The sequence below is a fragment of the Astatotilapia calliptera genome, chromosome 20 (genome assembly GCF_964374335.1).
Source record: "Astatotilapia calliptera chromosome 20, fAstCal68.1, whole genome shotgun sequence".
In the NCBI taxonomy this organism is placed as follows: domain Eukaryota; kingdom Metazoa; phylum Chordata; class Actinopteri; order Cichliformes; family Cichlidae; genus Astatotilapia; species Astatotilapia calliptera.
Genome location: NC_137441.1, coordinates 30,049,995 through 30,161,142, shown reverse-complemented (window position 1 = coordinate 30,161,142; position 111,148 = coordinate 30,049,995). Strand labels below are relative to the sequence as shown.

Here is a 111,148-nt window from a genome sequence, read left to right as displayed (position 1 = left end):
CCTTTGGATGGAAAGTATTCCACATTACTCAGGTCAAATCTCACCTTTTTCCGGGCTATTTGTTCATCCCCATCCTTTCTTTGCTGCTCTGGGGAGGCTTTTTTCTCGACTTGCACAGTGTGGCCGAGTGTGTCATAAAGTCCCTTCAGCTGTTGAGCAGTTTTCAGACGGGCTATGTTATTTTTTTGGGGTGAAATTTTCTTCCCAGGTTCCTGCGTCTCATTTTCAAATATAATTATTTGCTTAGTTTTATCCTCAAGGCAGTTTTCCAGACGGTCGATAGTAAAACGTTGCCTTGCCAGCTCCTTTATCTGACTTTCAGATTCCAGGACTTTAGCTTTTAACTCTTTCCTCAACGTTATGTTGTTACATTCCTTCTCCCTTTGACGTACTTTCAGTTCATCATTTTTCTTTGTCAGTTGGTTTTTCTCATCTATTGCCCAGCGCTTTCCCGCTTTATACTCCTCATTTTGTCTTTGACACTTTTTAAGTTCAGCCTGTAGTTTCTCTTTTTCTTCTTCCACACTTTTAACTTTCTGTTGACGGCAGTACACCTCCCCAGGTAGTGTAAGAAGCTCGTCTATCCTTCTTTCAAGGAAGTCATTACGATGAATGTACTTCTCATTGTTCTGAATCTCAGTCTGAAGCTGCTCATTTTGTTTCTGCAGTTCTTTAAGTGTTTCATTTTTTTCCTCAGTCGTCTTGCTTAGCTTCATCTTGAGTTCTTGTTTTTCCTGCTCATTTTTGATTTTAAGGACAACCAGAGATTCCACCTCCTTTTCTTTCTTGTCCCGCATCGTTTTTTCAGTGGCACACTTATTTTCAAGGTGTTTGATTGCCTTATGAAGAGCCCGAATTTTTGCCTCATATTTGTTTGTGAGATCTACATTCTGTGACTCTGCGGACCTTAGCTGGGATTTGGTTTCCTCTGTCATCTTCGCAACCAGTTCCTGCTCTTCTTTCAAAGATGCCTCAAGACTTGAAATCTTAGAATTCTTTTCATCGATTTCCTCCAACTGAAGCTTTTCAGCTTGTTTGTACTTTTCTATCTCATTTCTGAGCACCTGCATTTCTTTGGACTCCTCTTTCATCTTTGCAACCAGTCCCTGCTCTTCTTTCAAAGATGCCTCAAGACTTGAAATCCTACAATTCTTTTCTTGGATTTCCTCAAGCTGAAGTTTTTTAGCTTGTTTGTAATTTTCTTGGATTTCCTCAAGCTGAAGTTTTTTAGCTTGTTTGTAATTTTCTATCTCATTTCTGAGCATCTGTATATCAAAGTAGCTTAGGGAGCTCATTTTGAAATGAATGTATTTAGTTTAGTTTATACGACGTGTTATTCTGTGTTTGAAAAATGATCTACTCAATGAGACAAAGTGTTCGCAAGTGGAAACTGTTAGTTCAGAACTATAGCGATCTATGGGTTCAAGGTATGTACTCGAGGGATATTTATAGGATCTGACTCCGCCCCCAGAACTGTCTTCAAAGGAGTTCAAGTGACGTTATCGCCGAACGTCGTGACATTCAAAGGACAGTCTATTATGATGTCATTTTGTACTAGAATGGGTTAAATTTGATATTGTGTCTTTGCAAGTTTGTTCAACTTGCATTGCGATTTCTTTTTTTAGCAGACTTTAGCGATCCTTCTACTTGGGCTGTCTTCAAGTTTAAGGTATCTGTCGTTTCCCACCGTATCCCGCCCCGATCGATCCATTTATGTACGAGCCCATCCGCCCCCGGATCCGTTCATCGGGGCTCATCGCTACTGTTGTAGTCACTTGTCCGGAGCTAACAACAGCTGTTGAGCTGACTATTAAGCTAACATTATGCCCGCTAGTGTTACGTGTCCTACAAGTCACACTTTTTCTGTGATAAACAGTTGAATTAAATTCTTACAGCGTATGAGAGGTTGGCAGCGTCAAAACATTAGCAATAGGTGACAATAACGAGTGCTGGAGGATTTATTTAGTTATTTATTTAGATCCATTTCTTCAGTATAAGAAGCCATACTATCAGAACACCGCAATACAGATACAACTAATAGGCTACTTATTCTGCAGAAAAACTTTCACCATTTGTGCTTAAGAGTATATGAATTTATATGACTACTGCTTATGTTGAAGATTAAGCTCAGTTTTAATATTTCATGTCATTCTATAATGATCATAGCGTATGCAGAGATGACACATATTTGTCCATTTTAATATTCAGCTGAGCATGAATGGAATGTCAGAGTGGTGTCTGACAGTATATATGTATGTTATTATAATGAACACAGTGTATATATGTATGAATGTTTGATTCAAAGATAAGATTAGACATTTAAAATAAATGAATAACAAACAAAAATCTAGCAGGTTGAGCACTGTGTGAAGCAGGAAACATTCAAGCAGATGAAAAATATATTAAATGAAAATACTGAGCTTATCGTTGATCAGCTTGGATTGTGTAGATCACAAATCTTTTGGTCTGAATCTTTTTTTATTTAATTCTTATAATATCCATCGTGACTCTCTTTTTCATCAGTGGAACTCTGTCCCAGTCTGCTCCACCACCGGGAGATTCTCCGCTGTCCACGATGTCTTCACTGTGGATGCCATGTTTGTGTCTTATCTATCGTAGGTCCTGCAGGGAAATGGTGTGACTATGTCTCTCATCATACCGTCCCTCATTGGACTTGATAAAACCTTGGAGAATTGTGTCACCAACTACACCCACTTCTGCAAGGCCCTGCGCACAGGCCTCTACACACACTTCCAGCCAGTGATTCACCAGAAGGACATGATACTAGCTGCTGTGCTGGATCCTAGGATCAAACTGCAGGTACCAAATTAGGCCAGAAGCATAGCGGACTTCTGTAGATTTATATTTAACTGAATATGCGTGTTGAGTAGATATAGGAAAAAAATGTGTGTACATTTAAAACAACCATTTTTTTTGCAGCCGTTTTCTGATGACAACCAGGATGAACAGAATGATTTCCTAACACCTCCGTCAAAATCTGAGGCTCGCAGCATTGTTGAGTCCACATTAGAAAACATGGAAGCCTCAACATTTCCTACTGTTGAGGCAGAGAAAGATCAGACAGGCAGTGGGCTGGAGCACGATGTGAAAGAAGAAAGCCAGACAGATGGCGTGATGGACACTTGTGCTGGCAGCTCAGACAACAACTGTCCTGAAATCAGTGAAAACGACCTCAAGAGGAAGTCCATCTTCAACTTCCTTCAGCCGCCTGCAAAGACTCTAAAGATGTCAGAGTTCGACGTGTACCTGTCTGAACCGCTGTGGGAAAGCAACTCTACTCTTCAGTACTGGAAATGTGCTTCTCGATTCCCGAAGCTCCAAGGCCTCGCCAAGAAGCTGCTGGCGGTGCCCGCCACATCTGGAGGTTTTGACCGTTTCAGTCCGATGGCTGCGTGCATTGTGAAAGCAAAAAGGAACCGCTTGCCACCTCACACCACAGAGAGACTGCTACTATACAAAAACTCTGTAAAAGTGAAGACTGTTAAAAAGCCCAGTCGGGCTGCTAAACACTGATGGATAACAGCTGAGTGTGGCAGAGCTTGCACAGCATTAAACAGAAACTCTGCCTCTACTTTTAAAAACTGTGCCATACGCTAAGAAGGAGGGTGAACTGCTAATACCTCTTATATTGTAGCAAATGAATCAGCTGACTCTTTCTTCCTAGAACGCATTTGCTGGTCTGCATTAAAAAAACAAAACAACAAGTCCTGTGTTACAGCTGGTTTCATCAGTTTGTTAAAAGGACGCATTCTGGTCAATGATCCTCACAGCTTCATACCTGCAGCAGCGATAGAGATGCACACTGTCTCTGCGTGCTGTACGGTGCTGCTCAGAGTTGTACTTTGTCCCTTCCACACATGATTCAAGTCAGAGCTCTCTACTGGATTGGGAAATGGCAAATTAGAAATGGAGTCGGTGAATGAATGGCATCTGATTCACTTCAAACCAAAATGAGTTCAGCTTGTATCGTTCTTTTGCAGAATTTCATGTTTTCTGACTGCAACTTTTGTTAAGACAGTAATAAAATGTCAAATCAGAGGTTGAATGCTTATTTATTTCCACTATGCACTGATAAATGAGATATTTGCTGCCAAACGTGATGGAACAGTAGATCTTTATATTGAATTTGGCTATTCAGTCCCTCCACCCCAAAAGTCATTTATATTTTATAGTCAAATGAGAAATCCACTGTACATTTCTTTCAGGCATTACAGTTTTGTTTCATTCATTCTAACGTGAAATACAACAGTGTCAGCATCTTTTCAGCTTTTTATCAGACTTGTCTTTCACCATTTTCAAATAGCCTAATCAATAATTCATGTACTTTCATAGATGCTGTTGTTTTCCTCAAAACCATAGATTTTTAAAAAGAAAACATTTTGCTTGGATAAACTATAATGTCTGATGGAAGCTGATGGAAAAGCTTCATTTAGTTTGGCTTTGTCAGGTAGGCTGATGTTGGCATTGAATGACAGCTACCTGATTTTACTGCGGTAAAGACCGATAATGTGTTGAAAATTAAAACCAATGTTATGAGTGCTGTGATCTCCTCTGAGAAGCATTCAAAAAGTTTTTGCTTGCATTAAACATTGGAGTATGTATCAGCTGTGTTATCAAGAAACTGAGATATCTGCTAGAAACTGGAATATTGGAATATGTCTGATATTAAAGACAGTTTGCGACTGAAGAAAACTGTGAGAACATTTTTTTTAATCCTCTCATTGATTCATCTTCAGTTGAAACTGTGTCAAATCAGCTGCCAATAAGTAATTTAAATGCATTCTATTTTATTTTAGTGTTATTATTCATTTATATTTTATTGCGTCATTGTAGTGCATTTTACTTGTTTTAGTTGCATTCTAGTTTGTAAAGCAAGTTGTGCAGCATGGGCTGTTGGAAATGTGCTCGATCAATAAACCTGACCTTGACCATGTGTGGAGGGAGCCAGAAACATGCTGCTGTTTGCACATATTTAATAATGGGCTCTGCAGAGGAGCTAAAGAAGAGTCCAGCATGTTGCTCTGACTGTGTAACTCCTAAAGGTACAGTAACGGCAACATTGCCTAGTGACTGATCAGGCCAGTAACATTTCTGTTTCTCATATAAACCATCTCAGTGACTTCAGCAGAGATATTTTGTTAGTCAGGGTAAATACAAGGATTAGCTACCGAACATGTGCTTTTGCTCAATGTCTGACTGCAAGTGACTGAGAATGTGTTTACTTTAAAAAATGAAATATGTATTTGGCCACAGTAACTAAAGGTTCGCTAACTAAAAACTAACTAAAATGTAGCTTTAAAAATAGCTGAGAACAGCCTATTTTAATAACCTCACTCCACTTCCTGCCACTGTACAAAAATGAAGCCAAAATTCCCTTTTCATGGGGACTGCCATCACTTTGTATTTTTGAAGCCAGTGTGTGCGTAGTAGTGAATAAAAGCAGATCAAAAGTACTCAAATACAACCACTTGTACACATCAAAAGAAAAATTCAGTTCACATCAATTTTATTTGTGCCAATTTTAAAACTTTAGGGTAACATCCCTACAATAACGCAGAGATTGTAGGGATGTTAACTTGCAATATTATATAATATTGCAAGTTAACATCCCTACAATAATGCAGAGAAAACCCAACAATCCGAAGATCCCCTATGAGCAAGCACTTGGCGACAGTGGGAAGGAAAAACTCCCTTTTAATAGGAAGAAACCTTCAGTAGAACCAGGCTCAGTGAGGGGCGGCCATCTACCTCGACCGGTTGGGGGTGATGAAGCGACATAGATGAAATGCATGTCACTTCCTCACACATGCAGAGATGTCCTTATTGTCTTACATTTATGATGTTATAGCAAATACAGCCTCTCCTGGGTTACGGATGTAATATACCCTCAGGATGGGCGGGTATTAAATTTTTTTCTGGTATTGTCTCTTTGTGATTTATTTTGACTTTGGAAACAAAGAAATAGATATTTTTTAACCAGCTTAAAAGCTGATTATTTCTTTGGGGTCAGTGTGAGAACTGGTAGGAGGATTTTTTAGATGTGGTTGGGTTTGGCTGAAGGCCGGCGCTTGAGTAGTTTTGCACCAGGATTGTATACTCTACGTAGAGTTGACTGGGAAATAAGTTCAGGTGAATGGGGATGAAACATTTCTTCTTCTGCCTTGGGAGTAACAGTGGACTTGAGGTTGAGTGAGCTCCTAGACTCAGACTGCTTCTTTGAGTTGTCTACAGTTTTAGACCGGGCCCTAGTGGAAATAGGAGGTAGCAGGCCATGCACTGCTTTTAGCTTACTGTCATATGTGGTAAGCTTGTTACCAGTTTTACCCTTAAGGTCTCTAATTTCTTTCTGTTGTTCTTTCAGCTCATTGTCGCCTTTGGATGGAAAGTATTCCACATTACTCAGGTCAAATCTCACCTTTTTCCGGGCTATTTGTTCATCCCCATCCTTTCTTTGCTGCTCTGGGGAGGCTTTTTTCTCGACTTGCACAGTGCGGCCGAGCGTGTCATAAAGTCCCTTCAGCTGTTGCAGCAGATCGTCATTTTCTTTTTTCTGTACTGCATTCTTTTGTCGTTGAATGCCAATGTCAGTTTCCAGTTCTTCTATTACTTGCTCAAGCTTAAATACTGTGTGTTTGGACTTTGTCAGAGCTTTCTCAACCTCTTCTTTGTCCTCCACAGTTTGCGTCAACTTTGACTTCACTGTGAAGAGGTTGTCATTTGCAGAGCTAAGCTGTTTCTCGTGTTCTTTCTTTTGTTCTGCCTGCTGCAGTTTGATAATGTCCAGCTCAGTCTTTACAGCATTATAGCTGGTCTTAGCATTGGCAAGGTCTACGTTTGTCTCTTGGAGTTCTTGAGCCTTTTCTTTGATTTTATTCTGAAGTGTCTTTATAGTGTCTCTAGCTGTATAGAGTTCGTTCTCAATGCAGAACTTTGTCTCAGAAAGGAGCACTTTATCAGACCTAAGATTTTCACGTCTCTTTATCTCCAGTTCCAGATCGTTTTCTGCTTTGCTAAGAGCAGTTTTCAGACGGGCTATGTTATTTTCTTGGGATGAAATTTTCTTCCCAGACTCCTGCGTCTCATTTTCAAATATAATTATTTGCTTAGTTTTAACCTCAAGGCAGTTTTCCAGACGGTCGATAGTAAAACGTTGCCTTGCCAGCTCCTTTATCTGACTTTCAGATTCCAGGACTTTAGCTTTTAACTCTTTCCTCAACGTTATGTTGTTACATTCCTTCTCCCTAAGACGTACTTTCAGTTCATCATTTTTCTTTGTCAGTTGGTTTTTCTCGTCTATTGCCCAGCGCTTACCCGCTTTATACTCCTCATTTTGTCTTTGACACTTTTTAAGTTCAGCCTGTAGTTTCTCTTTTTCTTCTTCCACACTTTTAACTTTCTGTTGACGGCAGTACACCTCCCCAGGTAGTGTAAGAAGCTCGTCTATCCTTCTTTCAAGGAAGTCATTACGATGAATGTACTTCTCATTGTTCTGAATCTCAGTCTGAAGCTGCTCATTTTGTTTCTGCAGTTCTTTAAGTGTTTCATTTTTTTCCTCAGTCGTCTTGCTTAGCTTCATCTTGAGTTCTTGTTTTTCCTGCTCATTTTTGATTTTAAGGACAACCAGAGATTCCACCTCCTTTTCTTTCTTGTCCCGCATCGTTTTTTCAGTGGCACACTTATTTTCAAGGTGTTTGATTGCCTTATGAAGAGCCCGAATTTTTGCCTCATATTTGTTTGTGAGATCTACATTCTGTGACTCTGCGGACCTTAGCTGGGATTTGGTTTCCAGCAAAACATTTTCCATTTTTTCCATCTTTTCATCTTTGGATTCCTCTGTCATCTTCGCAACCAGTTCCTGTTCTTCTTTCAAAGATGCCTCAAGACTTGAAATCTTACAATTCTTTTCATCGATTTCCTCAAGCTGAAGTTTTTCAGCTTGTTTGTAATTTTCTATCTCATATCTGAGCACCTGCATTTCTTTGGACTCCTCTTTCATCTTCGCAACCAGTTCCTGCTCTTCTTTCAAAGATGCCTCAAGACTTGAAATCTTACAATTCTTTTCATCGATTTCCTCCAACTGAAGCTTTTCAGCTTGTTTGTACTTTTCTATCTCATTTCTGAGCACCTGCATTTCTTTGGACTCCTCTTTCATCTTTGCAACCAGTCCCTGCTCTTCTTTCAAAGATGCCTCAAGACTTGAAATCCTACAATTCTTTTCTTGGATTTCCTCAAGCTGAAGTTTTTCAGCTTGTTTGTAATTTTCTATCTCATTTCTGAGCATCTGTATATCAAAGTAGCTTAGGGAGCTCATTTTGAAATGAATGTATTTAGTTTAGTTTATACGACGTGTTATTCTGTGTTTGAAAAATGATCTACTCAATGAGACAGTGTTCGCAAGTGGAAACTGTTAGTTCAGAACTATAGCGATCTATGGGTTCAAGGTATGTACTCGAGGGATATTTATAGGCTCTGACTCCGCCCCCAGAACTGTCTTCAAAGGAGTTCAAGTGACGTTATCGCCGAACGTCGTGACATTCAAAGGACAGTCTATTATGATGTCATTTTGTACCAGAATGGGTTCAATTTGATATTGTGTCTTTGCAAGTTTGTTCAACTTGCATTGCGATTTCTTTTTTTAGCAGACTTTAGCGATCCTTCTACTTGGGCTGTCTTCAAGTTTAAGGTATCTGTCGTTTCCCACCGTATCCCGCCCCGATCGATCCATTTATGTACGAGCCCATCCGCCCCCGGATCCGTTCATCGGGGCTCATCGCTACTGTTGTAGTCACTTGTCCGGAGCTAACAACAGCTGTTGAGCTGACTATTAAGCTAACATTATGCCCGCTAGTGTTACGTGTCCTACAAGTCACACTTTTTCTGTGATAAACAGTTGAATTAAATTCTTACAGCGTATGAGAGGTTGGCAGCGTCAAAACATTAGCAATAGGTGACAATAACGAGTGCTGGAGGATTTATTTAGTTATTTATTTAGATCCATTTCTTCAGTATAAGAAGCCATACTATCAGAACACCGCAATACAGATACAACTAATAGGCTACTTATTCTGCAGAAAAACTTTCACCATTTGTGCTTAAGAGTATATGAATTTATATGACTACTGCTTATGTTGAAGATTAAGCTCAGTTTTAATATTTCATGTCATTCTATAATGATCATAGCGTATGCAGAGATGACACATATTTGTCCATTTTAATATTCAGCTGAGCATGAATGGAATGTCAGAGTGGTGTCTGACAGTATATATGTATGTTATTATAATGAACACAGTGTATATATGTATGAATGTTTGATTCAAAGATAAGATTAGACATTTAAAATAAATGAATAACAAACAAAAATCTAGCAGGTTGAGCACTGTGTGAAGCAGGAAACATTCAAGCAGATGAAAAATATATTAAATGAAAATACTGAGCTTATCGTTGATCAGCTTGGATTGTGTAGATCACAAATCTTTTGGTCTGAATCTTTTTTTATTTAATTTTTATAATATCCATCGTGACTCTCTTTTTCATCAGTGGAACTCTGTCCCAGTCTGCTCCACCACCGGGAGATTCTCCGCTGTCCACGATGTCTTCACTGTGGATGCCATGTTTGTGTCTTATCTATCGTAGGTCCTGCAGGGAAATGGTGTGACTATGTCTCTCATCATACCGTCCCTCATTGGACTTGATAAAACCTTGGAGAATTGTGTCACCAACTACACCCACTTCTGCAAGGCCCTGCGCACAGGCCTCTACACACACTTCCAGCCAGTGATTCACCAGAAGGACATGATACTAGCTGCTGTGCTGGATCCTAGGATCAAACTGCAGGTACCAAATTAGGCCAGAAGCATAGCGGACTTCTGTAGATTTATATTTAACTGAATATGCGTGTTGAGTAGATATAGGAAAAAAATGTGTGTACATTTAAAACAACCATTTTTTTTGCAGCCGTTTTCTGATGACAACCAGGATGAACAGAATGATTTCCTAACACCTCCGTCAAAATCTGAGGCTCGCAGCATTGTTGAGTCCACATTAGAAAACATGGAAGCCTCAACATTTCCTACTGTTGAGGCAGAGAAAGATCAGACAGGCAGTGGGCTGGAGCACGATGTGAAAGAAGAAAGCCAGACAGATGGCGTGATGGACACTTGTGCTGGCAGCTCAGACAACAACTGTCCTGAAATCAGTGAAAACGACCTCAAGAGGAAGTCCATCTTCAACTTCCTTCAGCCGCCTGCAAAGACTCTAAAGATGTCAGAGTTCGACGTGTACCTGTCTGAACCGCTGTGGGAAAGCAACTCTACTCTTCAGTACTGGAAATGTGCTTCTCGATTCCCGAAGCTCCAAGGCCTCGCCAAGAAGCTGCTGGCGGTACCCGCCACATCTGGAGGTTTTGACCGTTTCAGTCCGATGGCTGCGTGCATTGTGAAAGCAAAAAGGAACCGCTTGCCACCTCACACCACAGAGAGACTGCTACTATACAAAAACTCTGTAAAAGTGAAGACTGTTAAAAAGCCCAGTCGGGCTGCTAAACACTGATGGATAACAGCTGAGTGTGGCAGAGGTTTCACAGCATTAAACAGAAACTCTGCCTCTACTTTTAAAAACTGTGCCATACGCTAAGAAGGAGGGTGAACTGCTAATACCTCTTATATTGTAGCAAATGAATCAGCTGACTCTTTCTTCCTAGAACGCATTTGCTGGTCTGCATTAAAAAAACAAAACAACAAGTCCTGTGTTACAGCTGGTTTCATCAGTTTGTTAAAAGGACGCATTCTGGTCAATGATCCTCACAGCTTCATACCTGCAGCAGCGATAGAGATGCACACTGTCTCTGCGTGCTGTACGGTGCTGCTCAGAGTTGTACTTTGTCCCTTCCACACATGATTCAAGTCAGAGCTCTCTACTGGATTGGGAAATGGCAAATTAGAAATGGAGTCGGTGAATGAATGGCATCTGATTCACTTCAAACCAAAATGAGTTCAGCTTGTATCGTTCTTTTGCAGAATTTCATGTTTTCTGACTGCAACTTTTGTTAAGACAGTAATAAAATGTCAAATCAGAGGTTGAATGCTTATTTATTTCCACTATGCACTGATAAATGAGATATTTGCTGCCAAACGTGATGGAACAGTAGATCTTTATATTGAATTTGGCTATTCAGTCCCTCCACCCCAAAAGTCATTTATATTTTATAGTCAAATGAGAAATCCACTGTACATTTCTTTCAGGCATTACAGTTTTGTTTCATTCATTCTAACGTGAAATACAACAGTGTCAGCATCTTTTCAGCTTTTTATCAGACTTGTCTTTCACCATTTTCAAATAGCCTAATCAATAATTCATGTACTTTCATAGATGCTGTTGTTTTCCTCAAAACCATAGATTTTTAAAAAGAAAACATTTTGCTTGGATAAACTATAATGTCTGATGGAAGTTGATGGAAAAGCTTCATTTAGTTTGGCTTTGTCAGGTAGGCTGATGTTGGCATTGAATGACAGCTACCTGATTTTACTGCGGTAAAGACCGATAATGTGTTGAAAATTAAAACCAATGTTATGAGTGCTGTGATCTCCTCTGAGAAGCATTCAAAAAGTTTTTGCTTGCATTAAACATTGGAGTATGTATCAGCTGTGTTATCAAGAAACTGAGATATCTGCTAGAAACTGGAATATTGGAATATGTCTGATATTAAAGACAGTTTGCGACTGAAGAAAACTGTGAGAACATTTTTTTTTTAATCCTCTCATTGATTCATCTTCATTTGAAACTGCGTCAAATCAGCTGCCAATAAGTAATTTAAATGCATTCTATTTTATTTTAGTGTTATTATTCATTTATATTTTATTGCGTCATTGTAGTGCATTTTACTTGTTTTAGTTGCATTCTAGTTTGTAAAGCAAGTTGTGCAGCATGGGCTGTTGGAAATGTGCTCGATCAATAAACCTGACCTTGACCATGTGTGGAGGGAGCCAGAAACATGCTGCTGTTTGCACATATTTAATAATGGGCTCTGCAGAGGAGCTAAAGAAGAGTCCAGCATGTTGCTCTGACTGTGTAACTCCTAAAGGTACAGTAACGGCAACATTGCCTAGTGACTGATCAGGCCAGTAACATTTCTGTTTCTCATATAAACCATCTCAGTGACTTCAGCAGAGATATTTTGTTAGTCAGGGTAAATACAAGGATTAGCTACCGAACATGTGCTTTTGCTCAATGTCTGACTGCAAGTGACTGAGAATGTGTTTACTTTAAAAAATGAAATATGTATTTGGCCACAGTAACTAAAGGTTCGCTAACTAAAAACTAACTAAAATGTAGCTTTAAAAATAGCTGAGAACAGCCTATTTTAATAACCTCACTCCACTTCCTGCCACTGTACAAAAATGAAGCCAAAATTCCCTTTTCATGGGGACTGCCATCACTTTGTATTTTTGAAGCCAGTGTGTGCGTAGTAGTGAATAAAAGCAGATCAAAAGTACTCAAATACAACCACTTGTACACATCAAAAGAAAAATTCAGTTCACATCAATTTTATTTGTGCCAATTTTAAAACTTTAGGGTAACATCCCTACAATAACGCAGAGATTGTAGGGATGTTAACTTGCAATATTATATAATATTGCAAGTTAACATCCCTACAATAATGCAGAGAAAACCCAACAATCCGAAGATCCCCTATGAGCAAGCACTTGGCGACAGTGGGAAGGAAAAACTCCCTTTTAATAGGAAGAAACCTTCAGTAGAACCAGGCTCAGTGAGGGGCGGCCATCTACCTCGACCGGTTGGGGGTGATGAAGCGACATAGATGAAATGCATGTCACTTCCTCACACATGCAGAGATGTCCTTATTGTCTTACATTTATGATGTTATAGCAAATACAGCCTCTCCTGGGTTACGGATGTAATATACCCTCAGGATGGGCGGGTATTAAATTTTTTTCTGGTATTGTCTCTTTGTGATTTATTTTGACTTTGGAAACAAAGAAATAGATATTTTTTAACCAGCTTAAAAGCTGATTATTTCTTTGGGGTCAGTGTGAGAACTGGTAGGAGGATTTTTTAGATGTGGTTGGGTTTGGCTGAAGGCCGGCGCTTGAGTAGTTTTGCACCAGGATTGTATACTCTACGTAGAGTTGACTGGGAAATAAGTTCAGGTGAATGGGGATGAAACATTTCTTCTTCTGCCTTGGGAGTAACAGTGGACTTGAGGTTGAGTGAGCTCCTAGACTCAGACTGCTTCTTTGAGTTGTCTACAGTTTTAGACCGGGCCCTAGTGGAAATAGGAGGTAGCAGGCCATGCACTGCTTTTAGCTTACTGTCATATGTGGTAAGCTTGTTACCCTTTTTACCCTTAAGGTCTCTAATTTCTTTCTGTTGTTCTTTCAGCTCATTGTCGACTTTGGATGGAAAGTATTCCGCATTACTCAGGTCAAATCTCACCTTTTTCCGGGCTATTTGTTCATCCCCATCCTTTCTTTGCTGCTCTGGGGAGGCTTTTTTCTCGACTTGCACAGTGTGGCCGAGTGTGTCATAAAGTCCCTTCAGCTGTTGCAGCAGATCGTCATTTTCTTTTTTCTGTACTGCATTCTTTTGTCGTTGAATGCCAATGTCAGTTTCCAGTTCTTCTATTACTTGCTCAAGCTTAAATACTGTGTGTTTGGACTTTGTCAGAGCTTTCTCAACCTCTTCTTTGTCCTCCACAGTTTGCGTCAACTTTGACTTCACTGTGAAGAGGTTGTCATTTGCAGAGCTAAGCTGTTTCTCGTGTTCTTTCTTTTGTTCTGCCTGCTGCAGTTTGATAATGTCCAGCTCAGTCTTTACAGCATTATAGCTGGTCTTAGCATTGGCAAGGTCTACGTTTGTCTCTTGGAGTTCTTGAGCCTTTTCTTTGATTTTATTCTGAAGTGTCTTTATAGTGTCTCTAGCTGTATAGAGTTCGTTCTCAATGCAGAACTTTGTCTCAGAAAGGAGCACTTTATCAGACCTAAGATTTTCACGTCTCTTTATCTCCAGTTCCAGATCGTTTTCTGCTTTGCTAAGAGCAGTTTTCAGACGGGCTATGTTATTTTCTTGGGATGAAATTTTCTTCCCAGACTCCTGCGTCTCATTTTCAAATATAATTATTTGCTTAGTTTTAACCTCAAGGCAGTTTTCCAGACGGTCGATAGTAAAACGTTGCCTTGCCAGCTCCTTTATCTGACTTTCAGATTCCAGGACTTTAGCTTTTAACTCTTTCCTCAACGTTATGTTGTTACATTCCTTCTCCCTAAGACGTACTTTCAGTTCATCATTTTTCTTTGTCAGTTGGTTTTTCTCATCTATTGCCCAGCGCTTTCCCGCTTTATACTCCTCATTTTGTCTTTGACACTTTTTAAGTTCAGCCTGTAGTTTCTCTTTTTCTTCTTCCACACTTTTAACTTTCTGTTGACGGCAGTACACCTCCCCAGGTAGTGTAAGAAGCTCGTCTATCCTTCTTTCAAGGAAGTCATTACGATGAATGTACTTCTCATTGTTCTGAATCTCAGTCTGAAGCTGCTCATTTTGTTTCTGCAGTTCTTTAAGTGTTTCATTTTTTTCCTCAGTCGTCTTGCTTAGCTTCATCTTGAGTTCTTGTTTTTCCTGCTCATTTTTGATTTTAAGGACAACCAGAGATTCCACCTCCTTTTCTTTCTTGTCCCGCATCGTTTTTTCAGTGGCACACTTATTTTCAAGGTGTTTGATTGCCTTATGAAGAGCCCGAATTTTTGCCTCATATTTGTTTGTGAGATCTACATTCTGTGACTCTGCGGACCTTAGCTGGGATTTGGTTTCCAGCAAAACATTTTCCATTTTTTCCATCTTTTCATCTTTGGATTCCTCTGTCATCTTCGCAACCAGTTCCTGTTCTTCTTTCAAAGATGCCTCAAGACTTGAAATCTTACAATTCTTTTCATCGATTTCCTCAAGCTGAAGTTTTTCAGCTTGTTTGTAATTTTCTATCTCATATCTGAGCACCTGCATTTCTTTGGACTCCTCTTTCATCTTCGCAACCAGTTCCTGCTCTTCTTTCAAAGATGCCTCAAGACTTGAAATCTTACAATTCTTTTCATCGATTTCCTCCAACTGAAGCTTTTCAGCTTGTTTGTACTTTTCTATCTCATTTCTGAGCACCTGCATTTCTTTGGACTCCTCTTTCATCTTTGCAACCAGTCCCTGCTCTTCTTTCAAAGATGCCTCAAGACTTGAAATCCTACAATTCTTTTCTTGGATTTCCTCAAGCTGAAGTTTTTCAGCTTGTTTGTAATTTTCTATCTCATTTCTGAGCATCTGCATATCAAAGTAGCTTAGGGAGCTCATTTTGAAATGAATGTATTTAGTTTAGTTTATACGACGTGTTATTCTGTGTTTGAAAAATGATCTACTCAATGAGACAAAGTGTTCGCAAGTGGAAACTGTTAGTTCAGAACTATAGCGATCTATGGGTTCAAGGTATGTACTCGAGGGATATTTATAGGCTCTGACTCCGCCCCCAGAACTGTCTTCAAAGGAGTTCAAGTGACGTTATCGCCGAACGTCGTGACATTCAAAGGACAGTCTATTATGATGTCATTTTGTACCAGAATGGGTTCAATTTGATATTGTGTCTTTGCAAGTTTGTTCAACTTGCATTGCGATTTCTTTTTTTTAGCAGACTTTAGCGATCCTTCTACTTGGGCTGTCTTCAAGTTTAAGGTATCTGTCGTTTCCCACCGTATCCCGCCCCGATCGATCCATTTATGTACGAGCCCATCCGCCCCCGGATCCGTTCATCGGGGCTCATCGCTACTGTTGTAGTCACTTGTCCGGAGCTAACAACAGCTGTTGAGCTGACTATTAAGCTAACATTATGCCCGCTAGTGTTACGTGTCCTACAAGTCACACTTTTTCTGTGATAAACAGTTGAATTAAATTCTTACAGCGTATGAGAGGTTGGCAGCGTCAAAACATTAGCAATAGGTGACAATAACGAGTGCTGGAGGATTTATTTAGTTATTTATTTAGATCCATTTCTTCAGTATAAGAAGCCATACTATCAGAACACCGCAATACAGATACAACTAATAGGCTACTTATTCTGCAGAAAAACTTTCACCATTTGTGCTTAAGAGTATATGAATTTATATGACTACTGCTTATGTTGAAGATTAAGCTCAGTTTTAATATTTCATGTCATTCTATAATGATCATAGCGTATGCAGAGATGACACATATTTGTCCATTTTAATATTCAGCTGAGCATGAATGGAATGTCAGAGTGGTGTCTGACAGTATATATGTATGTTATTATAATGAACACAGTGTATATATGTATGAATGTTTGATTCAAAGATAAGATTAGACATTTAAAATAAATGAATAACAAACAAAAATCTAGCAGGTTGAGCACTGTGTGAAGCAGGAAACATTCAAGCAGATGAAAAATATATTAAATGAAAATACTGAGCTTATCGTTGATCAGCTTGGATTGTGTAGATCACAAATCTTTTGGTCTGAATCTTTTTTTATTTAATTCTTATAATATCCATCGTGACTCTCTTTTTCATCAGTGGAACTCTGTCCCAGTCTGCTCCACCACCGGGAGATTCTCCGCTGTCCACGATGTCTTCACTGTGGATGCCATGTTTGTGTCTTATCTATCGTAGGTCCTGCAGGGAAATGGTGTGACTATGTCTCTCATCATACCGTCCCTCATTGGACTTGATAAAACCTTGGAGAATTGTGTCACCAACTACACCCACTTCTGCAAGGCCCTGCGCACAGGCCTCTACACACACTTCCAGCCAGTGATTCACCAGAAGGACATGATACTAGCTGCTGTGCTGGATCCTAGGATCAAACTGCAGGTACCAAATTAGGCCAGAAGCATAGCGGACTTCTGTAGATTTATATTTAATTGAATATGCGTGTTGAGTAGATAAAGGAAAAAAATGTGTGTACATTTAAAACAACCATTTTTTTTGCAGCCGTTTTCTGATGACAACCAGGATGAACAGAATGATTTCCTAACACCTCCGTCAAAATCTGAGGCTCGCAGCATTGTTGAGTCCACATTAGAAAACATGGAAGCCTCAACTTTTCCTACTGTTGAGGCAGAGAAAGATCAGACAGGCAGTGGGCTGGAGCACGATGTGAAAGAAGAAAGCCAGACAGATGGCGTGATGGACACTTGTGCTGGCAGCTCAGACAACAACTGTCCTGAAATCAGTGAAAACGACCTCAAGAGGAAGTCCATCTTCAACTTCCTTCAGCCGCCTGCAAAGACTCTAAAGATGTCAGAGTTCGACGTGTACCTGTCTGAACCGCTGTGGGAAAGCAACTCTACTCTTCAGTACTGGAAATGTGCTTCTCGATTCCCGAAGCTCCAAGGCCTCGCCAAGAAGCTGCTGGCGGTGCCCGCCACATCTGGAGGTTTTGACCGTTTCAGTCCGATGGCTGCGTGCATTGTGAAAGCAAAAAGGAACCGCTTGCCACCTCACACCACAGAGAGACTGCTACTATACAAAAACTCTGTAAAAGTGAAGACTGTTAAAAAGCCCAGTCGGGCTGCTAAACACTGATGGATAACAGCTGAGTGTGGCAGAGGTTTCACAGCATTAAACAGAAACTCTGCCTCTACTTTTAAAAACTGTGCCATACGCTAAGAAGGAGGGTGAACTGCTAATACCTCTTATATTGTAGCAAATGAATCAGCTGACTCTTTCTTCCTAGAACGCATTTGCTGGTCTGCATTAAAAAAACAAAACAACAAGTCCTGTGTTACAGCTGGTTTCATCAGTTTGTTAAAAGGACGCATTCTGGTCAATGATCCTCACAGCTTCATACCTGCAGCAGCGATAGAGATGCACACTGTCTCTGCGTGCTGTACGGTGCTGCTCAGAGTTGTACTTTGTCCCTTCCACACATGATTCAAGTCAGAGCTCTCTACTGGATTGGGAAATGGCAAATTAGAAATGGAGTCGGTGAATGAATGGCATCTGATTCACTTCAAACCAAAATGAGTTCAGCTTGTATCGTTCTTTTGCAGAATTTCATGTTTTCTGACTGCAACTTTTGTTAAGACAGTAATAAAATGTCAAATCAGAGGTTGAATGCTTATTTATTTCCACTATGCACTGATAAATGAGATATTTGCTGCCAAACGTGATGGAACAGTAGATCTTTATATTGAATTTGGCTATTCAGTCCCTCCACCCCAAAAGTCATTTATATTTTATAGTCAAATGAGAAATCCACTGTACATTTCTTTCAGGCATTACAGTTTTGTTTCATTCATTCTAACGTGAAATACAACAGTGTCAGCATCTTTTCAGCTTTTTATCAGACTTGTCTTTCACCATTTTCAAATAGCCTAATCAATAATTCATGTACTTTCATAGATGCTGTTGTTTTCCTCAAAACCATAGATTTTTAAAAAGAAAACATTTTGCTTGGATAAACTATAATGTCTGATGGAAGCTGATGGAAAAGCTTCATTTAGTTTGGCTTTGTCAGGTAGGCTGATGTTGGCATTGAATGACAGCTACCTGATTTTACTGCGGTAAAGACCGATAATGTGTTGAAAATTAAAACCAGTGTTATGAGTGCTGTGATCTCCTCTGAGAAGCATTCAAAAAGTTTTTGCTTGCATTAAACATTGGAGTATGTATCAGCTGTGTTATCAAGAAACTGAGATATCTGCTAGAAACTGGAATATTGGAATATGTCTGATATTAAAGACAGTTTGCGACTGAAGAAAACTGTGAGAACATTTTTTTTTAATCCTCTCATTGATTCATCTTCAGTTGAAACTGCGTCAAATCAGCTGCCAATAAGTAATTTAAATGCATTCTATTTTATTTTAGTGTTATTATTCATTTATATTTTATTGCGTCATTGTAGTGCATTTTACTTGTTTTAGTTGCATTCTAGTTTGTAAAGCAAGTTGTGCAGCATAGGCTGTTGGAAATGTGCTCGATCAATAAACCTGACCTTGACCATGTGTGGAGGGAGCCAGAAACATGCTGCTGTTTGCACATATTTAATAATGGGCTCTGCAGAGGAGCTAAAGAAGAGTCCAGCATGTTGCTCTGACTGTGTAACTCCTAAAGGTACAGTAACGGCAACATTGCCTAGTGACTGATCAGGCCAGTAACATTTCTGTTTCTCATATAAACCATCTCAGTGACTTCAGCAGAGATATTTTGTTAGTCAGGGTAAATACAAGGATTAGCTACCGAACATGTGCTTTTGCTCAATGTCTGACTGCGAGTGACTGAGAATGTGTTTACTTTAAAAAATGAAATATGTATTTGGCCACAGTAACTAAAGGTTCGCTAACTAAAAACTAACTAAAATGTAGCTTTAAAAATAGCTGAGAACAGCCTATTTTAATAACCTCACTCCACTTCCTGCCACTGTACAAAAATGAAGCCAAAATTCCCTTTTCATGGGGACTGCCATCACTTTGTATTTTTGAAGCCAGTGTGTGCGTAGTAGTGAATAAAAGCAGATCAAAAGTACTCAAATACAACCACTTGTACACATCAAAAGAAAAATTCAGTTCACATCAATTTTATTTGTGCCAATTTTAAAACTTTAGGGTAACATCCCTACAATAACGCAGAGATTGTAGGGATGTTAACTTGCAATATTATATAATATTGCAAGTTAACATCCCTACAATAATGCAGAGAAAACCCAACAATCCGAAGATCCCCTATGAGCAAGCACTTGGCGACAGTGGGAAGGAAAAACTCCCTTTTAATAGGAAGAAACCTTCAGTAGAACCAGGCTCAGTGAGGGGCGGCCATCTACCTCGACCGGTTGGGGGTGATGAAGCGACATAGATGAAATGCATGTCACTTCCTCACACATGCAGAGATGTCCTTATTGTCTTACATTTATGATGTTATAGCAAATACAGCCTCTCCTGGGTTACGGATGTAATATACCCTCAGGATGGGCGGGTATTAAATTTTTTTCTGATATTGTCTCTTTGTGATTTATTTTGACTTTGGAAACAAAGAAATAGATATTTTTTAACCAGCTTAAAAGCTGATTATTTCTTTGGAGTCAGTGTGAGAACTGGTAGGAGGATTTTTTAGATGTGGTTGGGTTTGGCTGAAGGCCGGCGCTTGAGTAGTTTTGTAGCAGGATTGTATACTCTACGTAGAGTTGACTGGGAAGTAAGTTCAGGTGAATGGGGATGAAACATTTCTTCTTCTGCCTTGGGAGTAACAGTGGACTTGAGGTTGAGTGAGCTCCTAGACTCAGACTGCTTCTTTGAGTTGTCTACAGTTTTAGACCGGGCCCTAGTGGAAATAGGAGGTAGCAGGCCATGCACTGCTTTTAGCTTACTGTCATATGTGGTAAGCTTGTTACCAGTTTTACCCTTAAGGTCTCTAATTTCTTTCTGTTGTTCTTTCAGCTCATTGTCGCCTTTGGATGGAAAGTATTCCACATTACTCAGGTCAAATCTCACCTTTTTCCGGGCTATTTGTTCATCCCCATCCTTTCTTTGCTGCTCTGGGGAGGCTTTTTTCTCGACTTGCACAGTGTGGCCGAGTGTGTCATAAAGTCCCTTCAGCTGTTGAGCAGTTTTCAGACGGGCTATGTTATTTTTTTGGGATGAAATTTTCTTCCCCACACTTTTAACTTTCTGTTGACGGCAGTACACCTCCCCAGGTAGTGTAAGAAGCTCGTCTATCCTTCTTTCAAGGAAGTCATTACGATGAATGTACTTCTCATTGTTCTGAATCTCAGTCTGAAGCTGCTCATTTTGTTTCTGCAGTTCTTTAAGTGTTTCATTTTTTTCCTCAGTCGTCTTGCTTAGCTTCATCTTGAGTTCTTGTTTTTCCTGCTCATGTTTGATTTTAAGGACAACCAGAGATTCCACCTCCTTTTCTTTCTTGTCCCGCATCGTTTTTTCAGTGGCACACTTATTTTCAAGGTGTTTGATTGCCTTATGAAGAGCCCGAATTTTTGCCTCATATTTGTTTGTGAGATCTACATTCTGTGACTCTGCGGACCTTAGCTGGGATTTGGTTTCCTCTGTCATCTTCGCAACCAGTTCCTGCTCTTCTTTCAAAGATGCCTCAAGACTTGAAATCTTAGAATTCTTTTCATCGATTTCCTCCAACTGAAGCTTTTCAGCTTGTTTGTACTTTTCTATCTCATTTCTGAGCACCTGCATTTCTTTGGACTCCTCTTTCATCTTTGCAACCAGTCCCTGCTCTTCTTTCAAAGATGCCTCAAGACTTGAAATCCTACAATTCTTTTCTTGGATTTCCTCAAGCTGAAGTTTTTTAGCTTGTTTGTAATTTTCTATCTCATTTCTGAGCATCTGCATATCAAAGTAGCTTAGGGAGCTCATTTTGAAATGAATGTATTTAGTTTAGTTTATACGACGTGTTATTCTGTGTTTGAAAAATGATCTACTCAATGAGACAGTGTTCGCAAGTGGAAACTGTTAGTTCAGAACTATAGCGATCTATGGGTTCAAGGTATGTACTCGAGGGATATTTATAGGCTCTGACTCCGCCCCCAGAACTGTCTTCAAAGGAGTTCAAGTGACGTTATCGCCGAACGTCGTGACATTCAAAGGACAGTCTATTATGATGTCATTTTGTACTAGAATGGGTTAAATTTGATATTGTGTCTTTGCAAGTTTGTTCAACTTGCATTGCGATTTCTTTTTTTAGCAGACTTTAGCGATCCTTCTACTTGGGCTGTCTTCAAGTTTAAGGTATCTGTCGTTTCCCACCGTATCCCGCCCCGATCGATCCATTTATGTACGAGCCCATCCGCCCCCGGATCCGTTCATCGGGGCTCATCGCTACTGTTGTAGTCACTTGTCCGGAGCTAACAACAGCTGTTGAGCTGACTATTAAGCTAACATTATGCCCGCTAGTGTTACGTGTCCTACAAGTCACACTTTTTCTGTGATAAACAGTTGAATTAAATTCTTACAGCGTATGAGAGGTTGGCAGCGTCAAAACATTAGCAATAGGTGACAATAACGAGTGCTGGAGGATTTATTTAGTTATTTATTTAGATCCATTTCTTCAGTATAAGAAGCCATACTATCAGAACACCGCAATACAGATACAACTAATAGGCTACTTATTCTGCAGAAAAACTTTCACCATTTGTGCTTAAGAGTATATGAATTTATATGACTACTGCTTATGTTGAAGATTAAGCTCAGTTTTAATATTTCATGTCATTCTATAATGATCATAGCGTATGCAGAGATGACACATATTTGTCCATTTTAATATTCAGCTGAGCATGAATGGAATGTCAGAGTGGTGTCTGACAGTATATATGTATGTTATTATAATGAACACAGTGTATATATGTATGAATGTTTGATTCAAAGATAAGATTAGACATTTAAAATAAATGAATAACAAACAAAAATCTAGCAGGTTGAGCACTGTGTGAAGCAGGAAACATTCAAGCAGATGAAAAATATATTAAATGAAAATACTGAGCTTATCGTTGATCAGCTTGGATTGTGTAGATCACAAATCTTTTGGTCTGAATCTTTTTTTATTTAATTCTTATAATATCCATCGTGACTCTCTTTTTCATCAGTGGAACTCTGTCCCAGTCTGCTCCACCACCGGGAGATTCTCCGCTGTCCACGATGTCTTCACTGTGGATGCCATGTTTGTGTCTTATCTATCGTAGGTCCTGCAGGGAAATGGTGTGACTATGTCTCTCATCATACCGTCCCTCATTGGACTTGATAAAACCTTGGAGAATTGTGTCACCAACTACACCCACTTCTGCAAGGCCCTGCGCACAGGCCTCTACACACACTTCCAGCCAGTGATTCACCAGAAGGACATGATACTAGCTGCTGTGCTGGATCCTAGGATCAAACTGCAGGTACCAAATTAGGCCAGAAGCATAGCGGACTTCTGTAGATTTATATTTAACTGAATATGCGTGTTGAGTAGATATAGGAAAAAAATGTGTGTACATTTAAAACAACCATTTTTTTTGCAGCCGTTTTCTGATGACAACCAGAATGAACAGAATGATTTCCTAACACCTCCGTCAAAATCTGAGGCTCGCAGCATTGTTGAGTCCACATTAGAAAACATGGAAGCCTCAACATTTCCTACTGTTGAGGCAGAGAAAGATCAGACAGGCAGTGGGCTGGAGCACGATGTGAAAGAAGAAAGCCAGACAGATGGCGTGATGGACACTTGTGCTGGCAGCTCAGACAACAACTGTCCTGAAATCAGTGAAAACGACCTCAAGAGGAAGTCCATCTTCAACTTCCTTCAGCCTCCTGCAAAGACTCTAAAGATGTCAGAGTTCGACGTGTACCTGTCTGAACCGCTGTGGGAAAGCAACTCTACTCTTCAGTACTGGAAATGTGCTTCTCGATTCCCGAAGCTCCAAGGCCTCGCCAAGAAGCTGCTGGCGGTGCCCGCCACATCTGGAGGTTTTGACCGTTTCAGTCCGATGGCTGCGTGCATTGTGAAAGCAAAAAGGAACCGCTTGCCACCTCACACCACAGAGAGACTGCTACTATACAAAAACTCTGTAAAAGTGAAGACTGTTAAAAAGCCCAGTCGGGCTGCTAAACACTGATGGATAACAGCTGAGTGTGGCAGAGGTTTCACAGCATTAAACAGAAACTCTGCCTCTACTTTTAAAAACTGTGCCATACGCTAAGAAGGAGGGTGAACTGCTAATACCTCTTATATTGTAGCAAATGAATCAGCTGACTCTTTCTTCCTAGAACGCATTTGCTGGTCTGCATTAAAAAAACAAAACAACAAGTCCTGTGTTACAGCTGGTTTCATCAGTTTGTTAAAAGGACGCATTCTGGTCAATGATCCTCACAGCTTCATACCTGCAGCAGCGATAGAGATGCACACTGTCTCTGCGTGCTGTACGGTGCTGCTCAGAGTTGTACTTTGTCCCTTCCACACATGATTCAAGTCAGAGCTCTCTACTGGATTGGGAAATGGCAAATTAGAAATGGAGTCGGTGAATGAATGGCATCTGATTCACTTCAAACCAAAATGAGTTCAGCTTGTATCGTTCTTTTGCAGAATTTCATGTTTTCTGACTGCAACTTTTGTTAAGACAGTAATAAAATGTCAAATCAGAGGTTGAATGCTTATTTATTTCCACTATGCACTGATAAATGAGATATTTGCTGCCAAACGTGATGGAACAGTAGATCTTTATATTGAATTTGGCTATTCAGTCCCTCCACCCCAAAAGTCATTTATATTTTATAGTCAAATGAGAAATCCACTGTACATTTCTTTCAGGCATTACAGTTTTGTTTCATTCATTCTAACGTGAAATACAACAGTGTCAGCATCTTTTCAGCTTTTTATCAGACTTGTCTTTCACCATTTTCAAATAGCCTAATCAATAATTCATGTACTTTCATAGATGCTGTTGTTTTCCTCAAAACCATAGATTTTTAAAAAGAAAACATTTTGCTTGGATAAACTATAATGTCTGATGGAAGCTGATGGAAAAGCTTCATTTAGTTTGGCTTTGTCAGGTAGGCTGATGTTGGCATTGAATGACAGCTACCTGATTTTACTGCGGTAAAGACCGATAATGTGTTGAAAATTAAAACCAGTGTTATGAGTGCTGTGATCTCCTCTGAGAAGCATTCAAAAAGTTTTTGCTTGCATTAAACATTGGAGTATGTATCAGCTGTGTTATCAAGAAACTGAGATATCTGCTAGAAACTGGAATATTGGAATATGTCTGATATTAAAGACAGTTTGCGACTGAAGAAAACTGTGAGAACATTTTTTTAATCCTCTCATTGATTCATCTTCAGTTGAAACTGCGTCAAATCAGCTGCCAATAAGTAATTTAAATGCATTCTATTTTATTTTAGTGTTATTATTCATTTATATTTTATTGCGTCATTGTAGTGCATTTTACTTGTTTTAGTTGCATTCTAGTTTGTAAAGCAAGTTGTGCAGCATGGGCTGTTGGAAATGTGCTCGATCAATAAACCTGACCTTGACCATGTGTGGAGGGAGCCAGAAACATGCTGCTGTTTGCACATATTTAATAATGGGCTCTGCAGAGGAGCTAAAGAAGAGTCCAGCATGTTGCTCTGACTGTGTAACTCCTAAAGGTACAGTAACGGCAACATTGCCTAGTGACTGATCAGGCCAGTAACATTTCTGTTTCTCATATAAACCATCTCAGTGACTTCAGCAGAGATATTTTGTTAGTCAGGGTAAATACAAGGATTAGCTACCGAACATGTGCTTTTGCTCAATGTCTGACTGCGAGTGACTGAGAATGTGTTTACTTTAAAAAATGAAATATGTATTTGGCCACAGTAACTAAAGGTTCGCTAACTAAAAACTAACTAAAATGTAGCTTTAAAAATAGCTGAGAACAGCCTATTTTAATAACCTCACTCCACTTCCTGCCACTGTACAAAAATGAAGCCAAAATTCCCTTTTCATGGGGACTGCCATCACTTTGTATTTTTGAAGCCAGTGTGTGCGTAGTAGTGAATAAAAGCAGATCAAAAGTACTCAAATACAACCACTTGTACACATCAAAAGAAAAATTCAGTTCACATCAATTTTATTTGTGCCAATTTTAAAACTTTAGGGTAACATCCCTACAATAACGCAGAGATTGTAGGGATGTTAACTTGCAATATTATATAATATTGCAAGTTAACATCCCTACAATAATGCAGAGAAAACCCAACAATCCGAAGATCCCCTATGAGCAAGCACTTGGCGACAGTGGGAAGGAAAAACTCCCTTTTAATAGGAAGAAACCTTCAGTAGAACCAGGCTCAGTGAGGGGCGGCCATCTACCTCGACCGGTTGGGGGTGATGAAGCGACATAGATGAAATGCATGTCACTTCCTCACACATGCAGAGATGTCCTTATTGTCTTACATTTATGATGTTATAGCAAATACAGCCTCTCCTGGGTTACGGATGTAATATACCCTCAGGATGGGCGGGTATTAAATTTTTTTCTGATATTGTCTCTTTGTGATTTATTTTGACTTTGGAAACAAAGAAATAGATATTTTTTAACCAGCTTAAAAGCTGATTATTTCTTTGGGGTCAGTGTGAGAACTGGTAGGAGGATTTTTTAGATGTGGTTGGGTTTGGCTGAAGGCCGGCGCTTGAGTAGTTTTGTAGCAGGATTGTATACTCTACGTAGAGTTGACTGGGAAGTAAGTTCAGGTGAATGGGGATGAAACATTTCTTCTTCTGCCTTGGGAGTAACAGTGGACTTGAGGTTGAGTGAGCTCCTAGACTCAGACTGCTTCTTTGAGTTGTCTACAGTTTTAGACCGGGCCCTAGTGGAAATAGGAGGTAGCAGGCCATGCACTGCTTTTAGCTTACTGTCATATGTGGTAAGCTTGTTACCAGTTTTACCCTTAAGGTCTCTAATTTCTTTCTGTTGTTCTTTCAGCTCATTGTCGCCTTTGGATGGAAAGTATTCCACATTACTCAGGTCAAATCTCACCTTTTTCCGGGCTATTTGTTCATCCCCATCCTTTCTTTGCTGCTCTGGGGAGGCTTTTTTCTCGACTTGCACAGTGTGGCCGAGTGTGTCATAAAGTCCCTTCAGCTGTTGAGCAGTTTTCAGACGGGCTATGTTATTTTTTTGGGATGAAATTTTCTTCCCCACACTTTTAACTTTCTGTTGACGGCAGTACACCTCCCCAGGTAGTGTAAGAAGCTCGTCTATCCTTCTTTCAAGGAAGTCATTACGATGAATGTACTTCTCATTGTTCTGAATCTCAGTCTGAAGCTGCTCATTTTGTTTCTGCAGTTCTTTAAGTGTTTCATTTTTTTCCTCAGTCGTCTTGCTTAGCTTCATCTTGAGTTCTTGTTTTTCCTGCTCATGTTTGATTTTAAGGACAACCAGAGATTCCACCTCCTTTTCTTTCTTGTCCCGCATCGTTTTTTCAGTGGCACACTTATTTTCAAGGTGTTTGATTGCCTTATGAAGAGCCCGAATTTTTGCCTCATATTTGTTTGTGAGATCTACATTCTGTGACTCTGCGGACCTTAGCTGGGATTTGGTTTCCTCTGTCATCTTCGCAACCAGTTCCTGCTCTTCTTTCAAAGATGCCTCAAGACTTGAAATCTTAGAATTCTTTTCATCGATTTCCTCCAACTGAAGCTTTTCAGCTTGTTTGTACTTTTCTATCTCATTTCTGAGCACCTGCATTTCTTTGGACTCCTCTTTCATCTTTGCAACCAGTCCCTGCTCTTCTTTCAAAGATGCCTCAAGACTTGAAATCCTACAATTCTTTTCTTGGATTTCCTCAAGCTGAAGTTTTTTAGCTTGTTTGTAATTTTCTATCTCATTTCTGAGCATCTGCATATCAAAGTAGCTTAGGGAGCTCATTTTGAAATGAATGTATTTAGTTTAGTTTATACGACGTGTTATTCTGTGTTTGAAAAATGATCTACTCAATGAGACAGTGTTCGCAAGTGGAAACTGTTAGTTCAGAACTATAGCGATCTATGGGTTCAAGGTATGTACTCGAGGGATATTTATAGGCTCTGACTCCGCCCCCAGAACTGTCTTCAAAGGAGTTCAAGTGACGTTATCGCCGAACGTCGTGACATTCAAAGGACAGTCTATTATGATGTCATTTTGTACCAGAATGGGTTCAATTTGATATTGTGTCTTTGCAAGTTTGTTCAACTTGCATTGCGATTTCTTTTTTTAGCAGACTTTAGCGATCCTTCTACTTGGGCTGTCTTCAAGTTTAAGGTATCTGTCGTTTCCCACCGTATCCCGCCCCGATCGATCCATTTATGTACGAGCCCATCCGCCCCCGGATCCGTTCATCGGGGCTCATCGCTACTGTTGTAGTCACTTGTCCGGAGCTAACAACAGCTGTTGAGCTGACTATTAAGCTAACATTATGCCCGCTAGTGTTACGTGTCCTACAAGTCACACTTTTTCTGTGATAAACAGTTGAATTAAATTCTTACAGCGTATGAGAGGTTGGCAGCGTCAAAACATTAGCAATAGGTGACAATAACGAGTGCTGGAGGATTTATTTAGTTATTTATTTAGATCCATTTCTTCAGTATAAGAAGCCATACTATCAGAACACCGCAATACAGATACAACTAATAGGCTACTTATTCTGCAGAAAAACTTTCACCATTTGTGCTTAAGAGTATATGAATTTATATGACTACTGCTTATGTTGAAGATTAAGCTCAGTTTTAATATTTCATGTCATTCTATAATGATCATAGCGTATGCAGAGATGACACATATTTGTCCATTTTAATATTCAGCTGAGCATGAATGGAATGTCAGAGTGGTGTCTGACAGTATATATGTATGTTATTATAATGAACACAGTGTATATATGTATGAATGTTTGATTCAAAGATAAGATTAGACATTTAAAATAAATGAATAACAAACAAAAATCTAGCAGGTTGAGCACTGTGTGAAGCAGGAAACATTCAAGCAGATGAAAAATATATTAAATGAAAATACTGAGCTTATCGTTGATCAGCTTGGATTGTGTAGATCACAAATCTTTTGGTCTGAATCTTTTTTTATTTAATTCTTATAATATCCATCGTGACTCTCTTTTTCATCAGTGGAACTCTGTCCCAGTCTGCTCCACCACCGGGAGATTCTCCGCTGTCCACGATGTCTTCACTGTGGATGCCATGTTTGTGTCTTATCTATCGTAGGTCCTGCAGGGAAATGGTGTGACTATGTCTCTCATCATACCGTCCCTCATTGGACTTGATAAAACCTTGGAGAATTGTGTCACCAACTACACCCACTTCTGCAAGGCCCTGCGCACAGGCCTCTACACACACTTCCAGCCAGTGATTCACCAGAAGGACATGATACTAGCTGCTGTGCTGGATCCTAGGATCAAACTGCAGGTACCAAATTAGGCCAGAAGCATAGCGGACTTCTGTAGATTTATATTTAACTGAATATGCGTGTTGAGTAGATATAGGAAAAAAATGTGTGTACATTTAAAACAACCATTTTTTTTGCAGCCGTTTTCTGATGACAACCAGGATGAACAGAATGATTTCCTAACACCTCCGTCAAAATCTGAGGCTCGCAGCATTGTTGAGTCCACATTAGAAAACATGGAAGCCTCAACATTTCCTACTGTTGAGGCAGAGAAAGATCAGACAGGCAGTGGGCTGGAGCACGATGTGAAAGAAGAAAGCCAGACAGATGGCGTGATGGACACTTGTGCTGGCAGCTCAGACAACAACTGTCCTGAAATCAGTGAAAACGACCTCAAGAGGAAGTCCATCTTCAACTTCCTTCAGCCTCCTGCAAAGACTCTAAAGATGTCAGAGTTCGACGTGTACCTGTCTGAACCGCTGTGGGAAAGCAACTCTACTCTTCAGTACTGGAAATGTGCTTCTCGATTCCCGAAGCTCCAAGGCCTCGCCAAGAAGCTGCTGGCGGTGCCCGCCACATCTGGAGGTTTTGACCGTTTCAGTCCGATGGCTGCGTGCATTGTGAAAGCAAAAAGGAACCGCTTGCCACCTCACACCACAGAGAGACTGCTACTATACAAAAACTCTGTAAAAGTGAAGACTGTTAAAAAGCCCAGTCGGGCTGCTAAACACTGATGGATAACAGCTGAGTGTGGCAGAGGTTTCACAGCATTAAACAGAAACTCTGCCTCTACTTTTAAAAACTGTGCCATACGCTAAGAAGGAGGGTGAACTGCTAATACCTCTTATATTGTAGCAAATGAATCAGCTGACTCTTTCTTCCTAGAACGCATTTGCTGGTCTGCATTAAAAAAACAAAACAACAAGTCCTGTGTTACAGCTGGTTTCATCAGTTTGTTAAAAGGACGCATTCTGGTCAATGATCCTCACAGCTTCATACCTGCAGCAGCGATAGAGATGCACACTGTCTCTGCGTGCTGTACGGTGCTGCTCAGAGTTGTACTTTGTCCCTTCCACACATGATTCAAGTCAGAGCTCTCTACTGGATTGGGAAATGGCAAATTAGAAATGGAGTCGGTGAATGAATGGCATCTGATTCACTTCAAACCAAAATGAGTTCAGCTTGTATCGTTCTTTTGCAGAATTTCATGTTTTCTGACTGCAACTTTTGTTAAGACAGTAATAAAATGTCAAATCAGAGGTTGAATGCTTATTTATTTCCACTATGCACTGATAAATGAGATATTTGCTGCCAAACGTGATGGAACAGTAGATCTTTATATTGAATTTGGCTATTCAGTCCCTCCACCCCAAAAGTCATTTATATTTTATAGTCAAATGAGAAATCCACTGTACATTTCTTTCAGGCATTACAGTTTTGTTTCATTCATTCTAACGTGAAATACAACAGTGTCAGCATCTTTTCAGCTTTTTATCAGACTTGTCTTTCACCATTTTCAAATAGCCTAATCAATAATTCATGTACTTTCATAGATGCTGTTGTTTTCCTCAAAACCATAGATTTTTAAAAAGAAAACATTTTGCTTGGATAAACTATAATGTCTGATGGAAGCTGATGGAAAAGCTTCATTTAGTTTGGCTTTGTCAGGTAGGCTGATGTTGGCATTGAATGACAGCTACCTGATTTTACTGCGGTAAAGACCGATAATGTGTTGAAAATTAAAACCAGTGTTATGAGTGCTGTGATCTCCTCTGAGAAGCATTCAAAAAGTTTTTGCTTGCATTAAACATTGGAGTATGTATCAGCTGTGTTATCAAGAAACTGAGATATCTGCTAGAAACTGGAATATTGGAATATGTCTGATATTAAAGACAGTTTGCGACTGAAGAAAACTGTGAGAACATTTTTTTTAATCCTCTCATTGATTCATCTTCAGTTGAAACTGCGTCAAATCAGCTGCCAATAAGTAATTTAAATGCATTCTATTTTATTTTAGTGTTATTATTCATTTATATTTTATTGCGTCATTGTAGTGCATTTTACTTGTTTTAGTTGCATTCTAGTTTGTAAAGCAAGTTGTGCAGCATGGGCTGTTGGAAATGTGCTCGATCAATAAACCTGACCTTGACCATGTGTGGAGGGAGCCAGAAACATGCTGCTGTTTGCACATATTTAATAATGGGCTCTGCAGAGGAGCTAAAGAAGAGTCCAGCATGTTGCTCTGACTGTGTAACTCCTAAAGGTACAGTAACGGCAACATTGCCTAGTGACTGATCAGGCCAGTAACATTTCTGTTTCTCATATAAACCATCTCAGTGACTTCAGCAGAGATATTTTGTTAGTCAGGGTAAATACAAGGATTAGCTACCGAACATGTGCTTTTGCTCAATGTCTGACTGCGAGTGACTGAGAATGTGTTTACTTTAAAAAATGAAATATGTATTTGGCCACAGTAACTAAAGGTTCGCTAACTAAAAACTAACTAAAATGTAGCTTTAAAAATAGCTGAGAACAGCCTATTTTAATAACCTCACTCCACTTCCTGCCACTGTACAAAAATGAAGCCAAAATTCCCTTTTCATGGGGACTGCCATCACTTTGTATTTTTGAAGCCAGTGTGTGCGTAGTAGTGAATAAAAGCAGATCAAAAGTACTCAAATACAACCACTTGTACACATCAAAAGAAAAATTCAGTTCACATCAATTTTATTTGTGCCAATTTTAAAACTTTAGGGTAACATCCCTACAATAACGCAGAGATTGTAGGGATGTTAACTTGCAATATTATATAATATTGCAAGTTAACATCCCTACAATAATGCAGAGAAAACCCAACAATCCGAAGATCCCCTATGAGCAAGCACTTGGCGACAGTGGGAAGGAAAAACTCCCTTTTAATAGGAAGAAACCTTCAGTAGAACCAGGCTCAGTGAGGGGCGGCCATCTACCTCGACCGGTTGGGGGTGATGAAGCGACATAGATGAAATGCATGTCACTTCCTCACACATGCAGAGATGTCCTTATTGTCTTACATTTATGATGTTATAGCAAATACAGCCTCTCCTGGGTTACGGATGTAATATACCCTCAGGATGGGCGGGTATTAAATTTTTTTCTGATATTGTCTCTTTGTGATTTATTTTGACTTTGGAAACAAAGAAATAGATATTTTTTAACCAGCTTAAAAGCTGATTATTTCTTTGGAGTCAGTGTGAGAACTGGTAGGAGGATTTTTTAGATGTGGTTGGGTTTGGCTGAAGGCCGGCGCTTGAGTAGTTTTGTAGCAGGATTGTATACTCTACGTAGAGTTGACTGGGAAGTAAGTTCAGGTGAATGGGGATGAAACATTTCTTCTTCTGCCTTGGGAGTAACAGTGGACTTGAGGTTGAGTGAGCTCCTAGACTCAGACTGCTTCTTTGAGTTGTCTACAGTTTTAGACCGGGCCCTAGTGGAAATAGGAGGTAGCAGGCCATGCACTGCTTTTAGCTTACTGTCATATGTGGTAAGCTTGTTACCAGTTTTACCCTTAAGGTCTCTAATTTCTTTCTGTTGTTCTTTCAGCTCATTGTCGCCTTTGGATGGAAAGTATTCCACATTACTCAGGTCAAATCTCACCTTTTTCCGGGCTATTTGTTCATCCCCATCCTTTCTTTGCTGCTCTGGGGAGGCTTTTTTCTCGACTTGCACAGTGTGGCCGAGTGTGTCATAAAGTCCCTTCAGCTGTTGAGCAGTTTTCAGACGGGCTATGTTATTTTTTTGGGATGAAATTTTCTTCCCCACACTTTTAACTTTCTGTTGACGGCAGTACACCTCCCCAGGTAGTGTAAGAAGCTCGTCTATCCTTCTTTCAAGGAAGTCATTACGATGAATGTACTTCTCATTGTTCTGAATCTCAGTCTGAAGCTGCTCATTTTGTTTCTGCAGTTCTTTAAGTGTTTCATTTTTTTCCTCAGTCGTCTTGCTTAGCTTCATCTTGAGTTCTTGTTTTTCCTGCTCATGTTTGATTTTAAGGACAACCAGAGATTCCACCTCCTTTTCTTTCTTGTCCCGCATCGTTTTTTCAGTGGCACACTTATTTTCAAGGTGTTTGATTGCCTTATGAAGAGCCCGAATTTTTGCCTCATATTTGTTTGTGAGATCTACATTCTGTGACTCTGCGGACCTTAGCTGGGATTTGGTTTCCTCTGTCATCTTCGCAACCAGTTCCTGCTCTTCTTTCAAAGATGCCTCAAGACTTGAAATCTTAGAATTCTTTTCATCGATTTCCTCCAACTGAAGCTTTTCAGCTTGTTTGTACTTTTCTATCTCATTTCTGAGCACCTGCATTTCTTTGGACTCCTCTTTCATCTTTGCAACCAGTCCCTGCTCTTCTTTCAAAGATGCCTCAAGACTTGAAATCCTACAATTCTTTTCTTGGATTTCCTCAAGCTGAAGTTTTTTAGCTTGTTTGTAATTTTCTATCTCATTTCTGAGCATCTGCATATCAAAGTAGCTTAGGGAGCTCATTTTGAAATGAATGTATTTAGTTTAGTTTATACGACGTGTTATTCTGTGTTTGAAAAATGATCTACTCAATGAGACAGTGTTCGCAAGTGGAAACTGTTAGTTCAGAACTATAGCGATCTATGGGTTCAAGGTATGTACTCGAGGGATATTTATAGGCTCTGACTCCGCCCCCAGAACTGTCTTCAAAGGAGTTCAAGTGACGTTATCGCCGAACGTCGTGACATTCAAAGGACAGTCTATTATGATGTCATTTTGTACCAGAATGGGTTCAATTTGATATTGTGTCTTTGCAAGTTTGTTCAACTTGCATTGCGATTTCTTTTTTTAGCAGACTTTAGCGATCCTTCTACTTGGGCTGTCTTCAAGTTTAAGGTATCTGTCGTTTCCCACCGTATCCCGCCCCGATCGATCCATTTATGTACGAGCCCATCCGCCCCCGGATCCGTTCATCGGGGCTCATCGCTACTGTTGTAGTCACTTGTCCGGAGCTAACAACAGCTGTTGAGCTGACTATTAAGCTAACATTATGCCCGCTAGTGTTACGTGTCCTACAAGTCACACTTTTTCTGTGATAAACAGTTGAATTAAATTCTTACAGCGTATGAGAGGTTGGCAGCGTCAAAACATTAGCAATAGGTGACAATAACGAGTGCTGGAGGATTTATTTAGTTATTTATTTAGATCCATTTCTTCAGTATAAGAAGCCATACTATCAGAACACCGCAATACAGATACAACTAATAGGCTACTTATTCTGCAGAAAAACTTTCACCATTTGTGCTTAAGAGTATATGAATTTATATGACTACTGCTTATGTTGAAGATTAAGCTCAGTTTTAATATTTCATGTCATTCTATAATGATCATAGCGTATGCAGAGATGACACATATTTGTCCATTTTAATATTCAGCTGAGCATGAATGGAATGTCAGAGTGGTGTCTGACAGTATATATGTATGTTATTATAATGAACACAGTGTATATATGTATGAATGTTTGATTCAAAGATAAGATTAGACATTTAAAATAAATGAATAACAAACAAAAATCTAGCAGGTTGAGCACTGTGTGAAGCAGGAAACATTCAAGCAGATGAAAAATATATTAAATGAAAATACTGAGCTTATCGTTGATCAGCTTGGATTGTGTAGATCACAAATCTTTTGGTCTGAATCTTTTTTTATTTAATTCTTATAATATCCATCGTGACTCTCTTTTTCATCAGTGGAACTCTGTCCCAGTCTGCTCCACCACCGGGAGATTCTCCGCTGTCCACGATGTCTTCACTGTGGATGCCATGTTTGTGTCTTATCTATCGTAGGTCCTGCAGGGAAATGGTGTGACTATGTCTCTCATCATACCGTCCCTCATTGGACTTGATAAAACCTTGGAGAATTGTGTCACCAACTACACCCACTTCTGCAAGGCCCTGCGCACAGGCCTCTACACACACTTCCAGCCAGTGATTCACCAGAAGGACATGATACTAGCTGCTGTGCTGGATCCTAGGATCAAACTGCAGGTACCAAATTAGGCCAGAAGCATAGCGGACTTCTGTAGATTTATATTTAACTGAATATGCGTGTTGAGTAGATATAGGAAAAAAATGTGTGTACATTTAAAACAACCATTTTTTTTGCAGCCGTTTTCTGATGACAACCAGGATGAACAGAATGATTTCCTAACACCTCCGTCAAAATCTGAGGCTCGCAGCATTGTTGAGTCCACATTAGAAAACATGGAAGCCTCAACATTTCCTACTGTTGAGGCAGAGAAAGATCAGACAGGCAGTGGGCTGGAGCACGATGTGAAAGAAGAAAGCCAGACAGATGGCGTGATGGACACTTGTGCTGGCAGCTCAGACAACAACTGTCCTGAAATCAGTGAAAACGACCTCAAGAGGAAGTCCATCTTCAACTTCCTTCAGCCGCCTGCAAAGACTCTAAAGATGTCAGAGTTCGACGTGTACCTGTCTGAACCGCTGTGGGAAAGCAACTCTACTCTTCAGTACTGGAAATGTGCTTCTCGATTCCCGAAGCTCCAAGGCCTCGCCAAGAAGCTGCTGGCGGTGCCCGCCACATCTGGAGGTTTTGACCGTTTCAGTCCGATGGCTGCGTGCATTGTGAAAGCAAAAAGGAACCGCTTGCCACCTCACACCACAGAGAGACTGCTACTATACAAAAACTCTGTAAAAGTGAAGACTGTTAAAAAGCCCAGTCGGGCTGCTAAACACTGATGGATAACAGCTGAGTGTGGCAGAGCTTGCACAGCATTAAACAGAAACTCTGCCTCTACTTTTAAAAACTGTGCCATACGCTAAGAAGGAGGGTGAACTGCTAATACCTCTTATATTGTAGCAAATGAATCAGCTGACTCTTTCTTCCTAGAACGCATTTGCTGGTCTGCATTAAAAAAACAAAACAACAAGTCCTGTGTTACAGCTGGTTTCATCAGTTTGTTAAAAGGACGCATTCTGGTCAATGATCCTCACAGCTTCATACCTGCAGCAGCGATAGAGATGCACACTGTCTCTGCGTGCTGTACGGTGCTGCTCAGAGTTGTACTTTGTCCCTTCCACACATGATTCAAGTCAGAGCTCTCTACTGGATTGGGAAATGGCAAATTAGAAATGGAGTCGGTGAATGAATGGCATCTGATTCACTTCAAACCAAAATGAGTTCAGCTTGTATCGTTCTTTTGCAGAATTTCATGTTTTCTGACTGCAACTTTTGTTAAGACAGTAATAAAATGTCAAATCAGAGGTTGAATGCTTATTTATTTCCACTATGCACTGATAAATGAGATATTTGCTGCCAAACGTGATGGAACAGTAGATCTTTATATTGAATTTGGCTATTCAGTCCCTCCACCCCAAAAGTCATTTATATTTTATAGTCAAATGAGAAATCCACTGTACATTTCTTTCAGGCATTACAGTTTTGTTTCATTCATTCTAACGTGAAATACAACAGTGTCAGCATCTTTTCAGCTTTTTATCAGACTTGTCTTTCACCATTTTCAAATAGCCTAATCAATAATTCATGTACTTTCATAGATGCTGTTGTTTTCCTCAAAACCATAGATTTTTAAAAAGAAAACATTTTGCTTGGATAAACTATAATGTCTGATGGAAGCTGATGGAAAAGCTTCATTTAGTTTGGCTTTGTCAGGTAGGCTGATGTTGGCATTGAATGACAGCTACCTGATTTTACTGCGGTAAAGACCGATAATGTGTTGAAAATTAAAACCAGTGTTATGAGTGCTGTGATCTCCTCTGAGAAGCATTCAAAAAGTTTTTGCTTGCATTAAACATTGGAGTATGTATCAGCTGTGTTATCAAGAAACTGAGATATCTGCTAGAAACTGGAATATTGGAATATGTCTGATATTAAAGACAGTTTGCGACTGAAGAAAACTGTGAGAACATTTTTTTTAATCCTCTCATTGATTCATCTTCAGTTGAAACTGCGTCAAATCAGCTGCCAATAAGTAATTTAAATGCATTCTATTTTATTTTAGTGTTATTATTCATTTATATTTTATTGCGTCATTGTAGTGCATTTTACTTGTTTTAGTTGCATTCTAGTTTGTAAAGCAAGTTGTGCAGCATGGGCTGTTGGAAATGTGCTCGATCAATAAACCTGACCTTGACCATGTGTGGAGGGAGCCAGAAACATGCTGCTGTTTGCACATATTTAATAATGGGCTCTGCAGAGGAGCTAAAGAAGAGTCCAGCATGTTGCTCTGACTGTGTGACTCCTAAAGGTACAGTAACGGCAACATTGCCTAGTGACTGATCAGGCCAGTAACATTTCTGTTTCTCATATAAACCATCTCAGTGACTTCAGCAGAGATATTTTGTTAGTCAGGGTAAATACAAGGATTAGCTACCGAACATGTGCTTTTGCTCAATGTCTGACTGCAAGTGACTGAGAATGTGTTTACTTTAAAAAATGAAATATGTATTTGGCCACAGTAACTAAAGGTTCGCTAACTAAAAACTAACTAAAATGTAGCTTTAAAAATAGCTGAGAACAGCCTATTTTAATAACCTCACTCCACTTCCTGCCACTGTACAAAAATGAAGCCAAAATTCCCTTTTCATGGGGACTGCCATCACTTTGTATTTTTGAAGCCAGTGTGTGCGTAGTAGTGAATAAAAGCAGATCAAAAGTACTCAAATACAACCACTTGTACACATCAAAAGAAAAATTCAGTTCACATCAATTTTATTTGTGCCAATTTTAAAACTTTAGGGTAACATCCCTACAATAACGCAGAGATTGTAGGGATGTTAACTTGCAATATTATATAATATTGCAAGTTAACATCCCTACAATAATGCAGAGAAAACCCAACAATCCGAAGATCCCCTATGAGCAAGCACTTGGCGACAGTGGGAAGGAAAAACTCCCTTTTAATAGGAAGAAACCTTCAGTAGAACCAGGCTCAGTGAGGGGCGGCCATCTACCTCGACCGGTTGGGGGTGATGAAGCGACATAGATGAAATGCATGTCACTTCCTCACACATGCAGAGATGTCCTTATTGTCTTACATTTATGATGTTATAGCAAATACAGCCTCTCCTGGGTTACGGATGTAATATACCCTCAGGATGGGCGGGTATTAAATTTTTTTCTGATATTGTCTCTTTGTGATTTATTTTGACTTTGGAAACAAAGAAATAGATATTTTTTAACCAGCTTAAAAGCTGATTATTTCTTTGGAGTCAGTGTGAGAACTGGTAGGAGGATTTTTTAGATGTGGTTGGGTTTGGCTGAAGGCCGGCGCTTGAGTAGTTTTGTAGCAGGATTGTATACTCTACGTAGAGTTGACTGGGAAGTAAGTTCAGGTGAATGGGGATGAAACATTTCTTCTTCTGCCTTGGGAGTAACAGTGGACTTGAGGTTGAGTGAGCTCCTAGACTCAGACTGCTTCTTTGAGTTGTCTACAGTTTTAGACCGGGCCCTAGTGGAAATAGGAGGTAGCAGGCCATGCACTGCTTTTAGCTTACTGTCATATGTGGTAAGCTTGTTACCAGTTTTACCCTTAAGGTCTCTAATTTCTTTCTGTTGTTCTTTCAGCTCATTGTCGCCTTTGGATGGAAAGTATTCCACATTACTCAGGTCAAATCTCACCTTTTTCCGGGCTATTTGTTCATCCCCATCCTTTCTTTGCTGCTCTGGGGAGGCTTTTTTCTCGACTTGCACAGTGTGGCCGAGTGTGTCATAAAGTCCCTTCAGCTGTTGAGCAGTTTTCAGACGGGCTATGTTATTTTTTTGGGGTGAAATTTTCTTCCCAGGTTCCTGCGTCTCATTTTCAAATATAATTATTTGCTTAGTTTTATCCTCAAGGCAGTTTTCCAGACGGTCGATAGTAAAACGTTGCCTTGCCAGCTCCTTTATCTGACTTTCAGATTCCAGGACTTTAGCTTTTAACTCTTTCCTCAACGTTATGTTGTTACATTCCTTCTCCCTTTGACGTACTTTCAGTTCATCATTTTTCTTTGTCAGTTGGTTTTTCTCATCTATTGCCCAGCGCTTTCCCGCTTTATACTCCTCATTTTGTCTTTGACACTTTTTAAGTTCAGCCTGTAGTTTCTCTTTTTCTTCTTCCACACTTTTAACTTTCTGTTGACGGCAGTACACCTCCCCAGGTAGTGTAAGAAGCTCGTCTATCCTTCTTTCAAGGAAGTCATTACGATGAATGTACTTCTCATTGTTCTGAATCTCAGTCTGAAGCTGCTCATTTTGTTTCTGCAGTTCTTTAAGTGTTTCATTTTTTTCCTCAGTCGTCTTGCTTAGCTTCATCTTGAGTTCTTGTTTTTCCTGCTCATTTTTGATTTTAAGGACAACCAGAGATTCCACCTCCTTTTCTTTCTTGTCCCGCATCGTTTTTTCAGTGGCACACTTATTTTCAAGGTGTTTGATTGCCTTATGAAGAGCCCGAATTTTTGCCTCATATTTGTTTGTGAGATCTACATTCTGTGACTCTGCGGACCTTAGCTGGGATTTGGTTTCCTCTGTCATCTTCGCAACCAGTTCCTGCTCTTCTTTCAAAGATGCCTCAAGACTTGAAATCTTAGAATTCTTTTCATCGATTTCCTCCAACTGAAGCTTTTCAGCTTGTTTGTACTTTTCTATCTCATTTCTGAGCACCTGCATTTCTTTGGACTCCTCTTTCATCTTTGCAACCAGTCCCTGCTCTTCTTTCAAAGATGCCTCAAGACTTGAAATCCTACAATTCTTTTCTTGGATTTCCTCAAGCTGAAGTTTTTTAGCTTGTTTGTAATTTTCTTGGATTTCCTCAAGCTGAAGTTTTTTAGCTTGTTTGTAATTTTCTATCTCATTTCTGAGCATCTGTATATCAAAGTAGCTTAGGGAGCTCATTTTGAAATGAATGTATTTAGTTTAGTTTATACGACGTGTTATTCTGTGTTTGAAAAATGATCTACTCAATGAGACAAAGTGTTCGCAAGTGGAAACTGTTAGTTCAGAACTATAGCGATCTATGGGTTCAAGGTATGTACTCGAGGGATATTTATAGGATCTGACTCCGCCCCCAGAACTGTCTTCAAAGGAGTTCAAGTGACGTTATCGCCGAACGTCGTGACATTCAAAGGACAGTCTATTATGATGTCATTTTGTACTAGAATGGGTTAAATTTGATATTGTGTCTTTGCAAGTTTGTTCAACTTGCATTGCGATTTCTTTTTTTAGCAGACTTTAGCGATCCTTCTACTTGGGCTGTCTTCAAGTTTAAGGTATCTGTCGTTTCCCACCGTATCCCGCCCCGATCGATCCATTTATGTACGAGCCCATCCGCCCCCGGATCCGTTCATCGGGGCTCATCGCTACTGTTGTAGTCACTTGTCCGGAGCTAACAACAGCTGTTGAGCTGACTATTAAGCTAACATTATGCCCGCTAGTGTTACGTGTCCTACAAGTCACACTTTTTCTGTGATAAACAGTTGAATTAAATTCTTACAGCGTATGAGAGGTTGGCAGCGTCAAAACATTAGCAATAGGTGACAATAACGAGTGCTGGAGGATTTATTTAGTTATTTATTTAGATCCATTTCTTCAGTATAAGAAGCCATACTATCAGAACACCGCAATACAGATACAACTAATAGGCTACTTATTCTGCAGAAAAACTTTCACCATTTGTGCTTAAGAGTATATGAATTTATATGACTACTGCTTATGTTGAAGATTAAGCTCAGTTTTAATATTTCATGTCATTCTATAATGATCATAGCGTATGCAGAGATGACACATATTTGTCCATTTTAATATTCAGCTGAGCATGAATGGAATGTCAGAGTGGTGTCTGACAGTATATATGTATGTTATTATAATGAACACAGTGTATATATGTATGAATGTTTGATTCAAAGATAAGATTAGACATTTAAAATAAATGAATAACAAACAAAAATCTAGCAGGTTGAGCACTGTGTGAAGCAGGAAACATTCAAGCAGATGAAAAATATATTAAATGAAAATACTGAGCTTATCGTTGATCAGCTTGGATTGTGTAGATCACAAATCTTTTGGTCTGAATCTTTTTTTATTTAATTTTTATAATATCCATCGTGACTCTCTTTTTCATCAGTGGAACTCTGTCCCAGTCTGCTCCACCACCGGGAGATTCTCCGCTGTCCACGATGTCTTCACTGTGGATGCCATGTTTGTGTCTTATCTATCGTAGGTCCTGCAGGGAAATGGTGTGACTATGTCTCTCATCATACCGTCCCTCATTGGACTTGATAAAACCTTGGAGAATTGTGTCACCAACTACACCCACTTCTGCAAGGCCCTGCGCACAGGCCTCTACACACACTTCCAGCCAGTGATTCACCAGAAGGACATGATACTAGCTGCTGTGCTGGATCCTAGGATCAAACTGCAGGTACCAAATTAGGCCAGAAGCATAGCGGACTTCTGTAGATTTATATTTAACTGAATATGCGTGTTGAGTAGATATAGGAAAAAAATGTGTGTACATTTAAAACAACCATTTTTTTTGCAGCCGTTTTCTGATGACAACCAGGATGAACAGAATGATTTCCTAACACCTCCGTCAAAATCTGAGGCTCGCAGCATTGTTGAGTCCACATTAGAAAACATGGAAGCCTCAACATTTCCTACTGTTGAGGCAGAGAAAGATCAGACAGGCAGTGGGCTGGAGCACGATGTGAAAGAAGAAAGCCAGACAGATGGCGTGATGGACACTTGTGCTGGCAGCTCAGACAACAACTGTCCTGAAATCAGTGAAAACGACCTCAAGAGGAAGTCCATCTTCAACTTCCTTCAGCCGCCTGCAAAGACTCTAAAGATGTCAGAGTTCGACGTGTACCTGTCTGAACCGCTGTGGGAAAGCAACTCTACTCTTCAGTACTGGAAATGTGCTTCTCGATTCCCGAAGCTCCAAGGCCTCGCCAAGAAGCTGCTGGCGGTGCCCGCCACATCTGGAGGTTTTGACCGTTTCAGTCCGATGGCTGCGTGCATTGTGAAAGCAAAAAGGAACCGCTTGCCACCTCACACCACAGAGAGACTGCTACTATACAAAAACTCTGTAAAAGTGAAGACTGTTAAAAAGCCCAGTCGGGCTGCTAAACACTGATGGATAACAGCTGAGTGTGGCAGAGCTTGCACAGCATTAAACAGAAACTCTGCCTCTACTTTTAAAAACTGTGCCATACGCTAAGAAGGAGGGTGAACTGCTAATACCTCTTATATTGTAGCAAATGAATCAGCTGACTCTTTCTTCCTAGAACGCATTTGCTGGTCTGCATTAAAAAAACAAAACAACAAGTCCTGTGTTACAGCTGGTTTCATCAGTTTGTTAAAAGGACGCATTCTGGTCAATGATCCTCACAGCTTCATACCTGCAGCAGCGATAGAGATGCACACTGTCTCTGCGTGCTGTACGGTGCTGCTCAGAGTTGTACTTTGTCCCTTCCACACATGATTCAAGTCAGAGCTCTCTACTGGATTGGGAAATGGCAAATTAGAAATGGAGTCGGTGAATGAATGGCATCTGATTCACTTCAAACCAAAATGAGTTCAGCTTGTATCGTTCTTTTGCAGAATTTCATGTTTTCTGACTGCAACTTTTGTTAAGACAGTAATAAAATGTCAAATCAGAGGTTGAATGCTTATTTATTTCCACTATGCACTGATAAATGAGATATTTGCTGCCAAACGTGATGGAACAGTAGATCTTTATATTGAATTTGGCTATTCAGTCCCTCCACCCCAAAAGTCATTTATATTTTATAGTCAAATGAGAAATCCACTGTACATTTCTTTCAGGCATTACAGTTTTGTTTCATTCATTCTAACGTGAAATACAACAGTGTCAGCATCTTTTCAGCTTTTTATCAGACTTGTCTTTCACCATTTTCAAATAGCCTAATCAATAATTCATGTACTTTCATAGATGCTGTTGTTTTCCTCAAAACCATAGATTTTTAAAAAGAAAACATTTTGCTTGGATAAACTATAATGTCTGATGGAAGCTGATGGAAAAGCTTCATTTAGTTTGGCTTTGTCAGGTAGGCTGATGTTGGCATTGAATGACAGCTACCTGATTTTACTGCGGTAAAGACCGATAATGTGTTGAAAATTAAAACCAATGTTATGAGTGCTGTGATCTCCTCTGAGAAGCATTCAAAAAGTTTTTGCTTGCATTAAACATTGGAGTATGTATCAGCTGTGTTATCAAGAAACTGAGATATCTGCTAGAAACTGGAATATTGGAATATGTCTGATATTAAAGACAGTTTGCGACTGAAGAAAACTGTGAGAACATTTTTTTTAATCCTCTCATTGATTCATCTTCAGTTGAAACTGCGTCAAATCAGCTGCCAATAAGTAATTTAAATGCATTCTATTTTATTTTAGTGTTATTATTCATTTATATTTTATTGCGTCATTGTAGTGCATTTTACTTGTTTTAGTTGCATTCTAGTTTGTAAAGCAAGTTGTGCAGCATGGGCTGTTGGAAATGTGCTCGATCAATAAACCTGACCTTGACCATGTGTGGAGGGAGCCAGAAACATGCTGCTGTTTGCACATATTTAATAATGGGCTCTGCAGAGGAGCTAAAGAAGAGTCCAGCATGTTGCTCTGACTGTGTAACTCCTAAAGGTACAGTAACGGCAACATTGCCTAGTGACTGATCAGGCCAGTAACATTTCTGTTTCTCATATAAACCATCTCAGTGACTTCAGCAGAGATATTTTGTTAGTCAGGGTAAATACAAGGATTAGCTACCGAACATGTGCTTTTGCTCAATGTCTGACTGCAAGTGACTGAGAATGTGTTTACTTTAAAAAATGAAATATGTATTTGGCCACAGTAACTAAAGGTTCGCTAACTAAAAACTAACTAAAATGTAGCTTTAAAAATAGCTGAGAACAGCCTATTTTAATAACCTCACTCCACTTCCTGCCACTGTACAAAAATGAAGCCAAAATTCCCTTTTCATGGGGACTGCCATCACTTTGTATTTTTGAAGCCAGTGTGTGCGTAGTAGTGAATAAAAGCAGATCAAAAGTACTCAAATACAACCACTTGTACACATCAAAAGAAAAATTCAGTTCACATCAATTTTATTTGTGCCAATTTTAAAACTTTAGGGTAACATCCCTACAATAACGCAGAGATTGTAGGGATGTTAACTTGCAATATTATATAATATTGCAAGTTAACATCCCTACAATAATGCAGAGAAAACCCAACAATCCGAAGATCCCCTATGAGCAAGCACTTGGCGACAGTGGGAAGGAAAAACTCCCTTTTAATAGGAAGAAACCTTCAGTAGAACCAGGCTCAGTGAGGGGCGGCCATCTACCTCGACCGGTTGGGGGTGATGAAGCGACATAGATGAAATGCATGTCACTTCCTCACACATGCAGAGATGTCCTTATTGTCTTACATTTATGATGTTATAGCAAATACAGCCTCTCCTGGGTTACGGATGTAATATACCCTCAGGATGGGCGGGTATTAAATTTTTTTCTGGTATTGTCTCTTTGTGATTTATTTTGACTTTGGAAACAAAGAAATAGATATTTTTTAACCAGCTTAAAAGCTGATTATTTCTTTGGGGTCAGTGTGAGAACTGGTAGGAGGATTTTTTAGATGTGGTTGGGTTTGGCTGAAGGCCGGCGCTTGAGTAGTTTTGCACCAGGATTGTATACTCTACGTAGAGTTGACTGGGAAATAAGTTCAGGTGAATGGGGATGAAACATTTCTTCTTCTGCCTTGGGAGTAACAGTGGACTTGAGGTTGAGTGAGCTCCTAGACTCAGACTGCTTCTTTGAGTTGTCTACAGTTTTAGACCGGGCCCTAGTGGAAATAGGAGGTAGCAGGCCATGCACTGCTTTTAGCTTACTGTCATATGTGGTAAGCTTGTTACCAGTTTTACCCTTAAGGTCTCTAATTTCTTTCTGTTGTTCTTTCAGCTCATTGTCGCCTTTGGATGGAAAGTATTCCACATTACTCAGGTCAAATCTCACCTTTTTCCGGGCTATTTGTTCATCCCCATCCTTTCTTTGCTGCTCTGGGGAGGCTTTTTTCTCGACTTGCACAGTGCGGCCGAGCGTGTCATAAAGTCCCTTCAGCTGTTGCAGCAGATCGTCATTTTCTTTTTTCTGTACTGCATTCTTTTGTCGTTGAATGCCAATGTCAGTTTCCAGTTCTTCTATTACTTGCTCAAGCTTAAATACTGTGTGTTTGGACTTTGTCAGAGCTTTCTCAACCTCTTCTTTGTCCTCCACAGTTTGCGTCAACTTTGACTTCACTGTGAAGAGGTTGTCATTTGCAGAGCTAAGCTGTTTCTCGTGTTCTTTCTTTTGTTCTGCCTGCTGCAGTTTGATAATGTCCAGCTCAGTCTTTACAGCATTATAGCTGGTCTTAGCATTGGCAAGGTCTACGTTTGTCTCTTGGAGTTCTTGAGCCTTTTCTTTGATTTTATTCTGAAGTGTCTTTATAGTGTCTCTAGCTGTATAGAGTTCGTTCTCAATGCAGAACTTTGTCTCAGAAAGGAGCACTTTATCAGACCTAAGATTTTCACGTCTCTTTATCTCCAGTTCCAGATCGTTTTCTGCTTTGCTAAGAGCAGTTTTCAGACGGGCTATGTTATTTTCTTGGGATGAAATTTTCTTCCCAGACTCCTGCGTCTCATTTTCAAATATAATTATTTGCTTAGTTTTAACCTCAAGGCAGTTTTCCAGACGGTCGATAGTAAAACGTTGCCTTGCCAGCTCCTTTATCTGACTTTCAGATTCCAGGACTTTAGCTTTTAACTCTTTCCTCAACGTTATGTTGTTACATTCCTTCTCCCTAAGACGTACTTTCAGTTCATCATTTTTCTTTGTCAGTTGGTTTTTCTCGTCTATTGCCCAGCGCTTACCCGCTTTATACTCCTCATTTTGTCTTTGACACTTTTTAAGTTCAGCCTGTAGTTTCTCTTTTTCTTCTTCCACACTTTTAACTTTCTGTTGACGGCAGTACACCTCCCCAGGTAGTGTAAGAAGCTCGTCTATCCTTCTTTCAAGGAAGTCATTACGATGAATGTACTTCTCATTGTTCTGAATCTCAGTCTGAAGCTGCTCATTTTGTTTCTGCAGTTCTTTAAGTGTTTCATTTTTTTCCTCAGTCGTCTTGCTTAGCTTCATCTTGAGTTCTTGTTTTTCCTGCTCATTTTTGATTTTAAGGACAACCAGAGATTCCACCTCCTTTTCTTTCTTGTCCCGCATCGTTTTTTCAGTGGCACACTTATTTTCAAGGTGTTTGATTGCCTTATGAAGAGCCCGAATTTTTGCCTCATATTTGTTTGTGAGATCTACATTCTGTGACTCTGCGGACCTTAGCTGGGATTTGGTTTCCAGCAAAACATTTTCCATTTTTTCCATCTTTTCATCTTTGGATTCCTCTGTCATCTTCGCAACCAGTTCCTGTTCTTCTTTCAAAGATGCCTCAAGACTTGAAATCTTAGAATTCTTTTCATCGATTTCCTCAAGCTGAAGTTTTTCAGCTTGTTTGTAATTTTCTATCTCATATCTGAGCACCTGCATTTCTTTGGACTCCTCTTTCATCTTCGCAACCAGTTCCTGCTCTTCTTTCAAAGATGCCTCAAGACTTGAAATCTTACAATTCTTTTCATCGATTTCCTCCAACTGAAGCTTTTCAGCTTGTTTGTACTTTTCTATCTCATTTCTGAGCACCTGCATTTCTTTGGACTCCTCTTTCATCTTTGCAACCAGTCCCTGCTCTTCTTTCAAAGATGCCTCAAGACTTGAAATCCTACAATTCTTTTCTTGGATTTCCTCAAGCTGAAGTTTTTCAGCTTGTTTGTAATTTTCTATCTCATTTCTGAGCATCTGCATATCAAAGTAGCTTAGGGAGCTCATTTTGAAATGAATGTATTTAGTTTAGTTTATACGACGTGTTATTCTGTGTTTGAAAAATGATCTACTCAATGAGACAGTGTTCGCAAGTGGAAACTGTTAGTTCAGAACTATAGCGATCTATGGGTTCAAGGTATGTACTCGAGGGATATTTATAGGCTCTGACTCCGCCCCCAGAACTGTCTTCAAAGGAGTTCAAGTGACGTTATCGCCGAACGTCGTGACATTCAAAGGACAGTCTATTATGATGTCATTTTGTACCAGAATGGGTTCAATTTGATATTGTGTCTTTGCAAGTTTGTTCAACTTGCATTGCGATTTCTTTTTTTAGCAGACTTTAGCGATCCTTCTACTTGGGCTGTCTTCAAGTTTAAGGTATCTGTCGTTTCCCACCGTATCCCGCCCCGATCGATCCATTTATGTACGAGCCCATCCGCCCCCGGATCCGTTCATCGGGGCTCATCGCTACTGTTGTAGTCACTTGTCCGGAGCTAACAACAGCTGTTGAGCTGACTATTAAGCTAACATTATGCCCGCTAGTGTTACGTGTCCTACAAGTCACACTTTTTCTGTGATAAACAGTTGAATTAAATTCTTACAGCGTATGAGAGGTTGGCAGCGTCAAAACATTAGCAATAGGTGACAATAACGAGTGCTGGAGGATTTATTTAGTTATTTATTTAGATCCATTTCTTCAGTATAAGAAGCCATACTATCAGAACACCGCAATACAGATACAACTAATAGGCTACTTATTCTGCAGAAAAACTTTCACCATTTGTGCTTAAGAGTATATGAATTTATATGACTACTGCTTATGTTGAAGATTAAGCTCAGTTTTAATATTTCATGTCATTCTATAATGATCATAGCGTATGCAGAGATGACACATATTTGTCCATTTTAATATTCAGCTGAGCATGAATGGAATGTCAGAGTGGTGTCTGACAGTATATATGTATGTTATTATAATGAACACAGTGTATATATGTATGAATGTTTGATTCAAAGATAAGATTAGACATTTAAAATAAATGAATAACAAACAAAAATCTAGCAGGTTGAGCACTGTGTGAAGCAGGAAACATTCAAGCAGATGAAAAATATATTAAATGAAAATACTGAGCTTATCGTTGATCAGCTTGGATTGTGTAGATCACAAATCTTTTGGTCTGAATCTTTTTTTATTTAATTTTTATAATATCCATCGTGACTCTCTTTTTCATCAGTGGAACTCTGTCCCAGTCTGCTCCACCACCGGGAGATTCTCCGCTGTCCACGATGTCTTCACTGTGGATGCCATGTTTGTGTCTTATCTATCGTAGGTCCTGCAGGGAAATGGTGTGACTATGTCTCTCATCATACCGTCCCTCATTGGACTTGATAAAACCTTGGAGAATTGTGTCACCAACTACACCCACTTCTGCAAGGCCCTGCGCACAGGCCTCTACACACACTTCCAGCCAGTGATTCACCAGAAGGACATGATACTAGCTGCTGTGCTGGATCCTAGGATCAAACTGCAGGTACCAAATTAGGCCAGAAGCATAGCGGACTTCTGTAGATTTATATTTAACTGAATATGCGTGTTGAGTAGATATAGGAAAAAAATGTGTGTACATTTAAAACAACCATTTTTTTTGCAGCCGTTTTCTGATGACAACCAGGATGAACAGAATGATTTCCTAACACCTCCGTCAAAATCTGAGGCTCGCAGCATTGTTGAGTCCACATTAGAAAACATGGAAGCCTCAACATTTCCTACTGTTGAGGCAGAGAAAGATCAGACAGGCAGTGGGCTGGAGCACGATGTGAAAGAAGAAAGCCAGACAGATGGCGTGATGGACACTTGTGCTGGCAGCTCAGACAACAACTGTCCTGAAATCAGTGAAAACGACCTCAAGAGGAAGTCCATCTTCAACTTCCTTCAGCCGCCTGCAAAGACTCTAAAGATGTCAGAGTTCGACGTGTACCTGTCTGAACCGCTGTGGGAAAGCAACTCTACTCTTCAGTACTGGAAATGTGCTTCTCGATTCCCGAAGCTCCAAGGCCTCGCCAAGAAGCTGCTGGCGGTGCCCGCCACATCTGGAGGTTTTGACCGTTTCAGTCCGATGGCTGCGTGCATTGTGAAAGCAAAAAGGAACCGCTTGCCACCTCACACCACAGAGAGACTGCTACTATACAAAAACTCTGTAAAAGTGAAGACTGTTAAAAAGCCCAGTCGGGCTGCTAAACACTGATGGATAACAGCTGAGTGTGGCAGAGGTTTCACAGCATTAAACAGAAACTCTGCCTCTACTTTTAAAAACTGTGCCATACGCTAAGAAGGAGGGTGAACTGCTAATACCTCTTATATTGTAGCAAATGAATCAGCTGACTCTTTCTTCCTAGAACGCATTTGCTGGTCTGCATTAAAAAAACAAAACAACAAGTCCTGTGTTACAGCTGGTTTCATCAGTTTGTTAAAAGGACGCATTCTGGTCAATGATCCTCACAGCTTCATACCTGCAGCAGCGATAGAGATGCACACTGTCTCTGCGTGCTGTACGGTGCTGCTCAGAGTTGTACTTTGTCCCTTCCACACATGATTCAAGTCAGAGCTCTCTACTGGATTGGGAAATGGCAAATTAGAAATGGAGTCGGTGAATGAATGGCATCTGATTCACTTCAAACCAAAATGAGTTCAGCTTGTATCGTTCTTTTGCAGAATTTCATGTTTTCTGACTGCAACTTTTGTTAAGACAGTAATAAAATGTCAAATCAGAGGTTGAATGCTTATTTATTTCCACTATGCACTGATAAATGAGATATTTGCTGCCAAACGTGATGGAACAGTAGATCTTTATATTGAATTTGGCTATTCAGTCCCTCCACCCCAAAAGTCATTTATATTTTATAGTCAAATGAGAAATCCACTGTACATTTCTTTCAGGCATTACAGTTTTGTTTCATTCATTCTAACGTGAAATACAACAGTGTCAGCATCTTTTCAGCTTTTTATCAGACTTGTCTTTCACCATTTTCAAATAGCCTAATCAATAATTCATGTACTTTCATAGATGCTGTTGTTTTCCTCAAAACCATAGATTTTTAAAAAGAAAACATTTTGCTTGGATAAACTATAATGTCTGATGGAAGTTGATGGAAAAGCTTCATTTAGTTTGGCTTTGTCAGGTAGGCTGATGTTGGCATTGAATGACAGCTACCTGATTTTACTGCGGTAAAGACCGATAATGTGTTGAAAATTAAAACCAATGTTATGAGTGCTGTGATCTCCTCTGAGAAGCATTCAAAAAGTTTTTGCTTGCATTAAACATTGGAGTATGTATCAGCTGTGTTATCAAGAAACTGAGATATCTGCTAGAAACTGGAATATTGGAATATGTCTGATATTAAAGACAGTTTGCGACTGAAGAAAACTGTGAGAACATTTTTTTTTTAATCCTCTCATTGATTCATCTTCATTTGAAACTGCGTCAAATCAGCTGCCAATAAGTAATTTAAATGCATTCTATTTTATTTTAGTGTTATTATTCATTTATATTTTATTGCGTCATTGTAGTGCATTTTACTTGTTTTAGTTGCATTCTAGTTTGTAAAGCAAGTTGTGCAGCATGGGCTGTTGGAAATGTGCTCGATCAATAAACCTGACCTTGACCATGTGTGGAGGGAGCCAGAAACATGCTGCTGTTTGCACATATTTAATAATGGGCTCTGCAGAGGAGCTAAAGAAGAGTCCAGCATGTTGCTCTGACTGTGTAACTCCTAAAGGTACAGTAACGGCAACATTGCCTAGTGACTGATCAGGCCAGTAACATTTCTGTTTCTCATATAAACCATCTCAGTGACTTCAGCAGAGATATTTTGTTAGTCAGGGTAAATACAAGGATTAGCTACCGAACATGTGCTTTTGCTCAATGTCTGACTGCAAGTGACTGAGAATGTGTTTACTTTAAAAAATGAAATATGTATTTGGCCACAGTAACTAAAGGTTCGCTAACTAAAAACTAACTAAAATGTAGCTTTAAAAATAGCTGAGAACAGCCTATTTTAATAACCTCACTCCACTTCCTGCCACTGTACAAAAATGAAGCCAAAATTCCCTTTTCATGGGGACTGCCATCACTTTGTATTTTTGAAGCCAGTGTGTGCGTAGTAGTGAATAAAAGCAGATCAAAAGTACTCAAATACAACCACTTGTACACATCAAAAGAAAAATTCAGTTCACATCAATTTTATTTGTGCCAATTTTAAAACTTTATTATATTATATAATATAATATTGCAAGGTAACATCCCTACAATAACGCAGAGATTGTAGGGAACTGGTAGGAGGATTTTTTAGATGTGGTTGGGTTTGGCTGAAAGCCGGCGCTTGAGTATTTTTGTAGCAGGATTGTATACTCTACGTAGAGTTGACTGGGAAGTAAGTTCAGGTGAATGGGGATGAAACATTTCTTCTTCTGCCTTGGGAGTAACAGTGGACTTGAGGTTGAGTGAGCTCCTAGACTCAGACTGCTTCTTTGAGTTGTCTACAGTTTTAGACCGGGCCCTAGTGGAAATAGGAGGTAGCAGGCCATGCACTGCTTTTAGCTTACTGTCATATGTGGTAAGCTTGTTACCCTTTTTACCCTTAAGGTCTCTAATTTCTTTCTGTTGTTCTTTCAGCTCATTGTCGCCTTTGGATGGAAAGTATTCCGCATTACTCAGGTCAAATCTCACCTTTTTCCGGGCTATTTGTTCATCCCCATCCTTTCTTTGCTGCTCTGGGGAGGCTTTTTTCTCGACTTGCACAGTGCGGCCGAGCGTGTCATAAAGTCCCTTCAGCTGTTGCAGCAGATCGTCATTTTCTTTTTTCTGTACTGCATTCTTTTGTCGTTGAATGCCAATGTCAGTTTCCAGTTCTTCTATTACTTGCTCAAGCTTAAATACTGTGTGTTTGGACTTTGTCAGAGCTTTCTCAACCTCTTCTTTGTCCTCCACAGTTTGCGTCAACTTTGACTTCACTGTGAAGAGGTTGTCATTTGCAGAGCTAAGCTGTTTCTCGTGTTCTTTCTTTTGTTCTGCCTGCTGCAGTTTGATAATGTCCAGCTCAGTCTTTACAGCATTATAGCTGGTCTTAGCATTGGCAAGGTCTACGTTTGTCTCTTGGAGTTCTTGAGCCTTTTCTTTGATTTTATTCTGAAGTGTCTTTATAGTGTCTCTAGCTGTATAGAGTTCGTTCTCAATGCAGAACTTTGTCTCAGAAAGGAGCACTTTATCAGACCTAAGATTTTCACGTCTCTTTATCTCCAGTTCCAGATCGTTTTCTGCTTTGCTAAGAGCAGTTTTCAGACGGGCTATGTTATTTTCTTGGGATGAAATTTTCTTCCCAGACTCCTGCGTCTCATTTTCAAATATAATTATTTGCTTAGTTTTAACCTCAAGGCAGTTTTCCAGACGGTCGATAGTAAAACGTTGCCTTGCCAGCTCCTTTATCTGACTTTCAGATTCCAGGACTTTAGCTTTTAACTCTTTCCTCAACGTTATGTTGTTACATTCCTTCTCCCTAAGACGTACTTTCAGTTCATCATTTTTCTTTGTCAGTTGGTTTTTCTCATCTATTGCCCAGCGCTTTCCCGCTTTATACTCCTCATTTTGTCTTTGACACTTTTTAAGTTCAGCCTGTAGTTTCTCTTTTTCTTCTTCCACACTTTTAACTTTCTGTTGACGGCAGTACACCTCCCCAGGTAGTGTAAGAAGCTCGTCTATCCTTCTTTCAAGGAAGTCATTACGATGAATGTACTTCTCATTGTTCTGAATCTCAGTCTGAAGCTGCTCATTTTGTTTCTGCAGTTCTTTAAGTGTTTCATTTTTTTCCTCAGTCGTCTTGCTTAGCTTCATCTTGAGTTCTTGTTTTTCCTGCTCATTTTTGATTTTAAGGACAACCAGAGATTCCACCTCCTTTTCTTTCTTGTCCCGCATCGTTTTTTCAGTGGCACACTTATTTTCAAGGTGTTTGATTGCCTTATGAAGAGCCCGAATTTTTGCCTCATATTTGTTTGTGAGATCTACATTCTGTGACTCTGCGGACCTTAGCTGGGATTTGGTTTCCAGCAAAACATTTTCCATTTTTTCCATCTTTTCATCTTTGGATTCCTCTGTCATCTTCGCAACCAGTTCCTGTTCTTCTTTCAAAGATGCCTCAAGACTTGAAATCTTACAATTCTTTTCATCGATTTCCTCAAGCTGAAGTTTTTCAGCTTGTTTGTAATTTTCTATCTCATATCTGAGCACCTGCATTTCTTTGGACTCCTCTTTCATCTTCGCAACCAGTTCCTGCTCTTCTTTCAAAGATGCCTCAAGACTTGAAATCTTACAATTCTTTTCATCGATTTCCTCCAACTGAAGCTTTTCAGCTTGTTTGTACTTTTCTATCTCATTTCTGAGCACCTGCATTTCTTTGGACTCCTCTTTCATCTTTGCAACCAGTCCCTGCTCTTCTTTCAAAGATGCCTCAAGACTTGAAATCCTACAATTCTTTTCTTGGATTTCCTCAAGCTGAAGTTTTTCAGCTTGTTTGTAATTTTCTATCTCATTTCTGAGCATCTGCATATCAAAGTAGCTTAGGGAGCTCATTTTGAAATGAATGTATTTAGTTTAGTTTATACGACGTGTTATTCTGTGTTTGAAAAATGATCTACTCAATGAGACAGTGTTCGCAAGTGGAAACTGTTAGTTCAGAACTATAGCGATCTATGGGTTCAAGGTATGTACTCGAGGGATATTTATAGGCTCTGACTCCGCCCCCAGAACTGTCTTCAAAGGAGTTCAAGTGACGTTATCGCCGAACGTCGTGACATTCAAAGGACAGTCTATTATGATGTCATTTTGTACCAGAATGGGTTCAATTTGATATTGTGTCTTTGCAAGTTTGTTCAACTTGCATTGCGATTTCTTTTTTTAGCAGACTTTAGCGATCCTTCTACTTGGGCTGTCTTCAAGTTTAAGGTATCTGTCGTTTCCCACCGTATCCCGCCCCGATCGATCCATTTATGTACGAGCCCATCCGCCCCCGGATCCGTTCATCGGGGCTCATCGCTACTGTTGTAGTCACTTGTCCGGAGCTAACAACAGCTGTTGAGCTGACTATTAAGCTAACATTATGCCCGCTAGTGTTACGTGTCCTACAAGTCACACTTTTTCTGTGATAAACAGTTGAATTAAATTCTTACAGCGTATGAGAGGTTGGCAGCGTCAAAACATTAGCAATAGGTGACAATAACGAGTGCTGGAGGATTTATTTAGTTATTTATTTAGATCCATTTCTTCAGTATAAGAAGCCATACTATCAGAACACCGCAATACAGATACAACTAATAGGCTACTTATTCTGCAGAAAAACTTTCACCATTTGTGCTTAAGAGTATATGAATTTATATGACTACTGCTTATGTTGAAGATTAAGCTCAGTTTTAATATTTCATGTCATTCTATAATGATCATAGCGTATGCAGAGATGACACATATTTGTCCATTTTAATATTCAGCTGAGCATGAATGGAATGTCAGAGTGGTGTCTGACAGTATATATGTATGTTATTATAATGAACACAGTGTATATATGTATGAATGTTTGATTCAAAGATAAGATTAGACATTTAAAATAAATGAATAACAAACAAAAATCTAGCAGGTTGAGCACTGTGTGAAGCAGGAAACATTCAAGCAGATGAAAAATATATTAAATGAAAATACTGAGCTTATCGTTGATCAGCTTGGATTGTGTAGATCACAAATCTTTTGGTCTGAATCTTTTTTTATTTAATTCTTATAATATCCATCGTGACTCTCTTTTTCATCAGTGGAACTCTGTCCCAGTCTGCTCCACCACCGGGAGATTCTCCGCTGTCCACGATGTCTTCACTGTGGATGCCATGTTTGTGTCTTATCTATCGTAGGTCCTGCAGGGAAATGGTGTGACTATGTCTCTCATCATACCGTCCCTCATTGGACTTGATAAAACCTTGGAGAATTGTGTCACCAACTACACCCACTTCTGCAAGGCCCTGCGCACAGGCCTCTACACACACTTCCAGCCAGTGATTCACCAGAAGGACATGATACTAGCTGCTGTGCTGGATCCTAGGATCAAACTGCAGGTACCAAATTAGGCCAGAAGCATAGCGGACTTCTGTAGATTTATATTTAATTGAATATGCGTGTTGAGTAGATATAGGAAAAAAATGTGTGTACATTTAAAACAACCATTTTTTTTGCAGCCGTTTTCTGATGACAACCAGGATGAACAGAATGATTTCCTAACACCTCCGTCAAAATCTGAGGCTCGCAGCATTGTTGAGTCCACATTAGAAAACATGGAAGCCTCAACATTTCCTACTGTTGAGGCAGAGAAAGATCAGACAGGCAGTGGGCTGGAGCACGATGTGAAAGAAGAAAGCCAGACAGATGGCGTGATGGACACTTGTGCTGGCAGCTCAGACAACAACTGTCCTGAAATCAGTGAAAACGACCTCAAGAGGAAGTCCATCTTCAACTTCCTTCAGCCTCCTGCAAAGACTCTAAAGATGTCAGAGTTCGACGTGTACCTGTCTGAACCGCTGTGGGAAAGCAACTCTACTCTTCAGTACTGGAAATGTGCTTCTCGATTCCCGAAGCTCCAAGGCCTCGCCAAGAAGCTGCTGGCGGTGCCCGCCACATCTGGAGGTTTTGACCGTTTCAGTCCGATGGCTGCGTGCATTGTGAAAGCAAAAAGGAACCGCTTGCCACCTCACCCCACAGAGAGACTGCTACTATACAAAAACTCTGTAAAAGTGAAGACTGTTAAAAAGCCCAGTCGGGCTGCTAAACACTGATGGATAACAGCTGAGTGTGGCAGAGCTTGCACAGCATTAAACAGAAACTCTGCCTCTACTTTTAAAAACTGTGCCATACGCTAAGAAGGAGGGTGAACTGCTAATACCTCTTATATTGTAGCAAATGAATCAGCTGACTCTTTCTTCCTAGAACGCATTTGCTGGTCTGCATTAAAAAAACAAAACAACAAGTCCTGTGTTACAGCTGGTTTCATCAGTTTGTTAAAGGGACGCATTCTGGTCAATGATCCTCACAGCTTCATCCTCACAGAGCCCATTTAATAATGGGCTCTGCAGAGGAGCTAAAGAAGAGTCCAGCATGTTGCTCTGACTGTGTAACTCCTAAAGGTACAGTAACGGCAACATTGCCTAGTGACTGATCAGGCCAGCTACAACTACACATGTTTCTTTTCCAAATATTTATTTATAAGTGACTTATGTATGTATGTATGTATATATATGTATATATTGTACTATTCTTAGTCAGCGTATTGTCTGTCTTGTCTTAATGTTGGTTTAAAATGGAGCACTGTAACAAAAAATAATTTCCCCCAGGGATCAATAAAGTATTCTGATTCTGATTCTGATTCTGATTTCTGTTTCTCATATAAACCATCTCAGTGACTTCAGCAGAGATATTTTGTTAGTCAGGGTAAATACAAGGATTAGCTACCGAACATGTGCTTTTGCTCAATGTCTGACTGCGAGTGACTGAGAATGTGTTTACTTTAAAAAATGAAATATGTATTTGGCCACAGTAACTAAAGGTTCGCTAACTAAAAACTAACTAAAATGTAGCTTTAAAAATAGCTGAGAACAGCCTATTTTAATAACCTCACTCCACTTCCTGCCACTGTACAAAAATGAAGCCAAAATTCCCTTTTCATGGGGACTGCCATCACTTTGTATTTTTGAAGCCAGTGTGTGCGTAGTAGTGAATAAAAGCAGATCAAAAGTACTCAAATACAACCACTTGTACACATCAAAAGAAAAATTCAGTTCACATCAATTTTATTTGTGCCAATTTTAAAACTTTAGGGTAACATCCCTACAATAACGCAGAGATTGTAGGGATGTTAACTTGCAATATTATATAATATTGCAAGTTAACATCCCTACAATAATGCAGAGAAAACCCAACAATCCGAAGATCCCCTATGAGCAAGCACTTGGCGACAGTGGGAAGGAAAAACTCCCTTTTAATAGGAAGAAACCTTCAGTAGAACCAGGCTCAGTGAGGGGCGGCCATCTACCTCGACCGGTTGGGGGTGATGAAGCGACATAGATGAAATGCATGTCACTTCCTCACACATGCAGAGATGTCCTTATTGTCTTACATTTATGATGTTATAGCAAATACAGCCGCTCCTGGGTTACGGATGTAATATACCCTCAGGATGGGCGGGTATTAAATTTTTTTCTGATATTGTCTCTTTGTGATTTATTTTGACTTTGGAAACAAAGAAATAGATATTTTTTAACCAGCTTAAAAGCTGATTATTTCTTTGGGGTCAGTGTGAGAACTGGTAGGAGGATTTTTTAGATGTGGTTGGGTTTGGCTGAAGGCCGGCGCTTGAGTAGTTTTGCACCAGGATTGTATACTCTACGTAGAGTTGACTGGGAAGTAAGTTCAGGTGAATGGGGATGAAACATTTCTTCTTCTGCCTTGGGAGTAACAGTGGACTTGAGGTTGAGTGAGCTCCTAGACTCAGACTGCTTCTTTGAGTTGTCTACAGTTTTAGACCGGGCCCTAGTGGAAATAGGAGGTAGCAGGCCATGCACTGCTTTTAGCTTACTGTCATATGTGGTAAGCTTGTTACCCTTTTTACCCTTAAGGTCTCTAATTTCTTTCTGTTGTTCTTTCAGCTCATTGTCGCCTTTGGATGGAAAGTATTCCACATTACTCAGGTCAAATCTCACCTTTTTCCGGGCTATTTGTTCATCCCCATCCTTTCTTTGCTGCTCTGGGGAGGCTTTTTTCTCGACTTGCACAGTGCGGCCGAGCGTGTCATAAAGTCCCTTCAGCTGTTGCAGCAGATCGTCATTTTCTTTTTTCTGTACTGCATTCTTTTGTCGTTGAATGCCAATGTCAGTTTCCAGTTCTTCTATTACTTGCTCAAGCTTAAATACTGTGTGTTTGGACTTTGTCAGAGCTTTCTCAACCTCTTCTTTGTCCTCCACAGTTTGCGTCAACTTTGACTTCACTGTGAAGAGGTTGTCATTTGCAGAGCTAAGCTGTTTCTCGTGTTCTTTCTTTTGTTCTGCCTGCTGCAGTTTGATAATGTCCAGCTCAGTCTTTACAGCATTATAGCTGGTCTTAGCATTGGCAAGGTCTACGTTTGTCTCTTGGAGTTCTTGAGCCTTTTCTTTGATTTTATTCTGAAGTGTCTTTATAGTGTCTCTAGCTGTATAGAGTTCGTTCTCAATGCAGAACTTTGTCTCAGAAAGGAGCACTTTATCAGACCTAAGATTTTCACGTCTCTTTATCTCCAGTTCCAGATCGTTTTCTGCTTTGCTAAGAGCAGTTTTCAGACGGGCTATGTTATTTTCTTGGGATGAAATTTTCTTCCCAGACTCCTGCGTCTCATTTTCAAATATAATTATTTGCTTAGTTTTAACCTCAAGGCAGTTTTCCAGACGGTCGATAGTAAAACGTTGCCTTGCCAGCTCCTTTATCTGACTTTCAGATTCCAGGACTTTAGCTTTTAACTCTTTCCTCAACGTTATGTTGTTACATTCCTTCTCCCTAAGACGTACTTTCAGTTCATCATTTTTCTTTGTCAGTTGGTTTTTCTCATCTATTGCCCAGCGCTTTCCCGCTTTATACTTCTCATTTTGTCTTTGACACTTTTTAAGTTCAGCCTGTAGTTTCTCTTTTTCTTCTTCCACACTTTTAACTTTCTGTTGACGGCAGTACACCTCCCCAGGTAGTGTAAGAAGCTCGTCTATCCTTCTTTCAAGGAAGTCATTACGATGAATGTACTTCTCATTGTTCTGAATCTCAGTCTGAAGCTGCTCATTTTGTTTCTGCAGTTCTTTAAGTGTTTCATTTTTTTCCTCAGTCGTCTTGCTTAGCTTCATCTTGAGTTCTTGTTTTTCCTGCTCATTTTTGATTTTAAGGACAACCAGAGATTCCACCTCCTTTTCTTTCTTGTCCCGCATCGTTTTTTCAGTGGCACACTTATTTTCAAGGTGTTTGATTGCCTTATGAAGAGCCCGAATTTTTGCCTCATATTTGTTTGTGAGATCTACATTCTGTGACTCTGCGGACCTTAGCTGGGATTTGGTTTCCAGCAAAACATTTTCCATTTTTTCCATCTTTTCATCTTTGGATTCCTCTGTCATCTTCGCAACCAGTTCCTGTTCTTCTTTCAAAGATGCCTCAAGACTTGAAATCTTACAATTCTTTTCATCGATTTCCTCAAGCTGAAGTTTTTCAGCTTGTTTGTAATTTTCTATCTCATATCTGAGCACCTGCATTTCTTTGGACTCCTCTTTCATCTTCGCAACCAGTTCCTGCTCTTCTTTCAAAGATGCCTCAAGACTTGAAATCTTACAATTCTTTTCATCGATTTCCTCCAACTGAAGCTTTTCAGCTTGTTTGTACTTTTCTATCTCATTTCTGAGCACCTGCATTTCTTTGGACTCCTCTTTCATCTTTGCAACCAGTCCCTGCTCTTCTTTCAAAGATGCCTCAAGACTTGAAATCCTACAATTCTTTTCTTGGATTTCCTCAAGCTGAAGTTTTTCAGCTTGTTTGTAATTTTCTATCTCATTTCTGAGCATCTGCATATCAAAGTAGCTTAGGGAGCTCATTTTGAAATGAATGTATTTAGTTTAGTTTATACGACGTGTTATTCTGTGTTTGAAAAATGATCTACTCAATGAGACAGTGTTCGCAAGTGGAAACTGTTAGTTCAGAACTATAGCGATCTATGGGTTCAAGGTATGTACTCGAGGGATATTTATAGGCTCTGACTCCGCCCCCAGAACTGTCTTCAAAGGAGTTCAAGTGACGTTATCGCCGAACGTCGTGACATTCAAAGGACAGTCTATTATGATGTCATTTTGTACCAGAATGGGTTCAATTTGATATTGTGTCTTTGCAAGTTTGTTCAACTTGCATTGCGATTTCTTTTTTTAGCAGACTTTAGCGATCCTTCTACTTGGGCTGTCTTCAAGTTTAAGGTATCTGTCGTTTCCCACCGTATCCCGCCCCGATCGATCCATTTATGTACGAGCCCATCCGCCCCCGGATCCGTTCATCGGGGCTCATCGCTACTGTTGTAGTCACTTGTCCGGAGCTAACAACAGCTGTTGAGCTGACTATTAAGCTAACATTATGCCCGCTAGTGTTACGTGTCCTACAAGTCACACTTTTTCTGTGATAAACAGTTGAATTAAATTCTTACAGCGTATGAGAGGTTGGCAGCGTCAAAACATTAGCAATAGGTGACAATAACGAGTGCTGGAGGATTTATTTAGTTATTTATTTAGATCCATTTCTTCAGTATAAGAAGCCATACTATCAGAACACCGCAATACAGATACAACTAATAGGCTACTTATTCTGCAGAAAAACTTTCACCATTTGTGCTTAAGAGTATATGAATTTATATGACTACTGCTTATGTTGAAGATTAAGCTCAGTTTTAATATTTCATGTCATTCTATAATGATCATAGCGTATGCAGAGATGACACATATTTGTCCATTTTAATATTCAGCTGAGCATGAATGGAATGTCAGAGTGGTGTCTGACAGTATATATGTATGTTATTATAATGAACACAGTGTATATATGTATGAATGTTTGATTCAAAGATAAGATTAGACATTTAAAATAAATGAATAACAAACAAAAATCTAGCAGGTTGAGCACTGTGTGAAGCAGGAAACATTCAAGCAGATGAAAAATATATTAAATGAAAATACTGAGCTTATCGTTGATCAGCTTGGATTGTGTAGATCACAAATCTTTTGGTCTGAATCTTTTTTTATTTAATTCTTATAATATCCATCGTGACTCTCTTTTTCATCAGTGGAACTCTGTCCCAGTCTGCTCCACCACCGGGAGATTCTCCGCTGTCCACGATGTCTTCACTGTGGATGCCATGTTTGTGTCTTATCTATCGTAGGTCCTGCAGGGAAATGGTGTGACTATGTCTCTCATCATACCGTCCCTCATTGGACTTGATAAAACCTTGGAGAATTGTGTCACCAACTACACCCACTTCTGCAAGGCCCTGCGCACAGGCCTCTACACACACTTCCAGCCAGTGATTCACCAGAAGGACATGATACTAGCTGCTGTGCTGGATCCTAGGATCAAACTGCAGGTACCAAATTAGGCCAGAAGCATAGCGGACTTCTGTAGATTTATATTTAATTGAATATGCGTGTTGAGTAGATATAGGAAAAAAATGTGTGTACATTTAAAACAACCATTTTTTTTGCAGCCGTTTTCTGATGACAACCAGGATGAACAGAATGATTTCCTAACACCTCCGTCAAAATCTGAGGCTCGCAGCATTGTTGAGTCCACATTAGAAAACATGGAAGCCTCAACATTTCCTACTGTTGAGGCAGAGAAAGATCAGACAGGCAGTGGGCTGGAGCACGATGTGAAAGAAGAAAGCCAGACAGATGGCGTGATGGACACTTGTGCTGGCAGCTCAGACAACAACTGTCCTGAAATCAGTGAAAACGACCTCAAGAGGAAGTCCATCTTCAACTTCCTTCAGCCTCCTGCAAAGACTCTAAAGATGTCAGAGTTCGACGTGTACCTGTCTGAACCGCTGTGGGAAAGCAACTCTACTCTTCAGTACTGGAAATGTGCTTCTCGATTCCCGAAGCTCCAAGGCCTCGCCAAGAAGCTGCTGGCGGTGCCCGCCACATCTGGAGGTTTTGACCGTTTCAGTCCGATGGCTGCGTGCATTGTGAAAGCAAAAAGGAACCGCTTGCCACCTCACCCCACAGAGAGACTGCTACTATACAAAAACTCTGTAAAAGTGAAGACTGTTAAAAAGCCCAGTCGGGCTGCTAAACACTGATGGATAACAGCTGAGTGTGGCAGAGCTTGCACAGCATTAAACAGAAACTCTGCCTCTACTTTTAAAAACTGTGCCATACGCTAAGAAGGAGGGTGAACTGCTAATACCTCTTATATTGTAGCAAATGAATCAGCTGACTCTTTCTTCCTAGAACGCATTTGCTGGTCTGCATTAAAAAAACAAAACAACAAGTCCTGTGTTACAGCTGGTTTCATCAGTTTGTTAAAGGGACGCATTCTGGTCAATGATCCTCACAGCTTCATCCTCACAGAGCCCATTTAATAATGGGCTCTGCAGAGGAGCTAAAGAAGAGTCCAGCATGTTGCTCTGACTGTGTAACTCCTAAAGGTACAGTAACGGCAACATTGCCTAGTGACTGATCAGGCCAGCTACAACTACACATGTTTCTTTTCCAAATATTTATTTATAAGTGACTTATGTATGTATGTATGTATATATATGTATATATTGTACTATTCTTAGTCAGCGTATTGTCTGTCTTGTCTTAATGTTGGTTTAAAATGGAGCACTGTAACAAAAAATAATTTCCCCCAGGGATCAATAAAGTATTCTGATTCTGATTCTGATTCTGATTTCTGTTTCTCATATAAACCATCTCAGTGACTTCAGCAGAGATATTTTGTTAGTCAGGGTAAATACAAGGATTAGCTACCGAACATGTGCTTTTGCTCAATGTCTGACTGCGAGTGACTGAGAATGTGTTTACTTTAAAAAATGAAATATGTATTTGGCCACAGTAACTAAAGGTTCGCTAACTAAAAACTAACTAAAATGTAGCTTTAAAAATAGCTGAGAACAGCCTATTTTAATAACCTCACTCCACTTCCTGCCACTGTACAAAAATGAAGCCAAAATTCCCTTTTCATGGGGACTGCCATCACTTTGTATTTTTGAAGCCAGTGTGTGCGTAGTAGTGAATAAAAGCAGATCAAAAGTACTCAAATACAACCACTTGTACACATCAAAAGAAAAATTCAGTTCACATCAATTTTATTTGTGCCAATTTTAAAACTTTAGGGTAACATCCCTACAATAACGCAGAGATTGTAGGGATGTTAACTTGCAATATTATATAATATTGCAAGTTAACATCCCTACAATAATGCAGAGAAAACCCAACAATCCGAAGATCCCCTATGAGCAAGCACTTGGCGACAGTGGGAAGGAAAAACTCCCTTTTAATAGGAAGAAACCTTCAGTAGAACCAGGCTCAGTGAGGGGCGGCCATCTACCTCGACCGGTTGGGGGTGATGAAGCGACATAGATGAAATGCATGTCACTTCCTCACACATGCAGAGATGTCCTTATTGTCTTACATTTATGATGTTATAGCAAATACAGCCGCTCCTGGGTTACGGATGTAATATACCCTCAGGATGGGCGGGTATTAAATTTTTTTCTGATATTGTCTCTTTGTGATTTATTTTGACTTTGGAAACAAAGAAATAGATATTTTTTAACCAGCTTAAAAGCTGATTATTTCTTTGGGGTCAGTGTGAGAACTGGTAGGAGGATTTTTTAGATGTGGTTGGGTTTGGCTGAAGGCCGGCGCTTGAGTAGTTTTGCACCAGGATTGTATACTCTACGTAGAGTTGACTGGGAAGTAAGTTCAGGTGAATGGGGATGAAACATTTCTTCTTCTGCCTTGGGAGTAACAGTGGACTTGAGGTTGAGTGAGCTCCTAGACTCAGACTGCTTCTTTGAGTTGTCTACAGTTTTAGACCGGGCCCTAGTGGAAATAGGAGGTAGCAGGCCATGCACTGCTTTTAGCTTACTGTCATATGTGGTAAGCTTGTTACCCTTTTTACCCTTAAGGTCTCTAATTTCTTTCTGTTGTTCTTTCAGCTCATTGTCGCCTTTGGATGGAAAGTATTCCACATTACTCAGGTCAAATCTCACCTTTTTCCGGGCTATTTGTTCATCCCCATCCTTTCTTTGCTGCTCTGGGGAGGCTTTTTTCTCGACTTGCACAGTGCGGCCGAGCGTGTCATAAAGTCCCTTCAGCTGTTGCAGCAGATCGTCATTTTCTTTTTTCTGTACTGCATTCTTTTGTCGTTGAATGCCAATGTCAGTTTCCAGTTCTTCTATTACTTGCTCAAGCTTAAATACTGTGTGTTTGGACTTTGTCAGAGCTTTCTCAACCTCTTCTTTGTCCTCCACAGTTTGCGTCAACTTTGACTTCACTGTGAAGAGGTTGTCATTTGCAGAGCTAAGCTGTTTCTCGTGTTCTTTCTTTTGTTCTGCCTGCTGCAGTTTGATAATGTCCAGCTCAGTCTTTACAGCATTATAGCTGGTCTTAGCATTGGCAAGGTCTACGTTTGTCTCTTGGAGTTCTTGAGCCTTTTCTTTGATTTTATTCTGAAGTGTCTTTATAGTGTCTCTAGCTGTATAGAGTTCGTTCTCAATGCAGAACTTTGTCTCAGAAAGGAGCACTTTATCAGACCTAAGATTTTCACGTCTCTTTATCTCCAGTTCCAGATCGTTTTCTGCTTTGCTAAGAGCAGTTTTCAGACGGGCTATGTTATTTTCTTGGGATGAAATTTTCTTCCCAGGTTCCTGCGTCTCATTTTCAAATATAATTATTTGCTTAGTTTTATCCTCAAGGCAGTTTTCCAGACGGTCGATAGTAAAACGTTGCCTTGCCAGCTCCTTTATCTGACTTTCAGATTCCAGGACTTTAGCTTTTAACTCTTTCCTCAACGTTATGTTGTTACATTCCTTCTCCCTAAGACGTACTTTCAGTTCATCATTTTTCTTTGTCAGTTGGTTTTTCTCATCTATTGCCCAGCGCTTTCCCGCTTTATACTCCTCATTTTGTCTTTGACACTTTTTAAGTTCAGCCTGTAGTTTCTCTTTTTCTTCTTCCACACTTTTAACTTTCTGTTGACGGCAGTACACCTCCCCAGGTAGTGTAAGAAGCTCGTCTATCCTTCTTTCAAGGAAGTCATTACGATGAATGTACTTCTCATTGTTCTGAATCTCAGTCTGAAGCTGCTCATTTTGTTTCTGCAGTTCTTTAAGTGTTTCATTTTTTTCCTCAGTCGTATTGCTTAGCTTCATCTTGAGTTCTTGTTTTTCCTGCTCATTTTTGATTTTAAGGACAACCAGAGATTCCACCTCCTTTTCTTTCTTGTCCCGCATCGTTTTTTCAGTGGCACACTTATTTTCAAGGTGTTTGATTGCCTTATGAAGAGCCCGAATTTTTGCCTCATATTTGTTTGTGAGATCTACATTCTGTGACTCTGCGGACCTTAGCTGGGATTTGGTTTCCAGCAAAACATTTTCCATTTTTTCCATCTTTTCATCTTTGGATTCCTCTGTCATCTTCGCAACCAGTTCCTGTTCTTCTTTCAAAGATGCCTCAAGACTTGAAATCTTACAATTCTTTTCATCGATTTCCTCAAGCTGAAGTTTTTCAGCTTGTTTGTAATTTTCTATCTCATATCTGAGCACCTGCATTTCTTTGGACTCCTCTTTCATCTTCGCAACCAGTTCCTGCTCTTCTTTCAAAGATGCCTCAAGACTTGAAATCTTACAATTCTTTTCATCGATTTCCTCCAACTGAAGCTTTTCAGCTTGTTTGTACTTTTCTATCTCATTTCTGAGCACCTGCATTTCTTTGGACTCCTCTTTCATCTTTGCAACCAGTCCCTGCTCTTCTTTCAAAGATGCCTCAAGACTTGAAATCCTACAATTCTTTTCTTGGATTTCCTCAAGCTGAAGTTTTTTAGCTTGTTTGTAATTTTCTATCTCATTTCTGAGCATCTGCATATCAAAGTAGCTTAGGGAGCTCATTTTGAAATGAATGTATTTAGTTTAGTTTATACGACGTGTTATTCTGTGTTTGAAAAATGATCTACTCAATGAGACAAAGTGTTCGCAAGTGGAAACTGTTAGTTCAGAACTATAGCGATCTATGGGTTCAAGGTATGTACTCGAGGGATATTTATAGGATCTGACTCCGCCCCCAGAACTGTCTTCAAAGGAGTTCAAGTGACGTTATCGCCGAACGTCGTGACATTCAAAGGACAGTCTATTATGATGTCATTTTGTACCAGAATGGGTTCAATTTGATATTGTGTCTTTGCAAGTTTGTTCAACTTGCATTGCGATTTCTTTTTTTAGCAGACTTTAGCGATCCTTCTACTTGGGCTGTCTTCAAGTTTAAGGTATCTGTCGTTTCCCACCGTATCCCGCCCCGATCGATCCATTTATGTACGAGCCCATCCGCCCCCGGATCCGTTCATCGGGGCTCATCGCTACTGTTGTAGTCACTTGTCCGGAGCTAACAACAGCTGTTGAGCTGACTATTAAGCTAACATTATGCCCGCTAGTGTTACGTGTCCTACAAGTCACACTTTTTCTGTGATAAACAGTTGAATTAAATTCTTACAGCGTATGAGAGGTTGGCAGCGTCAAAACATTAGCAATAGGTGACAATAACGAGTGCTGGAGGATTTATTTAGTTATTTATTTAGATCCATTTCTTCAGTATAAGAAGCCATACTATCAGAACACCGCAATACAGATACAACTAATAGGCTACTTATTCTGCAGAAAAACTTTCACCATTTGTGCTTAAGAGTATATGAATTTATATGACTACTGCTTATGTTGAAGATTAAGCTCAGTTTTAATATTTCATGTCATTCTATAATGATCATAGCGTATGCAGAGATGACACATATTTGTCCATTTTAATATTCAGCTGAGCATGAATGGAATGTCAGAGTGGTGTCTGACAGTATATATGTATGTTATTATAATGAACACAGTGTATATATGTATGAATGTTTGATTCAAAGATAAGATTAGACATTTAAAATAAATGAATAACAAACAAAAATCTAGCAGGTTGAGCACTGTGTGAAGCAGGAAACATTCAAGCAGATGAAAAATATATTAAATGAAAATACTGAGCTTATCGTTGATCAGCTTGGATTGTGTAGATCACAAATCTTTTGGTCTGAATCTTTTTTTATTTAATTTTTATAATATCCATCGTGACTCTCTTTTTCATCAGTGGAACTCTGTCCCAGTCTGCTCCACCACCGGGAGATTCTCCGCTGTCCACGATGTCTTCACTGTGGATGCCATGTTTGTGTCTTATCTATCGTAGGTCCTGCAGGGAAATGGTGTGACTATGTCTCTCATCATACCGTCCCTCATTGGACTTGATAAAACCTTGGAGAATTGTGTCACCAACTACACCCACTTCTGCAAGGCCCTGCGCACAGGCCTCTACACACACTTCCAGCCAGTGATTCACCAGAAGGACATGATACTAGCTGCTGTGCTGGATCCTAGGATCAAACTGCAGGTACCAAATTAGGCCAGAAGCATAGCGGACTTCTGTAGATTTATATTTAATTGAATATGCGTGTTGAGTAGATATAGGAAAAAAATGTGTGTACATTTAAAACAACCATTTTTTTTGCAGCCGTTTTCTGATGACAACCAGGATGAACAGAATGATTTCCTAACACCTCCGTCAAAATCTGAGGCTCGCAGCATTGTTGAGTCCACATTAGAAAACATGGAAGCCTCAACTTTTCCTACTGTTGAGGCAGAGAAAGATCAGACAGGCAGTGGGCTGGAGCACGATGTGAAAGAAGAAAGCCAGACAGATGGCGTGATGGACACTTGTGCTGGCAGCTCAGACAACAACTGTCCTGAAATCAGTGAAAACGACCTCAAGAGGAAGTCCATCTTCAACTTCCTTCAGCCTCCTGCAAAGACTCTAAAGATGTCAGAGTTCGACGTGTACCTGTCTGAACCGCTGTGGGAAAGCAACTCTACTCTTCAGTACTGGAAATGTGCTTCTCGATTCCCGAAGCTCCAAGGCCTCGCCAAGAAGCTGCTGGCGGTGCCCGCCACATCTGGAGGTTTTGACCGTTTCAGTCCGATGGCTGCGTGCATTGTGAAAGCAAAAAGGAACCGCTTGCCACCTCACCCCACAGAGAGACTGCTACTATACAAAAACTCTGTAAAAGTGAAGACTGTTAAAAAGCCCAGTCGGGCTGCTAAACACTGATGGATAACAGCTGAGTGTGGCAGAGGTTTCACAGCATTAAACAGAAACTCTGCCTCTACTTTTAAAAACTGTGCCATACGCTAAGAAGGAGGGTGAACTGCTAATACCTCTTATATTGTAGCAAATGAATCAGCTGACTCTTTCTTCCTAGAACGCATTTGCTGGTCTGCATTAAAAAAACAAAACAACAAGTCCTGTGTTACAGCTGGTTTCATCAGTTTGTTAAAGGGATGCATTCTGGTCAATGATCCTCACAGCTTCATCCTCACAGAGCCCATTTAATAATGGGCTCTGCAGAGGAGCTAAAGAAGAGTCCAGCATGTTGCTCTGACTGTGTAACTCCTAAAGGTACAGTAACGGCAACATTGCCTAGTGACTGATCAGGCCAGCTACAACTACACATGTTTCTTTTCCAAATATTTATTTATAAGTGACTTATGTATGTATGTATGTATATATATGTATATATTGTACTATTCTTAGTCAGCGTATTGTCTGTCTTGTCTTAATGTTGGTTTAAAATGGAGCACTGTAGCAAAAAATAATTTCCCCCAGGGATCAATAAAGTATTCTGATTCTGATTCTGATTCTGATTTCTGTTTCTCATATAAACCATCTCAGTGACTTCAGCAGAGATATTTTGTTAGTCAGGGTAAATACAAGGATTAGCTACCGAACATGTGCTTTTGCTCAATGTCTGACTGCGAGTGACTGAGAATGTGTTTACTTTAAAAAATGAAATATGTATTTGGCCACAGTAACTAAAGGTTCGCTAACTAAAAACTAACTAAAATGTAGCTTTAAAAATAGCTGAGAACAGCCTATTTTAATAACCTCACTCCACTTCCTGCCACTGTACAAAAATGAAGCCAAAATTCCCTTTTCATGGGGACTGCCATCACTTTGTATTTTTGAAGCCAGTGTGTGCGTAGTAGTGAATAAAAGCAGATCAAAAGTACTCAAATACAACCACTTGTACACATCAAAAGAAAAATTCAGTTCACATCAATTTTATTTGTGCCAATTTTAAAACTTTAGGGTAACATCCCTACAATAACGCAGAGATTGTAGGGATGTTAACTTGCAATATTATATAATATTGCAAGTTAACATCCCTACAATAATGCAGAGAAAACCCAACAATCCGAAGATCCCCTATGAGCAAGCACTTGGCGACAGTGGGAAGGAAAAACTCCCTTTTAATAGGAAGAAACCTTCAGTAGAACCAGGCTCAGTGAGGGGCGGCCATCTACCTCGACCGGTTGGGGGTGATGAAGCGACATAGATGAAATGCATGTCACTTCCTCACACATGCAGAGATGTCCTTATTGTCTTACATTTATGATGTTATAGCAAATACAGCCGCTCCTGGGTTACGGATGTAATATACCCTCAGGATGGGCGGGTATTAAATTTTTTTCTGATATTGTCTCTTTGTGATTTATTTTGACTTTGGAAACAAAGAAATAGATATTTTTTAACCAGCTTAAAAGCTGATTATTTCTTTGGGGTCAGTGTGAGAACTGGTAGGAGGATTTTTTAGATGTGGTTGGGTTTGGCTGAAGGCCGGCGCTTGAGTAGTTTTGCACCAGGATTGTATACTCTACGTAGAGTTGACTGGGAAGTAAGTTCAGGTGAATGGGGATGAAACATTTCTTCTTCTGCCTTGGGAGTAACAGTGGACTTGAGGTTGAGTGAGCTCCTAGACTCAGACTGCTTCTTTGAGTTGTCTACAGTTTTAGACCGGGCCCTAGTGGAAATAGGAGGTAGCAGGCCATGCACTGCTTTTAGCTTACTGTCATATGTGGTAAGCTTGTTACCCTTTTTACCCTTAAGGTCTCTAATTTCTTTCTGTTGTTCTTTCAGCTCATTGTCGCCTTTGGATGGAAAGTATTCCACATTACTCAGGTCAAATCTCACCTTTTTCCGGGCTATTTGTTCATCCCCATCCTTTCTTTGCTGCTCTGGGGAGGCTTTTTTCTCGACTTGCACAGTGCGGCCGAGCGTGTCATAAAGTCCCTTCAGCTGTTGCAGCAGATCGTCATTTTCTTTTTTCTGTACTGCATTCTTTTGTCGTTGAATGCCAATGTCAGTTTCCAGTTCTTCTATTACTTGCTCAAGCTTAAATACTGTGTGTTTGGACTTTGTCAGAGCTTTCTCAACCTCTTCTTTGTCCTCCACAGTTTGCGTCAACTTTGACTTCACTGTGAAGAGGTTGTCATTTGCAGAGCTAAGCTGTTTCTCGTGTTCTTTCTTTTGTTCTGCCTGCTGCAGTTTGATAATGTCCAGCTCAGTCTTTACAGCATTATAGCTGGTCTTAGCATTGGCAAGGTCTACGTTTGTCTCTTGGAGTTCTTGAGCCTTTTCTTTGATTTTATTCTGAAGTGTCTTTATAGTGTCTCTAGCTGTATAGAGTTCGTTCTCAATGCAGAACTTTGTCTCAGAAAGGAGCACTTTATCAGACCTAAGATTTTCACGTCTCTTTATCTCCAGTTCCAGATCGTTTTCTGCTTTGCTAAGAGCAGTTTTCAGACGGGCTATGTTATTTTCTTGGGATGAAATTTTCTTCCCAGACTCCTGCGTCTCATTTTCAAATATAATTATTTGCTTAGTTTTAACCTCAAGGCAGTTTTCCAGACGGTCGATAGTAAAACGTTGCCTTGCCAGCTCCTTTATCTGACTTTCAGATTCCAGGACTTTAGCTTTTAACTCTTTCCTCAACGTTATGTTGTTACATTCCTTCTCCCTAAGACGTACTTTCAGTTCATCATTTTTCTTTGTCAGTTGGTTTTTCTCATCTATTGCCCAGCGCTTTCCCGCTTTATACTCCTCATTTTGTCTTTGACACTTTTTAAGTTCAGCCTGTAGTTTCTCTTTTTCTTCTTCCACACTTTTAACTTTCTGTTGACGGCAGTACACCTCCCCAGGTAGTGTAAGAAGCTCGTCTATCCTTCTTTCAAGGAAGTCATTACGATGAATGTACTTCTCATTGTTCTGAATCTCAGTCTGAAGCTGCTCATTTTGTTTCTGCAGTTCTTTAAGTGTTTCATTTTTTTCCTCAGTCGTCTTGCTTAGCTTCATCTTGAGTTCTTGTTTTTCCTGCTCATTTTTGATTTTAAGGACAACCAGAGATTCCACCTCCTTTTCTTTCTTGTCCCGCATCGTTTTTTCAGTGGCACACTTATTTTCAAGGTGTTTGATTGCCTTATGAAGAGCCCGAATTTTTGCCTCATATTTGTTTGTGAGATCTACATTCTGTGACTCTGCGGACCTTAGCTGGGATTTGGTTTCCAGCAAAACATTTTCCATTTTTTCCATCTTTTCATCTTTGGATTCCTCTGTCATCTTCGCAACCAGTTCCTGTTCTTCTTTCAAAGATGCCTCAAGACTTGAAATCTTACAATTCTTTTCATCGATTTCCTCAAGCTGAAGTTTTTCAGCTTGTTTGTAATTTTCTATCTCATATCTGAGCACCTGCATTTCTTTGGACTCCTCTTTCATCTTCGCAACCAGTTCCTGCTCTTCTTTCAAAGATGCCTCAAGACTTGAAATCTTAGAATTCTTTTCATCGATTTCCTCCAACTGAAGCTTTTCAGCTTGTTTGTACTTTTCTATCTCATTTCTGAGCATCTGCATTTCTTTGGACTCCTCTTTCATCTTTGCAACCAGTCCCTGCTCTTCTTTCAAAGATGCCTCAAGACTTGAAATCCTACAATTCTTTTCTTGGATTTCCTCAAGCTGAAGTTTTTCAGCTTGTTTGTAATTTTCTATCTCATTTCTGAGCATCTGCATATCAAAGTAGCTTAGGGAGCTCATTTTGAAATGAATGTATTTAGTTTAGTTTATACGACGTGTTATTCTGTGTTTGAAAAATGATCTACTCAATGAGACAAAGTGTTCGCAAGTGGAAACTGTTAGTTCAGAACTATAGCGATCTATGGGTTCAAGGTATGTACTCGAGGGATATTTATAGGCTCTGACTCCGCCCCCAGAACTGTCTTCAAAGGAGTTCAAGTGACGTTATCGCCGAACGTCGTGACATTCAAAGGACAGTCTATTATGATGTCATTTTGTACCAGAATGGGTTCAATTTGATATTGTGTCTTTGCAAGTTTGTTCAACTTGCATTGCGATTTCTTTTTTTAGCAGACTTTAGCGATCCTTCTACTTGGGCTGTCTTCAAGTTTAAGGTATCTGTCGTTTCCCACCGTATCCCGCCCCGATCGATCCATTTATGTACGAGCCCATCCGCCCCCGGATCCGTTCATCGGGGCTCATCGCTACTGTTGTAGTCACTTGTCCGGAGCTAACAACAGCTGTTGAGCTGACTATTAAGCTAACATTATGCCCGCTAGTGTTACGTGTCCTACAAGTCACACTTTTTCTGTGATAAACAGTTGAATTAAATTCTTACAGCGTATGAGAGGTTGGCAGCGTCAAAACATTAGCAATAGGTGACAATAACGAGTGCTGGAGGATTTATTTAGTTATTTATTTAGATCCATTTCTTCAGTATAAGAAGCCATACTATCAGAACACCGCAATACAGATACAACTAATAGGCTACTTATTCTGCAGAAAAACTTTCACCATTTGTGCTTAAGAGTATATGAATTTATATGACTACTGCTTATGTTGAAGATTAAGCTCAGTTTTAATATTTCATGTCATTCTATAATGATCATAGCGTATGCAGAGATGACACATATTTGTCCATTTTAATATTCAGCTGAGCATGAATGGAATGTCAGAGTGGTGTCTGACAGTATATATGTATGTTATTATAATGAACACAGTGTATATATGTATGAATGTTTGATTCAAAGATAAGATTAGACATTTAAAATAAATGAATAACAAACAAAAATCTAGCAGGTTGAGCACTGTGTGAAGCAGGAAACATTCAAGCAGATGAAAAATATATTAAATGAAAATACTGAGCTTATCGTTGATCAGCTTGGATTGTGTAGATCACAAATCTTTTGGTCTGAATCTTTTTTTATTTAATTCTTATAATATCCATCGTGACTCTCTTTTTCATCAGTGGAACTCTGTCCCAGTCTGCTCCACCACCGGGAGATTCTCCGCTGTCCACGATGTCTTCACTGTGGATGCCATGTTTGTGTCTTATCTATCGTAGGTCCTGCAGGGAAATGGTGTGACTATGTCTCTCATCATACCGTCCCTCATTGGACTTGATAAAACCTTGGAGAATTGTGTCACCAACTACACCCACTTCTGCAAGGCCCTGCGCACAGGCCTCTACACACACTTCCAGCCAGTGATTCACCAGAAGGACATGATACTAGCTGCTGTGCTGGATCCTAGGATCAAACTGCAGGTACCAAATTAGGCCAGAAGCATAGCGGACTTCTGTAGATTTATATTTAATTGAATATGCGTGTTGAGTAGATAAAGGAAAAAAATGTGTGTACATTTAAAACAACCATTTTTTTTGCAGCCGTTTTCTGATGACAACCAGGATGAACAGAATGATTTCCTAACACCTCCGTCAAAATCTGAGGCTCGCAGCATTGTTGAGTCCACATTAGAAAACATGGAAGCCTCAACATTTCCTACTGTTGAGGCAGAGAAAGATCAGACAGGCAGTGGGCTGGAGCACGATGTGAAAGAAGAAAGCCAGACAGATGGCGTGATGGACACTTGTGCTGGCAGCTCAGACAACAACTGTCCTGAAATCAGTGAAAACGACCTCAAGAGGAAGTCCATCTTCAACTTCCTTCAGCCTCCTGCAAAGACTCTAAAGATGTCAGAGTTCGACGTGTACCTGTCTGAACCGCTGTGGGAAAGCAACTCTACTCTTCAGTACTGGAAATGTGCTTCTCGATTCCCGAAGCTCCAAGGCCTCGCCAAGAAGCTGCTGGCGGTGCCCGCCACATCTGGAGGTTTTGACCGTTTCAGTCCGATGGCTGCGTGCATTGTGAAAGCAAAAAGGAACCGCTTGCCACCTCACCCCACAGAGAGACTGCTACTATACAAAAACTCTGTAAAAGTGAAGACTGTTAAAAAGCCCAGTCGGGCTGCTAAACACTGATGGATAACAGCTGAGTGTGGCAGAGGTTTCACAGCATTAAACAGAAACTCTGCCTCTACTTTTAAAAACTGTGCCATACGCTAAGAAGGAGGGTGAACTGCTAATACCTCTTATATTGTAGCAAATGAATCAGCTGACTCTTTCTTCCTAGAACGCATTTGCTGGTCTGCATTAAAAAAACAAAACAACAAGTCCTGTGTTACAGCTGGTTTCATCAGTTTGTTAAAAGGACGCATTCTGGTCAATGATCCTCACAGCTTCATCCTCACAGAGCCCATTTAATAATGGGCTCTGCAGAGGAGCTAAAGAAGAGTCCAGCATGTTGCTCTGACTGTGTAACTCCTAAAGGTACAGTAACGGCAACATTGCCTAGTGACTGATCAGGCCAGCTACAACTACACATGTTTCTTTTCCAAATATTTATTTATAAGTGACTTATGTATGTATGTATGTATATATATGTATATATTGTACTATTCTTAGTCAGCGTATTGTCTGTCTTGTCTTAATGTTGGTTTAAAATGGAGCACTGTAACAAAAAATAATTTCCCCCAGGGATCAATAAAGTATTCTGATTCTGATTCTGATTCTGATTTCTGTTTCTCATATAAACCATCTCAGTGACTTCAGCAGAGATATTTTGTTAGTCAGGGTAAATACAAGGATTAGCTACCGAACATGTGCTTTTGCTCAATGTCTGACTGCGAGTGACTGAGAATGTGTTTACTTTAAAAAATGAAATATGTATTTGGCCACAGTAACTAAAGGTTCGCTAACTAAAAACTAACTAAAATGTAGCTTTAAAAATAGCTGAGAACAGCCTATTTTAATAACCTCACTCCACTTCCTGCCACTGTACAAAAATGAAGCCAAAATTCCCTTTTCATGGGGACTGCCATCACTTTGTATTTTTGAAGCCAGTGTGTGCGTAGTAGTGAATAAAAGCAGATCAAAAGTACTCAAATACAACCACTTGTACACATCAAAAGAAAAATTCAGTTCACATCAATTTTATTTGTGCCAATTTTAAAACTTTAGGGTAACATCCCTACAATAACGCAGAGATTGTAGGGATGTTAACTTGCAATATTATATAATATTGCAAGTTAACATCCCTACAATAATGCAGAGAAAACCCAACAATCCGAAGATCCCCTATGAGCAAGCACTTGGCGACAGTGGGAAGGAAAAACTCCCTTTTAATAGGAAGAAACCTTCAGTAGAACCAGGCTCAGTGAGGGGCGGCCATCTACCTCGACCGGTTGGGGGTGATGAAGCGACATAGATGAAATGCATGTCACTTCCTCACACATGCAGAGATGTCCTTATTGTCTTACATTTATGATGTTATAGCAAATACAGCCGCTCCTGGGTTACGGATGTAATATACCCTCAGGATGGGCGGGTATTAAATTTTTTTCTGATATTGTCTCTTTGTGATTTATTTTGACTTTGGAAACAAAGAAATAGATATTTTTTAACCAGCTTAAAAGCTGATTATTTCTTTGGGGTCAGTGTGAGAACTGGTAGGAGGATTTTTTAGATGTGGTTGGGTTTGGCTGAAGGCCGGCGCTTGAGTAGTTTTGCACCAGGATTGTATACTCTACGTAGAGTTGACTGGGAAGTAAGTTCAGGTGAATGGGGATGAAACATTTCTTCTTCTGCCTTGGGAGTAACAGTGGACTTGAGGTTGAGTGAGCTCCTAGACTCAGACTGCTTCTTTGAGTTGTCTACAGTTTTAGACCGGGCCCTAGTGGAAATAGGAGGTAGCAGGCCATGCACTGCTTTTAGCTTACTGTCATATGTGGTAAGCTTGTTACCCTTTTTACCCTTAAGGTCTCTAATTTCTTTCTGTTGTTCTTTCAGCTCATTGTCGCCTTTGGATGGAAAGTATTCCACATTACTCAGGTCAAATCTCACCTTTTTCCGGGCTATTTGTTCATCCCCATCCTTTCTTTGCTGCTCTGGGGAGGCTTTTTTCTCGACTTGCACAGTGCGGCCGAGCGTGTCATAAAGTCCCTTCAGCTGTTGCAGCAGATCGTCATTTTCTTTTTTCTGTACTGCATTCTTTTGTCGTTGAATGCCAATGTCAGTTTCCAGTTCTTCTATTACTTGCTCAAGCTTAAATACTGTGTGTTTGGACTTTGTCAGAGCTTTCTCAACCTCTTCTTTGTCCTCCACAGTTTGCGTCAACTTTGACTTCACTGTGAAGAGGTTGTCATTTGCAGAGCTAAGCTGTTTCTCGTGTTCTTTCTTTTGTTCTGCCTGCTGCAGTTTGATAATGTCCAGCTCAGTCTTTACAGCATTATAGCTGGTCTTAGCATTGGCAAGGTCTACGTTTGTCTCTTGGAGTTCTTGAGCCTTTTCTTTGATTTTATTCTGAAGTGTCTTTATAGTGTCTCTAGCTGTATAGAGTTCGTTCTCAATGCAGAACTTTGTCTCAGAAAGGAGCACTTTATCAGACCTAAGATTTTCACGTCTCTTTATCTCCAGTTCCAGATCGTTTTCTGCTTTGCTAAGAGCAGTTTTCAGACGGGCTATGTTATTTTCTTGGGATGAAATTTTCTTCCCAGACTCCTGCGTCTCATTTTCAAATATAATTATTTGCTTAGTTTTAACCTCAAGGCAGTTTTCCAGACGGTCGATAGTAAAACGTTGCCTTGCCAGCTCCTTTATCTGACTTTCAGATTCCAGGACTTTAGCTTTTAACTCTTTCCTCAACGTTATGTTGTTACATTCCTTCTCCCTAAGACGTACTTTCAGTTCATCATTTTTCTTTGTCAGTTGGTTTTTCTCATCTATTGCCCAGCGCTTTCCCGCTTTATACTCCTCATTTTGTCTTTGACACTTTTTAAGTTCAGCCTGTAGTTTCTCTTTTTCTTCTTCCACACTTTTAACTTTCTGTTGACGGCAGTACACCTCCCCAGGTAGTGTAAGAAGCTCGTCTATCCTTCTTTCAAGGAAGTCATTACGATGAATGTACTTCTCATTGTTCTGAATCTCAGTCTGAAGCTGCTCATTTTGTTTCTGCAGTTCTTTAAGTGTTTCATTTTTTTCCTCAGTCGTCTTGCTTAGCTTCATCTTGAGTTCTTGTTTTTCCTGCTCATTTTTGATTTTAAGGACAACCAGAGATTCCACCTCCTTTTCTTTCTTGTCCCGCATCGTTTTTTCAGTGGCACACTTATTTTCAAGGTGTTTGATTGCCTTATGAAGAGCCCGAATTTTTGCCTCATATTTGTTTGTGAGATCTACATTCTGTGACTCTGCGGACCTTAGCTGGGATTTGGTTTCCAGCAAAACATTTTCCATTTTTTCCATCTTTTCATCTTTGGATTCCTCTGTCATCTTCGCAACCAGTTCCTGCTCTTCTTTCAAAGATGCCTCAAGACTTGAAATCTTACAATTCTTTTCATCGATTTCCTCAAGCTGAAGTTTTTCAGCTTGTTTGTAATTTTCTATCTCATATCTGAGCACCTGCATTTCTTTGGACTCCTCTTTCATCTTCGCAACCAGTTCCTGCTCTTCTTTCAAAGATGCCTCAAGACTTGAAATCTTACAATTCTTTTCATCGATTTCCTCCAACTGAAGCTTTTCAGCTTGTTTGTACTTTTCTATCTCATTTCTGAGCACCTGCATTTCTTTGGACTCCTCTTTCATCTTTGCAACCAGTCCCTGCTCTTCTTTCAAAGATGCCTCAAGACTTGAAATCCTACAATTCTTTTCTTGGATTTCCTCAAGCTGAAGTTTTTCAGCTTGTTTGTAATTTTCTATCTCATTTCTGAGCATCTGCATATCAAAGTAGCTTAGGGAGCTCATTTTGAAATGAATGTATTTAGTTTAGTTTATACGACGTGTTATTCTGTGTTTGAAAAATGATCTACTCAATGAGACAAAGTGTTCGCAAGTGGAAACTGTTAGTTCAGAACTATAGCGATCTATGGGTTCAAGGTATGTACTCGAGGGATATTTATAGGCTCTGACTCCGCCCCCAGAACTGTCTTCAAAGGAGTTCAAGTGACGTTATCGCCGAACGTCGTGACATTCAAAGGACAGTCTATTATGATGTCATTTTGTACCAGAATGGGTTCAATTTGATATTGTGTCTTTGCAAGTTTGTTCAACTTGCATTGCGATTTCTTTTTTTAGCAGACTTTAGCGATCCTTCTACTTGGGCTGTCTTCAAGTTTAAGGTATCTGTCGTTTCCCACCGTATCCCGCCCCGATCGATCCATTTATGTACGAGCCCATCCGCCCCCGGATCCGTTCATCGGGGCTCATCGCTACTGTTGTAGTCACTTGTCCGGAGCTAACAACAGCTGTTGAGCTGACTATTAAGCTAACATTATGCCCGCTAGTGTTACGTGTCCTACAAGTCACACTTTTTCTGTGATAAACAGTTGAATTAAATTCTTACAGCGTATGAGAGGTTGGCAGCGTCAAAACATTAGCAATAGGTGACAATAACGAGTGCTGGAGGATTTATTTAGTTATTTATTTAGATCCATTTCTTCAGTATAAGAAGCCATACTATCAGAACACCGCAATACAGATACAACTAATAGGCTACTTATTCTGCAGAAAAACTTTCACCATTTGTGCTTAAGAGTATATGAATTTATATGACTACTGCTTATGTTGAAGATTAAGCTCAGTTTTAATATTTCATGTCATTCTATAATGATCATAGCGTATGCAGAGATGACACATATTTGTCCATTTTAATATTCAGCTGAGCATGAATGGAATGTCAGAGTGGTGTCTGACAGTATATATGTATGTTATTATAATGAACACAGTGTATATATGTATGAATGTTTGATTCAAAGATAAGATTAGACATTTAAAATAAATGAATAACAAACAAAAATCTAGCAGGTTGAGCACTGTGTGAAGCAGGAAACATTCAAGCAGATGAAAAATATATTAAATGAAAATACTGAGCTTATCGTTGATCAGCTTGGATTGTGTAGATCACAAATCTTTTGGTCTGAATCTTTTTTTATTTAATTCTTATAATATCCATCGTGACTCTCTTTTTCATCAGTGGAACTCTGTCCCAGTCTGCTCCACCACCGGGAGATTCTCCGCTGTCCACGATGTCTTCACTGTGGATGCCATGTTTGTGTCTTATCTATCGTAGGTCCTGCAGGGAAATGGTGTGACTATGTCTCTCATCATACCGTCCCTCATTGGACTTGATAAAACCTTGGAGAATTGTGTCACCAACTACACCCACTTCTGCAAGGCCCTGCGCACAGGCCTCTACACACACTTCCAGCCAGTGATTCACCAGAAGGACATGATACTAGCTGCTGTGCTGGATCCTAGGATCAAACTGCAGGTACCAAATTAGGCCAGAAGCATAGCGGACTTCTGTAGATTTATATTTAATTGAATATGCGTGTTGAGTAGATATAGGAAAAAAATGTGTGTACATTTAAAACAACCATTTTTTTTGCAGCCGTTTTCTGATGACAACCAGGATGAACAGAATGATTTCCTAACACCTCCGTCAAAATCTGAGGCTCGCAGCATTGTTGAGTCCACATTAGAAAACATGGAAGCCTCAACATTTCCTACTGTTGAGGCAGAGAAAGATCAGACAGGCAGTGGGCTGGAGCACGATGTGAAAGAAGAAAGCCAGACAGATGGCGTGATGGACACTTGTGCTGGCAGCTCAGACAACAACTGTCCTGAAATCAGTGAAAACGACCTCAAGAGGAAGTCCATCTTCAACTTCCTTCAGCCTCCTGCAAAGACTCTAAAGATGTCAGAGTTCGACGTGTACCTGTCTGAACCGCTGTGGGAAAGCAACTCTACTCTTCAGTACTGGAAATGTGCTTCTCGATTCCCGAAGCTCCAAGGCCTCGCCAAGAAGCTGCTGGCGGTGCCCGCCACATCTGGAGGTTTTGACCGTTTCAGTCCGATGGCTGCGTGCATTGTGAAAGCAAAAAGGAACCGCTTGCCACCTCACCCCACAGAGAGACTGCTACTATACAAAAACTCTGTAAAAGTGAAGACTGTTAAAAAGCCCAGTCGGGCTGCTAAACACTGATGGATAACAGCTGAGTGTGGCAGAGGTTTCACAGCATTAAACAGAAACTCTGCCTCTACTTTTAAAAACTGTGCCATACGCTAAGAAGGAGGGTGAACTGCTAATACCTCTTATATTGTAGCAAATGAATCAGCTGACTCTTTCTTCCTAGAACGCATTTGCTGGTCTGCATTAAAAAAACAAAACAACAAGTCCTGTGTTACAGCTGGTTTCATCAGTTTGTTAAAGGGACGCATTCTGGTCAATGATCCTCACAGCTTCATCCTCACAGAGCCCATTTAATAATGGGCTCTGCAGAGGAGCTAAAGAAGAGTCCAGCATGTTGCTCTGACTGTGTAACTCCTAAAGGTACAGTAACGGCAACATTGCCTAGTGACTGATCAGGCCAGCTACAACTACACATGTTTCTTTTCCAAATATTTATTTATAAGTGACTTATGTATGTATGTATGTATATATATGTATATATTGTACTATTCTTAGTCAGCGTATTGTCTGTCTTGTCTTAATGTTGGTTTAAAATGGAGCACTGTAACAAAAAATAATTTCCCCCAGGGATCAATAAAGTATTCTGATTCTGATTCTGATTCTGATTTCTGTTTCTCATATAAACCATCTCAGTGACTTCAGCAGAGATATTTTGTTAGTCAGGGTAAATACAAGGATTAGCTACCGAACATGTGCTTTTGCTCAATGTCTGACTGCGAGTGACTGAGAATGTGTTTACTTTAAAAAATGAAATATGTATTTGGCCACAGTAACTAAAGGTTCGCTAACTAAAAACTAACTAAAATGTAGCTTTAAAAATAGCTGAGAACAGCCTATTTTAATAACCTCACTCCACTTCCTGCCACTGTACAAAAATGAAGCCAAAATTCCCTTTTCATGGGGACTGCCATCACTTTGTATTTTTGAAGCCAGTGTGTGCGTAGTAGTGAATAAAAGCAGATCAAAAGTACTCAAATACAACCACTTGTACACATCAAAAGAAAAATTCAGTTCACATCAATTTTATTTGTGCCAATTTTAAAACTTTAGGGTAACATCCCTACAATAACGCAGAGATTGTAGGGATGTTAACTTGCAATATTATATAATATTGCAAGTTAACATCCCTACAATAATGCAGAGAAAACCCAACAATCCGAAGATCCCCTATGAGCAAGCACTTGGCGACAGTGGGAAGGAAAAACTCCCTTTTAATAGGAAGAAACCTTCAGTAGAACCAGGCTCAGTGAGGGGCGGCCATCTACCTCGACCGGTTGGGGGTGATGAAGCGACATAGATGAAATGCATGTCACTTCCTCACACATGCAGAGATGTCCTTATTGTCTTACATTTATGATGTTATAGCAAATACAGCCGCTCCTGGGTTACGGATGTAATATACCCTCAGGATGGGCGGGTATTAAATTTTTTTCTGATATTGTCTCTTTGTGATTTATTTTGACTTTGGAAACAAAGAAATAGATATTTTTTAACCAGCTTAAAAGCTGATTATTTCTTTGGGGTCAGTGTGAGAACTGGTAGGAGGATTTTTTAGATGTGGTTGGGTTTGGCTGAAGGCCGGCGCTTGAGTAGTTTTGCACCAGGATTGTATACTCTACGTAGAGTTGACTGGGAAGTAAGTTCAGGTGAATGGGGATGAAACATTTCTTCTTCTGCCTTGGGAGTAACAGTGGACTTGAGGTTGAGTGAGCTCCTAGACTCAGACTGCTTCTTTGAGTTGTCTACAGTTTTAGACCGGGCCCTAGTGGAAATAGGAGGTAGCAGGCCATGCACTGCTTTTAGCTTACTGTCATATGTGGTAAGCTTGTTACCCTTTTTACCCTTAAGGTCTCTAATTTCTTTCTGTTGTTCTTTCAGCTCATTGTCGCCTTTGGATGGAAAGTATTCCACATTACTCAGGTCAAATCTCACCTTTTTCCGGGCTATTTGTTCATCCCCATCCTTTCTTTGCTGCTCTGGGGAGGCTTTTTTCTCGACTTGCACAGTGCGGCCGAGCGTGTCATAAAGTCCCTTCAGCTGTTGCAGCAGATCGTCATTTTCTTTTTTCTGTACTGCATTCTTTTGTCGTTGAATGCCAATGTCAGTTTCCAGTTCTTCTATTACTTGCTCAAGCTTAAATACTGTGTGTTTGGACTTTGTCAGAGCTTTCTCAACCTCTTCTTTGTCCTCCACAGTTTGCGTCAACTTTGACTTCACTGTGAAGAGGTTGTCATTTGCAGAGCTAAGCTGTTTCTCGTGTTCTTTCTTTTGTTCTGCCTGCTGCAGTTTGATAATGTCCAGCTCAGTCTTTACAGCATTATAGCTGGTCTTAGCATTGGCAAGGTCTACGTTTGTCTCTTGGAGTTCTTGAGCCTTTTCTTTGATTTTATTCTGAAGTGTCTTTATAGTGTCTCTAGCTGTATAGAGTTCGTTCTCAATGCAGAACTTTGTCTCAGAAAGGAGCACTTTATCAGACCTAAGATTTTCACGTCTCTTTATCTCCAGTTCCAGATCGTTTTCTGCTTTGCTAAGAGCAGTTTTCAGACGGGCTATGTTATTTTCTTGGGATGAAATTTTCTTCCCAGACTCCTGCGTCTCATTTTCAAATATAATTATTTGCTTAGTTTTAACCTCAAGGCAGTTTTCCAGACGGTCGATAGTAAAACGTTGCCTTGCCAGCTCCTTTATCTGACTTTCAGATTCCAGGACTTTAGCTTTTAACTCTTTCCTCAACGTTATGTTGTTACATTCCTTCTCCCTAAGACGTACTTTCAGTTCATCATTTTTCTTTGTCAGTTGGTTTTTCTCATCTATTGCCCAGCGCTTTCCCGCTTTATACTCCTCATTTTGTCTTTGACACTTTTTAAGTTCAGCCTGTAGTTTCTCTTTTTCTTCTTCCACACTTTTAACTTTCTGTTGACGGCAGTACACCTCCCCAGGTAGTGTAAGAAGCTCGTCTATCCTTCTTTCAAGGAAGTCATTACGATGAATGTACTTCTCATTGTTCTGAATCTCAGTCTGAAGCTGCTCATTTTGTTTCTGCAGTTCTTTAAGTGTTTCATTTTTTTCCTCAGTCGTCTTGCTTAGCTTCATCTTGAGTTCTTGTTTTTCCTGCTCATTTTTGATTTTAAGGACAACCAGAGATTCCACCTCCTTTTCTTTCTTGTCCCGCATCGTTTTTTCAGTGGCACACTTATTTTCAAGGTGTTTGATTGCCTTATGAAGAGCCCGAATTTTTGCCTCATATTTGTTTGTGAGATCTACATTCTGTGACTCTGCGGACCTTAGCTGGGATTTGGTTTCCAGCAAAACATTTTCCATTTTTTCCATCTTTTCATCTTTGGATTCCTCTGTCATCTTCGCAACCAGTTCCTGTTCTTCTTTCAAAGATGCCTCAAGACTTGAAATCTTACAATTCTTTTCATCGATTTCCTCAAGCTGAAGTTTTTCAGCTTGTTTGTAATTTTCTATCTCATATCTGAGCACCTGCATTTCTTTGGACTCCTCTTTCATCTTCGCAACCAGTTCCTGCTCTTCTTTCAAAGATGCCTCAAGACTTGAAATCTTACAATTCTTTTCATCGATTTCCTCCAACTGAAGCTTTTCAGCTTGTTTGTACTTTTCTATCTCATATCTGAGCACCTGCATTTCTTTGGACTCCTCTTTCATCTTTGCAACCAGTCCCTGCTCTTCTTTCAAAGATGCCTCAAGACTTGAAATCCTACAATTCTTTTCTTGGATTTCCTCAAGCTGAAGTTTTTCAGCTTGTTTGTAATTTTCTATCTCATTTCTGAGCATCTGCATATCAAAGTAGCTTAGGGAGCTCATTTTGAAATGAATGTATTTAGTTTAGTTTATACGACGTGTTATTCTGTGTTTGAAAAATGATCTACTCAATGAGACAGTGTTCGCAAGTGGAAACTGTTAGTTCAGAACTATAGCGATCTATGGGTTCAAGGTATGTACTCGAGGGATATTTATAGGCTCTGACTCCGCCCCCAGAACTGTCTTCAAAGGAGTTCAAGTGACGTTATCGTCGAACGTCGTGACATTCAAAGGACAGTCTATTATGATGTCATTTTGTACCAGAATGGGTTCAATTTGATATTGTGTCTTTGCAAGTTTGTTCAACTTGCATTGCGATTTCTTTTTTTAGCAGACTTTAGCGATCCTTCTACTTGGGCTGTCTTCAAGTTTAAGGTATCTGTCGTTTCCCACCGTATCCCGCCCCGATCGATCCATTTATGTACGAGCCCATCCGCCCCCGGATCCGTTCATCGGGGCTCATCGCTACTGTTGTAGTCACTTGTCCGGAGCTAACAACAGCTGTTGAGCTGACTATTAAGCTAACATTATGCCCGCTAGTGTTACGTGTCCTACAAGTCACACTTTTTCTGTGATAAACAGTTGAATTAAATTCTTACAGCGTATGAGAGGTTGGCAGCGTCAAAACATTAGCAATAGGTGACAATAACGAGTGCTGGAGGATTTATTTAGTTATTTATTTAGATCCATTTCTTCAGTATAAGAAGCCATACTATCAGAACACCGCAATACAGATACAACTAATAGGCTACTTATTCTGCAGAAAAACTTTCACCATTTGTGCTTAAGAGTATATGAATTTATATGACTACTGCTTATGTTGAAGATTAAGCTCAGTTTTAATATTTCATGTCATTCTATAATGATCATAGCGTATGCAGAGATGACACATATTTGTCCATTTTAATATTCAGCTGAGCATGAATGGAATGTCAGAGTGGTGTCTGACAGTATATATGTATGTTATTATAATGAACACAGTGTATATATGTATGAATGTTTGATTCAAAGATAAGATTAGACATTTAAAATAAATGAATAACAAACAAAAATCTAGCAGGTTGAGCACTGTGTGAAGCAGGAAACATTCAAGCAGATGAAAAATATATTAAATGAAAATACTGAGCTTATCGTTGATCAGCTTGGATTGTGTAGATCACAAATCTTTTGGTCTGAATCTTTTTTTATTTAATTCTTATAATATCCATCGTGACTCTCTTTTTCATCAGTGGAACTCTGTCCCAGTCTGCTCCACCACCGGGAGATTCTCCGCTGTCCACGATGTCTTCACTGTGGATGCCATGTTTGTGTCTTATCTATCGTAGGTCCTGCAGGGAAATGGTGTGACTATGTCTCTCATCATACCGTCCCTCATTGGACTTGATAAAACCTTGGAGAATTGTGTCACCAACTACACCCACTTCTGCAAGGCCCTGCGCACAGGCCTCTACACACACTTCCAGCCAGTGATTCACCAGAAGGACATGATACTAGCTGCTGTGCTGGATCCTAGGATCAAACTGCAGGTACCAAATTAGGCCAGAAGCATAGTGGACTTCTGTAGATTTATATTTAATTGAATATGCGTGTTGAGTAGATAAAGGAAAAAAATGTGTGTACATTTAAAACAACCATTTTTTTTGCAGCCGTTTTCTGATGACAACCAGGATGAACAGAATGATTTCCTAACACCTCCGTCAAAATCTGAGGCTCGCAGCATTGTTGAGTCCACATTAGAAAACATGGAAGCCTCAACTTTTCCTACTGTTGAGGCAGAGAAAGATCAGACAGGCAGTGGGCTGGAGCACGATGTGAAAGAAGAAAGCCAGACAGATGGCGTGATGGACACTTGTGCTGGCAGCTCAGACAACAACTGTCCTGAAATCAGTGAAAACGACCTCAAGAGGAAGTCCATCTTCAACTTCCTTCAGCCTCCTGCAAAGACTCTAAAGATGTCAGAGTTCGACGTGTACCTGTCTGAACCGCTGTGGGAAAGCAACTCTACTCTTCAGTACTGGAAATGTGCTTCTCGATTCCCGAAGCTCCAAGGCCTCGCCAAGAAGCTGCTGGCGGTGCCCGCCACATCTGGAGGTTTTGACCGTTTCAGTCCGATGGCTGCGTGCATTGTGAAAGCAAAAAGGAACCGCTTGCCACCTCACCCCACAGAGAGACTGCTACTATACAAAAACTCTGTAAAAGTGAAGACTGTTAAAAAGCCCAGTCGGGCTGCTAAACACTGATGGATAACAGCTGAGTGTGGCAGAGGTTTCACAGCATTAAACAGAAACTCTGCCTCTACTTTTAAAAACTGTGCCATACGCTAAGAAGGAGGGTGAACTGCTAATACCTCTTATATTGTAGCAAATGAATCAGCTGACTCTTTCTTCCTAGAACGCATTTGCTGGTCTGCATTAAAAAAACAAAACAACAAGTCCTGTGTTACAGCTGGTTTCATCAGTTTGTTAAAAGGACGCATTCTGGTCAATGATCCTCACAGCTTCATCCTCACAGAGCCCATTTAATAATGGGCTCTGCAGAGGAGCTAAAGAAGAGTCCAGCATGTTGCTCTGACTGTGTAACTCCTAAAGGTACAGTAACGGCAACATTGCCTAGTGACTGATCAGGCCAGCTACAACTACACATGTTTCTTTTCCAAATATTTATTTATAAGTGACTTATGTATGTATGTATGTATATATATGTATATATTGTACTATTCTTAGTCAGCGTATTGTCTGTCTTGTCTTAATGTTGGTTTAAAATGGAGCACTGTAACAAAAAATAATTTCCCCCAGGGATCAATAAAGTATTCTGATTCTGATTCTGATTCTGATTCTGATTCTGATTTCTGTTTCTCATATAAACCATCTCAGTGACTTCAGCAGAGATATTTTGTTAGTCAGGGTAAATACAAGGATTAGCTACCGAACATGTGCTTTTGCTCAATGTCTGACTGCGAGTGACTGAGAATGTGTTTACTTTAAAAAATGAAATATGTATTTGGCCACAGTAACTAAAGGTTCGCTAACTAAAAACTAACTAAAATGTAGCTTTAAAAATAGCTGAGAACAGCCTATTTTAATAACCTCACTCCACTTCCTGCCACTGTACAAAAATGAAGCCAAAATTCCCTTTTCATGGGGACTGCCATCACTTTGTATTTTTGAAGCCAGTGTGTGCGTAGTAGTGAATAAAAGCAGATCAAAAGTACTCAAATACAACCACTTGTACACATCAAAAGAAAAATTCAGTTCACATCAATTTTATTTGTGCCAATTTTAAAACTTTAGGGTAACATCCCTACAATAACGCAGAGATTGTAGGGATGTTAACTTGCAATATTATATAATATTGCAAGTTAACATCCCTACAATAATGCAGAGAAAACCCAACAATCCGAAGATCCCCTATGAGCAAGCACTTGGCGACAGTGGGAAGGAAAAACTCCCTTTTAATAGGAAGAAACCTTCAGTAGAACCAGGCTCAGTGAGGGGCGGCCATCTACCTCGACCGGTTGGGGGTGATGAAGCGACATAGATGAAATGCATGTCACTTCCTCACACATGCAGAGATGTCCTTATTGTCTTACATTTATGATGTTATAGCAAATACAGCCTCTCCTGGGTTACGGATGTAATATACCCTCAGGATGGGCGGGTATTAAATTTTTTTCTGATATTGTCTCTTTGTGATTTATTTTGACTTTGGAAACAAAGAAATAGATATTTTTTAACCAGCTTAAAAGCTGATTATTTCTTTGGGGTCAGTGTGAGAACTGGTAGGAGGATTTTTTAGATGTGGTTGGGTTTGGCTGAAGGCCGGCGCTTGAGTAGTTTTGCACCAGGATTGTATACTCTACGTAGAGTTGACTGGGAAGTAAGTTCAGGTGAATGGGGATGAAACATTTCTTCTTCTGCCTTGGGAGTAACAGTGGACTTGAGGTTGAGTGAGCTCCTAGACTCAGACTGCTTCTTTGAGTTGTCTACAGTTTTAGACCGGGCCCTAGTGGAAATAGGAGGTAGCAGGCCATGCACTGCTTTTAGCTTACTGTCATATGTGGTAAGCTTGTTACCCTTTTTACCCTTAAGGTCTCTAATTTCTTTCTGTTGTTCTTTCAGCTCATTGTCGCCTTTGGATGGAAAGTATTCCACATTACTCAGGTCAAATCTCACCTTTTTCCGGGCTATTTGTTCATCCCCATCCTTTCTTTGCTGCTCTGGGGAGGCTTTTTTCTCGACTTGCACAGTGCGGCCGAGCGTGTCATAAAGTCCCTTCAGCTGTTGCAGCAGATCGTCATTTTCTTTTTTCTGTACTGCATTCTTTTGTCGTTGAATGCCAATGTCAGTTTCCAGTTCTTCTATTACTTGCTCAAGCTTAAATACTGTGTGTTTGGACTTTGTCAGAGCTTTCTCAACCTCTTCTTTGTCCTCCACAGTTTGCGTCAACTTTGACTTCACTGTGAAGAGGTTGTCATTTGCAGAGCTAAGCTGTTTCTCGTGTTCTTTCTTTTGTTCTGCCTGCTGCAGTTTGATAATGTCCAGCTCAGTCTTTACAGCATTATAGCTGGTCTTAGCATTGGCAAGGTCTACGTTTGTCTCTTGGAGTTCTTGAGCCTTTTCTTTGATTTTATTCTGAAGTGTCTTTATAGTGTCTCTAGCTGTATAGAGTTCGTTCTCAATGCAGAACTTTGTCTCAGAAAGGAGCACTTTATCAGACCTAAGATTTTCACGTCTCTTTATCTCCAGTTCCAGATCGTTTTCTGCTTTGCTAAGAGCAGTTTTCAGACGGGCTATGTTATTTTCTTGGGATGAAATTTTCTTCCCAGACTCCTGCGTCTCATTTTCAAATATAATTATTTGCTTAGTTTTAACCTCAAGGCAGTTTTCCAGACGGTCGATAGTAAAACGTTGCCTTGCCAGCTCCTTTATCTGACTTTCAGATTCCAGGACTTTAGCTTTTAACTCTTTCCTCAACGTTATGTTGTTACATTCCTTCTCCCTAAGACGTACTTTCAGTTCATCATTTTTCTTTGTCAGTTGGTTTTTCTCATCTATTGCCCAGCGCTTTCCCGCTTTATACTCCTCATTTTGTCTTTGACACTTTTTAAGTTCAGCCTGTAGTTTCTCTTTTTCTTCTTCCACACTTTTAACTTTCTGTTGACGGCAGTACACCTCCCCAGGTAGTGTAAGAAGCTCGTCTATCCTTCTTTCAAGGAAGTCATTACGATGAATGTACTTCTCATTGTTCTGAATCTCAGTCTGAAGCTGCTCATTTTGTTTCTGCAGTTCTTTAAGTGTTTCATTTTTTTCCTCAGTCGTCTTGCTTAGCTTCATCTTGAGTTCTTGTTTTTCCTGCTCATTTTTGATTTTAAGGACAACCAGAGATTCCACCTCCTTTTCTTTCTTGTCCCGCATCGTTTTTTCAGTGGCACACTTATTTTCAAGGTGTTTGATTGCCTTATGAAGAGCCCGAATTTTTGCCTCATATTTGTTTGTGAGATCTACATTCTGTGACTCTGCGGACCTTAGCTGGGATTTGGTTTCCAGCAAAACATTTTCCATTTTTTCCATCTTTTCATCTTTGGATTCCTCTGTCATCTTCGCAACCAGTTCCTGTTCTTCTTTCAAAGATGCCTCAAGACTTGAAATCTTACAATTCTTTTCATCGATTTCCTCAAGCTGAAGTTTTTCAGCTTGTTTGTAATTTTCTATCTCATATCTGAGCACCTGCATTTCTTTGGACTCCTCTTTCATCTTCGCAACCAGTTCCTGCTCTTCTTTCAAAGATGCCTCAAGACTTGAAATCTTACAATTCTTTTCATCGATTTCCTCCAACTGAAGCTTTTCAGCTTGTTTGTACTTTTCTATCTCATTTCTGAGCACCTGCATTTCTTTGGACTCCTCTTTCATCTTTGCAACCAGTCCCTGCTCTTCTTTCAAAGATGCCTCAAGACTTGAAATCCTACAATTCTTTTCTTGGATTTCCTCAAGCTGAAGTTTTTCAGCTTGTTTGTAATTTTCTATCTCATTTCTGAGCATCTGCATATCAAAGTAGCTTAGGGAGCTCATTTTGAAATGAATGTATTTAGTTTAGTTTATACGACGTGTTATTCTGTGTTTGAAAAATGATCTACTCAATGAGACAAAGTGTTCGCAAGTGGAAACTGTTAGTTCAGAACTATAGCGATCTATGGGTTCAAGGTATGTACTCGAGGGATATTTATAGGCTCTGACTCCGCCCCCAGAACTGTCTTCAAAGGAGTTCAAGTGACGTTATCGCCGAACGTCGTGACATTCAAAGGACAGTCTATTATGATGTCATTTTGTACCAGAATGGGTTCAATTTGATATTGTGTCTTTGCAAGTTTGTTCAACTTGCATTGCGATTTCTTTTTTTAGCAGACTTTAGCGATCCTTCTACTTGGGCTGTCTTCAAGTTTAAGGTATCTGTCGTTTCCCACCGTATCCCGCCCCGATCGATCCATTTATGTACGAGCCCATCCGCCCCCGGATCCGTTCATCGGGGCTCATCGCTACTGTTGTAGTCACTTGTCCGGAGCTAACAACAGCTGTTGAGCTGACTATTAAGCTAACATTATGCCCGCTAGTGTTACGTGTCCTACAAGTCACACTTTTTCTGTGATAAACAGTTGAATTAAATTCTTACAGCGTATGAGAGGTTGGCAGCGTCAAAACATTAGCAATAGGTGACAATAACGAGTGCTGGAGGATTTATTTAGTTATTTATTTAGATCCATTTCTTCAGTATAAGAAGCCATACTATCAGAACACCGCAATACAGATACAACTAATAGGCTACTTATTCTGCAGAAAAACTTTCACCATTTGTGCTTAAGAGTATATGAATTTATATGACTACTGCTTATGTTGAAGATTAAGCTCAGTTTTAATATTTCATGTCATTCTATAATGATCATAGCGTATGCAGAGATGACACATATTTGTCCATTTTAATATTCAGCTGAGCATGAATGGAATGTCAGAGTGGTGTCTGACAGTATATATGTATGTTATTATAATGAACACAGTGTATATATGTATGAATGTTTGATTCAAAGATAAGATTAGACATTTAAAATAAATGAATAACAAACAAAAATCTAGCAGGTTGAGCACTGTGTGAAGCAGGAAACATTCAAGCAGATGAAAAATATATTAAATGAAAATACTGAGCTTATCGTTGATCAGCTTGGATTGTGTAGATCACAAATCTTTTGGTCTGAATCTTTTTTTATTTAATTCTTATAATATCCATCGTGACTCTCTTTTTCATCAGTGGAACTCTGTCCCAGTCTGCTCCACCACCGGGAGATTCTCCGCTGTCCACGATGTCTTCACTGTGGATGCCATGTTTGTGTCTTATCTATCGTAGGTCCTGCAGGGAAATGGTGTGACTATGTCTCTCATCATACCGTCCCTCATTGGACTTGATAAAACCTTGGAGAATTGTGTCACCAACTACACCCACTTCTGCAAGGCCCTGCGCACAGGCCTCTACACACACTTCCAGCCAGTGATTCACCAGAAGGACATGATACTAGCTGCTGTGCTGGATCCTAGGATCAAACTGCAGGTACCAAATTAGGCCAGAAGCATAGTGGACTTCTGTAGATTTATATTTAATTGAATATGCGTGTTGAGTAGATAAAGGAAAAAAATGTGTGTACATTTAAAACAACCATTTTTTTTGCAGCCGTTTTCTGATGACAACCAGGATGAACAGAATGATTTCCTAACACCTCCGTCAAAATCTGAGGCTCGCAGCATTGTTGAGTCCACATTAGAAAACATGGAAGCCTCAACTTTTCCTACTGTTGAGGCAGAGAAAGATCAGACAGGCAGTGGGCTGGAGCACGATGTGAAAGAAGAAAGCCAGACAGATGGCGTGATGGACACTTGTGCTGGCAGCTCAGACAACAACTGTCCTGAAATCAGTGAAAACGACCTCAAGAGGAAGTCCATCTTCAACTTCCTTCAGCCTCCTGCAAAGACTCTAAAGATGTCAGAGTTCGACGTGTACCTGTCTGAACCGCTGTGGGAAAGCAACTCTACTCTTCAGTACTGGAAATGTGCTTCTCGATTCCCGAAGCTCCAAGGCCTCGCCAAGAAGCTGCTGGCGGTGCCCGCCACATCTGGAGGTTTTGACCGTTTCAGTCCGATGGCTGCGTGCATTGTGAAAGCAAAAAGGAACCGCTTGCCACCTCACCCCACAGAGAGACTGCTACTATACAAAAACTCTGTAAAAGTGAAGACTGTTAAAAAGCCCAGTCGGGCTGCTAAACACTGATGGATAACAGCTGAGTGTGGCAGAGGTTTCACAGCATTAAACAGAAACTCTGCCTCTACTTTTAAAAACTGTGCCATACGCTAAGAAGGAGGGTGAACTGCTAATACCTCTTATATTGTAGCAAATGAATCAGCTGACTCTTTCTTCCTAGAACGCATTTGCTGGTCTGCATTAAAAAAACAAAACAACAAGTCCTGTGTTACAGCTGGTTTCATCAGTTTGTTAAAAGGACGCATTCTGGTCAATGATCCTCACAGCTTCATCCTCACAGAGCCCATTTAATAATGGGCTCTGCAGAGGAGCTAAAGAAGAGTCCAGCATGTTGCTCTGACTGTGTAACTCCTAAAGGTACAGTAACGGCAACATTGCCTAGTGACTGATCAGGCCAGCTACAACTACACATGTTTCTTTTCCAAATATTTATTTATAAGTGACTTATGTATGTATGTATGTATATATATGTATATATTGTACTATTCTTAGTCAGCGTATTGTCTGTCTTGTCTTAATGTTGGTTTAAAATGGAGCACTGTAACAAAAAATAATTTCCCCCAGGGATCAATAAAGTATTCTGATTCTGATTCTGATTCTGATTCTGATTCTGATTTCTGTTTCTCATATAAACCATCTCAGTGACTTCAGCAGAGATATTTTGTTAGTCAGGGTAAATACAAGGATTAGCTACCGAACATGTGCTTTTGCTCAATGTCTGACTGCGAGTGACTGAGAATGTGTTTACTTTAAAAAATGAAATATGTATTTGGCCACAGTAACTAAAGGTTCGCTAACTAAAAACTAACTAAAATGTAGCTTTAAAAATAGCTGAGAACAGCCTATTTTAATAACCTCACTCCACTTCCTGCCACTGTACAAAAATGAAGCCAAAATTCCCTTTTCATGGGGACTGCCATCACTTTGTATTTTTGAAGCCAGTGTGTGCGTAGTAGTGAATAAAAGCAGATCAAAAGTACTCAAATACAACCACTTGTACACATCAAAAGAAAAATTCAGTTCACATCAATTTTATTTGTGCCAATTTTAAAACTTTAGGGTAACATCCCTACAATAACGCAGAGATTGTAGGGATGTTAACTTGCAATATTATATAATATTGCAAGTTAACATCCCTACAATAATGCAGAGAAAACCCAACAATCCGAAGATCCCCTATGAGCAAGCACTTGGCGACAGTGGGAAGGAAAAACTCCCTTTTAATAGGAAGAAACCTTCAGTAGAACCAGGCTCAGTGAGGGGCGGCCATCTACCTCGACCGGTTGGGGGTGATGAAGCGACATAGATGAAATGCATGTCACTTCCTCACACATGCAGAGATGTCCTTATTGTCTTACATTTATGATGTTATAGCAAATACAGCCTCTCCTGGGTTACGGATGTAATATACCCTCAGGATGGGCGGGTATTAAATTTTTTTCTGATATTGTCTCTTTGTGATTTATTTTGACTTTGGAAACAAAGAAATAGATATTTTTTAACCAGCTTAAAAGCTGATTATTTCTTTGGGGTCAGTGTGAGAACTGGTAGGAGGATTTTTTAGATGTGGTTGGGTTTGGCTGAAGGCCGGCGCTTGAGTAGTTTTGCACCAGGATTGTATACTCTACGTAGAGTTGACTGGGAAGTAAGTTCAGGTGAATGGGGATGAAACATTTCTTCTTCTGCCTTGGGAGTAACAGTGGACTTGAGGTTGAGTGAGCTCCTAGACTCAGACTGCTTCTTTGAGTTGTCTACAGTTTTAGACCGGGCCCTAGTGGAAATAGGAGGTAGCAGGCCATGCACTGCTTTTAGCTTACTGTCATATGTGGTAAGCTTGTTACCCTTTTTACCCTTAAGGTCTCTAATTTCTTTCTGTTGTTCTTTCAGCTCATTGTCGCCTTTGGATGGAAAGTATTCCACATTACTCAGGTCAAATCTCACCTTTTTCCGGGCTATTTGTTCATCCCCATCCTTTCTTTGCTGCTCTGGGGAGGCTTTTTTCTCGACTTGCACAGTGCGGCCGAGCGTGTCATAAAGTCCCTTCAGCTGTTGCAGCAGATCGTCATTTTCTTTTTTCTGTACTGCATTCTTTTGTCGTTGAATGCCAATGTCAGTTTCCAGTTCTTCTATTACTTGCTCAAGCTTAAATACTGTGTGTTTGGACTTTGTCAGAGCTTTCTCAACCTCTTCTTTGTCCTCCACAGTTTGCGTCAACTTTGACTTCACTGTGAAGAGGTTGTCATTTGCAGAGCTAAGCTGTTTCTCGTGTTCTTTCTTTTGTTCTGCCTGCTGCAGTTTGATAATGTCCAGCTCAGTCTTTACAGCATTATAGCTGGTCTTAGCATTGGCAAGGTCTACGTTTGTCTCTTGGAGTTCTTGAGCCTTTTCTTTGATTTTATTCTGAAGTGTCTTTATAGTGTCTCTAGCTGTATAGAGTTCGTTCTCAATGCAGAACTTTGTCTCAGAAAGGAGCACTTTATCAGACCTAAGATTTTCACGTCTCTTTATCTCCAGTTCCAGATCGTTTTCTGCTTTGCTAAGAGCAGTTTTCAGACGGGCTATGTTATTTTCTTGGGATGAAATTTTCTTCCCAGACTCCTGCGTCTCATTTTCAAATATAATTATTTGCTTAGTTTTAACCTCAAGGCAGTTTTCCAGACGGTCGATAGTAAAACGTTGCCTTGCCAGCTCCTTTATCTGACTTTCAGATTCCAGGACTTTAGCTTTTAACTCTTTCCTCAACGTTATGTTGTTACATTCCTTCTCCCTAAGACGTACTTTCAGTTCATCATTTTTCTTTGTCAGTTGGTTTTTCTCATCTATTGCCCAGCGCTTTCCCGCTTTATACTCCTCATTTTGTCTTTGACACTTTTTAAGTTCAGCCTGTAGTTTCTCTTTTTCTTCTTCCACACTTTTAACTTTCTGTTGACGGCAGTACACCTCCCCAGGTAGTGTAAGAAGCTCGTCTATCCTTCTTTCAAGGAAGTCATTACGATGAATGTACTTCTCATTGTTCTGAATCTCAGTCTGAAGCTGCTCATTTTGTTTCTGCAGTTCTTTAAGTGTTTCATTTTTTTCCTCAGTCGTCTTGCTTAGCTTCATCTTGAGTTCTTGTTTTTCCTGCTCATTTTTGATTTTAAGGACAACCAGAGATTCCACCTCCTTTTCTTTCTTGTCCCGCATCGTTTTTTCAGTGGCACACTTATTTTCAAGGTGTTTGATTGCCTTATGAAGAGCCCGAATTTTTGCCTCATATTTGTTTGTGAGATCTACATTCTGTGACTCTGCGGACCTTAGCTGGGATTTGGTTTCCAGCAAAACATTTTCCATTTTTTCCATCTTTTCATCTTTGGATTCCTCTGTCATCTTCGCAACCAGTTCCTGTTCTTCTTTCAAAGATGCCTCAAGACTTGAAATCTTACAATTCTTTTCATCGATTTCCTCAAGCTGAAGTTTTTCAGCTTGTTTGTAATTTTCTATCTCATATCTGAGCACCTGCATTTCTTTGGACTCCTCTTTCATCTTCGCAACCAGTTCCTGCTCTTCTTTCAAAGATGCCTCAAGACTTGAAATCTTACAATTCTTTTCATCGATTTCCTCCAACTGAAGCTTTTCAGCTTGTTTGTACTTTTCTATCTCATTTCTGAGCACCTGCATTTCTTTGGACTCCTCTTTCATCTTTGCAACCAGTCCCTGCTCTTCTTTCAAAGATGCCTCAAGACTTGAAATCCTACAATTCTTTTCTTGGATTTCCTCAAGCTGAAGTTTTTCAGCTTGTTTGTAATTTTCTATCTCATTTCTGAGCATCTGCATATCAAAGTAGCTTAGGGAGCTCATTTTGAAATGAATGTATTTAGTTTAGTTTATACGACGTGTTATTCTGTGTTTGAAAAATGATCTACTCAATGAGACAAAGTGTTCGCAAGTGGAAACTGTTAGTTCAGAACTATAGCGATCTATGGGTTCAAGGTATGTACTCGAGGGATATTTATAGGCTCTGACTCCGCCCCCAGAACTGTCTTCAAAGGAGTTCAAGTGACGTTATCGCCGAACGTCGTGACATTCAAAGGACAGTCTATTATGATGTCATTTTGTACCAGAATGGGTTCAATTTGATATTGTGTCTTTGCAAGTTTGTTCAACTTGCATTGCGATTTCTTTTTTTAGCAGACTTTAGCGATCCTTCTACTTGGGCTGTCTTCAAGTTTAAGGTATCTGTCGTTTCCCACCGTATCCCGCCCCGATCGATCCATTTATGTACGAGCCCATCCGCCCCCGGATCCGTTCATCGGGGCTCATCGCTACTGTTGTAGTCACTTGTCCGGAGCTAACAACAGCTGTTGAGCTGACTATTAAGCTAACATTATGCCCGCTAGTGTTACGTGTCCTACAAGTCACACTTTTTCTGTGATAAACAGTTGAATTAAATTCTTACAGCGTATGAGAGGTTGGCAGCGTCAAAACATTAGCAATAGGTGACAATAACGAGTGCTGGAGGATTTATTTAGTTATTTATTTAGATCCATTTCTTCAGTATAAGAAGCCATACTATCAGAACACCGCAATACAGATACAACTAATAGGCTACTTATTCTGCAGAAAAACTTTCACCATTTGTGCTTAAGAGTATATGAATTTATATGACTACTGCTTATGTTGAAGATTAAGCTCAGTTTTAATATTTCATGTCATTCTATAATGATCATAGCGTATGCAGAGATGACACATATTTGTCCATTTTAATATTCAGCTGAGCATGAATGGAATGTCAGAGTGGTGTCTGACAGTATATATGTATGTTATTATAATGAACACAGTGTATATATGTATGAATGTTTGATTCAAAGATAAGATTAGACATTTAAAATAAATGAATAACAAACAAAAATCTAGCAGGTTGAGCACTGTGTGAAGCAGGAAACATTCAAGCAGATGAAAAATATATTAAATGAAAATACTGACTCTCTTTTTCATCAGTGGAACTCTGTCCCAGTCTGCTCCACCACCGGGAGATTCTCCGCTGTCCACGATGTCTTCACTGTGGATGCCATGTTTGTGTCTTATCTATCGTAGGTCCTGCAGGGAAATGGTGTGACTATGTCTCTCATCATACCGTCCCTCATTGGACTTGATAAAACCTTGGAGAATTGTGTCACCAACTACACCCACTTCTGCAAGGCCCTGCGCACAGGCCTCTACACACACTTCCAGCCAGTGATTCACCAGAAGGACATGATACTAGCTGCTGTGCTGGATCCTAGGATCAAACTGCAGGTACCAAATTAGGCCAGAAGCATAGTGGACTTCTGTAGATTTATATTTAATTGAATATGCGTGTTGAGTAGATAAAGGAAAAAAATGTGTGTACATTTAAAACAACCATTTTTTTTGCAGCCGTTTTCTGATGACAACCAGGATGAACAGAATGATTTCCTAACACCTCCGTCAAAATCTGAGGCTCGCAGCATTGTTGAGTCCACATTAGAAAACATGGAAGCCTCAACTTTTCCTACTGTTGAGGCAGAGAAAGATCAGACAGGCAGTGGGCTGGAGCACGATGTGAAAGAAGAAAGCCAGACAGATGGCGTGATGGACACTTGTGCTGGCAGCTCAGACAACAACTGTCCTGAAATCAGTGAAAACGACCTCAAGAGGAAGTCCATCTTCAACTTCCTTCAGCCTCCTGCAAAGACTCTAAAGATGTCAGAGTTCGACGTGTACCTGTCTGAACCGCTGTGGGAAAGCAACTCTACTCTTCAGTACTGGAAATGTGCTTCTCGATTCCCGAAGCTCCAAGGCCTCGCCAAGAAGCTGCTGGCGGTGCCCGCCACATCTGGAGGTTTTGACCGTTTCAGTCCGATGGCTGCGTGCATTGTGAAAGCAAAAAGGAACCGCTTGCCACCTCACCCCACAGAGAGACTGCTACTATACAAAAACTCTGTAAAAGTGAAGACTGTTAAAAAGCCCAGTCGGGCTGCTAAACACTGATGGATAACAGCTGAGTGTGGCAGAGGTTTCACAGCATTAAACAGAAACTCTGCCTCTACTTTTAAAAACTGTGCCATACGCTAAGAAGGAGGGTGAACTGCTAATACCTCTTATATTGTAGCAAATGAATCAGCTGACTCTTTCTTCCTAGAACGCATTTGCTGGTCTGCATTAAAAAAACAAAACAACAAGTCCTGTGTTACAGCTGGTTTCATCAGTTTGTTAAAGGGACGCATTCTGGTCAATGATCCTCACAGCTTCATCCTCACAGAGCCCATTTAATAATGGGCTCTGCAGAGGAGCTAAAGAAGAGTCCAGCATGTTGCTCTGACTGTGTAACTCCTAAAGGTACAGTAACGGCAACATTGCCTAGTGACTGATCAGGCCAGTAACATTTCTGTTTCTCATATAAACCATCTCAGTGACTTCAGCAGAGATATTTTGTTAGTCAGGGTAAATACAAGGATTAGCTAGGATTAGCTCAATGTCTGACTGCGAGTGACTGAGAATGTGTTTACTTTAAAAAATGAAATATGTATTTGGCCACAGTAACTAAAGGTTCGCTAACTAAAAACTAACTAAAATGTAGCTTTAAAAATAGCTGAGAACAGCCTATTTTAATAACCTCACTCCACTTCCTGCCACTGTACAAAAATGAAGCCAAAATTCCCTTTTCATGGGGACTGCCATCACTTTGTATTTTTGAAGCCAGTGTGTGCGTAGTAGTGAATAAAAGCAGATCAAAAGTACTCAAATACAACCACTTGTACACATCAAAAGAAAAATTCAGTTCACATCAATTTTATTTGTGCCAATTTTAAAACTTTAGGGTAACATCCCTACAATAACGCAGAGATTGTAGGGATGTTAACTTGCAATATTATATAATATTGCAAGTTAACATCCCTACAATAATGCAGAGAAAACCCAACAATCCGAAGATCCCCTATGAGCAAGCACTTGGCGACAGTGGGAAGGAAAAACTCCCTTTTAATAGGAAGAAACCTTCAGTAGAACCAGGCTCAGTGAGGGGCGGCCATCTACCTCGACCGGTTGGGGGTGATGAAGCGACATAGATGAAATGCATGTCACTTCCTCACACATGCAGAGATGTCCTTATTGTCTTACATTTATGATGTTATAGCAAATACAGCCTCTCCTGGGTTACGGATGTAATATACCCTCAGGATGGGCGGGTATTAAATTTTTTTCTGATATTGTCTCTTTGTGATTTATTTTGACTTTGGAAACAAAGAAATAGATATTTTTTAACCAGCTTAAAAGCTGATTATTTCTTTGGGGTCAGTGTGAGAACTGGTAGGAGGATTTTTTAGATGTGGTTGGGTTTGGCTGAAGGCCGGCGCTTGAGTAGTTTTGCACCAGGATTGTATACTCTACGTAGAGTTGACTGGGAAGTAAGTTCAGGTGAATGGGGATGAAACATTTCTTCTTCTGCCTTGGGAGTAACAGTGGACTTGAGGTTGAGTGAGCTCCTAGACTCAGACTGCTTCTTTGAGTTGTCTACAGTTTTAGACCGGGCCCTAGTGGAAATAGGAGGTAGCAGGCCATGCACTGCTTTTAGCTTACTGTCATATGTGGTAAGCTTGTTACCCTTTTTACCCTTAAGGTCTCTAATTTCTTTCTGTTGTTCTTTCAGCTCATTGTCGCCTTTGGATGGAAAGTATTCCACATTACTCAGGTCAAATCTCACCTTTTTCCGGGCTATTTGTTCATCCCCATCCTTTCTTTGCTGCTCTGGGGAGGCTTTTTTCTCGACTTGCACAGTGCGGCCGAGCGTGTCATAAAGTCCCTTCAGCTGTTGCAGCAGATCGTCATTTTCTTTTTTCTGTACTGCATTCTTTTGTCGTTGAATGCCAATGTCAGTTTCCAGTTCTTCTATTACTTGCTCAAGCTTAAATACTGTGTGTTTGGACTTTGTCAGAGCTTTCTCAACCTCTTCTTTGTCCTCCACAGTTTGCGTCAACTTTGACTTCACTGTGAAGAGGTTGTCATTTGCAGAGCTAAGCTGTTTCTCGTGTTCTTTCTTTTGTTCTGCCTGCTGCAGTTTGATAATGTCCAGCTCAGTCTTTACAGCATTATAGCTGGTCTTAGCATTGGCAAGGTCTACGTTTGTCTCTTGGAGTTCTTGAGCCTTTTCTTTGATTTTATTCTGAAGTGTCTTTATAGTGTCTCTAGCTGTATAGAGTTCGTTCTCAATGCAGAACTTTGTCTCAGAAAGGAGCACTTTATCAGACCTAAGATTTTCACGTCTCTTTATCTCCAGTTCCAGATCGTTTTCTGCTTTGCTAAGAGCAGTTTTCAGACGGGCTATGTTATTTTCTTGGGATGAAATTTTCTTCCCAGACTCCTGCGTCTCATTTTCAAATATAATTATTTGCTTAGTTTTAACCTCAAGGCAGTTTTCCAGACGGTCGATAGTAAAACGTTGCCTTGCCAGCTCCTTTATCTGACTTTCAGATTCCAGGACTTTAGCTTTTAACTCTTTCCTCAACGTTATGTTGTTACATTCCTTCTCCCTAAGACGTACTTTCAGTTCATCATTTTTCTTTGTCAGTTGGTTTTTCTCATCTATTGCCCAGCGCTTTCCCGCTTTATACTCCTCATTTTGTCTTTGACACTTTTTAAGTTCAGCCTGTAGTTTCTCTTTTTCTTCTTCCACACTTTTAACTTTCTGTTGACGGCAGTACACCTCCCCAGGTAGTGTAAGAAGCTCGTCTATCCTTCTTTCAAGGAAGTCATTACGATGAATGTACTTCTCATTGTTCTGAATCTCAGTCTGAAGCTGCTCATTTTGTTTCTGCAGTTCTTTAAGTGTTTCATTTTTTTCCTCAGTCGTCTTGCTTAGCTTCATCTTGAGTTCTTGTTTTTCCTGCTCATTTTTGATTTTAAGGACAACCAGAGATTCCACCTCCTTTTCTTTCTTGTCCCGCATCGTTTTTTCAGTGGCACACTTATTTTCAAGGTGTTTGATTGCCTTATGAAGAGCCCGAATTTTTGCCTCATATTTGTTTGTGAGATCTACATTCTGTGACTCTGCGGACCTTAGCTGGGATTTGGTTTCCAGCAAAACATTTTCCATTTTTTCCATCTTTTCATCTTTGGACTCCTCTTTCATCTTCGCAACCAGTTCCTGTTCTTCTTTCAAAGATGCCTCAAGACTTGAAATCTTACAATTCTTTTCATCGATTTCCTCAAGCTGAAGTTTTTCAGCTTGTTTGTAATTTTCTATCTCATATCTGAGCACCTGCATTTCTTTGGACTCCTCTTTCATCTTCGCAACCAGTTCCTGCTCTTCTTTCAAAGATGCCTCAAGACTTGAAATCTTACAATTCTTTTCATCGATTTCCTCCAACTGAAGCTTTTCAGCTTGTTTGTACTTTTCTATCTCATATCTGAGCACCTGCATTTCTTTGGACTCCTCTTTCATCTTTGCAACCAGTCCCTGCTCTTCTTTCAAAGATGCCTCAAGACTTGAAATCCTACAATTCTTTTCTTGGATTTCCTCAAGCTGAAGTTTTTCAGCTTGTTTGTAATTTTCTATCTCATTTCTGAGCATCTGCATATCAAAGTAGCTTAGGGAGCTCATTTTGAAATGAATGTATTTAGTTTAGTTTATACGACGTGTTATTCTGTGTTTGAAAAATGATCTACTCAATGAGACAGTGTTCGCAAGTGGAAACTGTTAGTTCAGAACTATAGCGATCTATGGGTTCAAGGTATGTACTCGAGGGATATTTATAGGCTCTGACTCCGCCCCCAGAACTGTCTTCAAAGGAGTTCAAGTGACGTTATCGTCGAACGTCGTGACATTCAAAGGACAGTCTATTATGATGTCATTTTGTACCAGAATGGGTTCAATTTGATATTGTGTCTTTGCAAGTTTGTTCAACTTGCATTGCGATTTCTTTTTTTAGCAGACTTTAGCGATCCTTCTACTTGGGCTGTCTTCAAGTTTAAGGTATCTGTCGTTTCCCACCGTATCCCGCCCCGATCGATCCATTTATGTACGAGCCCATCCGCCCCCGGATCCGTTCATCGGGGCTCATCGCTACTGTTGTAGTCACTTGTCCGGAGCTAACAACAGCTGTTGAGCTGACTATTAAGCTAACATTATGCCCGCTAGTGTTACGTGTCCTACAAGTCACACTTTTTCTGTGATAAACAGTTGAATTAAATTCTTACAGCGTATGAGAGGTTGGCAGCGTCAAAACATTAGCAATAGGTGACAATAACGAGTGCTGGAGGATTTATTTAGTTATTTATTTAGATCCATTTCTTCAGTATAAGAAGCCATACTATCAGAACACCGCAATACAGATACAACTAATAGGCTACTTATTCTGCAGAAAAACTTTCACCATTTGTGCTTAAGAGTATATGAATTTATATGACTACTGCTTATGTTGAAGATTAAGCTCAGTTTTAATATTTCATGTCATTCTATAATGATCATAGCGTATGCAGAGATGACACATATTTGTCCATTTTAATATTCAGCTGAGCATGAATGGAATGTCAGAGTGGTGTCTGACAGTATATATGTATGTTATTATAATGAACACAGTGTATATATGTATGAATGTTTGATTCAAAGATAAGATTAGACATTTAAAATAAATGAATAACAAACAAAAATCTAGCAGGTTGAGCACTGTGTGAAGCAGGAAACATTCAAGCAGATGAAAAATATATTAAATGAAAATACTGAGCTTATCGTTGATCAGCTTGGATTGTGTAGATCACAAATCTTTTGGTCTGAATCTTTTTTTATTTAATTCTTATAATATCCATCGTGACTCTCTTTTTCATCAGTGGAACTCTGTCCCAGTCTGCTCCACCACCGGGAGATTCTCCGCTGTCCACGATGTCTTCACTGTGGATGCCATGTTTGTGTCTTATCTATCGTAGGTCCTGCAGGGAAATGGTGTGACTATGTCTCTCATCATACCGTCCCTCATTGGACTTGATAAAACCTTGGAGAATTGTGTCACCAACTACACCCACTTCTGCAAGGCCCTGCGCACAGGCCTCTACACACACTTCCAGCCAGTGATTCACCAGAAGGACATGATACTAGCTGCTGTGCTGGATCCTAGGATCAAACTGCAGGTACCAAATTAGGCCAGAAGCATAGTGGACTTCTGTAGATTTATATTTAATTGAATATGCGTGTTGAGTAGATAAAGGAAAAAAATGTGTGTACATTTAAAACAACCATTTTTTTTGCAGCCGTTTTCTGATGACAACCAGGATGAACAGAATGATTTCCTAACACCTCCGTCAAAATCTGAGGCTCGCAGCATTGTTGAGTCCACATTAGAAAACATGGAAGCCTCAACTTTTCCTACTGTTGAGGCAGAGAAAGATCAGACAGGCAGTGGGCTGGAGCACGATGTGAAAGAAGAAAGCCAGACAGATGGCGTGATGGACACTTGTGCTGGCAGCTCAAACAACAACTGTCCTGAAATCAGTGAAAACGACCTCAAGAGGAAGTCCATCTTCAACTTCCTTCAGCCTCCTGCAAAGACTCTAAAGATGTCAGAGTTCGACGTGTACCTGTCTGAACCGCTGTGGGAAAGCAACTCTACTCTTCAGTACTGGAAATGTGCTTCTCGATTCCCGAAGCTCCAAGGCCTCGCCAAGAAGCTGCTGGCGGTGCCCGCCACATCTGGAGGTTTTGACCGTTTCAGTCCGATGGCTGCGTGCATTGTGAAAGCAAAAAGGAACCGCTTGCCACCTCACCCCACAGAGAGACTGCTACTATACAAAAACTCTGTAAAAGTGAAGACTGTTAAAAAGCCCAGTCGGGCTGCTAAACACTGATGGATAACAGCTGAGTGTGGCAGAGCTTGCACAGCATTAAACAGAAACTCTGCCTCTACTTTTAAAAACTGTGCCATACGCTAAGAAGGAGGGTGAACTGCTAATACCTCTTATATTGTAGCAAATGAATCAGCTGACTCTTTCTTCCTAGAACGCATTTGCTGGTCTGCATTAAAAAAACAAAACAACAAGTCCTGTGTTACAGCTGGTTTCATCAGTTTGTTAAAGGGACGCATTCTGGTCAATGATCCTCACAGCTTCATCCTCACAGAGCCCATTTAATAATGGGCTCTGCAGAGGAGCTAAAGAAGAGTCCAGCATGTTGCTCTGACTGTGTAACTCCTAAAGGTACAGTAACGGCAACATTGCCTAGTGACTGATCAGGCCAGTAACATTTCTGTTTCTCATATAAACCATCTCAGTGACTTCAGCAGAGATATTTTGTTAGTCAGGGTAAATACAAGGATTAGCTAGGATTAGCTCAATGTCTGACTGCGAGTGACTGAGAATGTGTTTACTTTAAAAAATGAAATATGTATTTGGCCACAGTAACTAAAGGTTCGCTAACTAAAAACTAACTAAAATGTAGCTTTAAAAATAGCTGAGAACAGCCTATTTTAATAACCTCACTCCACTTCCTGCCACTGTACAAAAATGAAGCCAAAATTCCCTTTTCATGGGGACTGCCATCACTTTGTATTTTTGAAGCCAGTGTGTGCGTAGTAGTGAATAAAAGCAGATCAAAAGTACTCAAATACAACCACTTGTACACATCAAAAGAAAAATTCAGTTCACATCAATTTTATTTGTGCCAATTTTAAAACTTTAGGGTAACATCCCTACAATAACGCAGAGATTGTAGGGATGTTAACTTGCAATATTATATAATATTGCAAGTTAACATCCCTACAATAATGCAGAGAAAACCCAACAATCCGAAGATCCCCTATGAGCAAGCACTTGGCGACAGTGGGAAGGAAAAACTCCCTTTTAATAGGAAGAAACCTTCAGTAGAACCAGGCTCAGTGAGGGGCGGCCATCTACCTCGACCGGTTGGGGGTGATGAAGCGACATAGATGAAATGCATGTCACTTCCTCACACATGCAGAGATGTCCTTATTGTCTTACATTTATGATGTTATAGCAAATACAGCCTCTCCTGGGTTACGGATGTAATATACCCTCAGGATGGGCGGGTATTAAATTTTTTTCTGATATTGTCTCTTTGTGATTTATTTTGACTTTGGAAACAAAGAAATAGATATTTTTTAACCAGCTTAAAAGCTGATTATTTCTTTGGGGTCAGTGTGAGAACTGGTAGGAGGATTTTTTAGATGTGGTTGGGTTTGGCTGAAGGCCGGCGCTTGAGTAGTTTTGCACCAGGATTGTATACTCTACGTAGAGTTGACTGGGAAATAAGTTCAGGTGAATGGGGATGAAACATTTCTTCTTCTGCCTTGGGAGTAACAGTGGACTTGAGGTTGAGTGAGCTCCTAGACTCAGACTGCTTCTTTGAGTTGTCTACAGTTTTAGACCGGGCCCTAGTGGAAATAGGAGGTAGCAGGCCATGCACTGCTTTTAGCTTACTGTCATATGTGGTAAGCTTGTTACCCTTTTTACCCTTAAGGTCTCTAATTTCTTTCTGTTGTTCTTTCAGCTCATTGTCGCCTTTGGATGGAAAGTATTCCACATTACTCAGGTCAAATCTCACCTTTTTCCGGGCTATTTGTTCATCCCCATCCTTTCTTTGCTGCTCTGGGGAGGCTTTTTTCTCGACTTGCACAGTGCGGCCGAGCGTGTCATAAAGTCCCTTCAGCTGTTGCAGCAGATCGTCATTTTCTTTTTTCTGTACTGCATTCTTTTGTCGTTGAATGCCAATGTCAGTTTCCAGTTCTTCTATTACTTGCTCAAGCTTAAATACTGTGTGTTTGGACTTTGTCAGAGCTTTCTCAACCTCTTCTTTGTCCTCCACAGTTTGCGTCAACTTTGACTTCACTGTGAAGAGGTTGTCATTTGCAGAGCTAAGCTGTTTCTCGTGTTCTTTCTTTTGTTCTGCCTGCTGCAGTTTGATAATGTCCAGCTCAGTCTTTACAGCATTATAGCTGGTCTTAGCATTGGCAAGGTCTACGTTTGTCTCTTGGAGTTCTTGAGCCTTTTCTTTGATTTTATTCTGAAGTGTCTTTATAGTGTCTCTAGCTGTATAGAGTTCGTTCTCAATGCAGAACTTTGTCTCAGAAAGGAGCACTTTATCAGACCTAAGATTTTCACGTCTCTTTATCTCCAGTTCCAGATCGTTTTCTGCTTTGCTAAGAGCAGTTTTCAGACGGGCTATGTTATTTTCTTGGGATGAAATTTTCTTCCCAGACTCCTGCGTCTCATTTTCAAATATAATTATTTGCTTAGTTTTAACCTCAAGGCAGTTTTCCAGACGGTCGATAGTAAAACGTTGCCTTGCCAGCTCCTTTATCTGACTTTCAGATTCCAGGACTTTAGCTTTTAACTCTTTCCTCAACGTTATGTTGTTACATTCCTTCTCCCTAAGACGTACTTTCAGTTCATCATTTTTCTTTGTCAGTTGGTTTTTCTCATCTATTGCCCAGCGCTTTCCCGCTTTATACTCCTCATTTTGTCTTTGACACTTTTTAAGTTCAGCCTGTAGTTTCTCTTTTTCTTCTTCCACACTTTTAACTTTCTGTTGACGGCAGTACACCTCCCCAGGTAGTGTAAGAAGCTCGTCTATCCTTCTTTCAAGGAAGTCATTACGATGAATGTACTTCTCATTGTTCTGAATCTCAGTCTGAAGCTGCTCATTTTGTTTCTGCAGTTCTTTAAGTGTTTCATTTTTTTCCTCAGTCGTCTTGCTTAGCTTCATCTTGAGTTCTTGTTTTTCCTGCTCATTTTTGATTTTAAGGACAACCAGAGATTCCACCTCCTTTTCTTTCTTGTCCCGCATCGTTTTTTCAGTGGCACACTTATTTTCAAGGTGTTTGATTGCCTTATGAAGAGCCCGAATTTTTGCCTCATATTTGTTTGTGAGATCTACATTCTGTGACTCTGCGGACCTTAGCTGGGATTTGGTTTCCAGCAAAACATTTTCCATTTTTTCCATCTTTTCATCTTTGGATTCCTCTGTCATCTTCGCAACCAGTTCCTGTTCTTCTTTCAAAGATGCCTCAAGACTTGAAATCTTACAATTCTTTTCATCGATTTCCTCAAGCTGACGTTTTTCAGCTTGTTTGTAATTTTCTATCTCATATCTGAGCACCTGCATTTCTTTGGACTCCTCTTTCATCTTCACAACCAGTTCCTGCTCTTCTTTCAAAGATGCCTCAAGACTTGAAATCTTAGAATTCTTTTCATCGATTTCCTCCAACTGAAGCTTTTCAGCTTGTTTGTACTTTTCTATCTCATATCTGAGCACCTGCATTTCTTTGGACTCCTCTTTCATCTTTGCAACCAGTCCCTGCTCTTCTTTCAAAGATGCCTCAAGACTTGAAATCCTACAATTCTTTTCTTGGATTTCCTCAAGCTGAAGTTTTTCAGCTTGTTTGTAATTTTCTATCTCATTTCTGAGCATCTGCATATCAAAGTAGCTTAGGGAGCTCATTTTGAAATGAATGTATTTAGTTTAGTTTATACGACGTGTTATTCTGTGTTTGAAAAATGATCTACTCAATGAGACAAAGTGTTCGCAAGTGGAAACTGTTAGTTCAGAACTATAGCGATCTATGGGTTCAAGGTATGTACTCGAGGGATATTTATAGGCTCTGACTCCGCCCCCAGAACTGTCTTCAAAGGAGTTCAAGTGACGTTATCGCCGAACGTCGTGACATTCAAAGGACAGTCTATTATGATGTCATTTTGTACCAGAATGGGTTCAATTTGATATTGTGTCTTTGCAAGTTTGTTCAACTTGCATTGCGATTTCTTTTTTTAGCAGACTTTAGCGATCCTTCTACTTGGGCTGTCTTCAAGTTTAAGGTATCTGTCGTTTCCCACCGTATCCCGCCCCGATCGATCCATTTATGTACGAGCCCATCCGCCCCCGGATCCGTTCATCGGGGCTCATCGCTACTGTTGTAGTCACTTGTCCGGAGCTAACAACAGCTGTTGAGCTGACTATTAAGCTAACATTATGCCCGCTAGTGTTACGTGTCCTACAAGTCACACTTTTTCTGTGATAAACAGTTGAATTAAATTCTTACAGCGTATGAGAGGTTGGCAGCGTCAAAACATTAGCAATAGGTGACAATAACGAGTGCTGGAGGATTTATTTAGTTATTTATTTAGATCCATTTCTTCAGTATAAGAAGCCATACTATCAGAACACCGCAATACAGATACAACTAATAGGCTACTTATTCTGCAGAAAAACTTTCACCATTTGTGCTTAAGAGTATATGAATTTATATGACTACTGCTTATGTTGAAGATTAAGCTCAGTTTTAATATTTCATGTCATTCTATAATGATCATAGCGTATGCAGAGATGACACATATTTGTCCATTTTAATATTCAGCTGAGCATGAATGGAATGTCAGAGTGGTGTCTGACAGTATATATGTATGTTATTATAATGAACACAGTGTATATATGTATGAATGTTTGATTCAAAGATAAGATTAGACATTTAAAATAAATGAATAACAAACAAAAATCTAGCAGGTTGAGCACTGTGTGAAGCAGGAAACATTCAAGCAGATGAAAAATATATTAAATGAAAATACTGAGCTTATCGTTGATCAGCTTGGATTGTGTAGATCACAAATCTTTTGGTCTGAATCTTTTTTTATTTAATTTTTATAATATCCATCGTGACTCTCTTTTTCATCAGTGGAACTCTGTCCCAGTCTGCTCCACCACCGGGAGATTCTCCGCTGTCCACGATGTCTTCACTGTGGATGCCATGTTTGTGTCTTATCTATCGTAGGTCCTGCAGGGAAATGGTGTGACTATGTCTCTCATCATACCGTCCCTCATTGGACTTGATAAAACCTTGGAGAATTGTGTCACCAACTACACCCACTTCTGCAAGGCCCTGCGCACAGGCCTCTACACACACTTCCAGCCAGTGATTCACCAGAAGGACATGATACTAGCTGCTGTGCTGGATCCTAGGATCAAACTGCAGGTACCAAATTAGGCCAGAAGCATAGTGGACTTCTGTAGATTTATATTTAATTGAATATGCATGTTGAGTAGATATAGGAAAAAAATGTGTGTACATTTAAAACAACCATTTTTTTTGCAGCCGTTTTCTGATGACAACCAGGATGAACAGAATGATTTCCTAACACCTCCGTCAAAATCTGAGGCTCGCAGCATTGTTGAGTCCACATTAGAAAACATGGAAGCCTCAACTTTTCCTACTGTTGAGGCAGAGAAAGATCAGACAGGCAGTGGGCTGGAGCACGATGTGAAAGAAGAAAGCCAGACAGATGGCGTGATGGACACTTGTGCTGGCAGCTCAGACAACAACTGTCCTGAAATCAGTGAAAACGACCTCAAGAGGAAGTCCATCTTCAACTTCCTTCAGCCTCCTGCAAAGACTCTAAAGATGTCAGAGTTCGACGTGTACCTGTCTGAACCGCTGTGGGAAAGCAGTACTGGAAATGTGCTTCTCGATTCCCGAAGCTCCAAGGCCTCGCCAAGAAGCTGCTGGCGGTGCCCGCCACATCTGGAGGTTTTGACCGTTTCAGTCCGATGGCTGCGTGCATTGTGAAAGCAAAAAGGAACCGCTTGCCACCTCACCCCACAGAGAGACTGCTACTATACAAAAACTCTGTAAAAGTGAAGACTGTTAAAAAGCCCAGTCGGGCTGCTAAACACTGATGGATAACAGCTGAGTGTGGCAGAGGTTTCACAGCATTAAACAGAAACTCTGCCTCTACTTTTAAAAACTGTGCCATACGCTAAGAAGGAGGGTGAACTGCTAATACCTCTTATATTGTAGCAAATGAATCAGCTGACTCTTTCTTCCTAGAACGCATTTGCTGGTCTGCATTAAAAAAACAAAACAACAAGTCCTGTGTTACAGCTGGTTTCATCAGTTTGTTAAAGGGACGCATTCTGGTCAATGATCCTCACAGCTTCATCCTCACAGAGCCCATTTAATAATGGGCTCTGCAGAGGAGCTAAAGAAGAGTCCAGCATGTTGCTCTGACTGTGTAACTCCTAAAGGTACAGTAACGGCAACATTGCCTAGTGACTGATCAGGCCAGTAACATTTCTGTTTCTCATATAAACCATCTCAGTGACTTCAGCAGAGATATTTTGTTAGTCAGGGTAAATACAAGGATTAGCTAGGATTAGCTCAATGTCTGACTGCGAGTGACTGAGAATGTGTTTACTTTAAAAAATGAAATATGTATTTGGCCACAGTAACTAAAGGTTCGCTAACTAAAAACTAACTAAAATGTAGCTTTAAAAATAGCTGAGAACAGCCTATTTTAATAACCTCACTCCACTTCCTGCCACTGTACAAAAATGAAGCCAAAATTCCCTTTTCATGGGGACTGCCATCACTTTGTATTTTTGAAGCCAGTGTGTGCGTAGTAGTGAATAAAAGCAGATCAAAAGTACTCAAATACAACCACTTGTACACATCAAAAGAAAAATTCAGTTCACATCAATTTTATTTGTGCCAATTTTAAAACTTTAGGGTAACATCCCTACAATAACGCAGAGATTGTAGGGATGTTAACTTGCAATATTATATAATATTGCAAGTTAACATCCCTACAATAATGCAGAGAAAACCCAACAATCCGAAGATCCCCTATGAGCAAGCACTTGGCGACAGTGGGAAGGAAAAACTCCCTTTTAATAGGAAGAAACCTTCAGTAGAACCAGGCTCGGTGAGGGGCGGCCATCTACCTCGACCGGTTGGGGGTGATGAAGCGACATAGATGAAATGCATGTCACTTCCTCACACATGCAGAGATGTCCTTATTGTCTTACATTTATGATGTTATAGCAAATACAGCCGCTCCTGGGTTACGGATGTAATATACCCTCAGGATGGGCGGGTATTAAATTTTTTTCTGATATTGTCTCTTTGTGATTTATTTTGACTTTGGAAACAAAGAAATAGATATTTTTTAACCAGCTTAAAAGCTGATTATTTCTTTGGGGTCAGTGTGAGAACTGGTAGGAGGATTTTTTAGATGTGGTTGGGTTTGGCTGAAGGCCGGCGCTTGAGTAGTTTTGCACCAGGATTGTATACTCTACGTAGAGTTGACTGGGA

At 40.0% G+C, this 111,148-nt stretch overlaps 3 protein-coding genes across 3 annotated transcripts; all 3 read right to left on the bottom strand.

The window, feature by feature from the left end:
- Nucleotides 1–43,800: 43,800 nt before the first annotated feature.
- On the bottom strand, nt 43,801–53,344 carry LOC145423248 (uncharacterized). Its single transcript, XM_080295511.1, has 2 exons — nt 51,230–53,344; nt 43,801–46,859 (listed from the first exon to the last, which is right to left on the bottom strand). The coding sequence occupies exons 1-2, from the start codon at nt 53,342–53,344 to the stop codon at nt 44,613–44,615; spliced, it is 4,362 nt and encodes a 1,453-aa protein (XP_080151637.1). The 3' UTR covers nt 43,801–44,612.
- Nucleotides 53,345–62,628: 9,284 nt separating this feature from the next.
- On the bottom strand, nt 62,629–71,505 carry LOC145423247 (uncharacterized). Its single transcript, XM_080295510.1, has 2 exons — nt 69,409–71,505; nt 62,629–65,579 (listed from the first exon to the last, which is right to left on the bottom strand). Exons 1-2 carry the CDS (start codon nt 71,503–71,505, stop codon nt 63,333–63,335), a joined length of 4,344 nt encoding a protein of 1,447 aa, XP_080151636.1. The 3' UTR covers nt 62,629–63,332.
- Nucleotides 71,506–97,839: 26,334 nt separating this feature from the next.
- LOC145423173 (uncharacterized) lies at nt 97,840–101,163 on the bottom strand. The gene has a single exon (XM_080295360.1). It carries the CDS (start codon nt 101,155–101,157, stop codon nt 99,388–99,390), a length of 1,770 nt encoding a protein of 589 aa, XP_080151486.1. The 5' UTR covers nt 101,158–101,163; the 3' UTR covers nt 97,840–99,387.
- Between the last annotated feature and the right edge of the window lie 9,985 nt (nt 101,164–111,148).

What these genes read in the sequence shown, in the direction of transcription:
- LOC145423248 (XM_080295511.1), bottom strand. Translation starts at nt 53,344, where the DNA reads ATGAAAGAGGAGTCCAAAGAAATGCAGGTGCTCAGAAATGAGATAGAA. An exon ending in CAGCCAAACCCAACCACATC is followed by an intron (nt 46,860 to 51,229) that starts TAAAAAATCCTC and finishes TTTGATATGCAG; the next exon opens with ATGCTCAGAAATGAGATAGA.
- LOC145423247 (XM_080295510.1), bottom strand. Translation starts at nt 71,505, where the DNA reads ATGAAAGAGGAGTCCAAAGAAATGCAGATGCTCAGAAATGAGATAGAA. An exon ending in TACTCAAGCGCCGGCCTTCA is followed by an intron (nt 65,580 to 69,408) that starts GCCAAACCCAAC and finishes TTTGATATGCAG; the next exon opens with ATGCTCAGAAATGAGATAGA.
- LOC145423173 (XM_080295360.1), bottom strand. Translation starts at nt 101,157, where the DNA reads ATGGAAAATGTTTTGCTGGAAACCAAATCCCAGCTAAGGTCCGCAGAG.